Below are 144,179 nucleotides of genomic sequence, written 5' to 3'. Positions count from 1 at the left end.
ATATCTGAGCTTGGAGAATTATTTGTGCGTGAAGTAATTCACGATAACAAAGCTTTCATAGGAATGGTGTTAGAATGTCTTGCAATACTTTTTTGAAACACCTTTAAACATTGTTGGTTGTTTTTTGTTTGTTTGTTTTTTGTTTTTGTTTTTCTGTAATGCTTAAATTGCAATCCCAGAACTTGTTCCTAAACAGTAATTAAATATTGGTATGCAAGCTGTCTTACTACTTCAGACTGAAACCGTGGTAGCATAAAATCACAGTGCAGAATCCCAGAGCAATGCAGGATCTAGCAGTGTGTGCTAAGAAAGGAAAACCCTGCAGCATCACTCACCAAAGACTGCCATTCAGCAAGCCATCAATTGCTGTCCTCATTTGTGTTCATATGCCAAGACAGTGGACAAACTTGTTCACACCTATTATTTTAATGTTGGGGAAAAAAAATCCTCTCTGGAATCTCTGAATACATTTCTTGTGAATGAAGCGTGGTGTTGCAGCGTGGTGTGGCAGACACGCAGTGGAGCTGGAAGTGCTGGTGGATTTCAGACACTTTCCTCCTTCCTCAACACCTTTTCGAGTATTTTCTGAAGGTCAGGAGCTGCAGAATACTTGCTGTCAAGCTTCCACTTGTTGTGCTGCTTTTGAAATTGGAACTCATTTTGCCGCCTTTCAGGCTTCCTGAATGACTCTGGGCCCTCCAGGTTAGGTGCTTCAGATTGCTAAATGACTGTCTGCTGTTCTTGGTGTATGGTGCTGGCTTCTGGGTGTGATTCTGAGACTCATCTCATTGTGTGCTCTGCTTCTGAGCTTAGTCTGGAGGCACCTTTGGTCATATTCTGGTAGGAAGCACATCCCACAGCTGTCGGCAATGCTTCAGGGGCTCATAGAGCAGCAGTGACGCATCCAGCCTGGCTCTTCAATGGAGAGCATGAGTGAGGCAGTGAGAATTTGCCTTTTACCATCAGCTAACGCTTTGGAGTTGTTCGAACATGTCCTAAGCTCACCGTGCTTTCAGGCCCTGGGATCCTGGGAACTGCAGTGGCTACATGCTGGGAATCCCACGGTGTCACAGCAAACAGGCTCTGCTTTTCACATGCAAAAACATTCACAGCTCCTCTGTGGTCAGATGGACACAACATCTGTACAACTCTGGACAAGCCCATGTGGTGAAAGATGTTCCCTTAACTTGTGGAAGGAAAATCAGATGTGACAATGAGAAGTGTTGGCAATAGGACAAGAGGTAATGGCCTTAAGTTACACCAGTGGAGGGTCAAGTTGGATATTAGGAATAACAGCTTCTCCAAAAGAGTGACTGGGCATTGGAAAAGGCTGCCCAGTGAGATGGTACAGTCATCGTCCCTGGAGGTGTTCAAGAAAAGGGTAGGCGTTGCACTGAGTGACACAGTCTGGAGCCTCTGAGCAGGCTCTGCAGAGTGGTTCTGGAGATCTGTGTGCAAACCCACTATGGTGCCGGCCTCAGGAATTTCTTCTGGCACCTGCTCACCTACCTGAATGCAGTGCAGCTTGCTCTGCCTGGGATGTGAGGCAGGAGGTGGATCCGAGAGGAGAAACTGAAGGAACCAAACAGGGAGCACAATAGGTAAAAGAGTCTCCATGGGCCTAGAGTTGGTAAATGACATTTGTACTGATTTGTGAGGCTGCTATCACCTTGAACCTTAAACACTGCTGTTCCCTGATGATTGTCATTACCTGTCAGGAAACAGGTGGGAAAAGTGTCCAGGAAAAACAGGACAGATTTTTATGTAGTTTTGGCAACTGAGGCAAACAGTTGTGTTTCCATTTGGCATTGTGTTTCTTGGTGCAAAATGGCAGGAAATGGGATTAAGAGATCACTTTCACACTTGTCTGTGCATTAACTCAAACACCCCAAATATTCCCCTGACGAGAGTGTCATCAACACAACATTTAATCTCCATATTGCAAAAATCTGACATGACTTATTTTTAGCATTGCTTGTACCAAAGCTGACAATTGCCAAATCTCTGCCTTTGCCTTCTGCTCCCCCATTTTGGTTTGGACACCCCCCATGCATTTCCCCATAACAAATCTTTCCAGTTCCCTTGATCATGGGAGTGATGCAAGGGTAGTGGTAATTCTGTCCAACGCCTTCCCGTCCTTTCCCCTAGATTTGTGCCTGCTTAAATGTGCTTTGCGTAACTGCAGGTGGATAATCCTATGTGTTCCTGTGGAGGCAGGAATAAGAGGACTGTCAAGAAACTCTAGCGTTGTGAAGACCGGTGCAACTTCTCTAGCTGTGCTTTTAATCAGGATGATTGCAGAGCCCTGACATTTTTGTGTTTGAAGACTTGTTGATCAAGGCTAGGACTGTGAGCCCAGAAGAGGTATACAAGAGCAAAGCAGACCCAAGACTGCTCACTGTCGATGTTCAACCAGCAGCAGTACTTGAGTTCTTTGCATGGCCACCTAGGAAGGGTCCCAATCCACATGCCTGTGCACCTGTGTGCTGAGCAGAGTGATGATTGTCACACCACTCACTTCTGTCCCATGCATCCCATAATAATGCAGTGAAGTGCCACCTTCCTTCAGCCTGCATCAGCCCCTGCTTGAAATCCCTGCACCCAGCAAGACCTTCTCCACCACAGTTTGTCTCTTTCCTTTGCAAATAAGTATGAAGTTCTGCTTTCAAACTGCTTTTACTTTGTGGGGTGGTCGAAGCCCTTCTGCAATTATCAGAGGGATACACCTTTAAATCACTTTAAAATGAGCAAATGGTTCTCTCTAATGCTACAGTAAAGCAGTTTGCAAATTCCAACTACCCTTGTAAGCTGAAGATACCCCCTTTCTTTTTTTTCTTTTATATGTTTGAGCTGCCCTGAAGCAGAGATGGAAACTACTAAAATTGCAGCATGACAGTAGTACTACACAAGTGTGTAATCTAGGATTTCTTTTGTGTCTCCTTGACTGACTAATCTCTAAAAACAGCTGGAATGAAAGGCATCTAGAGTTGTGCTTGGAGAAAATAAGTTTGAGGTATTCTGCTGAATAATTGCAGAAGCAGAGAGCAGAAGCCAGTGGTGGGGCCCCTTGCTGAGTGAGCACTGCGCTCCCTGCATTTAGGCACCAGTGGCCCCAGGAATGGTGCTGCTCTGGACTCGGAATACCCTCCTGCAGCAGCTAACAATGGTGCTCTGGCCAGCCATGTTACTGCAGGGATTTTTCTCTGCAGTGTGGAAACTGTTGCTTGTTTTTGTTTTGCCTTCCACTGACATATGCTTCAAGTGAAAGTTTATTGTAGATTGTTTGAAAAATATGTATATCCTTGTGCTAATATCCAACACAGGCTAGTAAAAGTAGTTTGCAGCCATTTAGTCAGTGACATTTTTTTTTCCTGTGCGAATTTTGTGATGTGTGTGGCTTACTATGACAGCCCACTTGTTTGCTGCCCAATGCATTTGTCTTTGCTTTGTTCCATTGCTTGGCATTGCTATTTGTGGATGGGGATTGCTAGGGGAGGGCGCTGGTAGAACTTTTTGGTAGCACTTAGTACTTTGTGGATACTATTAGATTAACTGCAGAATGGTTTGGGTTGGAAAGGACTTTTAAGATCATCTTGTTCCAACCCCCTGCTATAGGCAGGGACACCTCTCACTATATCAGGTTGCTCAAAGCCCCATGCAGCCTGGCGTTCTGTGCTTCCGGGGGGGGGGGGGGGCATCCACAACCCTGCTGAGCAACCCATTCCAGGGTCTCACCATCTTCACAGTAAATAATTTCTTTTTGATATCTGGTCTAGATCTACCCTCTTCCAGTTTAAAGCCATTTCCCCTCATCTTGTTACTACGTGCCCTTATAAAAAGCCCCTCCTCTGATATACCTCAGAGATTAAATGTATTGTACCCCTTTATGTTGCATCTGTGCAGCCTAGTTTTCTCTGTATCCGGCACTGAAGCTTTTGTGTTTTTCCTTGGCGGGGCTGCTATGTAGACCTTGGCCCTCCAACCCCGTGTCCCACCTTGCTAGCAGTGCTCATTCTGGATTCACTCCAATATTTATCATAGGTGAGAGTGTCACAAGCGGAAAGAAGTGCCTGAATGGCAGAACACTGCTTGCTGAGCTCTTCTCCAAGTGGTCGCCACACACAGTGCCCGAGCAGGCATGACAGTGGCTCACACACCAGCAATGCTGTGATTTGTGCGGCATGCAAACGAGCAGCCACTCCTCTCCAAAGAATGTGCTCAGGAACAGTGGCCTTATTAATTTATTTTATTTGGCATTATTAGGGGGAAAAAAAACCACCCTGTGTTGTCAGTATTTTCTTTAAATAGTTGATTCTGGAAACAGGAAATTCCTTTAACTCTGGAAACAGGAAGCTGATATGACTATTACATATTTGTTTTAAATCTTTCGATTATCCACTAGTGCCCTTCACCTCTGACTTTCTTTCAGCTGCTCAGAAAAATTCTCTACTTTTGATAAGCCAGTGTCTGTGAGTATTGTGCAAGATCCCAGGGTATGGTTAGCTGCCATGTAGTAGCAGCATAGTTTGTCGCAAAGCTGGCAGAGCTCATGTTTTTTGTATTCATCACATTTATTACATGTGTGAACACCAGAAATTCTGTGCAGTGAGGTGTGTGACATGGAAGTATGTTCCAATGAGTCAATAAAATCAAAACAAGAGAGGAAAATGAGGATTGTCAGGATGAAACTAAATTAAGGATGCTATTTTATTTTTTTATTAATTTATTTAAGGCTGGTACTAGGACTCCAGTAATTAGAAAGACATAACTGGAGTACTTCTAGACATTCAGGACTAGAAGGGAGCTCAAGATATCTTCTAGTCCTTGCCCCCAAGAAGGATAGATGCTTGTCTCCAGAAATTGATACTTAACTTCAAAAATGTTGATTTCACAGCCTGCCAACAAGCCCAGTTCCAAGGTCTCATTCTCCAGGCTGTCAAAAAAATGTTTACTCCTACACCCAAATTGAAACTTCCTACCCATTGAGGAAGGGTTTTTACTGCTTGTAGGAAAGCAGCCTGGTCTAGTATTAAATGGGGAGGTTGGTGGCCCTGCATGTGGCAGGGGGGTTGGAGATTCATGATCCTTGAGGTCCCTTCCAACCCTGGCCATTCTGTGATTCTGTGATGACTGTCTTTTCATATAGTTATCTGGTCTCAAGAACATGTTCTCAAGATGTAGTTGTCACCCCTTTAAGCCTTGTCTTTATTCAGTCTTCAGAGATTTTACCCATAGATTATGTTTCTAGACGTGAAACTGAAGCTGGCTTCTTGGATCCTACCCCAAACATGCCCACTTTAGTCTGCAAGGGTTATTTCCCAGGCTGGGCAAAGTCTTCCATCCAAAGCCTCACCACAGCTGAGCAGAGAGAAGCAGCTGTCTCTCAAGGTGTGCCTGTGGTTTCCTGTGTGTGCCTTGGTTGTCTTTGCAAAAGCAATGTGTCATTGGCCCCGGACTGGTTTGCCATCCTCTGTAGCTTTGGTGTTTTGGAGGTACTGCTACCTCCCCATTTATTCCTCTTTTATTTTTGTGTATTTTTTTCCCTTCTATGCAGAGCAATATGCTATTAACTCTCCTGGGAATGTGTTGGCTTTGAACTAATTGCAGGCAGGGTCAGAGTGCCAAGTTTTGGTTTGGAGTAGTTGTTTTTTCTGTTTCCAAACCTTGATGTAGGTCCAGGAGAATAAAGGAGTTTATGGATGTATTATGAATTAGCACCTTGGTTGCCAGCCCTCTGTAGCCGGGCCCCAGCTCTGGTGGGGTACTGTGATGCCTCTCAAGCTACAGTAGGTGTGTGGACCCTGCTGCTGTGGCTGGGAGACCTGTCTTGTTCAGCAACCCCTCAAATGTATTATGGTTCTAATTCACTTCTGATTAGTTCACAATCCATAGTATCCCATCCGTGATTTTAGCAGCGTGTCAGTTTTAGGCACAATACCCCATATGGCTCCATCATATAACCTCTGCCTCATCCCTAGTGCTGGTCTGGCCCAGGACACGGCTGCTTTTGAGGTTAACTTCATTAGTTCTTAAAAAAGGATTCTCCACAAGGGATCCTGAAAAAGTTGCCATACTAGTGGGGAAGTAAAACAAACCAGGACAAACGCTTTGTTTTAATTCCAGCATAACGTGTTAGAGCAGTTCAAGTGTGCTTTGACATGCCAAGTGTTCATGGTGTTTTTTCTACATTGGTTAGTCTGAAAAAAACAGCTATTGGTGGCAGCTGAAAGAGGAAAGATGTGTGTCTCTATACATCTCTGAGATCAATGGTTCTGTGGTTCAAGGGCAGACTGCATTGAAGCTTGTAAATGGAAGAAACGGAAAGAAAAAAAGAGGAAGAAATAGTTATTTCTTCGCCTCTATCAGTTTTGATTCTGTCTTCTTGGGTTGCAGAAGGGCAGGTGACTGATTTTTATTCAGCACCCCTGGGCCAAGGTACTGAATTGTGCCCACTGTTGTGCAGCAGCTCGTGACTGTGCTGGCTCGCTGGGTGTGCTGGAGTCGTGTTGCACAGCCAGGGTACCTGAACGAGTAAGTGGGACCAGCTTAGCTGCAGCATCGCCCTGTCTCTGCCCAAGGATGTGGCTCCTAGCCATAGCAGAGGAGAACTGCTCCCAGAGAACTTCCCATGATGCTTGAGGTGAGTTTTGCTGCTATGCAAAGGGAATGGGTCTCATGCAGTCCATCAGCTCCACATTTCCTCAGTGTTTTGTCACTCGATGCAGTCATGCAGGCTTCAGGTTTCAGCCAAAATTCCTGGAAGAGATGTTACTCCCACTAATAAATGCTCTTCTAATTAGTGTGACTTCCAGCAATGTATGTGAAGGTGCCAGTCATTCCTCTAGTTTTCCCCAAGTTCAGGGCACTGATCATATTCTCTTGAGCTACAATATGTGTTTGTATAGTATGATGTCTGTCGTGCTACAGATAATTTACCTGTGTCAAATTACCATCATATTCCTTTTTGGTTGTAAATCGGTGGGCTTCTCGGGTATAAAACACGCTAGCATTTTGGAGCATGACTTATTCTGAAGACAGTAAGTTTTCAAGGCATTTAGCGTACTCCTGTGCATTTCATACTGAGTCATGACTTGTGAAAAATGGTAGCTAGGTTCCCTCTGCTGCCTTGATGGAGGGTTGCCATTTTATTGAACTGCAGATGATCTCTGCTGCTGGCTTTTTGCTTCAGCAAATGCATAGTTAACTCTGTTGCTGGTTTGTTAGACAACCATCTAATCTAGCTGGCTTTGTACACGTGCATTTTAGCATCTGTGCTTGTTTATATAGGAGTAGCAAATCATGTTTGCCAGTCCGAGTACTGGATTTTCTGATGGCTGGGGCCTGGAGCACATGCCCTGTGAAAGAGGCTGAGGGACAGGGGCTGGAGATGAGGTGGTTCTAGGGGACCTTACAGCAGTCTGCTCATGCTGCGGGGATGTTAATGAAAAGATAGAGCCAGGCTCCAAGGGACAGCTGTTGTGAACTGAAGAGATTTTCTGAACAAATATTAAAAATGTTATTAATATATATTTTAATATCTCTGTGAGGATAATTAAAAGCATTGAAAATTTGCCCTAGAGGCTGTGGGAGCTCTGTCCTTGGAGGACTGCAAGGTCTGGGTAGACCAGGACCTGTGCTGCCTCACTTGAGTAGAATACAGAATGGACACAGAGCTGCTGGAGCAGGTCCAAAGGAGGGCCACGAGGATGGTTAGAGGGCTCGAACACCTCTCCTACAAAGTTGAGGGTTGAGGGAGCTGGAGCTGTTCAGTTTGGCTCCAGGGAGACCTCTTTGCAGCCTACCAGTGCTTGAAGGGAACAAGCTTGAAGCAGGAGAGGCACCAACTTTTGACATGATCTGCAAGGGTGACCAGGCAGAATGAATTTAAACTGAAAGAGTGAAAATTCAGATTTGATATTAGGAAGAAATCTTTCACTCAGAGGGTTGGTGAAGTGCTGGAATAGATTGTTCAGAGAGAGAGCTGTGGGTGCCCCATCCCTGGAGGTGCCCAAGGCCAAATTGTATGGGCCCTGGGGCAGCCTGAGCTGGTGGGGGGGCACCCAGTCCACTGCAGGGATTGGGGCTGGGGGGGCTTTAAGATCCCTTCCAATTCAAACCATTTTGTGATTCTATGCAGTCAGGGTTGGTCCTTCTGGGAGCAGAAGGCTGGGCTGGAGGTATGCATGTCCTCACCATCACCCTGTTCCACAAACCCATGGGTGGATGCTGCAAGACCGTATGTATGACCCCGTTGAGATTTTGCAAGCCCAAGTTTGCAAAAAATAAATAAATAAATAAATAAAAATCCAAAACGAGAAACAAACAAAAAAAATCTTTGTTTCTGGTTGGACGCAGCTCAACCTGCATGCTGTCACAGGGGTACCTCTCCATGTGCAGAACGGAGAGCTTGTGACTGAGAGCCATGTTCGGGTGAATTCATACTCAGCGTGCAACTTGAGGAAGACTTGTGCTGCTGGGGCCGGGCTGGTGCCGCTAGGGGCCCCTCCAGGCACGGGGATGGCAGCTAAGCCCGCCTTTCTGTGAGCTCTCTGGGATTTTTGGTATGAAACTTACCCTCTCTTCCCCAAAAATAAAATAAAATAAATGAATGTGAGGCAAAATATATCCTGCTCCTAGCAGCACTTGCGGATGGCAGGCAGATACAGTGCTCTGGTGCTGCCAGGTGAATAGGGCCGTGCCGTGTGTCTGACTCAGCTAGGGATTGGAAAGCATCCTGCCCCAAGCTCTTCACTTGTGCTGCCAGGTGCAAAAGGGTTGGGCGCAGTCAGGCCCTTTTTAATTTTTGTCTTTTCACTTTCCATCCCCAAACTTGATTTATTTTAGAAGTACAACCCCTAAGATGCATGGGGGCAGGTCTGTTTCCAGATCTGATGTCTGTGTGTCTGAATACTGGTCTTTCTGCTGATACAGTGTGAGATTGCATGAAGGCTAAGTGCAGAATATTACTCCTGCCTTTTAGCTACAAATTATTTTATTCTACCTCCTCTTGGCATGTTCTCCAGGAAATCTGTGTTTGTTGTTGTTTATTTCTTTAATCCTCCTTTATTCTCTGTTTTCTTCCTTTTTCCCCCCTTTCTTTATCTGTGACTCTCCTACTTTGCTTATTTGTTGCTTTTTCCTTTCTTACAGCTGACCTTTTGCATCCTGCAGTGTTTGGGGTTAGGATGCTTGTGGATTCAGATAGACACAAAGTACTGGGGTAGCCTTGCTTCTCATGCTGTATTTTTCCTGTGTTTTTCACTGGTCCTTTACAGTTGTGAAGGCTTTAAGGCAAGTTACAGTGCTCTGAAAATTTCAGCTGTGCATTTCTATCAAATGGACTGTGTTTGGCCATCGCAAAGTGTATTTGACAGCACTAAGTTAAGTGGCTAAATACCTTGGTGATTTATAGACAGCTTGTGGAGGAAATGCAGTTATTCATTTGCCTCATCAGAATGCAGGTGGCTGGTGTACAGTAAGTGGATAACGTAAGCATTCTGCATTTAAAACTGTCCAAAACTATTTTTCAAATGCAGCATAAGCCAGCAGTCATAGAATTCACAGAATCATTAAGGTTGGAAAAGACCTCTAAGATTACCTAGTCCAATGGTCAACCTACCACCACTATTGCCCACTAAGCCATGTCCCTCAGTGCCACATCTCTAAGTTTCTTGATCACCTCCAGGGATGGTGACTCCACCACCTCCCTGGGCAGCCCATTCTAGTGCCTCACCACTCTACTGAAGATATACAGTACTGGTGTACACCTTCATGTTCAAAACTTCTGCTGAAGATCAGGCTAACACTTTTGTGAAAATTTTGTGAAAATATATATACACTTTTGTATATATATATACATATATATATATATATATATATATACACATACATACACATACATACACACATATATATATATGGTCACTTTAAAGCAAATACATACCATCAGCTGATGAAAAGCACCTTTTATGCTGTTCTTCCCTTCTAAACTAATATATATATTAGCTTAATATATATATTAGTTTAGAGACTCACCAAATCAGGTTTTTCAATATGTATGCAATTCTTTCATAAGCGTAAGTAATGGAAGCATGAGGAATGTACTCCTTAGCTGAAATTTGAGTTCTCAACTTCCAGCCTTATAGTGAGACTTTATATTTGCATTTTTAAGCTTGTAAAACTAGAGAATTGGAAGTTCTGGCAAGCCGTGCTTTAGCGTGGTGCAATAACACTGGCTGCAGTGCGTGTCTGCACAGCTCACCATCTGCCTGTCTCCAGCCTTTCCCTTTGTTTTCTTTTTGTATCACTTTATTTTGGTTCTGCAGATGTTTCTCTTCAGTAGAAGGGAGTATAAATGATAGGATTTCATTCCTGAGCAGCCTATAGAATAGCCTGGTGCTGTTCCTAGAAGACTCTTTCCCCTTATTAAATGGGTCATTAAAGTTTGGAGTTAAACACAGCAGTGGGAAGAATAGAGAAGCAAATTGGGAAATTGTTTCCTGAAAGTAAGCAGAAAAAAAGTGTTATCCATATTCACTCTGTTGAGGCGATTGTTAGGTTAGCATGGGAACATCCTCACAAGCGGAGGAAGCTGGTGAGAGGTAAACCAGGTGACAGGGATGCTGATGTGGACAGTCCTAAGGATGTCATCCCTACACAGAGGCGTGGTGGAAATTCCCAGAGGAGCTTTCTTTCCCTTTTCCTATCTCTGCCTCCCACCCCAGCACAAGTCACCAGAGGGAGGGCAAGTCTTTAAAAAGAAACTGCTGTTGTGCAAGTGTTGGGTCGTGATGCTGCTTCCCCGGTGCAAAGAGCTGAAGGAGGGACTTGTGGCACAGAGCTGATCTCAAGTTGCTCTCCTGGCAATCCCGAGGTGTTCATCTGATGAATACGTCCTCCAGGGTTGCGGGATCGACCCAACTGGAGGTGCTGCCCTTGTCAAAGAGATGGGAAAATCAAAGAGCTGGGCGAGTGCTCCAAGAAGGGTTTCTGTGCTGCTTGCAGGGAGTTCAGGAACTGGGGAGGGCTGTGTGTGATTATATTCCTGAGAGGGGAATAGGTTGTGGCAGAGCTTTCACCAGTGTGCTGTGTTGGTGATACAGTGTCCTACTCCAGCCGTATTCAACCCGTGGCCCACTCATGGCCCAGCTCTCCCTGCGGCCATCCCCGACATGAGCTTTATTACTTATGTGCTTGAACTACAGGATATGTATTATGAGGGCTGTTCTGAAAGCAATGCCTCCTGTTTTATGATGTCGGCCCATGAATTCAGAGGTGTACGTTGGTGGTACAGCAGTGTAGGATGAACTTTCCCACCAATATTCCATTATGTGTTGTTGCCATGTGACAGGTGGCAGCACAGGGGCCCTGTGACACAGTGGTGCCTGACATGGAAGTGTATATGAAGGAAAGGTGTGTCACTGATCTCCATGCAGAAAGAAATGGCACTCACTGACATTCATCGACACTTGCTGAACATTTCTGGAGACCAAATAGTGGCTGTGAGCACAGTGAGGTGGTAGATAGTGCATTTCAGCAGTGGTGACAGTGGGTCACCTCCACTGGTGCAGATTGCTGTGAATATGGCATGCAGGCTCCTGTTTGTTGCTGGTGAAAGTATGTAGCTAATAATTGTGTCTGTAATGAAAAATAGTGTTTTGTAGCTGAGAATTTGCTCTATTAAATAGTATTGTGTTCTTTGTATCTGTTGTAGTATCCATGGAAATAAATGGAAGGCATTACTTTCAGTGTAACCTATGCATATGCAGCCCTAGACAATTCCTCTTCAGTCGAGGCATCGAGGCAGACTAGGCAACCCACAAGGTTGGACACCCATGGTGTAGTGGCTGGGCAGGTCTCAAATCCCTGTTAGCAGCCACAAAAGGGATTGCTATGGGCAGCTTTGAGTTGGATGTGCGTGTTGGTGGGCTTTTGGTTGTTTTCTTAGTTATTTGAAGAAGTGATAGAGATCTTAAGGGTAGATGTGCCAGAACAATCATTCTTTTTGTGAAAACTGGGGGTGCTGGCATTACTGTACCTGGCTGACAAACTAGGGGTGGTGGGAAGAGTTGTACTGAACTTCTGTGGAAAGAAAGCATGGGCGGTTTGGTGGCTGTCCCTCCAAGCTTTTGTAACGTGGTAGGTCTGGGATACAAAGCCTGCGTCGGGATTTAACTGCCATGTCTATTTTGTAGCAAGAAGGAAACAAGGTATATTAACGTGTAGCATCTGCTTAATCAAATTACACTTCTTTGCCGTATTTCACTTCTGCAGATGCTTCTAATAGGTGCTGATGGGTATGCCATGGCAGAAGAAAATAACATTTGTGTTGCCTGTTAAATTAATTACACTGATAAAATGAGGCTACTAAGATGAGCCATCTGACTCCCGTGATATTTTTATAAAGAACCAAATTGAGTTCTGCTGTTATGATTAGTGTATTAAAAGTATTAGGTTTGTTGTCTTAGCTGTACTGTGTCTTCTCATACTCACTCCTATGCTGATTGCTAATGACAGGTTTTGGCAGGAGCTAGAATAGGCAGTCTTTCCTGTGATGGGAACCAGATGGACGGTTTTGCTCTGGCTGCCCTTCCTATCGAGCAAAAGGAAGGGGAGCCCTTTAGGGGGAGGACTGATGGAAAACTAAATGAATGGTGGAGGACCAGTTCTTTTTCCTCTGCTTCTCTTGCCTTGAGGATCCTGGTTTTGCAGCTTTCAGTCTCACCCTTGGCGTAGACTTCTTGGCTCTCAAGGGATTATGCTGTATGTAACGTTTTCATTACCGACACAATTGATGGAAAAATCACATTTTATTATGTGAAAAATGCAGTGTTCTTGACTGTCAAAGCTCCGTTCAGCTGGAAAAAAATCTACGTGAGGCACTCTTTTGTATTTCATGTATTTTGTGCATTGGTTGGAATGAAAAAATAATGAAAAGCTTTATTTTTGTCAACTTCTGCATCTGTGTGACTGGCAGCGCTGACTGATTTGTTTTTTAAATTTATTTATTTCTTGTACTAAGCACTACTATTCTCCACCCATTCACGATAAATGCAAATAATATGTGGAATGTTGGGAAAAGATAGATGCAAATTATTCAGTCCCTCCAGGTAGGTCTGCAGAGGAACTGGAAATGTGACTGCAGGATGGAAAAGCTTGGAAAAATACCACCTTTAAATGAACTGCAGCAATGATAACAGGATGGCCGTCTGTCTGTGTTTTAGGTTTCTGTCGACACATCTATTTTATTTTGTTTCCTCTTATTATTTTTTTCCTTTCCTCTTTTGCTGTGAAACTTAAACTCCGGAGGCTTTGAATACTTCCCTGAGGTTTCTAGATACCAGAGCAATAGTGGAACTCCTTGCTGGCTGGCCAGAAACATCAATTGCAAAGGCAGAGTTGATGTGTGTCCCATCACATGCATGAGATATCATGGAGCTCAAGGCTGCCCATGCCTGTGCTGCCCATGTAGTCCCTTGTGCTCTTGCTGTAGACCAGAAGAAGGGATTGGTGGTGTAAACCTCACTGAGTGTCACACAGCTCACAAAGTGACATATATCCATGCACCTGGCTTATGCTGGCATCCCCTTCTTCACCACTGTGATTGCTTGAGCTACCTAGATTAAACTTTGGGGAGCTATGCTGTTCTTTTCTGCACCACACCTCTGCCTGTGGGGTCAGTGTTTCTATCTCCTCAGCCCAGACGGACTGCTTGATTTTTTGCTGATGATTGGATTCTTTGCTTATGTCATCTGATGCATCTCACTGACCATAAATCCCTCTGTCTCTCATGGGACTGCAGCAGCTCAGGGTGATGCTCTCGGAAGTGCTGAGGCTATTAGGAAAAGAAAGCTAAAAAGTCACAGTTGACTGTGAGAGTGAGTAGATACATCCAGCCAGATAAATTTTTTAGCAGGAATCCATGTTTCCCTTAAGGGAGAAATATGGCTTCCTTCCCTCCACAGCCATGTACCAACTAAGGTCAAGTATTACAAAATCATTTGGGTTGGAAGGGACCTCTAAAGACCATCTGATCCCATTCCTTGTGATGAACAGGGACACCTACAGCTCCATCAGGTGCTCAGAGCCCCTCCAGCCTGACCTTGGCTGTCTCCAGGGATGGGGCATCCACCGCCTCTCCGGGCAACCTTGTTCATCTATATGCCTCTTGTCTCCTAGCCCTGTGTGAACTGTGTGTGCCTAAAAGCTCTTCCATATACCTGAAGTTACACAGTTTGACTTGGCTTCCTATTCTGATAAACTGATTGTTGTTGAAGAAGAAAATGAGCTGAGAAAGACAAACTATCAGTTACATTGCCCAGGCCAAGGGTGAAAAGGGCAAACTTGTTGTTCCTGGCTGCATATGCACCTTGAATTCATGACATCATTTCAGTTAAACCAGCATATGGCTGTATTTCCCGAAGCTTTCTGCACAGCTGCAGGAATGGCTTCATGGAGACCGTGTAAGGCGTTGGGGGCTTTTCAGGAAAATTATGAGGAACTGACCTCTTCTGTAATTCAGAGAAGGGCTGTCCTTTTTGCAAAATGGGAGCTCAGCTGTCTACTTGCTTTACAGAAAAATTGCTGTAGACCTGGAAACCATTAATCAGGAGACTGCAGTAGAAATGGTTTATCAGGCCATCTGGGCAGCCAGCTAGAGGACATCTAGTCCACTATGGTCTCTTCAGTGAGGACCATGAGGGAAATCTTAGTCCTGGGACCTTCCTGGCCAGAAGGAGAATAACTTGCTCTGCTTTTATAGTGAGTTGGCCTGGTGAAGGTTCTGGACTTGTTAGAACTTGCTGGCCTGGATGGTAAATGGTCATCAGTGCATTTGTTTGAACTAGTGAAATGCTCAGTGATGCAAGGAGGAGACCAGAAATAGTGAGAATTTCCAACATAAGAGGATCTTATTGTTTTGCAACTTTTATAACCTGGCATACTATTTGTGCAAGACTGTAGTGCTGGGTTTTTGCTTCTTTGCTTGTTTGCATGAGGAGGGCTTGGCAGAGGGATGAGGGAGATGAATGGTACCTTGAATAAGTACAGAAGGGTCAGTAAGATGAGGAAAATAATTGTGGAAGAGGGCATGAACTGAAAATGAAGAAGTGCAAAGTGGAGGGAAAGAAAGGTGACTGTGGTAGAAGAGGATGATCTTAGGAATGAGCAAGCAGCTATTCACAGAGTAGATGGGAAGAGTAAATACATCCAAATCAAGGCAGGAATGCTTGCCCTGTAAGGATTTGGTGCTTCCTAGTGCTGGCCCCAAATTTTCAGCCCTGTGCTGCTGGCATGGGGATCTGCCTGAGCCCCTTGGCCTGGCCAGACCCACAGGCCATGCAGCCTACAAAGGCCTAAGTAGCACTGATGGCTCCCAAAATCTGGAGTGCAAACACATTTGCAGCAAATGCCCCTTGCTGTGTGGCATGGGGATGAGTTCACTGGTTCCTTTTGCCACAATGCCTTCTGTTGGCAGAAGTCATTCTTGTGGATTTCCTTGTGCAGCAGGGTTGGGGAATGGGAATGCCATAGTGCCTTGCTTGGTGCCCAGGATCCCTGGTGTAAGAGTTCAGAGAGTTACACACCTTCCAGTAACTGGGCTGCTGATGGGAAGCCAATCCTTGCTGGCCACAACACAGTGCTGGACTCCGTGCACATTTCTGTTTTCTAATCTGCTGCCGAAAGCGCTGTGTTGCTTGCTCAGGCAAGTCCATCACTGCATCAGGAGTGTGTGGGAAAATAACAGAGTCAGTACAACTGGAGGAAAATACATGATTGTCTGGTTGGCCATTTGAAGCTGAACTAGCTTGTACTTTTTTTTTTTTTCCCTAAGCAACACCCTGAAAAAAAATGCGGTGTGAGCGGGTATGAAATACAGGGAGAGTTTGCTTCTGTTAACATACAGCCGGCTACTCTCAGATACTTCAGTACGGCTTTGGAGAATGCCAGGACTCGGCGTATGGGACTGGTAGGGTATTGGATCTTCTCTGCTCAAATTAGCTTTGTGTGTAAGTCCGCGGCACTGAGGAGACGCTGTGTGATCACCTGGGGTGTGTCAGCTGTGCCGCTGGTTGTCAGCAGCACGCTTCTCTTCTCCAGTCTGTGCTTGTACTGGAGGGAAGGACCCAGGCATCAGGTAAGCACGGGAGGACAAACCACGTCCTGGGCTAACGGGAGGAGTGAGGGGTTGCGGGTGGGCAAGTACGGAAAGGGGCTGGGAAATAAATGTGTTCAAACTAAGGCAATTCTGAGCTCCTGCCCGTTGAAAATGCTGAGTTATTTCACTTTTGCAAGGTGTAGTCTGTACCTCGCAGCTCCTGTTTGCTGTTACTGTTTAAGAGAAGTCAATGAGACAGAGCAGGATAATGGGCTTCTGCTGCAGCAGAAATGCCAACGTAAATAATTTACTTGCTAATTAGTAGACACTGCTCTAATGAAAAAGAATTTTTACAACAGATTATTTTTTATCATATCAAACACTGTATTTTAGAGGTGGTCATTCTACTTGGGCTTTTTTCTTCTGCTGGGTGTTAGCGCAGTGGTGAGGATTAATCACTCTGCTATGTGGCAGAGCTGCTCTCTACTGAGAGATTCTGGGAGCGGAGGCTTTGGCTTGAGGAAAATGCCATCCAAGTTTTGCAAAGTGTATTTTGGAAATAAAGGCTGAAGTTTAGTTAAAAAACAAAACAAAACAACAAAACAACAAACAATGCACTTTTCCTTTTTCTTTTTTCTTTTTCCCCCACTAAATGAGGTCATGCAGCCTGATTGCCTCACCCATCTGTTGCCATTCATAAGTATGTTATTTTTTTAAAGGGCAATACTAAATGGTGTTGTGTAGCTACCTACTTTTGCCTGCCTCTTGGCTTGTCAAGCACTGTCATTATAATATCGACCATTGTTCTTAAAACGGAGTTTTGGTTAAAACAGTATATACCTGCCATCTGGTTGAAAAAATATAAGCTTCCTACACAGCTAAGTGGAGTTGTACTGTGATATTAGGAATAGCTCATGTTCTCTTGAAAATAGCAGCTGATGGCAGATTGCAGAAATCAGCCAGTTATCAGTTGTCATTAAGCTATTTGATATCTGACACATATGGAAAACATGCTATTTATAAGTATGTGATTATGTCGTAAAACTATTCCTCTCTTATTCTTTTGCCCTTCACTTGTTTCACTGTGTCTGTCGGTCTGGGCTGGAAAGCAAAGTCCTCCTTAATATCATAGGATCACAGAATCATTTGAGTTGGGAGGGATCCCTACAGGCCGTACGGTCCCACTCCCTGCAATGAACAGGGACACCTTCAGCTCCATCATGTACTCAGAGCCCTTCCAGCCTGACTTTGAGTGTCGCCAAGGATGGGACATCCATCACCTCTCTGGGCAGCTTGTGTTCTTTCCCCTTGTCCTGCCACAGCTGACCTTGCTGAAGATTCTGTCCCCTTCTTTCTTACAGCTCCTTTAGATCCTGGTACAGAGTAGATGCGCTGCGGGCTGAAGGTGTGCTGGGCTGTGTGCAACACTCCTGCCATCACTGAGAGGAGTGGTAGAGACCTCTTTGGTGTGTTTGTGCTAGAACAGTAAGCATCTGATGGTATACCTCAGTCACAAAGAGCCCTTGAGAGAAAGATGTGGAACCAGCTGGTAGGAGATTGCATGGTTAGAAATTACAATGCAAAGGATGCATTTTTCTTGAGTTGTTCTGCTAGTGGAAAAGAGCTTGAATCTTAGAAGCAACCAATGCTACAGCAAAATATCCAACAACTCTACAGGTATAATTATTTGCTTGACCTGCACAATGCACTAAGGACTGTCAGCGCTATAGGCCAGTCATTAACATGAGAGCTTAATGCTAACCACTAAGCAACAATTTTTCCTCTGTGTACAGTGCAGGACAGAGTATGCTGCTGGAGGAGGTAGCGTGGTGTGGTGATGGCCTGGTCCCTTGTGCTGTATTTTGAGGGAAACTGCAGAGAAGGCAAAGAGGAAGAACATTAAGTATCACTTCTACAAGTGGAAATGTGAATAATGAGAGAGTCAAAGGAGGATGGGGTGCTGTAAAGACTTCTGTACTAAAAGATGGTATGAGGATGGTATTATTTTCATGTGGGCTGGGGATTAGGCCATGATAAATACGCTTCAGTGACACGGAAATCTTGTGAGCACATCCTGCGTGACTTGGTCAAAAATGCTGCAAATTGTAGCTGGTTACTCTCTCAAGATTTTGACTCTATTAATCCAGAAGTGCTGCAAGAACCATGAGGAGTTGTTATCCCTAGCAGTGACCTCCAGGATCTCCTTTCCTATTTGAGGGTTTTGTTCTGTCTCTGCTGTAAATGAAGCTTTTTGCTAGTTTTTTTTCTGCTCAATCTCAGTCAGGTCTGAATCTGTGGGCTCAGCCCCAAACCCTCCTGGATTTTCAAATGATGTCTGCTCTGAGATTGTGATTGCAAAAGATATTTAGTCATTTGGGTTTTAAAAGTTGTCTCTCTCACAACAATCCATCCATGGCGAAGATGCAGTCAGCTTTGAAATTACAGGATTTAAGGTGTTAGAACCATCACAGTTATGTTCTAACAGAAAATTGGGTGACAATACTGTAGGTCAGAGGTTGCGATTCCTCACCAGAAGAATATTTGGAAGCTTTATTACAAACACTGTGTCTGCTTTCCTTTGGGCTCTTGGAGACCTTTGGAGGCCATCAAAGCAGCTGCAACAAGCTCAGCATTTCGGCAGCTTCACAGCTACTTCTGCCATAGGCAACTCGAGGGCTGGTGCGGAAGGAAGCTGCAGGACAGGGCAGCGCCCAAGGTGAGGGCAGCTCTCTGTGGTGGCACATGGGGATGGAGAACCCCATAGAAAGAGGATTGCATCAGACTGATGGCTTGGGGCAGTTTGGCAGCAAAACCTGTTCCTTGTACCCGCTTCCCTGGTTGCTGACAGTTATTTGCAATTCCTGGCTGCTTATTCCCTAGCATAGCTGCTAACCACCTGTCTGCCCAGTGCACTCCTCCTCCCACCCCACCACAAGCACACCCTGCTCGCTCACTTGCTTGTTGGCCGACAGCAGCAGATTTTCTGCTCAGGTCTGTCCATCAGCTCCAACCATCCTGGGCCATTGCAGCCCCCCAGCTCTGGCAAAAGGTTAGTGAAAGCCTGCTTACATTCCTCCGTGCCTTCTGTTTGTAATTTCTTCGTGTGCTCTTGTTTAATCCGAGTTTTGGGGGGGGGGGCATTGAAGAGAAACATAGCAAGAAGAAAATGTGCTCATGGGTAAAAAAAAAAAAAAAGTTTTGTGGGCAATCATAGAATCGTTGGAGTTGGAAGGGTCCTTAAAGGCCATCTGGTTCAACTCCCTGCAATGAACAGGGACACCTGCAGCTCTATCAGGTGCTCAGAGCCCCTCCAGCCTGATGTTGGCTGTCTCCATGGACCAGGCTTCCACTGTCTCTCGGGACAACCTCTGCCAGCATTTCATTGCCCTTAGTGTAAAAGATGTCTTCCCTACATCCAATCTAAATCTCCCCTCTTTTAGTGTGAAGCCATTTCCCCTTGTCCTGTCACAGCAGACCCTGCTAAACAGTCTGTTCCCTTCTTTCTTATAGACCTCCTTTATACACTGAAAGGCCACTCTGAGGTCTCCCTGAAGCCTTTTCTTCTCCATGCTGCACAGCCCCAGCTATCAGCCTGTCCTCATAGGGAGGTGTTCCATCCTTTGGATCATTTTTGTGGCCTTCCTCTGGTCATATGGAAGGACAGAACACAGCATGGCATCTTGCTTCTCACATTTAAGGAACAAATTTTTTAAAAACTGATTATAGTTGAAGTAAACATTTGAAAGCGTCTCAGAGCTTGGAAGGACACCCAGGAGAGGTGTGGGATCCTTGAGTGTCCATGTGAGAAGCGCTCTGGCAGATGGGGATGTTTCTCAGAGGAGCTTGATGGCTTTGCAAGCATGTCACAAAGTTTCTCTGCATAGGAGGCAGATGCCAGTAGTGCTGGACGTTGTGGCAGTGTGCTATTCGTAGCATCTGAATGAGGAGATTAGGAAATGACAGCAGGATACTACAGCAGAGGTAGTGTTTTTTCAGGTGGGTTTCATGTCTAAGTGAATTATTTTGTCAGGTGTAAATGTGAGAACTTACCGTCAGCACTCCTGAGCTGCTAAACTTTCCCCAGTAGAAGCTTGCCTTTAACTGAGCTTTCTGGAACATTGTCCCAGTGCTGCTCTCAGGTTAATTGTTCCAGGTTGAATTTTCTTTTGGAGACTTAAGTCATTTCTCACGTTCTCAAATTATGACCTCTTTGCGTCAGCAGGGCATCTGGTAACACCTATATTTAGGCCACCAAATGCACCGTGTTATGAAAGGCTTTTTTTTTCCTCCCTTTTTAGGGGAAGCAGGGGGGTGTGGGAGAGGAGCTCTAAAGCTGGTTTTGTTTGTAGCAGGCTTATTTCTGCCTGAGGAAGTGCCTTTGGCTTAGGGGAGAATCTTTTCTTCAACTCACGAAGTTCTGCTCTTACGGAGAAAGCTAGAAAGTGAAAAATTTCTTACTGTGCCTTCTATTCCTCGAGAAAATTTGAGGTGTGCCAGAATATATGCGCTCTGTCTCACCACACAGCCTTCAAAGCAGCAACCAGAACAGCTCCGATTGCCTAGGAGAAGTTGCAAGGCTGATACTAGCTTCCCAGAGCACACCCCGAGTGCCTTGCTGAAGGGCTGCAGGTGGTAAATGAGTCTCTCATCTTCTCATCAAATGAGCTGGCGAGGAGCACCCCCAGGCCCTGTATTTGGTGCTGCCATTGCAGTGATTTCTTGTTCCTGCTTCCTCCCAGAGTAACCACGGCCTTTCCCTATCGTCTGATGTTGCTCAAGTGCAGAAGATGCATGCTGAAGCTCAGGATCAGGTCCAACAGGCAGTGTCCAATGTGACCTAATGTGGGATTTTTTTGAATAGTTTGTTTTTGATGAGCATAATGTAGTAGGTGCCGGTGCCAGTAAGTGTTCTGCATATATATTACTGAGTATATTGCACAGAAAGTTAGTGTTTTGGCCTGAGATAAAACAGAAGAAAGGAAAACTTCAGATGTTTTATGTAAGCCTGTGTACTTGGCACAAAGCATTCTTGGTGGCAGGAGCAGTAGAGGCAACACAAGATTTGCCTTCAGTAATGAGGCCTACTGCGCATACTTTCTGGCTTACATGATGCAAGAAAGCAGATATCCAAGGTCGTACATGTATAATGTGTGAGTGTAATAAGCAGCCTGTTTTCCTTAAGATAACTTTGGAATCTGTGTGCTAAAACCTAAAGTTAAAAGCTCTGAAGGCAAGTGCTTGCAGAAAAAAAAAAAAAAAAAAAAAAAAAAGGGTAAATTTGTAATTTCTGGTACAAACTTAACTTTTGACACTCTTTTACCTTTGGATTATGACAGACTGAGACTCAACTGGGATATGTGTATGGGGTTCACTATCTCTGAAGTAGAACATATATGATGGTTTTCTGTTCTGTGATCAGAGAAGCCCTTTGAGGGAAGGAAGTGATGCTGCTAACATTTTGCAGCTGAGAAACAGAATATGTGGTCATACACTGTGCTTTTCCACAGGACTTCTGCTTCATACTAGCTATGAAGTAGGTGTATTAGGGAAACACAGCAAGGCCCACTTGTTCTGTGCTGCAGAACATGTCTTATGTCAGTGGGCTTGTCTGACCTATAACATTATTATGTTCCCATGGGTGTTTATACATCTTCTCAGCAACAGGGCATCTTTGTATGAAGATAAAGGGAAATTAAAATGCTTTTCCTGAAACTATGCAAGGATCCTGGTTAGGCGCTTTCAAGGAAAGACTCATTTCATGACTTCAGTTATTATGTGCAAATGAAGAACATTGACTTTGAAGTATTCACTGTGCCCTGCTGGAGAGCGTGGCTCTGCCATGTGGCTTCCAGTGGACCAGGAAGGAAATGAGCTGCATCTCTGTCATCCTGTGCTGTTTGCTTTGAAAGAGGAGTATTTCTGTTTCAGATAGAGAATTACTGTAGAGCTTTAAAAGGGTAATGCCCTTTGGGCTACTTCATCATGAAAATAATTTTTTTCATTGACTACAGGAAAAAATGCAGGTGTGTCCATATGCCATGCATTACATTGGCTGCTGAAGTAGCAAGCAGCAGCCCATGCAGTGCTGTTGTTGAGGACTCATTTGGTTACCCTTGGGTCAGGGCCTTGCCTAGATGAAAGGCTCAGGTTGAATTAGGTAAGGTGCTGAAACTGTATTACCACAAACACAAGGCTGTTTGACTTGCTTCACATCTCAGGGGAAAGCCCCTGAGCTAATGGCACAGAAATTATGTTCAGCTGTTGCCTGGTGGCTCAGCTACAAATTGAATATTGAGGAAAAAAGCAGGAATGCAGGTATGTGTCCTGCTGAGTTGGCTTTGTTGTGCTAACTGGGCCCACCTGAAGCTCTACAATGCATTGAAATGCACACTAGCTCCTGAATTCAGCATCTCTGGAGTATCCAGCCTTCCTGGTTGTAGCATCTGCCATTTTGTCCAGATCGTACTGGCACTCACAGACTTCAACAAAAGCATGCAAACTTTAGACTGTGGCCCTTTGCCAACCAAGCTTATGGGGCAGAAATGGGAAGACTGGTCCCTGCCTTCACTCTGGGGGAGCAAGCATTCTGTAGAGGCTTTGCTTCCTATCCCTTTCCATTTGGTGGAGAGAAAAGGTGAAAGACAGGCATAAAACCTGGACAGTTCTATGGATTGACAGACCAGAACCAAGCATGGACATGATGTTAGCAAGCTTCTACTCCTAAGTATCTCCTTTTTATTCCAGTTTAGAGCAGAAGTTTTCAGTTTGGGAAAACTTTATTTATTTATTTTAAAAGAACTGTTTTGCTGTGACATCTTCATGTGTGAGTGTTTTTCAAGATCAACTGGAATAACTTACTTATGTTTTCCTCTCTGCATATGGGTGCAGTGTGTTTGTAGCATGCTGCATGTATGTATGCAAATATTATATTTATGATGTAACTTAGAATCACAGAATCATTTCAGTTGGAAGGAAATCCTAAAGACCATCTGGTCTAATTCACCTGCACTGAACAGGGATACCTACAGTTCCATCAGGTGCTCAGAGCCCCTCCAGCCTGACCTTGGGGGGCACCCATCACCTCCCTGGGCAACTGTGCCAGTTCCTTAACACCTTCATTGTAGAACACTTCTTCCTTATGCCCAATCTAATTCTCCCCTCTTAGTGGGAAACCGTTTCCCTCTGTCTTATCATCACAGACCCTGCTAAAAAGTCTGTCCCCTTCTTTCTTATAGCTCCTATTTTGATACTGAAAGACTTCTCTCAGGTGTCCCCAGAACCTTCACCAGGCTGCCCAGCCCCAGCTCCCAGCCTGTCAAGCTTCCTTGAACAGGTTTCCATTTTGACCACCTCTGTTAAATCTGATTTTGAGTAGAATGCTAATAAAATTAGTTAAAATGTGCAAGTCTTACTTCTTGACAAATATTTGTAGTTCTCAGAGTGGATCAGAAATTCATAGTCTGTAACAAGATGATTTATGTTAATCTTTTTAAAGGCAGCAGATAAGATTTCAGAATCAGATTAAATGTTTGTATTCCACATTAGGAGACCTCCCTGGCTCTGTCTGACAATCGATAAATCCTCTTTAGGCTCTCAGTTCTTTGGTCTGCACTTACCTCTTTCATGCTGCACGTGAAGGACCTTTCATAGGCTCTTAATGCATATTTATTTGGAAGTTGGAAGCTACATCAAACACTTGACCTTCTCTTATGTCTGTTTCTCTCATTTCTCTTTGTTTTGTTTCTTCTAGCTCAGAGCACAGAGATGGGTACTTGCAGTGCACTTGGTTTCATCGCTTCCAGAATCTATTTCTTACTCTCCAGGCATTTAGGACAGGGGCAACCATGTCACACTGTGCTGTTCAGCCTAGTGACTATCTTGTGATTAAGTCTCACCATAGCAGGGCTGGACAGCATCTCTGCTCCCCCCTCAGCACGATTTTCCCAGTGCTCAGAAATGGGAGGTGAGGTGGCAGACAGCCTGCAGACCCAGCGTGGGATGGCAAACGTGCAGATGTCTGCTGCAAGTCCGTACTGAGAATGTTTGCACCATTTGTTAGTAATTTTGGAAAACAGCAGGAGTTAACGAAGTAAATATTTGTCATGCAAACAGTGCATCTTGCTTAATATCCAATGATGTCATTGTTTAGCCGTGTGTAGCCTATTGCTTGTGTATGCAGCAGGGGGCACTGTGTGGTGCTTAGCTTAGACTACAGCAAAATTCTGTCTGCTTCACTCAGCTGCTTTAGAAATACTTGTGTGTCTCGGTCACTGTTGAGTATGCTTTGTGTGTGTGTTTTGCTAGATTCTACCCACTGTGTCTTCATAATATCTAGAGACAGCACTTCCACAGGCAGTCTGTGAGCAGTTTGCATTTTGAAAAGTATATTTATATGTAATAATCACTTTTATTTCATCTGCAGTCGTCTTTGTCACCATGACCATAAGTATCCAACGCAGTAACAAGGAAGGACAGACAGAACCCTGGTCCTGCAAAGATCTTGTACCTGATCCTGCTATGGTAGTGTAGATGATCTCGTAGAAAAAGAGGGTCAGTATTTAAGAATTTGCAAATATAGAGCTTGGAGACTTAAGTGTTTTGATGATTCCTACAGGCAGGCTGTCTTGCACAATGCCATAACTACTTTTCAACAGAAAAATAATCTGAAAATAACTTTTTGGGAAGCTGTCTGATATAAAAAGTGTGTGGGATGGTTCATTACAAGTTTCATCACCCTACACTAGAACGTAGCTTATATCTCTATCATTTTTTTAGTACATTCATCTTGCCTGGTTCAAAAATAAAGTAAGACAAGAGCTCACGGTATTTAAATGAAATACATCAGGGATGGAAACTTTCTTCAGGAGATGAAGTGAGCTGTTTGTTCTCTGAAAGACTAGTGTATTGTGGTCAGACTCTGTCGTGTGTGTTTGCGGATGCAGTCTGGGATGTAATTCTGGTATTCAATAATGACACTGCTGGATTATTTCTATGCTAAGAGCGATGTTCTCAGTATACACCAAAGTTTCAAGTGCCCAATAGCTGCTATCTTATCCAGTGAGGCAAGCTCACTAATGAGTACAAATCAGTGGTAGTACATGGAGGCTCCTCACCTGAGCTCAAGTCCTTTGATCTGGAAATTGTGGGGGACAATAAGATGTTTGAGGGAGATACCACTGCCTCCATATTCTTCCTTGGCTGTGCACTGCTGGCCACTTTAGGAGACTGAATATTAGGCTGGACATATATTGGGGTTTGCTGTGGCCTTGTATTTTAATAGCTTCATAATTCTTAAGTGGGGGGGGAAGGGGAAGAAGGACCTATCGAAAGTGTTTCTTGTGCAGATGAATCATACATGTAAAGCAGCCTCGTGTGCCTGACAAACGGCGTTCACTGCTTGGCTATCAGAACATAAATCACAGTTAAAACCCACACCCATTGAAGGTTTCTGTTCAGTTTATTCAGATAGCTTTCAGTCCTCATTTAAGAATGTGTTTTGTTAGATGCTTTCAAATGCTTTTGTGTATTTTTTAAATATCTTATTAAAACGGCATTAAGTGGATAATTGCAAATTAACATTTCCTCCCCCCCACCTCCTGTATTCCATCAGCTCCACAAATAGCTCTCTAATTTGCTGGGTGCTGGAAAGCAAGCTGAATTAGTTGCTTTATTTAATGTCTGTGTGTTGTTTTTAGAGTCAGTGTATTTGCACAGGTTACAAATGCTGTCTGCTATTCACATGACAAAAAAAAGCAAAAAACCAAAAAACAACCAACCAAACAAAAAAAAAAAAAAAACAGCAACAACAACAAAAAAACCCCCACCAGACTTGGGATGAAGTTGATTGCAGGAAACCCAAGGCAACCTTCCTTTCAACCTGAGTTTCTGAGTGATGCATGATGTTCCCCATCCCACACCATTTCAGGAGCCCGTCTGCTGTGGCAAAGGACAGGCCATGACTGCATGCCAAGGGAAGTCCTCTCCCCACCTTGCCAGGCAGGCACACACTGGGGCAGTGCTGCAGGTGCCTGTCTCCTGTTGGTGGGGCCCATTGCATAGTTGCCACCCCCAAAGGAATGGCTTTTCTCCAGCAGGGCCTTGCTACAGCCTGCCTGGGCTTGGCCACCTGGCTTTAGTCTGGGGTGCTTTGATCATCCCCAACAAGCCAGTCCTGTCCACATGCAAATGCTTACTGTGAATCCAAGTACTTGGCTAGTTTGTAAACAGTAATTGTTTACTGGTAAAATATGGTTGTGAAGAATAAGAAAAAAAGGTGGTAGAACCACAGAATGGTTTGTATTGGAGGGGCTCCTTAAAGCCCCCCCAGCCTAATCCCTGCCATGGGCTGGGTGCCCCCCACAAGCTCAGGCTGCCTAGGGCCCTTCTAACCTTGGACTCCTTCAGAGATGGGGAACCCACAGCTGGGGCAGCAGTGCCAGCACCACACCAGCCTCATAGTGGAAGTTTTCCTCCTAATATCTGACCTAAACCTTCTCTCTTTTAGTTTAAAGCCATTTGCCCTTGATCTGTCACTATCAGACCTTGTAAAAAGTTGCACCCCCTCCTGCTTCTAAGCTCCTTTCAAGGACTGGAAGGCCACGAAGGGATCTCTTTGGAGCCTTCCCTATCTCTAGTGATATCACATATTTAGAAGGTTTTTTTTTTTACACATCTAGATTGAAGTTTTTACCATGTTTGCATTAACTTATGAAATTTCATGTTTTATATTCTGAGTAGAATGAATAAAGATGCCACAGAAGTAAAGTGGCTTTCTCTCAGTCTTCACCCTCCTGTACAGGTGTCAGCATTGTATTTATATCTCTTAACGTTTAATAGATGAAGCTCATATTCATTTGCAAAACTAAGAGCAGTGTTGTGGGAGATGAAAAGTACATTTGGACTTTTTTTTTCTTCACATCATATAGGAATGGAAAATGTAGGACTGCATTAGTGTACTTTCTACTGTCACAGACTATTACATGCCGGGGGGAAAAAAGAAGTCAGATCCACAGCTGAGCAGATGGCATTCATGAGTCTCCCTGCGTAACACCTCCCACATGGTGAGGTGGGCGGTGAGCTGGGGCCCAGCACTCGATGCTGGAGGCAGGATGGGTGCTGTGCAGGATGCAGGGCTGCTTGCATCAGGCCTCCATGGGCAGTAACATGTGCCCACAGCCCAGCTCCCCACCTGCACTGCTGCCAGCTTCATGCCCCAGCCGCTGCCTGCCCATGCTTGGCAGGTGATAGATACCTACTTATCACTGTACAGTAATAGGGTTGGTTGCTAACTGCATGCAGGGCCGTGGCATTAGTGTCGCTGCAGACAGAAGTTACTTTCTGTTGATTTTCAGTGAGTTAAATGGGTGCACAGTGGCATTTCTTTCCATAATGTCAGCAGCTAATTTGTCACTGAAGTACATCTATATAGGCGTAATTGTTTGTTACGTGTCTAGAAAGGTTGCATTATTTTTATATGCCTAGGAGGTAATAAGAGCAGTCGGAGAGAAGATAAAGAGAACAATTCTGAAGATGGGGTGAGATGATCTAAGAAGGATCCGTATTTCCCAGCATGGCCCATATAACAAGGCTTGCTGACACACAAGCTGTGCTTCATGCCCATTTGATGGCAGTTTCGTCGTGCATTGCTCCGAGTCAGCACGGGGTTTGTATTAACAGTTTAGTCAAGGGTAGCCTAGAAAAGTTTATTGCAAAGCTTTTGTGACCAAGAAGCAACATCATGGCATACAGCTGCTTGCCCACTGACAGCAGCTTTAACATGACAAGAAGGTGTTCATCTTAATGCCTCAATTGCTCATCTCCTAATATGGCCTGTAAGGGTTGGTGGCCCCCTGCCTGGCGGTGCTGATGGTGGTTAGAAGGCAGAGGTAACAGCTCCTGGTTGGCGGGAGGCTGCAGTCAGCAATCACTGCCTCCTCTCATTCCCCTGCCATGCAGTGCCTGGCCTCCTTCTGTCCTGCCTCCAGCAGGAATGCTGTGGGCTCCTGCTAACCCATTCTTGAGCTCCAATGGTAGAAATCCTTGTCACTTATCTCCCTGGCCCCAGGAAGGGTCAACAGTGACTTTTGTCATCATAGGAGAATATGCAGTGATCTGAGGGTATGTGCTTAATCCCTTGATGTTGTGTGGGGGCAGTGGTGTGTTCTGCATAGCTGCAGCTGCCTCAGGACCACATTCAGAACTGCTGCCAACATAAGGAACACTTCTTTTTTGCAAATATGTAAGTAAATAAACAAGTTCAGCCCACATAAGTCATCAGACCCAGAGTGATAACTCACTGGCCATCTGCTTCTCTCTTCAACATTGTTTTTGTTGCCTGCTTTTCAAATACAAAGTATATCATGGAGAGCTTGGCCTATCATTTTCAGATAATTCAGTTGCTACTGTCATCCATGGGAACAGCAGGTGACTAGGGTTCATTTCTGGACACAGAAGTCATGATATCCAAAAAAAGGATGACTTCTAAGAAAGCCAAGCAAGCCACAAAGGCATGCATGTATTATAAGCATGACTTAGTTTGTCAGAACAATTATTTTGTTACTGGAGTTGTTTGTTTTTAATCTAAAGGCAGCAATTATCTATTTCTGGAAATATGGCATGCAGGCTTGTGCAGGGGAAGCTTCAGTGATGGCTAAACAGAATTAAGTTTCTCTAGGAACAATCAGTACCCAATAAGTGGCCTCCAACGCTTGGAAGGTGTCCTTCCTCATAGTACTTGTAATAATTTGTATTCATGTTGCTGGATACATCTCTATAACTGGCACTAAAGCTATACACTGTTTCAGAAAGAACTTGTGCAGCTTCTTCCACTGCAGGTGGTGTTCAATGTCCCCCTTTTTTCCCTTGAAACAGCAAAGAAAGTCTCTGAATCTCTGAATGTTCTATTTTTTTTCACTGAAGTGTCTCACCATTGGTGAGCCCATGTTTCTTCTCTTAAGCATGATGTTATGACCTAGAAGGTCTGGGTTATTTACCTGATCATTCTAGGGGTGGTGTGATACTGCTATTAGAAGATGGGCATGGTGAGATTTGTGTTTCGGGCCAAGTCCTCTTTCAGCCTGTTCTCAAATCAGCAAGTTTCACACTAACTTTCAAGACTTAGCAATCAAAGGAGAATGTAGTTTCCTGAAGTGGCACAGATAAATAGGAATCTGTTCCTGCACCTTCTGAATCAAGGTCTTATCACTTTTGAAGTGGCCTGTTCAACATCTCAGCTTGCTAAAAGGAGATTCTGCATTACTGCAACTGTGTGCTCAGAGGCCAATGTTGCTGTTTCTCCTTTAAAAAGTAAAATCTGTTTGAAAACTTATCTAGCTGGTTGTACTGAAATGAGAAGTAATATTACAAATTTAAGTGACTTGTGAATGAAATAGAATTCTGAGCAAAACAATTGTAATGTTACTAACATGTATGTCATGAACATTGTGGAGAAATCAAAAGGGCTACCCATTAGAAATATAATTTATTATTTTTTTAATAAATATTGGAACCATCAATATTATTTTGAATCAAATCAGTCATCGATTGCTTTAATTGAGGATAGAGAATACTAGTAGTTTTTATTCATAGTGAATGTTTATTTTGCTCTTGCACCAGGTTTTCGTTCATATTGTGAGCAGTGTGAGTCATTAGAAGCCTGAATGAACTGTGCTTATCAATTGTTTCTCCTGACTCCTAGGGAATTCTGCAAAGCAGATATCCTCTAACAGTGATGTAGTGACCCAGCAGGGTTCCTCTAGTGATGCATTTTTAGCTGCACGCCTTGCAGTAGTCTAGGTGCAGCACAGCATATGCAGCTAAGAATGTTGCCTCCTTCATCCCACCTCACCAAAACCATGTTCCTGAGCTCACTATCACCTTTGACTCTTTTCTGGAACATCTTGTATCTGGAACATTATTGTGAGCAGACTTTCCCTCCTGAGCATGGGAAAGTGCCTGTAAAGGACTCGTATCTAGAAGCAGAGGAAAGCAGCTCATCAAACAGGAGGCAGTCTCAGTGATGATTGTTTCTGTAGGCTGGGTTGCATTAGGTTGCAAACAAATCAACATTAAACAGCTTGAATAACTTCAAGCTTCGGCAGCCTGGCTTTTCAGGGTCACCAGTGGTTTAACTATGCATTGGCTGCTGGCCGGAGCGCTTGCTTCCATTAACTGCTTCATCTTATTACAGGTTTTGTTAAGTCTTGGCATCTTTCCTGAGAGTGAAATTGAGTGTTCCTCAGACTGCTACTGTTGCTGTTACAGCCATTTACCTTCCTCCTCACTTAAGCAGACTGTGAATCTGGACAGCGATGTTTCTTGGTTTGTCTGGTGAAGCAGCTAGCCAGGAGCTAATATGAACAGGGTTTGTGAGTCCTTACAAGATAGGCAAAGCAAACATGTTCTCCAAGTGAATTCATTTTTCAATTATTTTGAGTTCAATATACCGAAATGGAGAAGGGGAGATATTGTGTGCCTAGGCTGGGCTAGGGGCCAGAAATAAATGTCCTGCTGTCCTGCTTACCTCCAGGGCATGCAGGTAGACAAGAGGACTGGGCCACCTATCAGCAGTTCAAGCTTCACCCATCATCTCTAGCTTGGTGCCAGGACTCCATTTTGGTTTGCCTGCTGCCCATCCCTGCAAGCAACTCTCTTGTAGTTTAAGCTGGCAGTACTTCTTGACTAGGTTGCTAAACTTCAGGTTTTTTTCTCTTACCTTGGAAATCTCATCCTCCTACGTAATTACTTGTATTTGTTGAGAGCAATTGCAGTAGAGAAAAGGCTTGTTAGTTTATGGGATAAGAGAGGATAAAACAGCTCTCTCAATCCTCATTCCTTTTGTATGCATTGGAAGGCTCTTGGCAGAGAGATAGCTGGATTTCCAGTGCAGCAGGGAACCATGCTGGCTTGTAGTGAAATAATTGGTAGATGCTACAGAAGATTATGTGATAAAACTTATATGCTACTTTTAAGTGGACGGGTTTTTGATAATTGCCCTAGGACCATTTATTATGTAAATAATTAGTCTTTCCAGATAAGGAGTAGGATACGATTTACATCTGAGAGATTTATGAATGCTAAAAAGGTAATACATGCACATATTGGCAGCTGTGTTCAGCACTAATTTGTATGTTTCATTTCATTCCTGAATTTTATTTCCAAAGCTTCAGACAATGCAGAATTGAGAATATGGCAGCTGAAAGCAAAGCAATTGAGAAATGTATTTGAAAAGCCTGCATATGATATCTGTTCCTTTTATAAGGAATACTTCCTTTATGACCTCCTCCTGCTTTGTATTTATCATTTCAAAGAACTTTGGGGGACTGTCTGTAGCCTGCATCTTCATGAAGCAAGTAGCCAAGGATTTAAAGTATTGTCATTGCTGGCCTGCAGCAGAAAACTGCAGGCGGTTTTAATCTCAGGGTGGGGGGGTTAAACCCAATCTTTTGTATACAGATTAGGAGTGCAGGAGGATAGACTTAAGAGGTGTTAGTGGGAGTTTTTTCATTGGCAGTTCAGTAATAGCATCAGGCTTTGGAAAAACTTTTTTCCTCTTCTTTGTTATTTCAGTAATTACTATGTGGTGGGTAGAAATCCATAGGGTTTGTGTTCTTTTTAAGTACTACAGCAATGACACAGGGGTGTGGGCGATAAGAAGTACTTGCTTTTATAACTTTTTACTCCTTGGACAGCTGAGGGCCCCTAAATGCCTTCTTGGATAGTCTATCACTGTTTCAGTCTTTGATGTCTATATTTATTTTGTCTCGGATCTGTCAGCTGCGATAATAACAAGATCCATGCTTGAGGTGGGGTAAGAAAAAAAAGAGGATTTGGCACTAGCATCACACTGACAAATCTGAAATCTACCAGAGAACTGTCTGACCTACCTTGTACTGCTCGGGCAATGGAAAGGTTCCCAAACATCTCCCCGGTCAAGAAACAAAATACAGGCAAGTCCCTGCATGCTTGCTTGTGGAGGTTCTCCTGCTTTCATTTAGAAACTAGGAACTGGTTGGCTGAGTATTTGGTGATTTCTGGAACAGCTGGGGTAAAGAGGGCTTGCAATTTTTATGTATGGAAACACTGTGACTCCCTACCAGAGCTGCTGAGATGAGCGCCATAACTAACAGGATTTACTGCAGTTGGTTTGGAAGGTATTGAGTTCAGCTCAATAGTGATCAGTTTTAATGAAGACTAAAGACTTTCCAGCTCTTCATTTTGCACATAGTTCTACTCAATAGAATTCTAATGCTAAGAAACGTACCTTTTCGTGTAAATTATCTCACTTAAGATGCTTGTTTCTTTTGGAAAAGATCTTTTTAGATATCCAGAAATATTAAGTGTAAGTGGTTTTCTGTGCCTCATAAAAATTCATTATAATATGAAAAGCGTTTTGAAAGAAACCTTCTCCTATGCTAGCGCCATTCACGTGCTTTAAAGGATGTAAGTGCTCTTATGTGGTGGGAGTGAGGAGTATGCTTTTCAGAGCTAGAGTGGAGCTTTGGGTTTTTGTTTGCTTGTTTTTTGTTTTCTGATGAGATTTTAGTTTATTCTTCTTAATTTCACCACTTCAGTCTGGCTATTACAAGGATATTCCTTTCTACTAAGATATGTTTTCTTTGCAACATCTACATGTTTCACTTGTTCTCAGCCTTGACTTTGATAGGAAGGTCGTAGGTTGAAAAATTCACAGCAGAGACTGCTCTTATATCCAATATGACACTGACGTGCTATGTTATAAGCACTTCTCTAAGCTGAGACTTTGGGTGCTGCTTCCTTCTGCTTAGCACATGGAGGAGGTAAGATCTTGTGCTGACCTTCTGAAAATCTGTGAGATAACAGTGCTCTGTTGGAAGCAAGTCCCTCTCCACATCTAAAAAGAGACAAATTAACAATAAAGCAACCAACAGCCGCCCAGTAATACAGAATGGCGTATAGATAAAGCAGCAAAGCTTCCTGTGGCTGGTGCTTCAGAAGCTTCAGAAGCTAAGCAGAAGGGACAGCGAGGTGTAGTGACCAGCAGCAGGCAGGGCAGCTGTCCCTGGAGTGGAGAACAGGGCTGCTCTGGCGTCCCACTGAAAACCAGCAACTAGAGTGCTGCCTCCACCGGGACACACTGCATCTGTACTGCAGTGGTGTGGTCCAGAGAGCGTTCAGGTTGAGAGCTTTGTGTTGTCTTTTGGTCAGGCATGTGTTGAGTCACCTAATTTCTGTCTGTGTTTATGGCTTCTCTCTTGAGATTTTTCCACTGCCCGAATACTGGTTTATGCCAAGACAGCCTCTAAATCTGAGACTATCATAAAATATCCAAGAAGTAATTAAATTACTCTGCTGTGAGGTGATGAATCAGTGCAATTTCACTGTTGGGACTTTGTCTTGCTTGCATTCTCTTCAAGCCGTTCAGTGGGAACCATATGTTTTCAGTGCTAAGCCTGTATTTTGAAAGCCTATTTGATATAGGCAGAACTTCATGCACGTGTGGAAGTAAATTCATGACAAGATGTTGTTTATAAAAGGTGGGGTACTCCATATTCAGGGTTCCCAACTTTTCTAAGGCTTTAAAGATCTCTGCCTGTTACACACACTGTATATGTATGTACATCTACAAAATAGGCTCGCTATATGGCACAGCTGTATAAGCAAGAATTTTTAGAGGGAGCTTAGTGCTGGGTTGTTCGGCAAATGCTCTGCGGAGCTAGAGCAGCTGCTGGGATTTAGTTTCCTTGGTATGCTCCTTTGGTTTTGAAGGCTGTCAAATACATGCATTGTCCCTTTTGCAAAGATAGCTGCAGCTTTTTGTTTAAGTAATCCTTACAGACAAGGAGTTGGAATTTAAAACTGAAATATGGTTAAATCACAGCCATGCAACGAGCAAAGCGATGTCCACTTGCTAAAGCCAAGGGCATTCTATTCTTTCTCAGAAGATTTTTCCTTTATGTGTGCCCACCTGACGTGCAGAATCTGCTGGTGCTTTGTGTTGCTGTAGCACAGAGGAGCTTCATCAGAGCCCAGGGTTTGCTCATAATGGTATGGTTGTGCGAACTCTTACATGAGCATGCAGCAGAAACACAGGCTTAGGGAGGAATGGAAAGACATGTGTAATTAGGCTTTAAAAACATGATCAATAATGGCTTTTACTGTTCGTGCGTTCTACGCTAGATGCTTACTTCCTGCTCTCTATTTCAAACTACCAAGCCAGAAGGATAGGCTGCCTGTCTAACACCATCCAGCTGGCCCCCATATATCAGTAGGTTACTTAAATACCAGGGTACTAATGACATGTGACACCAGTGGAAAACAAGAAAGTTGAGGTCAACATTTTTGGCAAATCTTTTGTTACTATATCCTTTGTGAGAGCAGCCGATGAATGAACTGGGCTGCTGTAGCTCTTCTTCTCCAAGGTTTTGAATTCTATAATATGTGTGGGGTCTAATCAATGCCTGGCTGTTTGGAAGTCTTTATACTATTCATGGCTTCCCTCTGTCTCCAGTTCTGGATGTTGAGGAGTTCCAGTCCATCTCCCATCCACTTCAGGTGAGCCCCGTACCAGGCAAGGAGAAGCGTGTGATGGGGTGAAGGCTGGATCCTGCAGTTTGTGTTGCAATTGGGTTAAGTCTTGGTGCCTGAGACTGGTAAGGAGTGTCTCAAAACAATTGGGTACCCAGATTCGCAGCCCTTCTGCATCACTTGTCTTCAACGCAGAGGAAGCACAAATGCAATCAGAAGGGTCTGGGCTGAAAAAATACAGGGCAGTCTTTCTTCTCATAACAGAGACACGTTTTTCTAAAAAGTCATGCAAGTTAAAATAAATACCACAGCATATAAGCCAGCACACAGAAAAATGAATTGGTGAACTACAGCATGTGTGCAGCAGCAGCACTGCATTCCTGTCATCACGCATTCCCGAAACATAACAGTGAGAGAAATATGATCCGAAACTGTTTTAAGAGGTGCTGTAATTAAGCCAGGATTACTATGCCAGTATAACACAACCTGATAGCATTCCAGAGTGAGACTGAAGACTTGGTTATGATAAGCTCTGAAATATTTTTCTTTTCTACATTTGAAGCTTTTTCTTGCTCACCTTTGACTTGGTGATTTTTCTCTCTGCTTTTGGCAGAGTTTCCCACAAGCCCCAGTCCCAGAAGTCGGAGCCAGCCCAGCTTCTCCAGTCCCACAGACCCACCAAGAGTGGCTGCTTGTTTTGTGAGCTGGGCCACAAGCATGGACAAGTACTGGGCTTCTCTTGCATGTGTAACAGCTAGTACTGCTGAGAGGTGACAAGCTGAAAGCATTAGTGGTGGAAGTCTGAGAGCTGCCAGGAAAAGGGATCATAGGATGAATCATAGAATGGCCTGTGTTGAAAAAGACCATAGTGATCATCTAGTTTCATCACCCTCCCACGGGCAGGGTCGCCAACCTCTAGACCAGGCTGCCCAGAGCCACATCAGCCTGGCCTTGAAGAGGCCAGGATATGCTGTGCTGGGAGCTTTCTGCCCGAGTATCTGCTTACAAAGGCTGAGAAGGGGTAGCAAGTACTTCCCAGAGCCAAGGACAGTTACAGACTGCTGCCAGAAAGGAGTTTCACAATAGCATCTCATTCAGAGACTGAGTTCTGGCCTGTTTCCATGCTAGTGGCACATTTGATAATACAGAGCCATGCATGAAAGTGGGGTCATTTATGCAGCCGGCTGATTTTCCCCTTCATGGACATATTAATATTAAGCCGTGCAGGTTGTATCTTTTCTCAGGGAGGTTATTGTGCAGAACTATACCTCTTAACAAAACCATATCAGTCACAGGTCATTGCCAAGGCCTATATGTTATATCTCAGCTCAATGTTTTTCTCCAGTTCTTAATTACATATTTTCCACCTCATCTCTCATTAAGCTTTCTCCCCTCTCCTTCTTTTTACTGCTCTTCATCTCCTTGCATTACAGACTTCTTTTCTCCTCTTTATTTATTTATATATTTACTTATTCATTCATTTCTTCTCTCCCTCTCCCAATTTCTTAGGTCCTGCATTTCCTTTCCAGCATCTTGCAGCACCCTATCTCCCACTTCAAAAAGTTGGAGATTTAAAAAAAAAAAAGTTTCTATGAAGTTTAAAAGCTTACAAAGGTTTTTCCTACTTGATGTGCTGGGCCATTTCCAAGATAAGGGAGAAACTGGCTTTGAACACATAGGCTGAGGTGATGATTTTACAGGGGAGGCGTGCAGTCCTCTTAGCAAAGAGGCACACCGCTTTCCTCCTTGTGTGTCTTATTTCATCTGTTTTGACATTTTTATGTCAGTGCTTGCTCTGGTTGAAAACTTCATGTAGTTGGTTCCCAGGCCAGTCAAGTTGACGTGCCAGCAGCAGCCCCCTATGCTATGAAGTCTGCTCCTCTGCCCTACAGAAACCTGTTTGCCAAGGGGAGGAAGAAGAAATGCTGCCCTGACTGAAACTTGAAATACCAGATTACATGAGAGCAATTACCATGTACACACAGACAAGCACGCATGCACACGCACATACACACACACATATATATATATATAAAGTTCATACATATAGTACATATAGTACAGTACATACATATAGTATAGTGCCATATCACAGAATCATAGATTTATAGAATGGTTTGGGTTGGAAGGGACCTTTAAGATCATCTTGTTCCAACCCCCTGCTATAGGCAGGAATTCCTCTCACAGACCAGGTTGCTCACAGCCTCATCCAGCCTGGCCTTGAGTGCTTCCAGGGATGGGGCATCCTCTCTGGGCAACCTGTTCCAGTGTCTCGCCACCCTCACAGTAAAGAACTTCTTCCTACTATCTAGTCTAAATCTACTCTCTTCTACTTTAAAGCCGTTTCCCCTCATTCCTGTAGGCCCCTTCAGGTACTGGAAGGCTGCTATAAGGTCCCCATGGAGCCTTCTCCAGGCTGAAGAGCTCTCAGTCTCTGTAGGGGTGGTGCTCCAGCCCTTTGATCATCTTTATGGCCCTACTCTGGACCTGCTTCAACAGCTCCATGTCCTTTTTATGTTGGCGGCCACAGAACTGGACACAGTAACTCCAGGTGGGGTCTCACAAGAGCATAATAGAGGGGCAGAAATCACTTCCCTCGACCTGCTGGTCACACTTCTCTTGATGCAGCTAAGAATATGCTTAGCATAGCCCAGGATATGGTTGGCAAACATATATAATTATTAACAATTACCAACAGTAATTATTACTTTTCAACAGTGGAAAAATGAGTTTATGAAACTGAAGTTGGGACCCGTGGCTGTATAGCAGTGCATTTGTCACTGATATCCTATGCTGTTTTGGGCCCCTTGTGTCCTTTTCTTTTTGCCTTTTTCCATCAGCAAGATGGGAATAGACCTGCTTAGCACCTAGTTAGTGCTTATGAAGATCAAAAGTGATAGATATCTGGAGTAATATTTGTTTTTTCACTTTTAAGAGATAACATAGAAGCTTTTCAGAAGCTAACATTTTTTATTGCTTCTCCAAAAGCCCTCAGGCTCTCAATGATGAATTTTGGCTGAAGTAGCATTGTGATGAAAAGCTTGAACCCGTAAGAATCCTTTGTGTTGTTTTCAGTGTACCTAGTCCCCTTTTCATGAAATTTATAATGCTCAACCAGTACCTTTGGAATGGCTACTGTTATGTCACTGATTGGGAACTATTAGGCTAACAGAGAGGCGGGATGTTCATTTGTGGTTTAGTTCATTCTCTCCCTCTCTTTTTTTTTCCTCCCTGAGGTCTCTATGATCTATGGGTCTATTTAATCTAGTTTCACCTTTTTGGTAATTCAAGGAGACGGTACCTGCTGGACATCAAATACCAGTGCTGCCCAGGGAGGTGATGGAATCACCGTTCCTAGAGGCATTCAAGAAAAGGGTAGATGTGGCACTGAGTGATACGTTCTAGAATTAGACAAAACTTTACCAATATGCCACAGGCAGGAAAAAATACAAAGTGTAAATTAAAGCAGAATTTCACAACTGTTTCAGCCAAATGGAATAAAAAGTCCCTTCCCTACCTGTTGGAACCGTCTGATTAATCAGCAATTTTGTATTTGCAAACTGTGCTTATAAGAGTGCCATAATGTCATTCCAAACAGGAGAGTTGTTTGTAGCTGGGAGCTCTTCTTTCCCTACCTTGCTCTAACATAACTCTGTATGAATCCACGCGTTTATTTTCTTTTACTAAAGACAACAACAACCTACACTAATTTGAAATGTCTAACAATATAATGTTCTTTCTTTTTTTTTTTTTTTTTTCAAAAGCCCTAAAATTTTAGCTTTTGATTCATATGAAGAAAATTACTTTATTTCAGTTTGGCCATTGAAGCAAAAAAATCAGTTATACTCACAGTTCTAGCTCTTTTTCAAAGAAAACAGACAAAATTTAAACGTGATCTTTAATTATATATTTGATTCATCCCAGTAACAAAACTCAACTTCAAACAATGCAGAAACAGGAGGAAACTTGCTCTGAATTCCTCTGTTCAAAGCAAAGAACTTTGCTTTCAGACAGCATGTCAAGAAAACTTGCAGCTGAAACCTGAAAAGATAGAGTAGAAGAAGCTTTAGCTGACCATAGTCGTAATGTCTCAGGACTGAAGGGAGGCTTCCAAAATGGTTTTAAATTCATCTCCCTACATTTGAGAAGAGAAAGTGGGCTTTGTTAGATGGATTGCTTATTTCTCCCCCCTACCTCCAACTTTAATATGAAAACAAATGTGTAGTCATAGGAGCAAAACATTACTTGTTCAAAATTGTCACACAATGGAGACTCATCCTGTTAACTGTCCTAAAGCCAGCCTGACTCCTACAATCAATGTGTAGAGGACATAAAACGTACATTGCAAACACTGTACTGCTCTTGTGACCATTCCTGCAAGTGTACAACTGAAGTCAATTCAAAGTACTTGAATCATTCCTGTATGCTGTCACTGGTTCATCAGTGTACAGCAAATTGCTGGAAAAGCACTGGGACGTGTTTTTTCCTGATAGTTGCAGTGGGGCACAGGTCTGACTGTTAGAGCTGTCCCTCGCTCTCTTACTTGTTCAACTAGCCCTAAAACTAGACTCATGTTTTTAGTTTAGAATAATTACACAGAAAGATAGTGTCAGGATCACTGTGGTCTTGTCACTCCTCCAACTCTGCTTTGTTCTGTCTTTCTACTTCTTGACCTCATTTTTCCTCCTCATTGCTTATTCCTATTTGTCTCATTCCTCATATAATGCATCTTTTTCCGTGTCTTTTTTAATGGAATAGAATGATATATAGGGCTCTGTCTAGACTAGAAGAAAGGTTGAGTTTAGTTCAGACGTAGGTTGAAGTCAGCTGGCCAGGTAAAGGCTGCCTTCAGTCACTTCTTCTACAGCGTGAACATCATTTGCTCAACTTTCAGACAGTGGAAGGGGAGTTCATGCTCCTGGGTAGGATTTCATTTTGTTTTACATCCAGTGAAATGGGTAGGTTTGGGGGGGTTGACTTAGTTTGTGCTAACCGGCCTATCCAGATCTGTCTTGGATTAGAAAAGTTGAGCGATTCTAGAACTTCTCTTTAGGTTTTTTTGGGTTTGAAGATGAAAATGTTCTATTATAAGCCTTGCGTAGGTTGATGAGTAAATTGCTAGATGAGTAAGTTGCACGATGGAAAATATCTTATATTTTCATTAGTGGTGCTCTGGGCCAGTTTTTTTGCTCATCTTACTTCTTCGCGTTTCTCCCAGTATACAGACATCAATGGAAATATGTAGCTCTCCCTGGTTTTTCACACTGTTGGAAGGAAATGAAAATGAACGAACAAGGACCCAATTTGTATTTGATTTCTTGACAGGTTTCATTCACATCATTTTGATGCCATATGAACAGGGTGGCAGCAAATGGAACCTTGAATGACTCTTTGATGTGTTGTCTGTCCAGAGGCTGAGCAGGGCCCACTTAGGTGAGGATGGGGAATGAACTCAAGGCTTCATGTCCACAGCCCTGATGGGAGCATGTTTCCAGGCCTGTTCACTTTGATGTCCTAGTCACTCGCTGTCATCTTTACCATATTGTGACACTACTGAAAGCTTTCAATTGCTGTCCAAATTACAGACTTCTGATTTTTCCATGCTTTTAGAAATGAGACTAACCCTGTGGGAAGGAGCGTTCATTAATTATATTTTAAAAATAATACTAAAAAGTAAGCACATGTGATTTATTAGCTGAGCTTAGGCAGCATCTTAATATCCCTGTGTCATAGTTTCCTTCACAGGTAACATTGTGGCATCACCTGACTCCAAGCGCACCCAAGGAACCGAGTCCCTCACTGCAGTTTTGGTCCCCAGACCCCTCCATGCAGGCCACTGCTTCAACATGGCAGCAGGCACATGCACCAGCGGGGTGAGATGCGGGAGCCACGCACATCCTCGTGGCTCCAGTTTCCAAACGCCCTGCTGTAGCCCACCTCGGGCAAGCTGTGGGAGTCCTCCACCGGGCTCTGAGGAGGAAAGGAGCGCCTGGAGTATGCCGGGACGCACGGGGAAAGCCCCGCCGCCCGCCCGCTCTCCCCCAGGTGCGCCCCGGCCGGGCGATGGGCATGGGAGCGGTGCCGCCCTGTCCCTGCCGCCCCTCGTAGGGTGCCTAGGGCTGGCGAGAGGGAAGAGGAGGGCGGCAGGGAGGGGGTCGGGCCACCCGCAGCGCACGGGGCTTTGTATGTAAACGCCCGCGCGCTGCTCGCGGAGCCCGGCGGGACCAGCGCACCGGGTCGGGGCTGCCATGAGCACGGACGGCGGCATCGCCCCCCGCTCCTAGCGCGGGGCTGGCAGCCGTAGAGCCCAGGGCGGCGGTGAGGGGGGCCGCCGCCGCCACGGCAGGGGGAGGCCGCGGGCCGCTGCCGGCCGCCGGGGCCTGAGGAACGGCGGGTGGGGGTCGCGGTGCTTCCGCCGGCCCCGCGGCCGGGCGAGGCGTTCGCTCCTCCTTCCCCTCCTCCTGCTCTTTCCCCTCCTCCTCCTCCTCCTCCTCCCGCCGTGCCGGGAGCCGCCGCCGCCTCTCCCAGCGCCGGGCGCGCTGCGATTCGGGTCACAACCGGCGGCCGTGGGGTTTTCCTCGTTTGTTTGGGTCTTTTGTGTGGCGGCTCACAGTTGGCTAAGCACGGCTAGGCTGAATCGGGCTATTGTTTGGGATCCCGGAGCGTTCACGCTGCAGATCTCCCCCCTCCCCTTTTTTTCCTTTTTTTTTTTTTTTTTTTTTTTTTTTTGCCTGAGAAGCCACATAATGTGCCTTTCCTCCTCACGAATCTGGAAGCTGTAAGCCGGACTGATTGCAAATGAAGTGTAATGCATTGTGGGACGTGTGTAAAATTGGATCATTCGAGGGGGAGAGGGAAAAAAAGAGCGGCCGGGCCGTGCCGCCCGCGCCCTAGAGCAGGCAGCGGCACCATGGGCGCAGGCTGCGCCCCGGCGGCGCCGGCGCTGGGCTGACGGGAGCGCCGCGAGGCCCGGCCCGTGCTGCGCTGCTGCGGGGGCACCGCTCGGGCATCCTCAGCATGAAGAAGACGCGGAGCACGACCTTGCGGCGGGCCTGGCCTAGCTCCGACTTCTCCGACCGGGCCTCCGACCGCATGCGGTCCCGCAGCGAGAAGGACTACCGGCTGCACAAACACTTCCCGCCGGCTTTCATCTCGCAGGCGTCGCGGGGCTACATGACATCAGGTTGGTAGCACCGCCGGCGGGGCTGCGGGCTGCGGGCTGCGGCTGCGGGGAGCATAACTTGCTATGAATAATGCAAAAAAAAAAAAAAAATAGCGTACATCCACCATTTTGTACCTCGGCAAGATTCACGGCAAGGCCCTCGCAATATGGTGTTTAAAATCTATTAGCGGAGTGAAATAAGGCGGGGGGGAACGGTCACGTCTCAGCGCCGCGGAAGGGCAGGCGGAGAGGAGCGGGCGCGCAGAGCGTGGAGCCCTTTGCTCCTTTTGTGCTGGGAGCATGTGCTGGGAATCTGCTGCTGCACGTTATGCTTGTAATGCAGCTGGCCCCGCTGTAAACCAGCGCTCCGCCGCGTTTGTCTGTCTGCGAGGGAAAAAGGGTCACCTGCCGTGGCCAGCCTGCCCCTCGTATGGACATAGGACCGTGAAGGTTGGAAGAGACCTCTGAGATAATCAGGTCCAACCGTCCTCTAGCACCTTGCCAGGCTCCGGCTGCATGTTTCTGCTCTGGTGCAAATGCCTGTAAACACGTTAACATTTGGTGTCGGAGGTGCAGAAGGGGAGCAGAGCCGAGTATGCAGGCAGTGCACACGTGCACCTATGTTCCTCAGGCCATCACCATCAGGGGAGGCCGTAGGGAAATAGTGGGCACTGCACCAATATGTTTGTGCGTGGGGAAGGGAGAGCACACACCAAACAAAAACCAGCATGGGGAAAGGCGGGCATCGGGAGAGGCTTTGCTTCGGCTAGAGTGCTGCTGCAATGTCAGAAAGCCTCGGTAATGTTAATGGAAGCTGCTTCATCCCGAAAAGCATCTGCATGTGCTCGGGGATTCAGACATTTCATAAACAGCAGAAGGAAGACTTGGGAAAATGCTGATGGGGAGGGGGACGGGGGCAGAAAATCCTGGAAACCTCCTTTGTTGTTCTGCTGCCTGCTTATTGTGATGCTCGGACATAACGTTTCATTCCCACCGCATCAAATCCTAGTTTATCATGAAGGCTTGTTTTCCCTCTAAGGCTCGATTTAGGTTGAGTAGGCGGATTCCTTTAAAGGAGAAAAAGAGGGAGAGGGAGAAAATGAAGGTATTTTTCATGCATTACTGAAAATGTTTCCAATCCCCCCCCCCCCGATTACTGTTGCAAAGGTTGAGCTAAAGATTGTGGCTGTCAGTTACACACTTGCTTTGCTCTCTCTGTCTCTAATAAACATCTCTCTTCGGTTCTCATGGTTTGAAAATGCTGTGTGACCGCTCTTTCATTAATCTCCAGGCAGAAGGGGAAGAACATGCATTTCACTGCAAAATCTGCCCGTGTGAGAATACTGTGCCATTTTGGCAGTAGCCCTTCTGATTTTTTTCCTTCTTTCCTGGGAAGCCGCGGATTGGGAGGAAATGACAAGTGTAATTTATTCCTGAGCAGCTGAAGAAAAAGAGAGCGGTTGTTGGGAGGGGGTGTTTGTTGTGTTGGCGCTGCAGGTTCTGCAGGCAGCTGGAGAGCCAGACCTGAGTGTGCAGCGAAGATTTTTGTTGTTCTTCATGGATGTGCTCACATTCCTGATGCAGAGATACGGAGCTGTGTTGGTCCTGCGTAACTCAGTACTTCAAGGCTGGAAACCCATTTTTAAAAGAGAAGGCACTCACGTGTGCCAAGTGGTGTGGGTTTTGCTTGTTTTTAATTCTTCAGGGAAACACTTTGGCTCTGTAAAAGCTTTATCTTGGCAAGGTTGCCTCAATCCACGTAGGTGTTCGAGCATGAGTGATCCTTAGAATGAGATGTGTCACCCAGCATTCTCTGGACGATGACTGTGTTTTTAGGGGCCTATGGGTATGAAATCCACTCTAAAATGAATCTCTGGACCCCCTGAGTACTGTGTTTATCCAGCACGTTGATTTAAACTGCAACAATTGAAGAAGGATGGATGTCACATTTAGTTTGAGCAACCTGCTCAAGTTGTTGGAGGAATGCTATGTTGAAAATTGAAGTCAGAAATGTTTTAGGAAGAACCTGATTGGCTTCTAGCTGGAAATGCAATTGTTCTCTGTTGATGGATGGTTTCCACATTCATTTATTTTTAAAGAATCGTAGTCCATTGCCTTGACAAATATTAGTTTTGTGAGGAATGGCCACTGTATCTAAACACATCTCACTATTTGAAGCACAGGGGCTCTTCAGAGGGCTGCATTCTGTTTATCCAAGCATTTAACCTCATCACCATTAGTATTGTTGTGGTTCTCTTTTAATTAGATACTGCATTGTTTGAGGTGGGGGTGGAGGGTGGGAAAGAAGCTAGAAGCCTTGGGTTTTTGCCTCAGTTACTCTGGGTAGGAAAACAGTAAAAAAGGACTTTTAATAAGATGCTAAGAAGCTGAAAACACTACTATTCAAGTGTGTTTGAGCAGGGCATGGGGAACTTATAGATACATTTCTTTCAGCAGCACTGAAATACTGAGCAGTGGTTTTACAGCCAATGCTTTTCTGGTAGAGGAAGAGCAGTCTCTATAGAGAATCTTGTTCATTGGGTAAGTGTAGATGTCACGCTGGAGTGGTGAAGCACACCTGGCTTTAAGCAGCATTTTCAGCAAAGCTGAGTAAGAACCAGTTTGATGCTTATTTGACAAGAAGCAGCACTGCTGGCTAGCAGTCATGTTTTCGATACTTTAGGAACAAACTGCCCATAATTACAGAAAATTACTGCGGATGCCGTTGCAGTTCGTGTGAAATTTAGAGATTGTTTGACAGATCAAGGCAGATGGAAATAAGGAGAGGGAAAAGAAAAAGGCATGGAATTTAGAAAATCACACATTTTTACTGCTGAATAATCTCTTGATACGTGCTATTAAATGTGCTGTACTCCAGGGTTCCTTTAGGCCTCCTAGCAACCGCGAGGTTCAAAGGCCATGCGAGGAGTTCATTGTTCATGCTGAATATTAATTTCCCAGCGGATGGCTGACTTGGGAAAAAAACCACCAGAAAAGAAAACTACAACAACGTAGAGCTTTGACCTTGCGTGAAAAGAGATGTTGAAAAGTTTGAATCCAATCAACGTTGCTGAAAAAGGGGAAATATACTTGATGGTTTTGATGGATTGTTACTTAATTGAAGGGGAAAGAAAGGAGTCATATAAAACTGCCAAGCAGAATAAAACTTGATGAAATTCAGGAATGAGAGCTCCAAGAAGTCACATGAAATAACAGGCGTTTAACTTGAAATGTCAAATACTTTTTTTTTTTTTTTTTCCCCTCCTAAATAAAGAAGGGAAATCCTGGTTTTTCTTGTGGCGGAGAGATGAGCTACATGCTGTGGTTAACACAGCTGTAAAACGTTACCAGACGTTGAGAGTGTTCTGAAAAGAAATCCTTTTTTCCTGCAGCCTTTCCTGAGCTGTTGGAGCTGAAGGCCTCAGTGGTGGAGGCAGTGTATCAGATTGGGCTGGGGGTGGTGTAGGGTAGCAGCCTTGAAGGAACGTCTGGAGAACTCTCTGCAGTGGTAAAAACTAATGCCAGAGCTTGCTTATTTGAAGGCTGCCTTCTGAAAAGCTTGCAGTGACTTTATTGTTCTTTGCTGTAAAACTTCCTTGCAGGTGTTTCAGTGCTCTGAAGCTGAACAGTGGAATTCAGTCTCCTACAGTTAGTGGAGCTTGGTTAGCAAGCTGAATCAGAAGAGACAGACAAGAAATATCTAATCCTGGGAAGTCTACTGATGTTGTCTGCATGCAGGCTATGATTTGTAGGAGGAAAAGATAGCCTGCTTCAAGGATGTTTGTTGAAAAGTCTAGGGCCACCTCTAAAGCCTTCTTGAAGAAAATCAAGAGTTTGAGGAGTGAAATTTGAGCAAGTTTGAGAATCATGAATCACTTCTTTTCCTAAGCTTCAACTCCTGACTCTAATAAAAATTAATCTTTAGAGATAACGATGCATAATCTGAAGAAGGCAGTGTAATGTAATTGGGAAATGACAGGTATACACAAAGCCTTGGACCTTTTTCAGTTCTCCTGTTGCTTAATTCAATTATCTAAGACAGGATGTTCTAACTTGAAAGCAGCTGTATTGTAATTAATATTTAATGGAATAATCAGTATTGCATCACCTTTTTCTCTCTGTGTAGCATTAAGAAACACCTTCTAACTAGTCTGCTTACCAATAACGTGATGTCTTTTCCTTCCTAGATTCTGAATAGTTTAGTTTTAGGCCAGACTCACTCCTAGAACAGTAAAAGCAAAAGAGCAGGTGGATGCCAGGGACCAGAGAGAGCTGTTGCCACTTGGCACTTGCTCTGCCTCACTTGCTCCAGCCTTTGCTGAGCAGCCCAACCTGGGTGGCTTAAGCTTGTTTTAATGGCTTAGGAAATTGCTTCTGGGCTGCCTGTGCCTTCAGTTTGTTTTGGTCCCTGGGGCATCTGCTTACCTTGAGAGAGAAGCAGGAACTTTCACTGGGCCTGGTGTGGAGGAAGGAGGGTCTAGCTGTCCTGTCTTCAGACCGCAAACTTTGCCTAAGTTCATGGACCAGCCTTTTCTGCACAATTTCTGGCTTGTTTTTTCCTCTTGGTTTCTTTACAAAGAGAATATGAAACACAGTCTTCTCTGATACCCTTTGTGAATTTCAGTGTTGGCCCCGAGATGTTTCCTGCATATCCATGATACTTCACTCTCACGCCAAGCTATGGACAGTTTCCTTTGTCTTAATTGTGCTTTCTCCCAGCTGAGTGAACTGCATTGGAGTATATGTCTTTCCTGTCCACTGTGACCTACAAACAAGGGGATCCAGGGCTTTTTATTTTGTGGCAGTGCAAGTTAAATCTATGAGGAATGACTGTTAGAAAGAAACAGAAGTCTGTGTGTGTGTCTATCTCACCTAGACGTGCTCAGGTTTCCATCTCACTTCAAAGCACTCCTCCCTGCTGGGCTAAGTTTCAGGTTATTTTTCTTTCCCAGCCTCCCTCGCTGCTACTGGGAGCCCGTTTGCATTCTCAGGCTCTGCATTGTCTTTGCTCAGTCGCTTGCACCTTGGGCCAGGTCAGGGTGCGCAGAGGGGACCGGGATCAGATCACCAAAGGGTGTTTGCACAGAGGTGGCATCCTGTTCTGAATCAGAATACGTTTCCAGGTGTGTTTTCCAATGGTCGTGTGATTGAAGTAACTTCTTGTATGCACATTAGACATTATGATAGCTATTGAAGGTACAGGAGACTCCTCTTTCAAGGACAGACAAGTGCTCAGAACAGACATGATACTGATTTATGACAAATAGTTCCCGAGCTGTCACAGGTGCAGAAGCTACACTCTGCCTTTGCCAGCAAGTTTTGATAAGCCTGAAGGGTGTTGAGTGTCTGGCCATTTTGGAATGGAATTACAGCTGCATCTTTGCAAATTGTGTTACGTGTTGGAGGCGGCTGAAATGTGAGGATTTTGCCGCTTGCCTGGGTTTAGGCCAGTGACTGTATCAGTTGTGGGCAATAAGCCTTTGCTTGTAGGTAGAAGAGTGAACTGCCATCTTTGCAAAGTTCTTCACATGATTAAAAGAGAGATAAGTAAATCAGGTAGGAAGAATGAAAGAATAATATTTTGCCAAGCACACTGTGGAAGTCCTCCAAAAATTGGGGTTTCTCCCAGTGTTCTCGGGAGGTTCTTTAGGGTGACAACTGTTTTGTAATCCATAGCAGGTTGTAGGATGTTTCTGTGTATAGCACTAAAGTTGAGTCAGCTTCCTGTCATCTAAACTGTGGGCCATGACGTCTAACCTGTAATTGAAAAAAGGAAGACTGGAAAAAATGTTCAGGTACAACCTATTTGTGGCTCCTCCTGCGCCTGCTTTTACCTCACTGCAAAAGGCCAAGCAATATTAAAGTCAGAAGAAAAAATGCTGATTTAGATCTAGTGTAAGAATTGCTAAATAATCTTTTTTTTTTTTTTTTAAATGGTCAGGCTGCTGTTACGCTATCAAAGCTGGCTACATTCAGTGGAGGAAATTTAAACCTCAGCCAGGAAATAAGGGATGCCCTTTGTAAGGAGTATCTAAGAAATGTTTGATGCAAATCAGTCTAACCATTGGGTTTTATTTGCACTAGAAAAAAGGCATAGGAGTGGTAGCAGTTGAAACTGAGATGTGAAACAATTAAAATCTTCCCTAAAAGCCTCAGGAGGCTGCACACTTCTGTACCTTTCCTAGCAAGAATTTTTGGTACTAGGGCCAATGGCAGCATGATCAGTCCTAGATACAGATAATGTTTGAATGCTGAAGCTGCAAAACTCTCCCAAACCAGCATCTATTTCTCCCGATTGCTGCCTGTAGATATGAGGGTGTAGTTAAAGTGGCTTATAGCTGCTGGCTTGCCCTTTCTTGCACTTTTATTGAAGTGGCTACTCTACCAATGCTATTTTGTCTTGCTCAGCACAGAGGTGCTAGAATAGCTAAAAATGCACAACTTAGTAGAAACTTCAAATTGGAGTGCTTAACAAAGATATCTTAACTGTTTTATTTGTTCTGGTGGGATTTGAAAACAGAATGCAAAAGAGGAAGGTGATAGGTAACAAGGTGATAGGCAGCAAATGAAAATATTATTTGGGGAATTAGACCTAGTAGCAGACCTAGGCTTTGGAAGGTAGAGATGGCTGAGTGTGGGTGTGTTGCATGTGGAATTAAGGTTTTGTGAACAAGAATAAATGAGTAATTGATCCCATTTATGCTGTTTCCCTTTAATGAAAATATCAAGAAGAGAGTCGTGAGAATCAGCTTTGAAGTCCGACATTACGGACAGAGACAAAATGAAACTTCTGCTAATTTCTGTCTCAGTGATCCATTGGAGGTATTGGTAGCTAGGCATGTTTTAGCTTTCAACTGAAGGTGCTTTGAAACAGTTAAGCAGTAACTGCTGCTAAACATCTGCTTAAAAGTTGTTCGGATAACTTGGAAAAGCTTTAGCCCTTGCCCTCCCTAATGTTTTACTGTCAGATTTATTCTGAAAGGGTGAAAGTGCATATCTACCAGAGTAGAACTGATTCCTTGGCACTAACCATCATGTTTTGAAGCTCAATGATGATTACTGTTGCAGCTTGACCACGATGCCAGAACTGAAGCACCATGAGAACCTGTTCTTCAGTGTGGGTACTGTCCTCACGTCTGTAGAGCACCTCTCACTCTTGTATGTGGATTATGGATTAGAAACATACACTTAGTGGTCTCAAAGCAGCCCTTTCTGCCACCGTTTTCTTTCTCAGTTGCATCACTTAAGGAAAAAATTGAATGGCCCTTTGTAGTAAATTTAACCTTACTGTTTTGAAGCACAGAGAGTATAATAGACAATTCAGAAATACTTAATGTAGCTTGGAAAAGGCAAAGTTCAGTAAGAAAGCTTAGTTCATCATAACACAGGAAGCAGCATTGGGAGAACCCAGATTACATAAACTACTTTTTGTGCCCGTTTGTGTTCTTTTAATTTCCTCCATAATTTCCTATGAATTTCCTGTTGATGACCTGTGACCTGGTTCCAGAGGATGAACTTCTGACCATACGCGATAAGGCTTTAGGTGCCATAAATGGGGCTTCTTATCTTATAGGCAGGGGAAGATGGTGGACTAAATTTCAGCGTAGAGCCCAAAGGGACCTTCAGCCTCTTATGTTAACTTCAAGGTAGGGTAACAAACACAAGGACTGGATCTTAACGCTGGCGTGCAGCCTGGCTTTTCTCCTGACTGTACTCACAAAACACAGCTTTATCAGTGAAATCTTGAAATCATGTTTGCATGGGATCTCTGCATTAGAGTGGATCTAATTGGAATGTTTTCAGCAAAAAATCCCCATGCAGAGTTCAAAAAATATTTTTTCTTCATTTTTCCATCCGCTGCTGTGGTAAAGTTTCAGTGTTTGAACAACTTGATAGGACTTCTCTGGAAAGAAAGATGTAGCCATCTCAAAATAAGATGTTTTTTTCATACTTTGTTTTTACTAAAGATACTGTACATTTTCCTTTGTGTCGATCTTAGATTCAGTTTGTGGAATTACGATAGAATAGAATATAATAGAGTACAGTAGATTAGCATGGCTCAGTAGGAAGGGGACTACAGAGATAACCAGAGAGTCCAAATGCCTGCCCAGGGCTAATCAAAAGTTAAGGCATATTTAATGAGGGCATGATCCATTTAATTCTGCATTTATTTGCAGAAATATTCCTCAGTAACTATGACTGTGAAACTAATGTGTCTCTTGGAAACCTCAGATTAGAAAGCATGTTTGTAATTACCATTTATCACAAAACAGTGCATTGCTTATTTTAAAAATGTGTACAGTAACTTTTCTTGAGATACACAGTCTGCTGCGTTGCCCTATCCAGCACAGTAAGAGATTGGTTATGCAAGCTTACTTATTGCTTTTTATGTGTTGCTAAATATTACGTGTTGTGGAAGTGGTCTCTGTACATCTTTCCTAATTGTCATACACTGGAATGTATGCTAAGTCCACAGGGGTCCAGTTCTGTCTGTCATGGGAAAGTGCACAAAATCTTTGCTCAGGCAGGAAACTTTGCTGTACTTTTTGCTGCCGCTCCTCCCTGGACAGCATATATACCTGTCTCTCTTGCATGTATCCTTCGCCTTCATCAGGGAATCGTAAAGGCTGAGGTGGGAATAGCTGTAACTGCTGAGTGATGCTCCCTTTTAATTGGAATTTGCCTTTGAATAAGGGGCATAGATGAGAGAGGTGGGGAAAGTGGGACAGGCTAACCAGAAACAAGGGCGGATATGATGGCAGTGAACAAAAATAATCATTGTCAGTGCGTTTCTGTTGTGCTAGAGCAGTCTTGAGTCCCGTGTTGTGGCCACGAGAAGTAGGTTTCCTCAGCTCACCTCTAGATTTCAGTGTAAGTCATTTAGCTAACTGGATTTAAATTAGAACTATTGCTCCTTCACTTGAGTGTCTCTGAGCTCATTTCAAAGGCTAATAATTGATCTGAGTCTTTTCTGCCTATCAGATAATAACCTCATTTAGTTTCTGTCCTGTTGTTGATTGTTCCGAGGATGCAATGCAACAATACGGTGCACTCAGGTTTGCATGATTATCCCTTTTCATCCTAGTAGTTTTCCCGTCTTTTATGTCTCCCAGAAACATATGAAAGTAAATTGAAGTGTTTCACTGTAGCATGCCTTTAAATGTTATAAAGGTGAGTTTAAAAAATTGAGGGAAAAAAGCTTTACCTTCTTGTGTCATTGTAATTCATTCACTAGCTAATGGGGCAGTTGAATAGGATAGTATATTTCAAACAGTACTAAAGCATACAAATTGATGTTGGCTGTTAGATTCTACTCATGGGTTGGTGTCAAACCAAGGTCTGTAAACACTGAGGCAAAACTGTCTAGTGCAGTGGCCCTTAGGAGCTGTCATTTATCTCTAGTAGAAAACCCAGCTTTTCAGATTGGAGTATTTGACCTGGATATTGTATTTCTAAGTAAATGTGTTATGTGTTCATTGTGCATAGCGTTAGGAAGGCTACATCATGGGGACCAGCAGCAAGAAAAAAACCTGAAACCACCTGGGAGTGTGTTGCTGTACAGTGATGTTTTTTGAAGCAAAGTGCAGGGGCTGGAAGGAACATGGAAAGTACAATGAGGCTGTCTAGTTAGAAGAGTTAGGCAAGAGGAATGGTGTGAAAACTGGTGTTTCTGTGCTGACATAGCAAAGAAGTGTTAATGTTTTAATCACAGGTGAGAACCTGAGAGTGTCTGTACCAGGTAAGACCAATGTCTGTCTTGCTCTCTGTGCTGTGTCCTAGTATGACCATGAACAGATGCCCAGGAAGGGGGAAGAATAAAGCAATATGGTACTTCCCCTGCATGCTTCCCTGTCTCCTGCTGTTTCAGGCAGTGCAGTTTGCTTGGTAATCCTCACAGGTTTCTCTCCCAGGTATATGTGGAAAATTTAGGGCAGTGGCAAATGCTTACCCAACGTATGAGGAGCTGCCCTGTGACAGCCCTAAGTTTTGTGCATCATCAGTGTAATTCTTGCATTGGGCCTCCTCCTGCCCTGCTTTGCAGTATTTCTACAAGTGAGGAATGTGTGCACTTGTGAAGAAGGCTTAGAGGTTTTTGGAAGTGAACAACAACATATTAGCCACTAGCCTGGGAGGCAACATCAGTCCTCTTTCTCCAGATACAACACGCATGAACTCCAGAGTCCCTGAAACTGGAATATTAATAATATGCACGTCATCACGTATTCTCTTTTTACGTAAGATAGGCTGTGAGGTCATGAAAGGAGCATTTCTTCATGATTTCTGTGATTCCACTTATTCCTGCTTTCAATTAGTTTTATTCTCTTAGTTCCCTTCCCTTCCCCTCTTGAGTTCTGAGCATCGTGAGCCGTCTCATCTCAAAGGTGACACATGCCTAGATGAAAGGCTTGCATTAAGCAGAAGCTTCTTGTTACATCAACTCTTGACATTCTGAAAATGTCAACTCTTAATTTACATTGCAAGTAGGATCTGGTGCCAAGACATTAGCAGTTTCCAAGTCTTCCACTTATTAATCAGGCAGAACTGCTGTTGTCCTGAGAAAGTACTGCAGAATTGGATCCAAAAGTTTCATGTCTCTGAGTTATCCCTTTTCCTTGTTTCGGAGTTCCTGGTTGTCTCCTGAGATAATCTTAGGTGAGAAGCGTTTGTTCAGCTATAGGTGAAGACCATAACTTTTCCACTATGACTTCCTGAGGTTGTGACACGTCGGATGTCTCAGTAAAAACACTGATTTTCACAAAACATGAACATTCAGCATCTTTGAAGGCTGGTAAATGGAACTGTGCAGGTTTTAAAATCCACTTACCTGGTTTTGCATCTGGGCCTGAACTGACCCTGTATGCTTGTCAATTAAGCTATCTTTGAAAATGGTCCCAATATGTTGAGTTTTTCAGTTGCCACCATCTCTCTACAGAGGTGCTAAGACAGCGATCTTGTGTGTACATCAAATTTGTATCTCTAAGCCCCATTAATTCACAGACCTGCATCACTAAAATGTGTTTTCCGAAATAGATTTCGGGTGTGTAATGCAGATGAGGCTGGTGGTGATGACAGTGACTCTTCCCTTTCTCATAGTGAGCTGCTGTACTTGTGCCATGGGCCTTCATGGAGCAGGTAAAAGTTAACATGTTTGTGTGAACATTTGTATGCATCTAAACATACTAGAGCACACAGCATAAATGGCATTTATGTTGGTTATAAATCATTTTACCTTATACTGTCTTTTATCTCCAAAATTCTGCTGAATTTTTATCTTACTTGTTAGGGTAGCATCAGTATGTCTGTTTCACATGTTTTGTGTGGGGAGACTGTATTGTATACCAACCTGAGTGTATTCTGTTTATGCTTGGCCTACATCTGCAGGGGTTTAATTTAGATGTGCATGCTGTTAGTAATTGTAAGTGATGTTGTAGACATTCTTCCTGGCAAGACTGAAATATAAACACTGGAAAAACAACGCAAATGGTAGAAAATAAATAGAATGCAGAATGGTAGAAGTGTTAGAAAAATGATAAATTTTTAGGAAATGATTCAAAAAAAAAAAATATTAAGAATTCAGTCTCAGAATCTTAGGAGGGGAAGGTGAGGGCTCTGGGCACTTACGTCAAAAACATATAGGTTAGGAAAGGGGAAAACTGCAGCTTCAGGTGGCTATTGCTGAGTATTGTAGGCAACCAAAACATGCTATGATGTGATAGCATAGAGTTTACCATTCTCTCCTGTGATGCTAGGCTGTCGTTTGCCATCATATCAGTGTGATCATCTCTCCCCTTGATTTTACTAATAATTTGAAGGGCAGGGAGTTGGACAGAAGGGTGATAATTATGTGAAACAAGAATGCTTCTAAGTTAGGAAGTGGGCAGTAAACTGGTATTGAAAGGGTGATTTACTCTGAGTGGAGGCTGCAGGGTTACCCTCAAGCAATTACTCACGAGTAGCTATGAAAGGGAAGAAAACCAGGAAGTTTTTGTGAACTGTGAGACTTCTGAAGCTTAGTTTCCTGTGGCTTTCTTTCATAAAACTTTTCTCCCATGTGGGTGCTCTGATGTCTTCTTATGCGGCTGAGCTTTGGCTTTAGTCTTTTCCCAAGAAGATCTTGTGATGGGTCACGTTAAGTTGTGGTGAGGTGAGACCTCTGAGATTACCCCTCTGTCAAATTTGCTTGATATTACTGAAAAAAAGTGCTGTGCTAGGTTACACTCAAAGCATTTTGTTATGAGCAAAAGGTTAATCTGGTTAATCCCAATTTCAGAGTTCTTCAGGAACCAGCTGTTTAAGACTCTTCATCAGTGGAATTAGCTGAATGACTTGTAGAGGCCTGTAGGCTTTGGTCTATATGGCAAAGTATAACTGCTCTGTTGTTACATTGAACAACAGAATCACAGAAAATCCTGAGCTGGGAAGCACCCAAAAGGATCATTGAATCCAACTCCTGGCGCCACACAGACTGCCCAAAATTCAAGCCCTACGTCAGAGAGCACTGTCCAAATTCTCCTTGATCTCCAGCAGCTTGGGGCCACGACTGCTGCCATGGGCAGCATTTCCATGCCCATTGTCCTCTGGTGAAGAACTTCTTCCTAATGCCCACTCAACCCTTTCCTGATGCAGCTCCATGCTGTTCTTTTGGGTTCTGTCAGTGTCCCCTGTGAGGAGCTGCAGGTCGCAGCCTCGTTTGCTCTGGGCTGAACAAACCGAGGGGCCTCAGCTGCTCTTCACGCATCTTGCCCTTCAAACATCTTTGTAGCCCTCTTTTGGATGCCTTCTAGTATTAGTTTTGTGTCCTTATACTAAATGAATATAGGCACAAAAAAAGTTGAAACATTCATCAGAATTTTACAAGTCTGAAGCAAACTGTACGAAGTGCTGCGTTAGCAAGTGTTTATATAAAACGCTGCCGAGTTACATTGAACAATTATACTTCTCTTATCTCAGGCACTTATCTCTCGCTAAAGCCAAGTGGCTTGCAGGTTGGAGTTGCTCAGTATTTTTGAAGTCATTGTGGTAATGAAATATGCTAAGCAGCTGGGTTTTATGAGGGAGTGTTTTGGGTTGATTTTTTTGGCTTGACTACTTTTATCTTTGAAGACATAAAAATAATGTTGCAAGGAAAAAGCCCAAAGCTTAATGAGTTGAGTTGCAAAGAAGTGATAGTTGCATTTATACCTCACTTGCAGGATATGTATCTCAACTTAGCCATTCTTGGAGGTTTGTAATAATATAAGCCATATACATTTTAAATCATAAAGATAATAAAGCCATGTAAATATTATACAAGGATATGTGCCTTGCTTTCTCCCCTCGCATCTTCACAGCTCCAGCGCTCTGATATCAGTGGGTAGCTGTTCCTGCTGGTCAGGGGCAGGGTACAGGACTTACCCATCGCCTATGCAAGGAGCCAGTGGCCAGCCACCAACCCTGTCTGACCAGGCTACTGTGGATGGAGCATTGTAAGCTAACGTGTTAGATGTGCCCAGGCTCCTCCTGCATTGTATATGTTATGAAAACTGCCTGAAACCAGCTCAGAGAGCTGCAGAGAGCATCCAGAAAGGCTTTATAGAGATTTAGAAAATGTAGTTACACTCACATCTCTCTTGGTCCATGTTAACTCGTTGTATTATTTTTTTTATTCTGTGAGAAGCAAAAGGGACAAACTGCTTTTGGAGCTTGCATTCCAATAAGAAATTAATGTCGACTGTAACATCTAGAATGCTATAGATGTTTTTCTTTTAATATGTGAACCACAGAAGTTAGGCTCTTACATGGCTTGTCTTCACTTTCGTGATTGTAGAGGACAGTATCATCACTTGTTTACAGTAATGGCTCACTTGTGATTGCAGCTATAGTTTGCATGGAAGAATGACGTTAGGGAACAAATTATATATATATATGTATATATACATATATATATAGCTTTTATAAATAAAAATATATTTATAAAACATTTATAGCTTTTCTTAGGATAGACCAGGCAGCTCTTCATCTGAGATTAGCAAATGCTCTGTGGCTTATCAGCAGAAAAATCCTCAGAAATAACACAGTCTAGTGTTGGAGGTCAGAGGAGGGATGCACTTTCTTATGGTTCTCAAAGCATCATGTATGAGAAACAAGTGGAGTTTTTTTTTTATGGTTTTTAAGTGCACATGCCTTTAAGTAGCTTTTTTGTTTTGTTTTTATAGTTTCAAATCCAACATTCTTGCATTTCTTGTATTGAATTATTCAAAGGTTAACTTTTCTTCACTCCCTCTTTCTTTATTCCGCTCCTCCCTTTCGCTGCTTATGTTGTAGTTGGAAATAAGTAGAAAGATAAGGGTCAGAATTCTTAAATTTTACTCTGTATTGAGACAGGTGAAGCCAAACAAGCAGGTACTTCTTTATGGCCAATGAGACAAGGAACCCAGCAACTTGGTGTTAAGCGCTCATGCTGGTCCATTGTTCTTAACACATTATTCCATGTCTGTCTTTCCCACATTGTGATATATTGTGGTGATTTCCATATTGTGGTACTTACTACCCATCTAGCCTTGCCTCTTCCAGGCATTGATCAAAAGTTCCTCAGGATCAATATTTTAGATATTTTATTTGTCTCTGGTTCTTGAGAGAAGCAGCTTGGCATCCGTTGTACATAGTGGAGTGAATCTGCCTGGAAGGAGCTGAACTGTGGCAGCCAGACAACGAAGAGTGGGCAGATAGCTCAGGGACCCTGAAGCCAAAGCTTCACACCAAGGAAACAAGTTGTGTTTTGAAGGTTACGTCACAAAGAGACTAGATTTTTATTTATATACTTTGCTGATACCTTGAAGTGCTCCTTAAAACTTCTTCAGGCATGTCAGAACATCAGTGTCCTCCCAGTGAATAGCTGTATCCTGAGTTACATCATTGATAAAGTTTTTATCTCTTCTTGCGCACTTTGCCTACAACTTTCAGGTTTCTGTGATGTTTGAACTGTTGTGTCTTGTTTTGTTATTTGTGGGAAAGTTTTTTTGTTTGTTCTTATGCATCGTAAAACTACCTAGAGGGCAATTACAGGTTTGTTGTGTAAAAGTTGCTAGTGGACTACTGTAGTAAAATAACCTCAAATTTGTTTAGCTAATGTCTTATCGTAAGTAGCAAAGAAACTTCATTCCAGTAATGTCAGTTCAGGTGCTGATGATCTGGTGATAGTTTTCCTCCATTCTCATGCTGTTCACTAGAAAAGATAAAGGTTGAAATTCTCTGCCCTTCAATCTAGTTATCCTTCTGTGCGAAACAACCTTATTTAAAGGTCACGTGGCTCACTTATGTTGCACTTCTGTTCCAGTGGCAAGAGTACTTGTTCTAATTTGAGTCTTCAAGATTTTAAAGTAGCTTATTCAGACTTTTATAGTTGAACTAAAATAAATAGGCGTATGGCAAGTAGAAGAACATATAATCACTCTGTTGCCTCAAAATTCTTTTGAGGCCAAGAATTTCATAGCAAGAACTTATGGTGGGGCTTGTGAACACAATAGGAACAGCTGGTGCTCAGCACTTTTGAAAATGAGGTCACTTTATTCTTGGTTGAAATGTGCAAAATGGGTCATCTGGGCATAGGCTTAAGACAAAGGCTAAGCACGTGGCCCTTTATAACCGGGTTGTCCACATTTCCAGAACCACTTGGTTAACAGGATTCTGTTGTTAAGTGGAACACTGTGATAGATCTGGATTTTCCCAACTTTCGGAAGCATAGGCCCCACTCAGAAAGTAAATTGCTACTATACATTTTCAAAGATCTGCTCATCCTAAGGATGACATCATTGATATTTTCTGCAGCCACCCCTCCCTCTTGTGCCTTTCTGCTCGTCCTTCACATAACCTACTTTAGGAAACACTGCTCTATTGTACGGTCCTTGAGAACACCATTACTCCATCATTCTCAGCCCTGGACTTCTCTGGTCCTGCCAGCAAAACAAATGAGAAAATTCCAAACATGCACAAAGCTAGTAATATCATTAGCCAAATCTATAGATGCATTAGAAATGATAACAGGAACTTACATTTGACTATGGCATTTCCATTATAAAAATTCTGTTGAAAAGTTATGCATAAGTGAGAGGACTAAGGTCCAGTTTCTGCACTTAAGTTTGCTTAATTGTGCTGCTATCATTAACACACCTAAGGGGATGGTGTGTGTCGTAGGATACAGTTATGTCAGTTTGCAAACCTGAGACATTGTATTGATCACCATTTACTATTGCATAACGGGCATCAGAAGTTTGGCTGTATTTTCAATAGAACTACACAGGTCTTGGTTACTGTACCCTGCTTCCAGTATACAAATTGTCATCCGATTGACCATCTGTGTACTGGAGTAGGAGAATTTAGGTTGGAAGAGATCTCTGAAGATTATATTCTGACCTCGTGAATACAAGCCGTTCCTCTCAAGTGGATTGGAGTATTTGCGCACAAACAGTGCTTTAAAACTAAACTAAAGTAAATTCTGGAGTTTTAGCTGGGGAATAGTACATGCAAAAGATGCCTTTGACAAGAATAGCAAGAATAAACAAAGTCCGGGGGAGGGGGGGGGAACTGCTCTCCATTCTTGTACAGTTTGCCTCCTGGGGTGGAACTGCGCCAGTTAACCAGGGCGGTATATCACAGTTAGCATCCAATTTCAGATGTGCCCAAGAGAATGGTTCTCATTATTTTATTATTATTGTAAATTCAATTTACTGGGGCAAGCTTTCATGTAAGTGAGGTAATTTGGCCATATAAATCAAGCTTACTTTTTGGCTAGTTTTTAGCAAGAGCTGTCTCAAAGCACATGGAGGAAAAAAACAAAGTGGTGATGGCAGCAGTGCGTTGGATAATAGAATTGAAAAAGTGGAATACAAGAGGGCAGCTTCATGGCTGGCAAAGCACAGCTGGTGCTGAGCACACTTCACCACAGAATACAGTGCTACTTTTATGACATCTTAGTTCTGTGTTTGGTTTTGGAAGTGTGTCCATGGAAGGAACTTTCACAGAACCATGAACATGATGGGGTAAGTACTGAATGGCAGCTAAGTGGCTAATATGAGGATGCTTTTTTCTTTCCCTCTCTCTGTGACAAAATCTTGGTTATCTTTCATTAGTCAGAAATAGTATCTTCATTTCAGCAACCCGAAATACTATATAAAGTTTCCATGTGTCTTTACTCCTTTCATTTTCACTAGAGGAGGAAAGCACTCAGAAACATAAGATCCCCACAGTGTCTTACTGTTTCCTAGGTCTGGATGAATTGCTGTACTGAAGAGTGATTAATCACTAGCTGGGCGATGGAATAAGGGTGGCTGGCATAGCACAGAAGCAAAAATGTCTGCTGGATGCCCACATGAATGAGCTGTGTCTGAAGAAGCAGTAACGGTGTCTGTCTTGTTTTCATGTCCTAATCTGTGTCTTCTTTTTGACTGTATCCCGAGTTTTAGTAGATGGCTTTCACGTCACATAGGAGAATGCTCAAGCTTTTTCAGTCTCTGTAATTGACTCTTGCTTGGCAGAAAAGGTACTTAAGGGGAAATGGCAGTCTATACTGCTTGTGCCACAGCTCATTTTGAACTTAATTTCATCCTCATTTCAAACTATTTCTGAATGAATAAATTTAATACTGCTAGTTATTTCTCTGGGATTTCACATGTGATCGTTTCCATCATTGTAGAAATTGCATCCTCAAAGTGTATACAGTTTGAGGGACGTTTAGAAGGTAATTCTTTCTGGCATCCTTGCAGTATCTTTTACATGACCAAGTTTTTCATTCTTTTTCAGACCGGAATAGTTTGTGAGTGTGCTTTAGGATTGCAGGTAATTTTATCTATATAGAAATACAGCATTGATTTTGGAACTCAGTATTATGTTTCCCCAAGTGTGGGTAGTTTTCTTTTCAACTGTGTGCAGAGCCAACGCGTGAAAGCAACCTTCAGTCAAGGTGTAAGTACCAGCGTAGGTTGTGAAAGAGATCTATTTGTGCTTTAAATTTTGTCATTAGGAATATTTAGTCTGGATTTGGCCACATAATGTAGAGTGAAAAGAACAGAGTGACAACTCCTTAAAGTGCCTGGTGGAGAATGGTCCTTGTGGGAGGTGGTTGCAGTCAAATCCTTGACAGGTCTGGACAAGGTGTGAGGAGCCCAAAGGGGCTCGGAGTTGCCTTCACCAGGCTTGGTGTTCCAACGAGGAGATGGTAACCTGATGTGCTAGATGTCTGCCCTGCAGCAGTAAAGTGCATGGCTTTTAAATGTATGTATTTTAAACAAAGGTTGGACAACCCCCTGCAATGCAGTTCTTCCCAAGTCACGCTTAAAGTGCTTTTCTTCCTTAGGTACCAAGGTAGAGGCTGCATATCAGCTGTGAGGCCTTCTGTGAAATGCGGCATTGCAGTTTGCCATGCTGAGTGTTGCACGATGTACCTAACCCCTTGATTTAAACAATATTTAAGATCTACCGACCTTTGTCTTCAGTGGTCTGGCATTAGCTGTCATATGGAATGGTACCAAACATCTTACCTGTGCCAAAGACTTTCTTGCCTTAGCAGGACCTCCAATGTTTACGCTGGGAGAGAAGTTAGTTCAATAAGTGATACACTTCTACTTGCAGTCATACATGTCACAGACGTGCATGTGCTTCTATTTATGATTCAGCAGTTTTTGTCTTCTTATTTTTCTGTGCTTTTTTCATTTTGTATCACGTTTTTTATTTCAGCACTGCGTACTGTAGTGCTGAACTCTGTATGTGCTTTGATTGATTTTTGTACTGTTTTCACATTTTCTGGTGAAAGCGGTGGGGGCCTATACAGATTTTCTTTTTCCCTTTTTTTGTCATGTGTACAAACACACTACAGACTTATTTTATTCTATCTCTGTCTTTCTTTAACTGTTTCCCATTTGTCTTTTGCTCCTTGAGCTGTGGGATAAATCACATACGTGATGTTATTGCTTTGGTTCTGTGGACAGTTGACAAACTAAGAACGTTCATGATTCTCCCATGTGTGTTTTCATTATGAATTCTTACAAATATGTATCTTTACAAGTATTGTAGATGTGTAATTTTTCTGGGCAAACTTCAGTTCAAATATTCTTGGAGATCAAGCACAGTGTTTTATTGACACTTCTACAACAAACTTGTATTATCGTTTTGCGGAGTTAATACATTAACATGTTTGCCCAAGGGAAGTACCAAGGCCTCCAAATAATAAGATACGTATTTTGTTTTGTCTTGCTCTTTTCACAATAACTCATACCTCACACTGTAAAAATTCTGGTTGGTTGATTCTGAAGAGAAATGGCATGGAAAAAAAAGACCTACAGAGACAATTTCTTAGAACTCGTGAAGGAAAAAATTAGGTTTAGCCTGACCTCTGCTGGGTAAGTCTTGGACTTGACCTTTCCTTTCAATCCCAGTCAAACCCAACCCATCTCTCTCCTTCTATTGACAATGACCTGCCATGACCAGAAATTCAGATCTTGGCTATGCAAGCAATAAGACTTCATCACACTTTGTGTGTGTGGTGTGCAGCTGAGAAGAGACTGATTTATTCTTACCGTTATTATTTATTTGCATTGCAATTGTGCTTAAGGAGATCCATTGTGCTGGGCATGGAAAATAAGGTATAGGAAATGCCTTGAAGACTTAGAACCTAAACAATATCCTAAGAGGACAAGAGAAAAGGGGTGAAAAATATGTGCAGAGTGAAACATTTTTGTACACTTTATACTACCAATAAATTCTGTCAGAGAAATAAAAGTGCACCAAAGTACAATTCAGGTTACTAACTACAGTTTGCAAGAGAGACTTCACTATGGAATTTGAGGAGTGTGGAATAAATCATTAAATCATTCTCTGGTAGCTTTTTTTTTTTCCCAGCAGAGCCCTTATCTTTCTTATCCTCGTAGTTACATGTTACATGCAAAAAACATCCTCCAGAAATGATTCTTTAAGTGAAATGGTTGTTTCTGTTGTGTTTTTTTTTTTTTTTTTTTTTTTTTAATACTAAAAAGATAAAAGATGTAGGAGTCATTTTTAACCTTCTGTCTTTCAGCCACTGTCTAGTAGTGGGAACCTCTGTGTATCTGAGGGTACATACGTATTTTGTTGGTATAGACATGGTCCTGTCAGCAGCAAGGGTGTAGTCTTCTTCTTAACTTTAAGGTCACCTCACTCCAGTGTCTTAATGTTTATCACTTTGTCTTTCCAAGACACTGGGAGGGCTTAAGGCAAAACTGGGAATTGACTGCCTGCTTCCCTATTACTTTGCCAACTGACACCCATAGTCTGTCAGACTATCTTGATTTGCTAGTAAGCTGAAGAACTAGAATTTAAAAAAAAAAAAAAAAAAAAAAAAAAAAAAAAAAGGAATAAGGCTTTTGAGGTCATTCTAGCTGCTGTGTTGTGCTTTATATGTATAAAATGAAGGATGTCCTAGTTCATGGGAAAACAGGATTTCCCAGTTCTAACTGAGCTCATAGTCTTCATATGTGGGGGATACAGTGTCTGGTATGAGAAGGATGGGGCTTGTGAGTGTATAGTGTCTGGCTGTATATTCACAGAAGATGTTATTTGTTCCCTGTGTAACTTAATGTATACCCAGAAATGGAGGAGATAGGTAACCCATTGAGGCAATCACTGGAAAATTAATCTACCTAGGGTCTCATAAAATGCCTTAAGCTTCTTCTTCAGGAAGAGTTCTCAGGTGATACATGCTGAGACTGGGAGAGATTATGAGTGGATATTAACAGGATGTTGAGCTAATCGCTGACACAGAGCTGGTTCCCCTTCTTTCTTCGCTTTGAACCTTAATTACATCCTGAGAGTGGAGAGAGAGAGTGAGAGAGACAACCAAGAAAGCAAGTTCTTGGGAATCTGTCTTGGTCACGGAGCTGAAAGAAGGGAGCTGCTTCCAGCAAGGTATGCTGCCTTCTGCAGTCATTTGCATAGGAATCCCTCCTCTCTCCACTTATTTGTCTCATGACTGGAAGCACTGAGTAGCATTTGAAGTCTGTGGGTTCCACCCCACATACGGTGCTGCCTTGCCCGGAGCCTGCAAGTCAGGTCTGAGTTCAAATAGATGCATGGAAAATGTGTTCAGGATGCTGAGCCTGTTTAGCAGTGAGGGCCAGCCTAGGGCTTCTGCCATTAAGGGCTGTTCCTTCACTGCTGGTCATGTGCATCACTTGAGAACATTTATTGGAATTACAGTGCTTGCTCTGCTTGTATTCAAGGCTCAGGAGAAGTCAGGTGTATTCTTTTGGGTATCTTTGGTGTGCAGACTGAGGTTTGCTCTGCTGTTGAACAGTGTGGGTTCAGCTGTGCGGAAGTGGGCACTGCAGGAATGGATGGTCAAAACAGTATCTTACAGGAGAGTGTCTGCTGAGGACCTGCGAAGAGCTGGTAAGAGCTGGGAAGGATACAGTGATCAAGCTTTGGCTTGACCAATGACCACACAGCAGTCAAGTGGAGAGCTTGTTAATTTTGTCTCTTTGATCTGGGTAGCCAGCTGGACTGCTCTGCTGGTTTTGTTTGTTTTGATTGCTTTTAGGTCTCCTCCTGATGATAGTCATATTCAGGTTTGTTTGGTTTATTTTGAAGGTAAAGCCTTTTCTGGACATTTTCCTCTGCAAATGGCAGTGCTTCATAAAGGATGGCATTAGCATCACTTGGGAACCTCCTTAGTAGAGATACCTCTCTCATTTTCTCTTTTAGATCGTTCTAGTCTTCTTACAGCATAAATTTAAAAAAAATAAAACCCACATCCATTTGGCTAATACTTTACATGATTTCTCTCAGGAATTTAAAAACTGATGTTTTGCTCCTTTGCTCCCTCCTGTTGGAGCCCTCCCCAAACCTTCTTGTGCCTTCCTCTGGACCTTTCAGAAGTGACAGTGAGCACTTCTCTTCACTGTGCTTTTTATCTCTGTGAATCTTAAGCAAACCTTTTCTGATCTCTGTGTGTGTTCTGGAGCAGAATATATCAGGACTGGGACAGGGCTGAAATCAAGATCACTGAAGCAACTATTGAGAGCAGCCTTGAAAGCAAAAAGTTAACATTGTGATTTATTATCTTCTTACGAGGGCTAGATAGTTCTTCCTGCGTCTGCAAATTTCATGTGCTTATATTTTGAACGAGCTCAGGAAGTTCATGTGAAGAGGTAAGGTACTGGGATGAGAGTTTTAAGTGCATTGTTCCAAGTACATTTAAATCTGTGTTTTGGAGTCTGGTATTTGTCACATCAATACATTTAAATTGTTCTTTGTTGGTTTTTTTTCTTCTCTTCAGAGGGGTGCAGGGGGAGTAGTCAGAGAATCAGGATAATGGCTTTAACAAATGGAAATAGTTTGTGTGAATGACTCTTAAAGCAGATCCTCGTTCCCAGCATACAGCATAATTAGAAACACGTTTAAAATACGACTTTCACCCATGTAGTTCTGTGGGCATCCTTTGGGTTTGTAAATAGAAGGGAGCACAAAATTAACTCTCAGGTTGAGAACTTCTCTTCTGAACAGGCTGCACAGTTTTGTGCTATTCCTGAAAATGTATCATTTTCTTTTTTTTTAACACGTTCAGAATTTGCCTGGACTTTTTGGCAGCTCTCTACAAGATATGAGCTCCAGTTATTTAAAACAGAAGTTCAGGATGAAGTTTCTAGCTAGATTTTTTTTTTTCCTCTTAAAATTTTGCTGTGTCTTAGTTTAACTGCACTTTCTAAAAATTGGTGCTGCTTTTTAACAGACATTTTATTTTTTTCAGCTAATAACTGGTTAATGAATAGCCCTGACTGTTACAAGAGTGATGCATCCAGTACAACAGAGGCATGGGGATATTCCCTGTGGTATGTCTACCTCATTTTGTGAGACACTATCCATCATTAATTTCCATTGAAATACGCTAGTGTGAGGTACTCATCACTGTGAGAGGCAGTAAGTCATAGGACTTTCTTGTTTCCTGCTGGTAATGAATAATTGGTAGTAAACAGTGCTAGTGAGTATCTGGGCAAAAGATGGGAGAAAGACTAAATGGGGGTTGGCTCTCCTGCAGGATCGCTTGATTTGACACTGCAGCTCTTATTCCCAGGAGCAAGCTGTCTACTCCTGAGCCTCCTGCCTCATTCACTCAAATTGCTTAACCCACTGCTTTGCAGCACATCTTAGCCTTACCAGACAAACCCTGCTAGCTTCGCATTCTTTGGTAGGTTTGTGTTCTTCCAGCAGCAAGCCCAGGCTGCTGAGCTTTATGGTATCCTGACTTGATAGGCAATTCATGAGGTGGGGAAGATGAAATCATGCTCCAGACTATTGCTATTCCGGTTGCTTTGCTTGGGGCTTCTCTTTATCAATTCAAAATCAAGATTTGAAATTAAAAATAAACATTTCTAAAGCAATCCTGCTGTCCCTCAGGGGGTTGTCTTAATGCTTGCTCCTTTGTAGTCTGTCTTCCAGGTATTCAGATGCCTCTGCAGCTAATGCCTTTCCCACAGCTACCTTCTAGTAGGGGCAGCTACTGAATCTGAAGAAACGAGATTTTGGGGCTGAGTACTGTCCTTGCTGATGTGAATGAGTTAGAATCTTTTACCCAAATAAATGGCTCTAGATCCATTTTGAATCCTGGCTGGGATTTTGCCCCTGCTGTGCCAGTATGGCGCTGTTGTTACAGTTAGCAATCTTCATCTCATTTCCTGGCTGAATTTTCTATTTGCTGAAACAAGATGGTTTCTGGGTGGCGCGTGGTGAGGGGCTCCCTCAGCTCTCTTTCTTGTATCCTTCCTGTCAGATCTGCCATAACACATAGCTCACCATTAGGAGTGGTAAACTTCTGCCATGCAAAATAGGTCTGCTTTTTTCCTAAGGCTTGCACTTTAAATTAGAAGAAAAATTATTTCAACAGTTGTTTACATTAGATGCTGCTGAGTAAGTCTTTGGAATTTATACTTTAGTTTAGAAACAGTTTCCTTTTGGTTTCTTTTCAGTTTGTTTTCTCTACAAATGCGATGTATGAGATCTCTGTGTCGGACATAAAATATTCGTGCTGTCTTTTTGAAACATTTCTTCCAACCTTTTTTATTGCATGCATAAAGTACTTAATGCCCTCAATCTGCATCAAAATGTTTTGTGTATAACTCAAAAAGCTCCCTTAGGACTGTAGATTTTTAATGGAACAGTTTAAACATTTTCCACACAAATGGTCACTTGGAGTAAATGACATTATAAGGTTTATATGCATATTTGTTAGATAGTTCTCCCTCCTTTTTTTTTTTTTCTCTTAAAGACCTGCGTCTCCAGCCAGCATGTTTCGTGTTAGAGGCAAAGAAGTGTTTTGTTTGTAAAGCTAGGAAGTTAGATGTTAATAAGAAAGAGAAACAACAGACAGCCTTCCCTGCTTCAGTCACCATGGTGCAGGTGTTCAGGCTGATGTAATGGTGTTGCTGCTTTTCTACTCTGAGCCGTACATGCATATTTATAAACACATGCAAGCCAGTCAAGTATTGCATTTGCAAGATAAACTAACAGAACAAGGAGTGAGATATAGAAGAAAGTAGTGAAAGCCCTTCAACTTCAGGTCTTGCTCAGTCTGAATAGAAGTTTTCATTTTGCAAGTAATATGTAAAGATTCTTAAGTTTCACATGAGGAAATATATGATACTGGATATTCTTGTTAGGACATATGTTGAAAGTCATGTTGTAAAACTTGAGTCTTACATATGTTTGATTAGTAGACAGAAGCTCTATTTTGTGGAGGTTTTCGAGATATAAAGGAAATTGTTTTCTGATTTGAAACAGAGCTCTGAAGTAGTCAAATTTCGTGTGGAAGAAAATCCCCAAAACAGTAGTTTGAGATCAGATGAAATGCTTAATTCCATCAGGATCAGGCTGTTTTATTTCATATTTGACTGCTTAAATGTTTCAAATATTGCTCTACCTAGTGTAGCCTTTCAGAACAAACTAATTTGAAGGGAGAGAAAGAAATACTTCATTTAGGAATACAGTAACAGGAAGTTCTGACATTTCTCAAAGAATTTCTCCCTCTCTCAAATTAGTATTTCATAAGATCAGTCTGACTTTCTGATCCATTTTCATTTCGGTGGGTGTTGTTCATGTGAAGCCATTCTTTCTGACTGTGTGTAATCTTCTGCATTTGGGGGAGATTCTCAGTAGTGGAGAAATGCAGTATTCTGCCTTCTTTCTCCTGCATGTTATTTTCCCTGAGAATGATTGGTTTCTGATGTCTAATATACCGTATTCCTTAAGAAACTCACTTCTTGCTGGTGATGTTATTTTAACAGATCCTTGGTACTACTGGTGAAGTTGGGTACATGCTGTCTCTGACAAAACAGCACTATTTTTAAGCATGTTCTTGGAATGTGTGCTTGCTACTTTTATCCTTGTTTATTCCATCTATGTGTCCTTCCTTAGTTCAAGTCCTGATGGTCTACTGGATATGACAAATGATGCTTGCCAACTCTAGGGAGCTTTGACAGAGGTTGCTGTCTTGATAAAACCAGTTCTGATGGTCCTAAGCCCAGATGGAATTTACTGAGCGTTTTTAAACTCCTTTGAAAATTCCAGCTGTCATGTGAACTTGCTGTCAGGGGCTAACCGTGTCAGTCGTTTTTTGGTATGGGTGGCCGTATGACAATGCAGTATCATAGTAACTGAGCAGTCCTTACACCTGGTGGCTACAGGGCCGTAGGCCATGGTTCCCCATTCCTGCGTTGGCCATGTGCCACTGCCTCTTGCTTTCCGTTGAGACTGGGCCTTGCTTGTCTTAACAGTGGATTTAAAACTGATTTCGGGCATGCAGCTGTTGAGGAGAGTTTAGTTCTGTTTATACTGGTTCTGCTGCCAGATGGACCTGTTAAAAGCACCTAGTTTGCTAGCAGGATTTTAAGCACAGAGAAGAATATTTCATTTCTAATGTATGCCACTCATGTGAGTGTTTCAAGGGCTATAAAGAGATGTATGTTTATCTATTGGCTGTTGCAAATGAAAGAGATGTATGTTTATATCTGTCTGTTGCAAATGAAAGATTTCTGGCATGGGAGCACACTAAAAAAAAAAGTCTAGAAGGGTCAAGCTTATGACTACAGTACACTGCATGCTAGGGGATGTAAGTATGATTTTATTTTGTGCACATGGGGCAGTGCTAACTCTAGCACCATCAGCTCTGGTAATATAAAGCAATGTAGTTCTGCACCACTACGTTCGATGCAGCAAAAAAAATTTAAATGGCTGGAGAGTTACTCCATAGGAGTAGCATAAGCTAGGCCCAAGGCACATTTCCATCATGTCATGGCATTGAAACATTACAAAGGTGTTTTACATCATCCTTACTTCCCCTTCTTTTGAATCAAAGCTGTTTCCTGGTGTATTTGAAGGAGTCTTGGTGATTAGTCTGTTGGCGTTCAGTGTGCTGGACCTGTCTTGGATCTTTTCTTGGAGACTGGCGGAGTTGAGGCTTGCTGTTTGTGCATCTCCTCCTGGAGCTACTGCTGGTCAGTGCCAGGCCTCATGTTTGTTTCTCGTTACAACTAATTTGCTTGGTCATCATTCACATATTTCAAAAATATGTAAACACATATTTAATTATTTTATTTGAATACAAACAAGAGGTGCCAATAGAATTTATGAAGTTCAGTTGTAGGTTTATTATCCTTAAGCTAGCAGTTGTGGCATTTCCTTTATGAATTGTGCAATTTGGTTGAGCAGTTGCTAGTTTTGCTGGAAGCCATCACTATTCATCTTGTCCTCTCTTGTTTGCCAGGTTCCTCCTCCTCTACTTGAGGACAAAGGGAATCGTAAATGCTTATTAACTAAAGGTTTATGGTTGGTCCCAAGGCCGAAAACCAAAACTGATAAAATCATGAAGAGCCCTTTTTTTTTTTTTTCCTTTTCCCCAAATGAGCTTCTTAAATGGGAGCAATTGATAAGTATGTAAAGCTAAAAATCACACAGAGGAAATGATCTCATGCTTGCATGGCCTCATAGATTCTATCTGAAACATGTTGGCTTTCTCTGAAGTAGGCTGTAAACTTCTTGGGGCAGGACATGCCTTCTTCCAGATCTTGTAAAATGCTAGACTGCTGATGCTTCCCTGTAAGGAACCATTTCTTCATACCTGAACTGTAGAGAAAGTGGTGTGTTCCAGTTGTGTTGATGGAGAAGACTGCCAACATTTAAAGGTCTCAAATATTAATGACAAATGGGAGCCAGAGCAATTCTGTGGGAAATCAGTGCAGGCAAGAAAATTATGTGGACGTTTTTGGTGTGTAGTTGCAGGGCAGGGGCAATCCTACCTAGCACTTCTGGTGCCATGTAGCAGTTCTTAGTCCAGCTTGAATGGTAGTAGTTGCTTCTTAATATTGGTAATGACCCTGCCATGCTACTTTCTTGATTTTTATTTTTATTTTTCCCTTGCTCAAGCAGAAAAATTCCACTTCTTTCAAGTTAGCCAACTCCTGTAATGGGATGCATGTCAGCTACTGGAACAAAAGCATTTATGCAGCTTGCATAAGTGATTCAAATGATGAGTGAGCTCATAAAGGGAAGAACATTGAATTTCAGGCTGAATCAGTGGTTAATTGGCTGCTTGTCCCTTCTCAGCTCCCCTCCTTTTGCCTGAGTGTTGGAGGAGGATGAAGTCATTCTGCTGATTCTTGACCACAGCACACTGCCGACCTTCAGTTTTGCACTAGGGCTTGCATCAGCTGTGCCTTAAACACCATGTTACTCTGACATAAACCCTGCTTTAGCTTTTTTGTAAATATCCACCAGCCTTGTGTGGTTAATTGTTGATTCTAGTGGACTGTAAGACTGACCAGCCCTGAAAAACCAAGGTGACCGTTTACACTTGAAAGAAAGCCTTTGATCCGCACTGAGAGCAAAGCTCACATTCATCCTCTGGATCCACAGCAAGACACCTTTGCTAGCCTGTGATTTGGCTCTGGAAACAAAATCTCCTGCTTGCCTAAAAGCCTATGTAGTCAGCATTTTATAAGCAGAAGCGGAAGGAGCTGAGGATGTTGTTGCAACTTTCTCATTTGCTCTACAACTTTAGGTTTTGTTTGCTGGTTTCTGTTTTTACAAAGCATGATAGTTAAGTGTTCAGTCTTCTAGTAGTAAGGGTGGGTTACTTGTTTGCTGCAGCTGTTCAGGTCCACTTTTGGAAGCGCCTGGCTGGCATCACCTGCCCTGTTTCCAGAGTGTGGACCATCATGTGGTGTGCAAAGGGATTTTTGTGGTGTGCGAAAGGATTTTTGTGGTGGGCTGCCTCTTGGAGCACCAAGAGCCTGGTATGCCTGTGCTTCAGGTGGGAAGGATGACACGGTGATGGAGAACTGGATAGAGATCTGCCTTATCACCTTGTCGTTGTTTTGTTTGTTTGTTTAAGCCAAAAATGAAAAACCCAAGCAATAAAACCTTACAATCCCAGCCCCAAAGAAGCCGCTCAACAAAAACCTTCGTTGTATTTTATGTTTTAAGGTCCACTTGTCTCAGGTCTGTGCGCCTGCTAGCTTGGGGCTGTGGATGTGAGGCAAAACGCCGGCGCTAGTTGTGGCTGAAAGATGCAGGGAACGTGCTTGGTGCAAAGGTAAGGTTAGTTTCTTCAAGCGAGGCTGATGTTGCTTCTTGGTGTGTAAGCTTTGCATGTCAGCTGAAGGCAGGGCTCAGCGTGGGGACCCCTGACGGACCACGCGTTGCCATGCCGACGGGCTGCCGAGCCCCGCGCGGGGCATGCCGGGAGCGGGGCGATGCGGCGGGGGGAGCCGCTGCGAAGGTGCCAAGCCGGGCGGAGATCCCTCCTCGTCGGGGCCTGTGTGCTCGCTTTCGTGCTGCGGCAGCGCCGGTGGCACCTGGCCTCTAACCGACGTTGGCACGGGGCAGTGGCGGCGGGCCGCTGCGGAGCGGCCGTCTGTTTCTCGCTGCGGGTTGAAAGGGAGCGGCAGGGTCCGGCCCAGCTCTGGCACAGCCTCGCTGTTTGTATGCGGCCCCGGAGAGCTGGAGTGCTGAGTGGCAAAGCGAGTACATGTGGCACGTGGAAGCCGGGGCTCCTTGCTGCTGGGCTGGAGGGCAAAGAAGCAAATGTGTTCTTAAGCACATTGCAGAATTTCAAAGCGTGTTTAAAACACTATGAAGCAGATCACCAGTCTGCCTGTATTATTTATCACTAGTGGGTTTTTTTTTTGTTGTTTTTGTTTTTTACTCTTGTTCCTTTGCAAAACAGAGATCTAAGCTTTCCAGACTCTACAATAGGACTGCAGGTGAAAGCTTGGTCAGCAGCTGCAGAGCAGCCCACCATTTTCCACCTAGAGTGTAAGTGGGCAGTGCTGCTGGAACTTGGTGCTGGACATCTCCCTGGGCCAGGATAAGCTGAGCAGGGCCTTACTCACAGTTCTCCTGAAGCTGCAAGATGCTTTCATGCTGTAAAACCATTTCATGGTTGCATCACAACACCAGTTGTAAATTACAAAACAGGCTGCTTTAGGTTTGCTAGATTTTAATCATAAATCTGGGACAGTCCCAGATGGATAAATTAAGCACGGCTAGCAGACATGATATGTTGGGCCTCCTGCATGTGTGAGATGAATCTGTATGCAGTTAGTTTGCAGACGTTGGGCTGCCTGAGTTGCCAAGTCTCTGGAAAAGTGGGCAATTACTACAAAAATATGGGAAAAGAGGTTTAATGTACGAGCATGCATGGAATGTATGATCTCTGTGAATAATCATAGAATTATTTGAGTTTAAGGAATCTTTGAAGGCCATCTGGTCCAGCTGCCCTGCACTGAACAGGGACACCTACAGCTTCGTCAGGTCCTCAGAACCCCTCCATCCTGACCTGGGCTGTCTCCAGGAATGGAGCATCCACCACCTCTTTGGGCAACCTGTGCCAGTGCCTCACCACCACTCTCAGGTCTCCCCGGAGCCTTCTCTTCTCCAGGCTGCACAGCCCCAGCTCTCTTAGCCTGTCCTTATAGGGAGGTGTTCCATCCCTTGGGTGATTTTTGCGGCCCTCCTCTGGATGCACTCCAACAGGTCTATGTCTCTCCTGCACTGAGAACTCCTCATCTGGATGTGGTGCTCCAGGTGAGGTCTCACAGCACAGAGCATAGGGGCAGGATCATCTCCTTGACCACAAAACTTTCAAAGTCGGTATTTACAAGAGAGTAAGCCCTCTCTGTTGGGGAAAAAATGAATCACCAGGAGCGTAAAGAAGTTTTTGGTACGAGTATTTCATTTTAACAGTAATTCTTGCAAGAATGATTCCTATGACTTTAAGCATATTCTCTGGGGAAGCTTCTTCTAAGCAATCACTGCTTCTTGCATTTTAAACAAGTACTTAAAGCACCGTAACTTAAAATGTGTACTGTTTTCAATCTTTTTTCAGAAGATAGATCCCAGTTTGGATTATCTTCCCAGATTCTTACCTTAGCAATGAGATGTTTTGGTTCAAGATGCGTCCAGACTTCTTGTTCCTTTTCTGTTGTGTTTTTTCTTTTTGTGTGTGTGTTCTTTTTTTACTTTAGCGCCCGCTTTGAACACCTGTGAGGAAAGTAGCTAGCAAAAAGTGGGAGGAGGGGGGTCTGTCTGCACTTGCAAAATCAAAATAATGAGTCAAAAGATACGAAAGTTGTTTCAGGATTCATCTGCTGTGTAATAACTCAAGAGACAGCCTCCAGTTCACTCAGTTCCTTCAAAGCTGTCAATGAAAGCAGTATCTTATTTTACAGTACCAGCTAAGAAAGGGAACTTGTCAGACAAAGACAATTTACAGCCTGTTTATTTTCAGCATTCTCCTAATTCCCTTTATTTGAAGTAAAACCCATCTTCCTGACAGACCAGCCTCTTATTTCCCTTAATCCTGCAGCAAAGTGATAATCTGTTATTTGTGACCTCATAGGCTGTTGCTATGGAGAACGTTGTGATATCACAGTGCCTATACTGTGACTTCACTGCTGTAGGAAGGAGCCATCCAGCTCTCTGTGCGTGTGTGTTGTTGGTGTTCTGCTAGTGCTTCCCAAGGAGTGCTGTGTGGCAAACACACATGTATCATACCTGTCTGCATAGGTGATGAATGATAGTCAGAGGCTGTTTGTCAGGGGCAAATTTGTGGTGATTATTTTTGGCAAAGTTGTTCCTACCCTTGAAAAGTCTTATGTTATCAGCACGAAGATGTCACTGGGAAGTTAGACAAAGCTTTCTCACCCTAGATCTCTAAAGACACCAGGAGGAATTCCACTGAATAGTGGAATTATTTTGTCTAATTCCTTGTTACTATCCCTCTTCTTCATCTGAAGAATATGACTTTGTAAAACCAAAGCATATCTTGTAAACAGCTGTGACACTAAAAATTCCATTGAGAGAAGTTTCTCAGGTACAAGATGAAATACATATCAGTAAAACATTTATGCCATTAAGTAGACACTTAGGGTCTTAACTATTCAAATATGAAGGAGATGATAACTCAGACGTTAGGCCTGAGACTTTCAGATATTACTAAGTAACTTGCATGCATGGATTCTGTTCACATTCAAGTCTGAGTTTTATTGCCAGATTGCAGGAACGAGTGTCTAAAATTAGGCTCCTCCATGACTGTCCTTATTTTCAGAAGTACCGAGAGTACAGCAGCACTCAGTGTAGATAAAGGGAAGTACAAACCTACATCGGTTTTGAAACACAAGCTGTGACTATTAGAAACAACATATGGCAATGGGAACCAAACTTGGCTCTTTTAATATCTCTGCCTTTGACCATAACAGGAAGCTTTTGGAGAAATAGAATTTGTAACTTTACATCTCAGTGGTTTTCTGTCTTCAATAGTGAAGTTACCAGAACCCAGGAAAAAAATATTATTAAAAGAAAAGAATAATTCCTTTATTTTAAATGTTTAATTTTTGGATACATTGGGAGAGGTGTTACTGAACAACAGGAAGACACATTTCCATCTCTATTAAAATTTGTATTCTGTTTTGACTGTTAATTACAATTGATTTCATTTTTCTGTTTTCACTTTTTTTTAAATGTGTGATATGAAAGTTCCTGCAGAGGAATTTAGCAGGATTACATTTGTACAGCTGCAGTCATTGGTGTAATATTTGGAAGGTATTTAAACTAAATCAGGTTTAAAAATCACTCATTCCAGAGTAAGTGTGGATTTCCATAGGTATAATTACGTGGTGGTAGTTCTGGCTGTGAAATATTCTCTCAAACAAAAGCTTTGCAGTCCGTTTCCATCTTATCCCTGTACCCAGAGATTCCCCAAATTGGGATCAGGGAGTGTACCAAACCAGATGCTGCATAATAAAGCTGCAGTGCAACATCTCAATTAAACGTAGTACCACAGTTAAAATCCAATACCACAAGTTAAGCAAAATCCTCCTGCAAAGGCTTGGCAGACCACACATGACACACAAGACACACACTGGGAAGCCACGCATTTTCAAGTCCTGGTGGATTACACCTCCTTTCTAGAAACTACTTGTGCGTGTGTGTTTTGAAGAGGTTCTCGTAAAGCAGCAGTAAAGTTCTAAAGACAGTATTGGTGATGACATGTTTAACAGCTTTCATATGTTTTGGTTCAGACTGCCCAAACTGCTTGCTCCCTCAGCGGAGTGGTACTGCATATGTACCTTATTAGCATGCACACTAATGTACTCTGTGTTTTCTCTATTGTCCCCTTAAACTCCCATCCTTCTGCTGGCTTTGCTCCTGCATCATAAAAGCTTAGAAGCAACCCATTGAAGAACGAACCCAGTGCTTCTTTTTAGGAACTTTACAAGCTCCAAAGAGTGACAGCCCATCTGCAGTCACTGGAAGATGCAGGTTCTGTCCGTCAGAGCACGAGCTTTGGAGGATGCTCCCTTTGCTGCAGCACTGGCAATTGGGTTTCAGCTCTGGGCTGACAGCAAGATGTGTTCGTTCTCTCAGGCTTTTAATTGGGGCTGGGAATTGAGGCTTTCATTGAGTCCTTTGTAGCACAAGGTGAAGGTCAGCCTAGAAAACAAAACAAAGGCAAGCGCCTGGTGGATGCAGAGCACATGCAGATTGGCTTGTGGAAAACAACTGTCCCTTTGTTCACTTCTCTCTTCACCAAAACAGACAGCCGTTCCCACTTTGCTTATTCCAGCAATCCTGTAGACCCTTGGATTTTCCCAGCCTTCGTACAGCTGGAAAGTTTATTTCTCACCATTTGGTTGTTATTCCTGCTTCCGTTCAGCCCCGTTAAGCATTTGGATTCTTTTAGCAAGTCTTCTTTCATCATTAGCATCACATCTGCTGCATCGCCTGCTTTAGGAATCAAACAGTATTCATCTTTTTCCTTGCATTTCCTTTTAACCTTTCTTGTGTTTTTCTTTGTATCTGTTGTTTTTTGTTTTGCCCTGCAATCTGACACTGACCATACTTCAATCTTCACAGCCCAGGCTTTTCTTTAAGCAGCCTGTACATTAGCTCTAAGGCTAAAATTTCTTGGTACCAAACAGAAGAAACAGCACAGATTTCAAAACTTATTTCTAAGGCTCTGTTCAGCCCTAGTGAGGGCTGGTTAGTGCAGCATGTTCTCCTACCATGCCATGAAATGTATTTATCCAGAGCTTGGATTTATACATCCCCTATGTTTTGATCTAAGAATTTCATGTGGACATTTGTTCAAGAAGTTACTCCTCTTTCTTTTGATAGCCTTTTGGTTTAGTTCAGTGTCATTTGAGACCATGAGCAGCTCCTGAGGTCACCTCTTCAGGAGCCCAGTCTTATATCCTACTTTAGTTTCCTCTGTACTGGATAAGAGGGCAAACACACAACTATTTTTATGTGCTTTCGTCTTTCAGAAAACTGGGTCATAGCAACACTCGAGGAGCACAAGGATGCCCTGTCCCTGCAGACTTTCAAGGCCAGGCTGGGCCAGGCTCTGAGCAACTTGATCTAGCTGTGGATGTCCCTGTCCATTGCAGGGGAAGTGGACTAGATGGCCTTTAGAGATCTCTTCCAACTCTTAAGGATTCTGTGATTGTTGAGCCCTGTGTAGAGTACAGGGGAGAAAAAAGAGGAACATCCAGTTCTCATCCCAGGAAATGGTTAACTGTACTATGCGCAGTGTTTAGTTTGTGATTGTTGCATTAGAAATCTGAAGGGTGGGTTGTCTGGTCACAGTTGCTCAGATTCATTAAGATGGCTAACGAGGGCCTCAGAAGGGCCTGGCAGCAGTGGAGTGAGACAGATGAACCATTTGGCAAAGCAGTGACGTCAGCAGTATTGTGGAAGGCAATGCAGCGAGCATGGGAGGATGTCATGCTGTAATACCCTTGGTTATGCCACTTCAGGAGCATGGTCTGCATGTTGCTGGTGTCAAATTGGTGGAACTGTTGGATGAGTGATGATTATTTGTGTGAATTAGGAAATATGTATGAAGTCGCACAAGAGGTAGTTGTCTGTGAAGTTGATAACTCTGTCTGTGTTTGAAATAGCCTGTTCAGTTTATGTCTCACAGACAGGGAAATTTTCAGACTCTAGAAAAATAGCACGCAGGAAGGTTTTACTCTTGTAATAGTAGTAAAACACCCATTGAAGGTTTTGGTTTACTGCAGTATAATGAGTACTGAGTAAAATTAAGCAAAGTCCATGTGAGATGGATGGGAGGAAATGCATTTAATCTAGTGAGCTGTTCAACTGGGAGAACCTCTGCTTCCAGATATGTCATTTATTTGGGGAGGTAGGTTTTGGTTTCTGCATTTGCTGGTAGTTACACTAGTTGGAAATGACCCAGTGAACTCTAAACTGCTAAGTCTTTGGAGTGTCTAACCTTTTCTTTTTAAAACCACTTTGGCACTATTATAATTGATTCCATCCTTGGCCTTTTCATCAGTTCTCTCTTAGCCAGGAAAAACTGAGCTGTTAAAGACTGCTGCAGTACCATGGGACTTGGTTCAATGTTGCAGACTCTAACCTGAAGTTATCTGCCAGTCATCACTATTTGTTTGCAAAGCTGTAACCACCTCTGTGTTATCTTTGGGATGAAAATCCTGCCACAGTTACAGCAATCAATAAAATAAGAGGAGTCGGCATGTGTTGCTAATCATCCTTTCACCTTCCAAGAATTTGAGCTGCCGACTTGCTGCGTGTGTGCTGCAGCATTCCCAGTCACACTGACACTGTGCTGGCTACGCTGAAGTCGATAGGGAGGAGCGAGGGGCTAAGGCAGCTGATCGTTGTGCTCCAACAGCCATGTTCTGCTCTTGTAGGGGTGTTGGCAAAAGGATCTCTTATGAGATTCCTGCCCTAAAAGAAAACATCGACGTTTATCATTGTTGGTTTTCTCTTCTTTTGTTTCTCACCTGCTTGTGCTGTCTTGTGAAACCCCGGGTCCTTTTCAATGCTTTTGTCTTTCCTTGCATTTAAACTGCCTACTGCCAGAAAATAGGCAGGCCTTATCTATCTGTCTATCTGCCTGTCCATCTATCCATCTATTTATTTATTTTTAGGTTAGTAACGCTGTAAGTTTAGTATTAATTCACAGAATTTATAGTAACAGGTTTCTGTGCAAGAAAATAAATCAAGGTTTTGCTGTTCTTTAGTCTCCTCCATCCCATTGTACAGTCCCGGCTGTAAAATCTAACGTAGAGAATTCTTCCCGTGATTTAAAATTGTTATTTACTTGCCTGGGTGGGTGATTTTCTAAAAACACAATTGTTTCAGCCACCAACTATCTTGGGGTGAAGTTTTGTGGGTTGTTCTGTTTCTTCTGTAAAGGCTGAAGGGCTCATGCAGATGCTGTTTACTGGATAGTAACAAGTGTTACCTAGCAAGTGATTTAGCAAGTGTTGCACTGGGTCCTGGTTTTAACCTGTTTAAGCAAGGTGTAAAGTGTCACTTGTTTTTAGTTTTAGTTTGTGTGGCTCTATAGCAATGGAGATGCTGAAATTAGAAGACTTGGATAGGCAGGGCTTCATACCCAGTGAGTGAGTGATGAAGTGTCAGTGGGCCAAGTTGCAGTCCTGGGAGCCAAAGCCTGCAGTGCTTGCCTCCACCTCATCTGCTTGAAACCTGCATAAAAAGATACCTGCAAGAGGTCATTTGTGGGGCCTGTGACAGCTGACTGCCAGTGTAGTACAGCTGTGGAAAAAACAGCCTTCATTTTTGGTTCACGTAAAGCAGGGTATCCACCAAAAGCCTGGAAATGTAAATTTCCTTGTATGTGATGCAGGTGAGAAATTGGCAGGAGCATTAGAATATGGTACAGGATTCTGGTTGTGGGTTTTTTAAGAACTGTAAGTCAGAAAGATTAACAAAACAGGAGGGACACAGACATGAGCACCCTAAAAGAGTATGCTTCTTACAGCCAGGAAAATGAGGTCTGAAGGACCTTGCATCTTTCTGATGTCCTTTGGTCTGGTTTCTTCTGAAGCCATGCCATCACTGGGCCATTTTCCCCGGGGTGCTCAGTGAGGCCACTTCTGGTGGAAGTGGTGGTCGTGGCAGATGGCCTGTGATGGGTAGCCATCTCTTCTTCATCTCCAGGCTTCAGCAGCTGAGTGTTGATGTGCAATGGTTGGCCTTCCACCTTCAGCATCCCCTGAAGCTACTCCTGTTCTTTTGTGCAGTAAGTGCATGCTGTAATTCACTTTTAAGCACACACAAATGTTTCTTCTTGGAATGAGTTTCGTTGCAGTGCAGTGGGTGTGGGCTCAGCAGACAAGCAAGCTGAGTTTCCACGGGGTGATCCTGGGGGATCCGAACATTGGGAGCACCAAGTTGGATTCACTGGAAGCTTTGTGGCTGATCCTGGAGCCTTGGGGAAAGCAAAGCTCCTATGAAGTTGAAGGAAGATTTCCTGGAATGAACACAGGAACCGATGACTGTGTGTTGTAGCAGACTCTCAGCTTTTAATGTTGAGATCCTGGCTGCTGTGTGAGTGCAGATGTAGCAGAGCACCCTGCATGCCTTACACTTGTAGATCAACTTGGTTGTACTATGGCTTTGCTGCATAACAGTTGGCACAGAGCTGTGAACAAGAGTGATCTGTTAGTGGAGCAAGCCAGCTCTGTATTGTCCTCTTGAAACAGAGCTATTTCAGGCTGGGCCAGACTCTTTCACTGCTGGGGTCATCACAAGGCTGGGCTGGCAGCAGAGTGCTCACTTTGGGAGGAAGTCACTGTGACCCAGCATAGGTGGGTCCTCAAGTTCTGTGCTTCAGGAGTGTGAGGGTTATGTGCCTGCTACACTTCAGAGTGCTTGGAATACAGGAGCCTTTAAAGAAAGGTCCCGTGGCAGTGCTGCTTGTTTCGTTTGCTCCTGTTTCTGCCTGCCTGGTCTCCTCATTTTGACAGATCACAACTAGAAATAGGTCTCTTACAGTAAAGACAATTTGAAATGTTTTTTTTTTCTATCAAAATTCCCAAATAACTCAAAATGTTCCTTCCAAGCTGCATCTGTCCCTCATCGCGTGCTGTTCCTTCCTCTTCTGTGTTTTTTTTCGATGCTCCAGCTTAGCATATCCTCAGCAAGCAATGGAAAATCTAGCACTGGGAGTGAGATGGTGACACAGTGACCTCGTTCTGAGCATTACTTTCTTTGTCAGGAGCAGCAGAAGCTGAGGCAGCTCCACTGGCTCTCAGCACTTGGAGCAGTTTGACGTTTTCTGCCTGGCGGGGTTTCAGGGCTCACTTTGTTGTAAGCCCAAACGGTGAATGGAATGATGAAAAACGAGCTTGCAAGAACTTGCCCACTGCTTTTAATTTTTTGATAAACAGTTGCAGCAGCACAACTTTGATCCAGTGTAGAGCAATGCTGTCTGTTACGTGCAAGGCTGCAGCATTCTTTGGGACTGACAAAGGAGAGTAAGTCTTTTCTTTGAATCAATAAAGTAAAAATTAGTGTCGTGTTCAAATAGTGAATAATTCAGGAAAATACAGCTCTGTGTAAGCATGTGTATATGTGTCTGCGTATACGTATGTCTGAGCATTTGTGGTTTTGTGTACTGTGGGGGTGTGTGTGTGTTAAATCAGGAAGAGATGTTGGGAGTACGTTTTTTATCTCGACCGGAGGGTTAGAGCTTTAACTTGTCTTTGCTAATGCATGTAAATAGCTTTCTTGTCCACTTAACGAGGAGGCTGGCTTGTTATCCTGTACAATGCAGCTGGGCACAGTTCCAGAAGCAGAGGCACTTGGTTTCAAAGACAAAGAAGCCAGTGCAAACGTAGGGAGAAACCTGGAACATTGCGTGGTGGATTTTTTCAGAGCGATGACTCATTTCAGTTCACAAAGGATTCTGGGCAGGGTAGTGAGAAGTCAGGTTGGCTGATCCATTCCTATGACTTCACTTTGCAGAGAGCCAGGCAAAAGAGGAGTGACACTGCAGAATCCTGAGGCACTGCAGTGGAGAGGTGCTTTGCTAAGACTGTGAGTGCCTTCGAAACAGGGGGTGGTGTCAGAACGGGATTCCAGCTGTGCTGTGGAAATGGGGCAAAAAGGAGAGAGTTGTTTTCAAAACACCCGTGTGGGAGTTGTATTTGTAGGGCCCTTTAGATTCTCTGCTTCCTCCTCCCCTTCATTTCTTAACCATTTATTTCTTGTGCTTATGTGAGAAATAAGTCTGAAATGGCATTCCCTTCGGTGGAGCTGCACAGATACTGCATTCTCTTTTATTTTCTGGAAGCCTCTACATCCTTCTTAAAGAGGTGGGTGTTCAGCATATTGCTGCCTAAAAGCATGCTTTATTTTTCTTCTTTCAGGTCCTGTGGCACTGATATCTGCTGCTGCCATCTTCCACAGTGATATAAAGCCCCAATATGCACAGTGTTCTTACATCACAGATACTCTGGATACTGTACTGGAGCATGGAACCAGATCATAGGGGTTCAGGTAAGTCCCCCTTTTTTAACATATTGTGTGCCAGGAATATAGACATGGACATTTACTAAGAGATGCATTTGGAAATTACAGTTTGTGTAAACACATTCTAAAGCACACAATATATTAAAAAACAAAACAAAACAAAACAGCAGTCTACCCTCTTTCATCCCAGGATAAGCAGTACCTCAAAAAATCTCAACTGAATCCTCTCTGGGAAAGTTCCGTGCTCCAGCAGAAACTTTCTATGATTATAGTCATAACACGTGCTGGGATGTATATCACTTTGGATCAGGAGGCAGCTGACCACTGGACATGAACCAAGAAAAGGAAATTTACATTTCAGGAAATACTCAGGAGAAATGTACGTAAGACAAATCTGGAGACTGTGGATATTTTAGCACCTCTTTCCAAACGCGGTGTGGCACTTGATGAACCTGGAGATCATGCTTTTAGCTGGGTCTGACCAAGTGAGAAGATAAATTTACGTAATTGAAGTGCAGTTCATAACTGGTAGAGAACTAGAACTTTGTTCAGAGGCAAGTATTTATCATGTGGTTACTCACTGTTAGGGTTGCTGTGTTTTCTTCAGACTGGTTAAAGTTGTTCTGGTCACATTGCCAGGTTGCATTTTTGAAGTGTATCTGTATCTGCAAGAGAAAGTATATTTTGATGTGTGTGAGTTTCGGAGGTGCGGAATGAGCTTCCTTCCTCTTTAGAGAATGTCTGCTACTGCACTTGACGTGCCTTTGTTTAACCTGCTCTTAAATGTGAATAAATGGCAGAATCTTTAACTTTTCTTATTGAAAATCAGCCCTCTGATATGCATAACCATCTACTAAGCACAGTTTGCTGCACTATCCCAAAAATACTCCAAAATGTGGTTTAAAATGAAGACAGCTATGGCTGAGAACAGTGAAAATGTAATTTCTGATTTTCTGTATTTCCGATTTGGTTAGTAAAATGTGTTCTTTCTTACTATATGCTAATGCAGATCCAAGGCATTTCAGTGTAATCTGGGTAATATAGAAATCTGCATGTCCTTCTGCTCCCTCATGTTGCTTAATGAGATGAAAGCATGATCTGGCTTAAAATGGCAATTGTATATCATCATTGTGAGTTCACATATGAAAAGTTTAGTTTGCCACATCTAAGCAGGTGTTCTGTGATTAGAGTGATCAGTTATGTTGAGGTTTGGGTGAAAAGAGAGTAATGTGCAACCCAGGCCAGGTATGTTAACTGTGGGGCATCTGTTGCTTCTGCAAGTCAACTTGAAAATGTGCTTTTCCTAAAAGAGACTTTTCACTTTCAGTATTCTGGGGGGGGAAAAAAAGTGAAAATATAGTAGTTGAATAATAATAGTAATAATAGTAATAATAGTGAAAATATAATAGTTGAAGAGCCTTCTTTCTGTCCTTTACTGGTAGTATTGTTTTTGTTACTTCTCTTGTGTTTGAAGAGCAGCTCTCTAGTTCTTCCTGGATCGAAACTGTGGTTGATTGTTGACCAAAACATGTTGTTACCAAGAAAATGTGTGTAGGGAATTTCTGTTGAAACTGCATCTATGGCCATAGAGTGCCATGAAGCACTCTAGTTGTTTGATTCTTTCTGATCAATTCCGTAACCCTGTAAGCAGTGGAAAAGTGACCTGATGTGTGTTTTCTGACTAGGTTCTCTCATGTCTGGTGGGACGTGGCTCTCCCCCACCAAGCAGTTGGAGCATGTGTAGTAAGTGCTCACTGTTGTAGAGTCTCTATTGTCTACTGAGTCCCAACCTTTCTGGCAGACTGTGTTTGTGCAAGCTTCATTTCCCATGGAAACCAGGCCAGAAATTGTGTTTACAGCTTATTTTGGCCATAGGAGGTAAAAGGCTTGCAGAGGTGTTGAGAGCCAGGATGGCCAATTTGGCTTCTGTATATCACAGCATGCATACTGTAATCAGAGGGTTTCTTCAACATTTCAAGGAAGGAGTATATAGAGAGTCTAATAAATTGTGACTTTGCATTGTAATTTTGTGAATTTTCCTTTTGAATGGCTGTACTGAATCGGTTCCATTCATAAGTCAGGAGATGATTTTTCAAACAGTCCTCATGCAAACTTCATGAGACAGAGTTTGACTTCTAAGTGACTTCTTTCCAGCAGCAGAATTGCTAATTAAAATTCTGTCATCTGTATGTAGCTGGTAGTTTAATTACTGATAGATGGTGAGAAATACAGTGTAGCTCATTTTCTGCCAGGATGGTGGTACCCCAACTTTGAGTGAACAGAGACAGTAGGTAAATGGCACGGGAAGGGCTCTGGTTCACGTGGTTTAGGAAGAGGTGAATTTTCTTTGCCAGCTCAGTTGCAGACTATCACTTTCTCATCTGTATGTTGAAGATAGCTATGGTTGCTCTGTTTTTGTGAATGTTTTGAAGAAATGTGCTATGTAGGAGCAAAGCATTTATTTTATTTGTTAATTAATCTCTTGTTCTAAGTAACAGAAATTATTGTTTTCCCATGGGGTGGCATTATAAATCCCCCTACAGCATAAATGAGGACAGCCCCCATTTATTGTTTGTTATATGCTTAGACACTTCTTAAAATGAAGTATCACTTAAATAGTGTAGAAAAACTTTTAAAATTTATTTAAAGAGATCGTTGGAAAGACACTGCAGTAACAGAGGTGAAACTATATGCATATACATATAAATATATAGATAGTGTTTAAACAGAGCTTGCAGTCAGCTGGTGAAAACTGCTTTCTGAGCTTCAGTTTTCATTTAATTGGGAACATAAACATATGAAAGTCAAGGATAGTAATTTGGTTTCAAAAGAAAGCTGCTTGAGACGAGCATCAGCCAGAGCTAACAGGAGCCATATGCTGGGTGGTTTGTGTAAGCGATGTGGTCTTCCAAAAGAAAAAGAAAAAAAAAGTAGGAGAAGCAGATTTGATTATTATTATTTTTTTAAAATGGATTTTCCTAAAAAAAGTTGTAGTCAACCTTCTGTTCAAAGGGCTAGGCAGTATTTATACACATAATTGATGTTAGTATATTGAATCATAAACAAAAGGAAATGTTGTGTTGTGCATCAGATAAGTTTGTTCATTTAACTATAACCACAGAGTGCTTGTAATTTCCCAGAGCCGCGGGATATTTAAGATGAAACCTGGCAAATTAGAGCCTCCCTGGATGAGGGACTTTTGACTTTCTATCACTGGGTCTACTGCTGGTGTTACCAATGTGTGTCAGCCTTTCTAAACCCAGAGTCACTAATTAGCTCCAGCGGACCATTACTGACAGAGGGCTGCAGAGTTAATTTGGACGCAACAGAAGCGAAACAAGAGTTGCCTCATCATAAAGAAGGTTGAAAAATATTCCATGGAAGAATGTAAAGCTGTGACTGGTGATAGTCCTTTACAAAACAGAAAGGAAGGCTCTCATGTAAACAAATACTTGTTGACCATTTCCATTCCATTTACGGACATTGAAGTTGTGGTTTTGTGTGCAATTGTCGTCTTATTTCTAGTTAGTGAAATGTTTGTTAGCTGGCAATAGCATGCTCTGCTAAAGGTTGTGTTAGTGCTAAGGACCCGGTGGGTGAGGTATGGGAAATAGAAATAATTCATGTTTTGGTGGAAACTCTCAACTTGTTGAGAGTTGAGGACCCAACTGGCAGTGATCAAATCAAGCAAGACTGAATGTTTTCCGCATGCCAAGCTAGAAAAGTAATTCCATGCTGGAGGCCTGCTTTGAAAAGGGAAATTGTGCGCAGTGCAAGGTGACTAAAAGCCAGGTAAATGTTACTGTTGCGTAACCCGTGTTCAGCTAGGTTTAAGTTAGCAAGCCCAAACAGGGTGATCCCAAAGGTGTGCCCTGCAGGCGTGGTGTTGTCCGTGGAGAGGGCCGGGCTCACAAGGGAACTTGTGGCACCCATCCTCTGCATATGAAGGGCAGAAGCTTCTGAAATCGCCTACCTCAATCTGCATGATTCTTGGTGTAACTCTGATGCTTTTTAGACGTGGAATTAACCATTAAAGAAAACATTCTCCTAGACAAAGTGCAGTGGTGACTTGTGTGTCTTGGTGATAACAGGGATAGACAAATTTCATCTGATATCAGGCATAGTTATCAGTAAACAGTAGTTAATAACTGTGATGTTCTTTACCCATTCTTCAGTAATGAAGAGACAAGCAGGATTTGTTCCTGAGTCATGTGGAATTATACCTCCTCACATTTCCCTGTAAGCTGTCTACAACCTCTCTGACTGATAGTGCTTGCATGCAAAGAGCACTTCTGGCAGGAGCTTCTTGGGCATGTATAGGTGAAAATATCCAGAACAGTTTATGTGTTAAGGTCATCACTCTGTTGTCACTCAAGAGGAGGGTCTTGAGGTGTGCTGTGTTGAAGCTGGAGGAAAACTGCTGTGATGGGATTGTCGCAATGATGTGATCAGGCCTGATTAATCAGCAGCAGTCAGGAGGCAGCATAGTGCCAATGTGTAGTTTAAATCATTATTATGTCTCGGGTAACGTGTATCGCTGTTGTACACAACAGATTGTACAGCTGGTGTATTGAAAAACATTGCTGGTATGTCTCTCTGAAACAGTTACACAATTTGCTACTCTCACCAGTTCACCAGTTCCTTTCTTTAACAAAGTAATGATTGTAATGCAAGGCTAAATGCATTTTGATAATCACTTTCAGGGACTGAAATTCCTGCCTAGTAGAAATAATAGGAATATAGAATTCATAGGGCAAATATCAGATCCTCAAAATTACAGAGAAAAGTTTGAATAATATTTATTTTCCACTGTCAAAGGAAATCTCTTAGTCTGTTTCTCCCCTGTATTTGAGATCATCAGGGAACTGTTATCCTTTCAAGAGGAGGTAAAGAGCAGCATGTAAGATCAGTTCTATATTTATATAAAGTATGTAAAAATGCATGTCTTTAAGTGTAGTTGTGCAATCTTGCTAGTATTATCAAATTATCATTTCTTCAGTAACTTTTGCTTTAAGGATTTTTCAGTGGTCTTTTAAGTATGGGCTAGAGAATTATGTTTAAAGATGACATGAGAAAAAGCTACTTGGGTGAAGTTACAACAAAGCTTATTTTCAGGCCATCCTGGAACCATAAAAACTCCTAAAAATATGTGATCTTTGCAAAGGCATTAGACATGTAGATCTGAGACAGACTTATTGGAAGTATCAATCTTGAGGTGTCTAATGCTTCTGTGCCTTAAAAGAGTGTGTTCCACTTCACCAGCTGAGTGGAAATGGTATTCATTAACACATCAACATATTTTTGTAATCTCCGTCACTAATAGATGTAGTCTGTCAAATGGAAGTGGTAGGCAGTCCATACCATTAGCCAGTGAATGAATGGGTTGTGAAATCTGTGCAACCAGAAAAATGTGTATAACGCTTTTGTGTATGGATTTACCTACTAGAATGTTCAAATGTAAGGTTTTGCAACCTTAAGTGATGATTTGTAGGTATTTTTCTGAGTCTGCCTATTGCACCCTTTGAGAAAGTATGTCTGCACTGTGTACATCTCCCCTGTTCCAAAGATCACCGTGTCCAAGTTTTGAAATAAGCTTGTTGGTTGAAATAAGTTGGATGGTTCTCATTCTGCGGAGTACAAAGACTGCAGAGCTGTATGCATCATTTCCAATTGTGTCTCTTCATCGTTGTTCTGTAGGCAGCATTTTATACAGAATGCTTCATTGCACATCTGTTGTTTTTTTGCAGGTGATGTATCACCAATCAGCATGTCTCCCATCAGTCAGTCACAGTTTATTCCACTTGGAGAAATCCTTTGCCTGGCCATCTCAGCAATGAACTCTGCCCGAAAACAAGTCACACAAGAAGCACTAATGGAGCACCTAACAACCTGCTTCCCAGGTAACTGTGCATGAATAAATCATTGGTCAAAAGAGCTCATGCCTGTAAAAGGGCAGTTAAAGAGTCCCCCCACTCACTGCCTAAAAGATGCTTGTCTGTTTGGCTTCCTTAGAAGATGGAGTTTCAGCATTTAGTAATCTGTTTATCTTAACTTTCCTGGATGGGAATATTGATTAATCATGAGATGATACCCAAAAGTAAAAGGAGGCTTTGGGGTTCCAATGTTAAAATTTTCTGTTCTTTTTTCTTATATGCACAGAGAAGTTCCATTTGATGGAGCCATTCACGTGAGATACACATTTTGCAGGGCCAATTCCTGACTTTATGTAAATATTGAAACAATGTCTTGAGATACTAAACAGCAAATTGTGTTCATTTGTTTCTTTTTTTTAATATTTAAAAAATACAAATAAATAAGGCTATTTGTCGCTTTTATCACAAAGCACCTTCTTTATCATCATAATCAGGAGAGTTTAAGACTTCTTTATTACTTAAAGAGAACAAAAGCATATGTTGGAGCCAGAACAGACTAATTCCACCTCATGGCTTTCAATGTGGTTTTAAGAGCTCTGTTAACTTCATTCAGCTGTTTCAAGTGCCATCATTCACTCTTTGTAGGGCTGACCTCACAGAGGTCTCTGTGTAGAGCATTCTCTTTAAAAAGAGTAGGTTTCCCACATCCTGCCTGTGGGAGAGACTCTTAAATCTGGCAGGGCCTGATATGAGTGCTGGAGTCCAATGGTGATGATGTGTCTGCCTCAGCAGGAGGGTGTTATATTTAAGCTGAGAAGAGGCTGTCGGTCTGGCATGCAGGGACTTTCAGAGTCATCTTGGATGCAGTTCTAGTTTGAATATTTTTTTAAATTTATTTTTAACTTGGCAACTCTCTATGACTAAAAGGTTTGGGGAACTGTCCCTCAGTTTACAGTTCTCTGAACTAGCTAAGAAAATTGTTTATTGTACATCTTTTAATGACACAAAAGCAGTAATTAAAAATTCTTCAGTAATAAAACTACTGATGTATCTGCTTCTTCTAGGCAGCCTAATCGTAACGGTGATCATAACACAGTGAGGTTGTGGATGCCCCCTCCCTGGAAGTGTGTAAGGCCAGACTGAGCAACCTGGTCTAGTGGGAGGTGTCCCTGCGTGTAGGAGAGGGGTTGGAACTAGATGATCTCAAAGGTTCCTTCCAACCCAAACCATTCTATGATCCTATGTGTTTTCATGTCTTGAACTTTTTTGTATCTTAAAAGTTACAAAGCAAGAGTTAACTCAAAGCCTTAGAGGTTGCATTGACTTTTGCTGCAACTGGCACTCACTTCTGAGGTTTAAAATGTTTTAAAATGTAGTTTTGAATCTACAGCTATGTTTGAGGTAAACAATTGTGTCTGACATTTGATAATTGTACTTTGGAAAAGATTACTGCAAGCATATTTTGTAAATACTATCTCTCTGTCCTGATTTGTGGTTTAGCTTGCAGACCATTTATTTTCAGTATGCTTCACAGATGTTGAAAACCGTGGTAAAAGTTGTAAGGGATAGGATGCAAAGAAGGCGAAGTTCATAATTGTAATTCTAGATAAATTTATTTTGATGTTTTTTTCTAGGTCACGTTTTCTATATAGCTATGTGTTTGAAAGGTTGCATAGATTGCAAGTGTTTTTTCCAGTGATTCTATCAGTACATTTAATAAAAACGCAATTGCATGGCGGAAACAATAATTTACTGGTGGCATCCCTTGAGTTTCCTGGGAGCATGGTTATCAGGTGCCATGGTGCGTTGTGCTGTTCTTGCTAGACAGAGCCATGCATCAAAAATAATTCAACAGGCTCTGCTGCCGCAGACTGCTCACAAGAAGCCTCAGGCAACTTAGCACACAGTCTCTTGCTGCCTCTTTTTTCCACTGGCCATGGACATGTGCATATCTCAAGTTGGGGATGAAAAAAAGGAGAGCCTTGTTTTTCCCACTCCATTTCCTAAAACATAAAGGAAATTATAATTAAAAAAAAAAAAAAACACCCACCCTTTGTTGTTCAGTTTTTTCCCCTCTCTAGAGGAATGCCCTTCTCTTCCAGCCATAACGTGTTTAACAGAGAAAGCGTGCATGTTCTCTTAGCGTATGAGCACTATCCACTCATCTCGTGCCTTTATACGATGAATGGAACCCTTTCTCATGTTGAGTGATATTTCCACTTGTCTGCCCAATCTCTCTCATAAACCAGCCATGGCTTTTTGAGTCCTTCTGTTCGCTGTGGCTATTTTCAAATATCTGATGTCCTCCCATATTCTGATAGCTTATTTTTCCTAATTATGTTATGATACGCTGAGAGAGAGGAGAGCATTGCCAGTGTAGATGTAGCTGTCATTGTCAAATAACCTCTCTGTAGCTCACCCTGTAGCAGGACTTGTCTGCCTGTGCTGTTTGTGTTTTAATGAACAGACGCTTCACTGCTCTTCATGGCACATATAAATTTCCTAAGACCCCAGATGCCATTCTCAAACTGCCTAAGAATAATAAACCTCTTTCCTCAGTGCGGATCTTACACGAGCAGTCTAGCCCTCTAGTTTGCTGAGCCATTGTGCAGGCATAAATCTGGGCCATGGCTCTATCTGAAATAAGGTATGCTAATTATTTATAACATCACATAGCAACCACTCCACATCCTTAACTAGTATTTCATGAGCCAATCAGAGTATTTCTTTTATCCCTTGTTAAGCCTTAGCATCAGCTCAGGAGAAAATCATTTTAGCAGACTTAACACCATTTAAATACTACTTCAGATGTATTTTTCATGAATTTATTTTATTGAAAAAGTTTGTAATGATAACGTATGTCTTATTTGTGGCGTTTGTTATTTACCAGGTTTTTTAAAGAACAGGAAAGTTCCTGCTGCACATGCTTCCATTATTCTAACTTGGAATTACTCAATGAGATGTTTGTACAGCCCTACTTTATATTTATTGACCATGGTTTAAATCCTGTGCACTAAATGTAAATCTTTGAAATCCAGTATAAGGAGCTAAGAATGTAACCTCTGCTCCTGTGTTTAGCAGCCAGACCCTCTTATCTGTATTGCTATGGCTGAAGGAAACATTGAGCATTAGACTATGCTGTCTTTAGTAAGGATTTTTCTTTTCTATCCAAATTTGTCTGTGTTGTTACAAAAATCGTTTTAAGGTATTCAATATTTCAGCATGGAAACTGTGTCTGTGACTAGGTCATGTTTTGAAGTAAGAAGTTTTCTGAAAGCTGGCAAATTTCTCTGACGTCCACATTCATATCTGTTAGCTCTTTAAATATGTGAAATGTATATGTAGCACTTAAAATAAGTGTCATACATTAACTGAGTTCACCCTAGGTCAGTGTTCTTTGTGAGCAGCAAACAAGACATAATCTTCTGTCTGGAAGCTCAGAGGATGGCATAGTAGACTCTCTTGAGATGCAAAAAATGTACATGTCTGATGATTCAGTGTCCAGACAGTTTCTGCTTTTGAATTATTTAAACACTACATAATCTTAAATAACACCACTGCTGTCATGCAGTATTTTAAATGATAGAGCTTCTAAACTACTGGTTGGTTGGTTTTTTTGTTTTTTTTTTTTTTCTTCTTGCACCTATTTAATAGGAGCAGGGAGACCTTAAGTAGACTTCTGAATGCAAGGGCAGGTTATATATAGAAATGATGTGGGCAGGTTACTGTGAAGAAAAAGATCTTGAGGAAGCCAGGAAATCTGATTTCTTCTTCTGCTTGCGCCTCTGAGTTGCCATGATCTTTGACATCACTTGCCCTCTATCTCTCATTGTTATTTCCAGCACAGTAGGGCTGCTAAGTCTAAGTTCTTTGATTATTTTAAATGGCCTGTTCTGTGCCTGTTGAAGTCAGGAGAATCTTGGCCAGTGGCTCTAGATGGAGCAGGGCTGGTCCCAGACTGTTCATGTTGTATACTTTCTCCTTAGTGTATTTGTTGATGCATGGCATTGAAATTGCTGTATGAAGAACAGTTGAATGACCCAGTCCTATCTTACAATCTTCATCCACAGCAAGACTTTCCTCTGCTGTTTTTTAACCTCATTAAAGGTTGTAGAACACATAGAGGAACATTTATTTTATTTTTTATTGAACCTGCTGCAATCTAACAGAAATCTCACCAACCATGGGATTAAACAAGGACTCCCCTTGTATTTTTGTTTTGTTTTGACTTCATGAATATGAATTGTCACATGAGATGATCTCTCTTTCCAGTGCTTGTATGGGAAGTTTGGGCTTCTAAATTTGCGTAATTCCATTGCACACCCAGTATCACACTTCAAGTTTGGAAACAAAACGTAACAATACAACTGGAGTCATAGGATGAAATATTTAACTGCTCAGAGGGAAAATAGACATAGTAGGTGGGAAAGGAGAATCATTATGCAGGATAGATGTTACACTTCCTAATATAAATAAACTACTTGATCTTTGCACTCATTTGGCTCTGGTTATGAGCAGTGGGAACACTCAAGTGCACATCTGCCGAGACTACGCCATATGCAGCCATGTTTGGAGTATTCACCTAACGTACTAGGTATAAAGGCATACACAAAATACTAGCAAGGGGGCTAGATTAATTTCATTGCTCCTGTTCACATTGCTGAACAACCTAATTCAAGTTTGAGTCTGTTTCTGCTTTTGTAAGTACCTGAAAGAGACCTGAACAAAATCAAAACAAAAGTAGGTAGTATTAGCAATACTCCAGAGATCTGCATCTGCCATCATCGCAGCTGGGGTAGTGAAATGAAGGGAAGTACCACGTGCAGCAAGCAATAGGAGTGACAGTCTCCAACTCCAGAGAGAAGGCTGACACAATTCACTTACAGCGTCACTGACTGCCCAGGCATGCTAATTTTTCTGCATGTTCTCTGTCCCTACGACTTAGTCAATTAATGTAACTACAGTGCGTCAATTTTTTAGACACTCACCCAACATACTGTAGTTATTATGGTTTTTTGGGTGAAAAAATATGCATTTATTTTTACCATGTATTTGCAGGGCGTTTTTGTCACAGTATAAAAAAAAGCTAGCTTAAAACATGAGATGATGCATATCAATCTCTTGCTGAATGTCTTTCTCCTTTTTCTCCTTTTTCTTTTTTCTTGTTCTTTTTAGTTAAGTGAGATAAGGATGAAAGACCAAGTACTTCCAGTACTTCCAAAGGTAGTAGATATGTGTTCAGGTATTTATTTGTAGGCTCCTGGAGGATGCAGTGGCTTGGTCAGGTTGTATGTAGAGGAAGGAGTAGAGATTGGCTGCTGCACGACAACTGCATCTCAGTAGGAGCAGGACTGGACCCTGCAGTGCATTTTCAGCACAGAATGGAGAGGCATATAAGCTTGAGATTGGAGTCATCTACCACTTGTGCAAAGCATGAGGGGTGGTACTGACCCTAAATTTCCTTCTGCATGCTCTATGTAGATATTAAAGGTATGTCATTATAATGGGCCTGTGCATTTCTTCCTGGAAAATGATGAATATCTTTTGCTTATTAATTCTTTTCACTTTCCGTTACTACTGATATCCCAGGTAGTTTGCATCTGTTTCTTTGGCAGAAACAGGCAAGAAAAAGGCAACATGCCTTTTTTTCATTATATTTTACTTTCCATTGTGCTTGACGTGATAAATGATATATCTGTGTCGCCGTATTTTATATCATGTAATTAAGTGTGAGGGTGCTTGGCAGCAAGCCTTCTTACTTACAGGATGTTAGAGCTGCTGTAAGTTCCAGCACTGGTCACCTTTGGTTTGTTCAGCACTGTAAGACTTCTTATTTTGTTTGCAAAGGCCAGACTCCTTTGGGCTACCAGTGGTTTACTGAGGGCTATCATCCCATCCCAGGAGCATGCCTTTTCCAGAGTTGCCCTCTCACCAAGAAACTGTTTTTGAGCAAGTTCTCCTGCTCTCTGTGATACTGAGGTTTTCATTGTCCTGCCTTTCACTTGCACTGTGTTACTGGGTGCTGATGCTTGGGAGCCCATTTAATTGTACAGTCAGAGTGTGGTAATCATGTGATGAGATGTTGGTCGTACTGCCAGAGCTCTTGCTGTCATTCTCATGTTTGCTCACGTAAGGAACTCAGGGAGCTCGCAGGCTGCAGCCTTTGACATGTGGGCAAAGAGCTGGTGACCATACACTACATGCTATGGAAGGTAACTGCATGACAGGAACAGCTGGTTGAAATTTTTCCAAAGTATTTCTGTGAAAAGCAAGTATTTGGTGAAATGTTACTGAAGGCACAGTTTCATGAAATTTTCATTCTTTCATCTATTCAGAACCTGATATGATAATTTGATACAATTTTTCTTGCACTTCCTAGGTGGGCTAATGGCATGACTTATCAAGGTCCCTTCCAACATAACTTACCTTCGGATTCAATTATTTATTTACTGATTTAATTTTATTGGAAAAACTAAAACCTAGAGTAAATAATCATAACTTTTAAAAAGAGTTTCTTTAGTTCAAAAAATATAAACCAGCTCAGTACCCCAAAATAAGCTTAAACAGTTCCTAGTTCATCAAAATATAGTGGTCGAAGATAACAATTTCAACTGCCATTTTTTAAAGATTATTATTTCTCATTCAACACAAGCAGATTTCTTTTTAAACTACTTTTGTTAAGACTCTTGTTCCCTTAGCTCTACATGGAACTTACTCCTGTGCACAGCATGCTAACTTGGTATTTTATCTAATAAATTATTAAAGACTTGCTGCTGCGCCACTGAACTCAGCAGGAGTACTGGTAGTGGGAAGGACTGGGTTCACAGTGCCACGTTTCCTATGCGGCTGGTGTGGCACTGATGCATGGCTGACATGCTTGACCGTCTCTTGGTATGTGATATATTTACTTAAGTAAGCATCCTTCACATTGCATATGAAAGACAGAAGCAAATTCTTAGGAGCTAGATCTGTAAATTTCAGCATAGTGGAAATGTTTCTTTGGGTAACTTGAACTGTATCATTCAAAACATGTATTTTGGAGCAGCTGTTTTAGTTGAGACATGTTTTAATGGGAGAGCAAACCAGTTCAATCAAGACTGTGATGGGGGGCAATTTTGGGGAATCCTTTTTTTTTTTTTTCCTTTGTGGTATTCTTCTGTAGGAAAACTACTTAGGCATCCAAATGAACAAATAACCACTATTTTATATGAGACTGTACATTGTTATAAGTAGTTCTGGTGACATGGGATATAGGTATTTGATTGGAAGAAGAAGAAAAATGAAATATTCCTTCTAACACCCTTTGCTTTCCAGTGATTTTATCCTGTAGCGTAGGGTCACCTATGCGATGGAAGTGACTAGAAGTTCTCTCTTCCTTCTTTTTTTGCACTCCATTAATGGCCTCCTTTCTCTTAATAATTCATATGTTTGAAGTGTAGGAGATAAGTGAAAAAACAAACAGACAAGAGAATGCCTAACAAAGTACTTTGGAGTTGTTTGTTCAGCATATTCCAGCTTGCATATTAGAAAAACAGGTTTATGTAGGGGAGGGACGGAGCCAGAGTACTATATTGTTTACATACTCCCTGATATGTGTTTGCTGTCGTTTCTAGGGGTTCCAACACCCAGTCCAGAAATCCTTCGACATACGTTGAATATGCTTGTACGGGAGAGGAAAATATACCCAACTCCAGATGGTTATTTCATTGTAACCCCGCAGACTTACTTTATAACACCATCTCTCATAAGAACTAACAGTAAATGGTACCATTTGGATGAGAGGATACCTGACAGGTCTCAATGTACCTCTCCGCAACAAGGGACTATCACTCCCTCCACCTCGGGATGCGTCAGGGATCGAACACTACCCAAAAACCACTGCGACTCCTGCCATTGTTGCAGAGAAGACATGCACAGCATGCATGCATCTACCCTACAGAGGAAGTCAGCCAAGGACTGTAAAGACTCATATTGTCCTCCTTCATTATGCCAGGTCCCGCCCACTGAGAAAAGTAAAAGTACTGTCAATTTTTCTTATAAGGCAGAGACGCTCACTAAGCCTAAGGATGTAGAAAAACAGTCTAAGAAATTTGGACTCAAATTATTCCGATTAAGTTTTAAGAAGGACAAGACAAAACAGTTGGCAAATTTTTCTGCCCAGTTTCCTCCAGAGGAGTGGCCACTGAGAGACGAGGACACCCCTACCACTATACCTAGAGAGGTAGAGATGGAGATTATCAGGCGCATTAACCCAGATTTGACTGTGGAAAATGTCATGAGGCACACTGCACTAATGAAGAAACTTGAAGAAGAAAAAGCTCAACGAAGCAAAGCGGGATCTTCAGCTCACCACAGTGGACGAAGTAAAAAAAGTAGGAATCACAGAAAGTCTCATGGGAAATCGAGGTCCCACAGCAAGACTCGGGTATCCAAAGGAGATCCATCAGATGGCTCTCATTTGGATATACCTGCAGAAAGAGAGTATGAGTTCTATGATCCCTTGACTCGATCCCCACGGGAAGGCTGTTTCATAATAGAACACAAGGGAGATAATTTTATAATGCACAGCAACCCTAGCATGATTGAATCTCACTTTCCCATGACACCAGAATGGGATGTGTCTGGTGAGCTGGCCAAAAGAAGAACTGAAATGCCTTTTCCTGAACCTTCCAGGGGAAGCTCCCACTCTAAGGTCCATCGGAGCCACAGCCATACACAGGATAGACGATCGAGGAATGAGCGGTCTAGTAAGGCTAAAGAAAGGTCTAGATCCATGGATAACTCCAAGGGACCTCTGGGCTCAGCTACTTTAGGCACTCCTGAAGACATGGGTGAAGGCTGTAGCCCAGATGACCAAACAACTAGCCAAACTTACATTGATGATAGTACTTTAAGGCCATCTCAGTCGCTCAGTCATCAAAGGGCTCTGATTTCATCTGCAGGCTACAAAGAGACTTGCATCCCTGAAATAGCTAGCGGCAGTGTAGAAACCCCCAGTTCCTGTAGTCTGTTGGAACAAAAGCCTACGGAGAATTTGCCATCGTATAGTGAGCTCAACTCCTGCACAACAAAATCTGCAGTCGATGACTATTTCCAGTGCAACACGTCCAGTGAGACTGTGCTTACTGCTCCGTCACCACTGGGAAAGAACAAAGAGGATCATGACACACTGACAGGGACAGATGGGCTCAAAAAAATGACTCCCTCAGAAAGACAGTCTCAGCATGTTCCCAGGGAGCCTGGGGTGCACAAAGAGGAGTCCCCAAAAGGCCCAAGCAGTGGTTCAGCAGTTGTAGGCCAGACTCCAGAGGTGATTGCAAACGGACGGCTGGTTCAACACCACAGTGCTGAATCAAGCAGCCTTGATAAAAGGAAAGAAATATTTAGCAAGGATACACTCTTCAAACCTCTGCACAACACTCTTTCTGTGAATAGTTTCCATAAGTCTAGCACGCCCCTGCTAAAGCCCCATCAAAAGACCCCTTCTGACACGTTACCAGTCAGATGTGAGAAACTTGAACAAGCGATAGTAACCTCAGTCACACAAGTCATGCCTGTCTCACAGAGACAGCAAGAGACAGCTGGGAACCAGGAGGCCTCGTTTGACTACTACAACGTATCTGATGATGACGACTCAGAGGAAGGAACCAACAAAAATGCCGAGGAAGAGAAGAACAGGGATGATGTTGGCACAATGCAGTGGCTCCTGGAGAGGGAAAAAGAGAGAGATCTGCAAAGAAAGTTTGAGAAGAATCTCACTCTTCTCACCCCAAAAGAAACAGAAAATAGCAACAACCAGAGAGCCACCCACTCAGCCCGCCTGGACAGCATGGACAGCAGCAGCATTACTGTGGACAGCGGGTTCAACTCTCCACGGTAGGACTGTCACATTAACTGCATCTTTACAGTCTAGAAAGTTCAATTTTTAGTTATTTATGCGTATTGGTAACAGAATGTAGGGCCGTATTAAACAAATGTACGTGTTCTAAGTGTTTTCTGCAGCTCTGGAGTCTGATATTGAGATGTATGGTTTTCTGCCATACTGTAAGCAACTACTGGTACTAACTCTGTATTATCTTATTTGGCTGAAAAACCTCCCTGTATCTTTTTTTTTTTTCTCTGTTTTAAACTTAGGTTTGCATTTAGAGTAGCAGGGATGAGCTCCTGCATACTTGCCCCTTCTTTTTCTCATCAAGACTAATTGGAAGACTAGACATGACTAGCTGCCATAATCTTTGGCTCAGGCCAGAAAAAAAAAAAAAAGTTTAGTCTGGGTTTTGGCTTTTTTTGTTTGTTTTCTTCAAAAATTTTGGAAGTGTGTCTATTGCCAATGAGTCTGGAACAGCTGTTTCCTCCACACTGCTGAAAGGGCTCAAGATATTTTACCTTCAGAAATGACCCAGTACTGCACCAGCAAAGAGAGAGATGTCTTGCCTAGGAAGCTTGGGAAAAGAGCCCACGATTGTGTGTGGTGGCAAGGATTAGTCATTTCCATCCTGGAGATTGCAGATATTACAGAAGTCTTGGTGCACCTGGACTCTTACAGGTTTAGTGAGGAGAGAATTCCTAGTGTGTTTCCTACCCTGAAGTTCTGATAATCTCATTTCCAGGTTAAGAATCCTTCACTCGAGCCTTCTTCTTTCTCCCTCTGGACTTTAGCTATCCTAGGTCCCTGCTGGAATGGAGCTTGTCTGGTTTTGTTTGCCCTGGATAGCAACCCATCAGAGTTCAGAACAATGACTCTGAAACCACAGAAATAATTTACAATGCTTGTTCTCCTATAGTGTCTTACTTAGGTTTAAATTATTTATTGCCTGTGTTTAAAAATAAAACCTCCAAGAGTGGATTTGTATTAGAGGAAAGAAAATTGTTTTCTTTTAACTTAAAAAGTGTTCTTAATCCTCAAAATTATATAGTCTTAATAATCTACTGCAAAAGCTCACAGAAAGGCACATGAAGGGTTTCCTGCTTCTACACACAGGACTAATTTTCCTTTTCAGTTAAAGTCATGTCATTCTGAAATAAATTCCTTTGGATTTGATGGTTACTCCTGCTTGATGTTAGTGACAAGGCAGGAATTGCTGGGCCTGCTGCAGCACGCAGCAAACATCAAAGTACCGGAGCAGATTTCTAACATATGTATGATTTTTTCCTAAGTAAAAAAAAAAATTGAAGTAATTTGAGTAAAATGACCACGTTTGCAGTGAATCTAACTTTAAGAAGGGAATTCAAGAAGATTTTGATTTTGCTATTGTTACTGCTCTGTAGATGCTTGGCATCTTTCTCACATACAGCTGCTGTATGAGGCTATTTGTGCTGTTTATTTTAAAATGTAATCTCTTTAAGTTGAAGTTCTATAGTTCTGACTGGCAGTCAGTTTTTGCAGGGAAGTATATAATGTTTGGTACTGCTTGCCCAGCCTATCCTACTCTGCTCAATGTGTTTCATCTCCAGGACAAGATATTGACTGGATAAAAATTAGTTCTTAGTTTTGCTAGATGCATGCTAACTGAATATAAGCTTGCTTTTCTGGTTAGTGCAAAGTCAGACATTTTCTTCCCTAATTATTTACAGAAAGGCTAAAATCTCTGTTGAAGTTCAACCAGAACTTAGATTGAAGAGAACAGAACGTTGTGAGCTTACTGGATTCAGTTTATGTTAAGATTAAAAGGGAAACAGATTAGCAGCTTTTAATAATGATCATGTTCTACACAGTGTGTTTTAATTTTATTAATTATGATTCTTTTCTTTTTGGAAGGCCACAGAAAGTAAGGTTTTACATTAAAAAAAAAAACAAAAAAAAACACATTCTGTAGGCACTTTTTTTTCTGTGTATTTGTTTCGTAAGGCCAGTGTAAGTCTGGATATTTCAAAGGCTTTTAAATATCCAAGTCATGAGTTTTGCATCAAGATGATTAAATTGGATGCTTTTGCTCTCTTCTGGTCACTCCTCGATATAACTTTATAAAAACAAATGAAGATGAGGTTGATTTGGACTCTCTGGCTATATTTACCTTTCTGTTATTACTTGCCTACCTTTTAACAAAAAATGTACTCCACAGCCCTTCTCCAGGAAATGTAAAACCACTGTCCAGCATCCGTCTGGTAAGATTCACCTAGCTGTGACAGCATCCATTAGCAGATGCCTTGGGAAGAGGATAAAACCAGCACCTGTATCTGGTGATATCTCTCAAGTATACTCTGGGCCTCTGCTGATGTGCGCCTCTGGGGTTGTGTCTGCTGGGCTGTGGTCACGCAGTGTTGCCTGGGGAATCAGAGTTAGCAGTTCTACACTGAAAGAAAAAGGGTATTCAATGAGAGGTGGGTACTTCATGTGATTTGCAATGGTCATTTGACTTCAAAAGTGTTTTGTGAATGAAATTCATCAAAACATCACTGTCTGGAAGACAGCCTCTCAGTATTTTGTTCATTGCATTTATACAGGTGGTATAAGGTATCCATTAGCTCACCGTATTCATTTTATTGCTTTATTTTTAGGGCTTATATAATACTGCTGTTCTTTTGTCACCTAAGGAAGGAGCTAATTTTGGCATTACTCTGCATACAGAACTCACTGTAGTCGTTACCTGTAGATGTCGTAATGGTCAGTTTGTAACACTGGAATTGAAATTGTTTGAAAATGTGAAATTGGTGGTCCCTTTAAGAAGGATACAATACTGAATGATTTTCAGAAAGGAAAGGTTGCATCTCTTCTTGTTTGTAAGCAGAAAGAGAGGAATCAAAGACCGAAAGCACAGCCTATGTCACTGCAGCTCAGTGCATGTGTCACCCGTCGTAGCTGTTTGGAACTGCTTAACAACAAGAGAGAAATTGGCAGATGATCAGTGCCATTTTGATTGATTTTAAAAGATCTACAAGAGCTTCTCTAAAAGCATCATTTTAGTTGTCAGTTTAAGATGACTTACAGCTAAATTTATTACTACAGCTAAACAAGACATTTCTTTTTCCCCTTGTGTCACGCACTGACACATTCCTCCCTCTGTTCTCAGTACCTTTGGCTGTAGTGCCCATTTAACACCCAGTAGTACTCTAAATGGACTCAGGAAACATGTCCTTGGCAAGTCGTGATGTCATTTTGCAAAGAAATGGGGCTATACATAACCAGGATCCACATGCCTTGGTTTGAAAACCAAATCTCTTTCTGCATGGAAAAACATGATTTAGAGATTAAGAGTAGAAAGAGAACAAGAAGAGTGGTAGTGCTGAAATCTGGCTTTAGCATATGGATGAGTTTTTTGAAGCTGTGGGCTAAAATATAGACTCTTCTGCATTCTTGGTGAGATGTATTGTGTAGTCTTTGAAAGTGCTAAGTGTGCTGTCACTCCCATGGACAAAGGATTTGTTAGAACTACAGGAACTCGGTCTGTTATCTGAGTGACAAAGCAAGTTGTGCTGCACGGTTACTCTCCTAGCTGTACATATTCACAGAGCTGATTTGATGAAGTTACTTTGTACAAAAACGGACAAGCCAGGGAAGAAAATTATGTTCCACAAAATAAAATAGAAGGTATGTTCTTGAGTAAAAATCCAGATACTTGACAGTGGTTTGGTTTACAGACCCTGTGTGACAGCTCCAGTTCTGCTTAGTGCTGTCCCTGTGTTACAGCACGGCTACTGCTGAGTTCTGCTGGAACCCGTTCTGGAAGAACATATGTGAGCTGTCAAAATGAGATGGTTTATTAATGTGACGTTGCATACAAACACAGGAAGCCTATTATAAAACGCTCTATTCTCCTTTCCTGCCTGGTCGATAGATATATCGGCATGTCATATGTGAGTGTGTATATATATTTCTTTTCCGTTCTAGTACTCGGGAGAGCCTGGCATCCAACACTTCGAGCATTGTTGAAAGCAACAGACGTCAGAACCCTGCTCTGAGCCCAGCACACGGTGGTGCAGGCCCAGCATTCAGCTTCCGAGCCACCGCAGACCCGCCGACAAGCGAAGCTGAGAAACTGCAGAAACCAGCTAACTGCCTGCAAGCTTCTGTCACTAGTGTCTGATAGTCAGCCTGCCTCAGAATTTCTGTCTTATCCCATACAGCAAAGTTTACGACACTGGGACTGATGTTTACATCTTTGGAGAAAAAAAAAAAAAAGAAAAAAAAAGAAAAAAAAAAAAAGCATCTCAACCACAGTTTTAGTGTTTACTTAAACTGTGCTGCTATGTAGACTAGGGGCAACAAATAAATCTTTCTTTCGAGGTATTGCTTTTCACATTTGCGGCTCTGTAGCAACAGAATAGCAGTAGGGATAATATGTACACTTTTTGCTTCACTTAATTGTAACTGAGCACATATATGAAAGTCTAGACACTGTAAGTGTAATCTGCATTTTCAATGTCCATGCAGTTGCCAACTTCATTTAAAAAAAAAATGCCACAGATGTGTGATGCCCCTGGTCAGAAGCTAAACTCTGCTGCAGAGTTGGTTTCCTTCAAAAATTGAGCCAGTGCTGACAGTGACCAGCCAGGATCACCGCGAGGAAAAATGATGCCAAACGTGACGAGTGATGACCTCGGCTCTGTCTGCGAATTATCGGTACCGATCAGTCATTTCCACTGTGCGTTTTGGTGACAATTTTGCAAATACCTGTTGAAGTGAATAAGAAGAGGCTCTTTTTTTAGATTGTGGAGGGTGGGGAGGGAGATGGCTTTCCCTTTTGTGTTTCAGAAGTATGAGAGATGCTCGTGTATGAGAGAAGCTTGCTGCATGACCTTCCGCGGTCACAAATGGGGTGGTAGGCCTTTGTGTAGAGGGGGGAATGGGGAGGGAAGGGAAAGTTATAACTGTTGCAGAGCTGCGGCGTGGAGTGACACAAAATATAGGAAATATCTTCAGTTTACGTAAAGTGTTCTAAAAAGATAATCTGATTTTCGTGTCACTTCTGGTATTGCATCTTGCCATTAACGCAGGAACCAGAAAAAAATCTGATTTCTTTGAACAAAAATATTCTTTATGATATAAATGACAAGTATGGCCTGAAGAACTGATTTCTTTCTAGTGGAAGGACATAAATCTATTTTATGTAGCTTATTAAATAGAGTGCCTAAATTAGGCTATTAAAAAATAGCATACAGTGTAGTTATTATCAGAGAACAAAATTTAGAGAATTATAAACTTCTGGCCTTTTTATTCAGTGGATGTTATTTGCAATTTAGCATTTTATGGACATGTTTAGTTTCTAGAAATTAAATGTGTCCGTATGGTGGGCAGTAGAAAACTGAATTCTGTAAGTATGGTTTATCCTAATTGCTCTCCCCAAAACTGTTACTCTGGAGTAATTTGTGCCATGCTAATTACTGCAGAGTAACTTCTAGGGATAGTTGAACTTCAAAAATAATTTTGAGGTGTAGGGTCACATTCTGCTCTGTTCCTCATACAACCTGGTAGTGCAACAAACTGACTTCAAAATTAATTCTGTCTTCGTTTTCTGTCAGAACAGACAAATTGAAATTGGTGGAAGAATAACAAAGATATTAAATCGTTCAGCAGTCCAAACTGTTGAATAGAAGAGAGACATTTCCACTGTCTAGCTCCTGTAGTACACAGGTATTAAAACCAACTGTACATACTAAGAACCAGTCTTTTCATCAGGTTCTGGTGACATACATTACTCTGTACGCAGAGTCATTTGAGCTTCACTCGTGTTCTATATTCTCATCAGAAGTCTTCACTGAAGGTTCAGCCTTATGTTATGCAGTTGGATATGAGTTCATTTTCTTACCAGCCGGCTTTCTAACTGGATGCGACCAGTTTCTAATTCTGTAAGAACATCTCCAGTACCCAGTAAATGCACAGGTCTGCTTTCCTTGGTTTCAGTGTACAAATTCCATTTCACAGGAGCAATAAGACCTTTTGGTGCACATGAAGGAAATTATTGTGCTTTTGGTTGGTTATCAAAGTCACTTGGCCTTTAGCCTTCTGCCTTATCATACCTTCCAAGATGTGCTCTAATGACCATATAGCGCTTTGCATGACGCATCTTACTATTCAATATGTAACTCCAGCCGTGCTTACTCCATGCGAACTGTAGAGTCAGAGATTTTGTGGGGAGCTGTCATATACTGTGCAGTAGCTGACTGTGATTTTGTTTTCTGAGGCAAGCTCTGATATCAGTAGTATGTATCCATTCAGTAAATAAAAATGTCAAAACTTAAAAAAAAATAATAATAATTACAGCCGATGATCTGAAGTACAAATGGCAGTATTAGAATGTGAGGAGCAAGAACAAATTTTATCTTCTGGAGAAGTGTTTGTCATAAAGTAATCAGAACTTATGCAGGCAGCTGGTTGTACAGAAGACATAGTTCCAACAAAATATGACAGTACATACCTACAAACTGTGTAGTATGTAGTTTCCTAAAGTTCCCAGAGACCAGCAGACAACATAAATGTCATATTAATGTTGACGTGGCATTGTACCAATATTAATGTGACTCTTGGAATATGGAATGTAAACAGAAGTTTCAAATAGAAACGTTCTAATCTTGAATTGCTTTTTTTTTTTTTTTTCCTTTTTTTTTTTTTCCTGTCTTTTTTCTTTAAAAATCAACAATGGAATATAAGGAAATTCCATCTTGAGGTTCTGGTAACAAAACCACGAGAGTGGAGCTTGAGTGCTTTATGTCACCCTAATCCTTTGATGAAATCATAGCCTTGTATTACGTGGTTGCTTATCTATCATTCTTCTAATGTATCGATTTAAAGGTTTACAGAGTTAGATTAGGTTGAATCTGTGTTGTGTTCAACTGTAAAGGGTCAACACAAATCTGTCGGCATTTTGCACACTTGATATGTATTATTATAATACAACATGTTACTTTTATGGTAATTTTTTTTACACATATAACTACCTCCATGAATTTGATGAAATGCAGCAACATAAAAGCGTATTGTACAAAGCAAGGTTAAAAACTTTGAAGCATTAGCTCATGGCGTTCTCTTGTGTGTCAATGCTTGCGTATGAAGTCATCGTGTTTCCATTGCCACGATTTCCTTTTACAATATTAAAAATCTGTCTTTCAGATGAGTCATGTAAGACTTTGACAAGGCTGCATAATTTGGATAACAGTGAAAAGGGAGGCTGAACCCTCCCATCCTCTCCCCAGTTACTGCTACAATTTCTGCCTGGTAGAACTTGAAAATGTGTATGTAACTGAGCAAATTAGGAACATCTACAGTCTGTGAAATATGATTGAGGGTGTGGGGTTTTAGGGGAAGACGCTCCGGGTATTTTCTTGGCAGCCTGCAAATATGCTGGGCCCTATTCTGCCTCCTTTTGCCAACAGGTCAGGTCATGGTTTCTCGGCACTGGCAAAAGTTAGGACAGCAGTATGTGCTCTGGTTTCTGGAGCGTGTACGTCAGAACCACTCACTCTTGTAGAAATGAGCAGCAGCTCTTAATTGACTTTTCTGGGAGCAGCATTAGGGACCCTGCTTGAGGTATGTGCCTATTGTTCAAAGAACGTGGCCAAGTTCCCAAGAAAAATGAAGCCGGCCTTGGAAGTAGCCAGTTGCAACAAGCCACCTTTCAGAAGGGAAAAAAGATTTTCCAAAAACCAAAGGAAGACAGTGGCGGCTGAACTTAAGCAGATCATATTTATATACAAGCCCCGATTTATGAACACCTCTTTCCGCAAACCTAGTGCCATTATCGCAATGCAGGTTAGTATACGGTCATCAGTGGAGCTAATTTAGCTGTTAAAATAGTTCAGTTAAAAATCGTAAGAGGTCATCCATTTGACTCTGCATCATTGTGAAACATCCGTAAAACAAGCAGCGATGCTCGCTTGACTTTAAAACATATCAGGAAAGAAATATTGTAATGAAAACCGCAGCCTAGTGCTTGCCAGAGCAGTCATTCTTACAGCAGAGAATGAGGAAGCCAAGGTCATGCTTTGCACCCAGATCACGCCCTCTGGCCCTGGAGCCCTCCGTGTGGTTCAGCCAGGGCAGGCAGGTGGGTGGCACCATCCCCATCTTGTGTCAGGGCATGCTGAAAAAAAAAAAAAAAAAAAAAAAAAAAAAAAAAAAAAAAAAGACAAAGGCTGAAATCTCTGGACAAAATTATTAACTGGTTTCCTTCTTTCTCTTCAAAAGTCATTCAAGTAAAATTTCTTAGTTAACCAAAGTGTTGATAGTCTGAAGTTTTCACACGGTCGGTTTAAGAGAGGGGCTGCTGTGTGGTCCTGCAGGGACTCTCAGACGAGCAGTGCCAAACAGTTCCAATCACACAAGTACTGCCAGCAGAGGGTCTAGGAACAGGATTTTTAATTAAAAATGTGTTTTTCAAATACATTTTCCAGAGCTTTTCCTAAACACAGTTGTTCAAGTGGTGCTGAGGAAGCAAATAGCACTCCTGATCTGGTGTCACCCGCACAGTTTACAATTCTCTTTGCTCTTCTGAAGAAAGCTGTACAGTATTAAGAGAGAAAAGTTCTATTTTTTACATAATTCTTTAAAAGAAAACAAAGTATATATCTAAAGTGTTCCCCCCCAACGTAAGTAAAGTACATGGATACTGCATCAGAGAGCTGCATGGCACGCAGGACCCAACTAAAGCCAGGCTGGTGCTAGAAGAATCCGGGACTCGCACTTCTCATAGCGGCTCCGAGCATTGGTTGCAGCCCCACGGTGTAAATCTGGCAGTCACTCCTCGATTCCCCCCTCTCGCAGAGAGCGGAATTGCTTGCTAACTCCATTGAAGCTCAGTTCTGAGCTGAGGATTTCCGTGTTCCTTCCCCCAAGACAATAAAGGAGCAGAAGGCCGCACGCACACCCCTGGAGCTGGAAGAGATCCCTGATGGAGGGCAGCAGCCCTGTGCCAGGTTGTGGGGAGAGCTGGCATAGGCGTTACCTTGGTGTGTGGAGAAGTGTGCTGAAAGGGATGGTAATTCTGCAGTTAACTTCCTGTGAGTGACTGAATGTGGCTGTTGCATTAGGTCTGAGTTAATAAATGCAAGTGGGACTTACTGTATGTTAGAAGGGAGTTTTGCAGCCAAGACTGCCTTGTATAAATGTGTTTGCACTGAAGAAGAAAAAAAAAAAAAAAAAAAAAATTAAAAATTACTTGGTCTCTGGTTGCTGTAAAGGTCATCCAAGATGGATGTTCTGTTTATATTGTATAGTATTTCATATGAAATAATTACGGTTCATGAAATGTCTTCCCTAACGTTACTGATTTATAACAGCACATTTGTAACATGGTTTTTATTGTGTCAGTGTACCATATTGTAAATGATGATAACTTGTCATGCTTAGTATAATAATTTAAAGGAAAAAAGGACAGGGATTTTTGTAAGTCTATATTTGAAAGTCCCTCCATATGGTAATATTGTGTTCATGTTGTTTATGTAGTGTTGTGTGAAATATCCATTTTGGATTGTGTTACTTTTTAAGATATTAAATAACATTTGGTTATATGTTTTAAGTGGATTTCTTGTACCCATCGGTGGCTTTTTAGAGAAAGCGCTTTCCATTTTAGAGAAGACCGCTTCCATTTAACACGCCATCCTCTCCCTCATTTTTGAAACCTTGTGTTACAAATTGCCGGTCTCAGAAAAAACAGGTGAGTGCTGTGTCTGTGTGTGCTTCCCTGGGGGGCTGTGAGAGTGTGAGGGAGGAAATTGGCTGCATTTGAGAGCCCCAGTGGGAAGGGGGAAAAGTACATGGCTGGAGAAGTGCTGTAAAGTCCCCCTATCTCTGCTGATACCTTGTCAGGTGGTATTTTGAAGGTTCTCCTCCCCAGTGTTGCTGTTTTCCATTGGCTCCTCAACTGTTTCTATAATGTCCAACTTTTCTTGGTTTATTTTCTACGATGTCTTTCTCTGTCAGAATCCCACCTCTTCTGCTCTATTCTGGCACTTTTCCTCCTTCTGGTTGTTTTCTTTTCCTATGTGTTACTTGACATGAGACATCCTTTGCTCCTTTTCTCACCCTTTCTGCTTAGAATGTCATCCTACTCCTACAGAGCCTATTCCTCCCTTTTTCATTACTTTTTCTTTTCACTATCCCTGTTCATTTAAAGACCCCAGAGAAGAAAAGGAGCTCCTCTCAGCACTTCCCTTCCAACCGTGCCACTCCAGATTGGTGACTTTAAAAAAAAAATGCTGGGTGGAAGTTTTCCTTCGCTGTTCATCTTGTCTGTTCTTCTGTCCTTTTGGCTGCCGCTCCTGTTTTCTGTGCTTTCTTGCCCAACATCTCTGCACTTTGAGGGCTCAGAAAGGAGTCCTCAAACCTCAACTAAAGCCCCGGCTCTCATTTGTCTTCCAGCACTGAGCAAGGCCCCAGCTAAATGCTGAGAAAAACGCTTCCAGAAATACCACTGGCTTTGTGCTGGGAGGGCAGAGCTTGTGCTGATGAGCGGCTTCCTTCCAGCCTCCAAGTCCTCGTGCTGAACAGGGTATTTTTAGCCCTGCTGTCGCAGGAGTGACAAATGGGGACTGGGAGCAGGAAATCCCAAGCACATTTTTTAAAATCTTTTTTCTCATCTCTCATCCCGATAAGCACAGAAGACCTAACCCTATGCTGGCAGCTATTTGAAAAAACAAGCACAGTAAATAAATCAACCAGCACGTACATGTCTGTGCTCTAGGAAGAAGCCTGTCCTTCCGGAGGGGAGTAACCCTTAGACAGGCTGGGACACTGCTGAGCTTAGCATTTGGGAAGCCTCCCCTGCAGCCATGGGACCAGCTCCTTGCTGCCTCAGCTGTGCTCCATCCTCCTCCTGCTGCTCTCCAGCAGGCCCCAGCCACTGGCCCAGCACAGGGAGGCCATGCAGGGAGAAGCTCTCCTGCGTCCAGTTTAGTGCTTGCCTCTGGCTTGTTCCCAATGTGAACTTGCCAGAAAATCCTTATTCAGGATCCAGCTGCCACAACTCCCCATGCTTCCACTGGACATGAGCTTATGATGACTTTCAGATGCTTGTCATCAGGCCAGCCATGACCCTGAGCTGAGGCACGGCCCTGGCACAGCTTCTCAGCAAAATAGCTGCATTTTTTCATTTTTAACCTAAGCAAAGTGGTACAATTTTCCCTCTTCTTCAAAAGGAACAGTGAGACATTTTTCTCAATACTGCAAGAAGCTGATGGTTGAGACCTCAACTTCATCTGCTTGTATGCTTCACATGCAGCCCATGCAACATCTCCAACTTGACAAAGGGAGCCAGGAGCTCCCATCTCCACATGGCCAGGGCTGTCCCATGCAGGCAAGGGAAGATCCAGAAAGCCCCTGAGTTCCTGGGCAGGGCACTGGTGCTGGAACAGCAGGCAGCGATGATGGAGCACTGAGGGTCTCGCAGGATTGTGCGGTCTTTCTTGCACCTGCCTGCCCTGTTACCTTGATTTCAGGCCAGTCTCCCTCTCCAGCCTACAGATGACCCAGGCGTGTGTTGTTACCACCTCCACCCAGCCTCCCTCCATTCTCAGCCTCAGGGGCTGCCCTAGTACACTCAGCTTTTGTTTTCCATAATCTTCTTTTCTTCACCTACTTCAGAAGAAAGATATTTTTCTTCCAACTGTGGTGTTTTATTTCTAAGTAGTCTCCAGTGGGCCCTAGAGATTTATTATTTGTTCATTACAAGGAAGCTCAAGAGCTCTCGCACCTCAGGTAGCTGATGTATTTATTGCTCCTCCTTAGAGGCAGAACGCACTCCCATTACTTTTTTATTATCAGCCATAATCTAACATGCAGCACCCGTATTTCTCATGCTCCAGAGCCATACAGCAGATAACAGTTCCACCAAATAACAGTGTGCAAGGAAGTGTTTGAATATAAAATGAAAACCCTTCTTATTTTTGATGGCAAAGGCAAGGAAAAAAAAAAAAAAAAAAAAAAAAAACACTAAAGCCATACAGGATGGCAAATAATAGTGTATAATCAAAAAATATTAGGATGGTACAATCACCAAATGAACAAGAGAGTTAGGCAAAGCAGACTACGGTAACAAAAGAGAATCAATAGAAAGCTTACCCCTATCCTGGGCTCACTCACAAAACACCAGCAGAGCAGATCTCCAGAAGAGATCCTTCCCCACTGGCAGCCAGCTCTTAAATAGGTCTAGGAGGGGTGCAGCCAGGCTCCACCCCTTCCAGCAGCACAGGTGAATTGCCTTCAGCTGTGCTCCTCTGGCTGACTCATGGCTCGCCTCAGGTGATCCATCAGAGGTTCAGGCCGTGACTCAGCACTTCCCACACAAATAGTTTTACAAAGCTTCCACTGTGTTGAATATTAGGAAAAATTTCTGAGTGGTTGGGCACTGGAATGAGCTGCCCAAGGAGGTGGTGCTGTCACCGTCCCTGGAGGTGTTCAAGAATTGTGGAGATGTGGCTCTGAGGAGCACGGTTAGTAGGCATGGCGGGATGGAGCTGGGCTAGACTATCTTAGAGGCCTTTTACAGACTTAATGATTCTGTGGTTCTATGGGAGGGTCTGGAAGGGTCCCAAATGGCAGGAGTGCTGCCAGCAAAGCCTCTCCTGCCTGGGCCCTCGCTCTGGCCATCCCGTGGCCCACAGCACCACCTGCTGTGCTTTGGCACAGCTGGGAACCAGCCCCCGCCTGAAAGCAGCGAACGTCCTCACACTGCTGGCAGTATCCTCTCTGCTCAGGCTGCTCCCCTGAAAAAAACACAAGGAAAAAGTGCTTATCTTAGCCCATCACCGGCCTAACCCCTTCCCATGTGCACAGGAGGTTTCCACTCAGGAAAGTTCTGAACAACACAAGGCTCTCACGTTCGCCTTGCAACAAAACCTCCTCCCTCCCTTCTCCCATTTCCCACTGTACGTGCAGCAACTCGCTGTATGTTCCCTTCCAGAGGATGTGAAGCGCCTCTGCGCTTACTTTGTGTCCAAAAAAATCATCTCTTCTCTCCAGGAGGAGAAGGCGTGTGATGCATCCCAGATGTCTGCACGAGGCAGCAGTCTGCAGACATAACAGATTGCAGGAGGGAGGTGGGGAAGCAAGGAGCAACTGCTGCCACGTGCCCCTCTCAGCAATGGGGGAGCTGTGAGGCTGACACTTTGCTGCACAGACATATGAAATCCTTTAAATGTTACACGTATTTTATTTTTGTGACACTATCTATGCAATTGTTGAGAACTCCCTAGTGATAATACGAATGGTAACTTATGAATCTTTCCTAATTTGGATCATATCTGAATTATTGTATGTTTTTTTCAATGGGACAAAAGTCCAGAACAGCAAGCACTGAAGACCACAGATGGGCTGGAAACCACAAGAACCGCCCATGCTGGTTGGCTTTGGGCAGCCCTAGTTTCCACTGAGCTGAGTTAGAAACAACCAGCCCTAAAAGCTGCCCTCACCCTTCCCATCACAGGGCACCCAGGAAATCACCCAGAGCTGTCCTTGCCATCACCTCTGGCTGTCACACTGGGGGATGCTGCGGGGCTCATGGGGCAGCACCTCCTGTGGGCTGTGGGGTCTTTCATCAGGGGCTTTGCTCCAAGCCCATCCAAGGGCAGACCTTGAGGACGAGGACATGGGGCTGTCACAGCTTTCTTGGACTGACCCCTGCACCGTTCCCACACAGCCAGGCACCTTATCTGCCATGGCATGGTCCCTCAGCTTCTACACCGTTCGTTCATCCATCTTCCTCCTTTGTATTAATTTTTTAAGCTATAGCTGTCACATCTGCACACTTACCAGCTGCTTTCCCAGTTTTAATTGCCTTCCTCAAGGCAATTAAAAGGACTTCCTCAAGAGTCACACCTGCTTTTCTACAGTCCTTCATTTGTCACTGTCCAAGCTGGAGAAGGGAGCATTTAAAATTCAGCCTTTATGACTGCGTTGTGTTTCTCTGAACCAGTGATTAACTGCTGAGCCCTTGCAGGCTGTATCCAGCAGCGCCTGCAAGAAGCAATCCGTGTTTTGCTGGGAAGCTTCCCACATCTCGGCCGTTGAATATCTTCCCGGTGGCGGGTCTCGCATTTTTTTTTCCCACTTGGTGTACGGACACGTGAGGGATTGACTCCGAGCAATCTGATCCCCGGGCTGGGCTCGGTCACCGCGACGAGAGGAGGGAGCCCGGGGCCGGGCCCGCCGTATCGGCAGGGGGCGCTCCGAGCCCGGTAATGGCGGCCGAGGAGGTGCGCTCCCGTTCCCGAGCCTGCGGCGTTCGCATCCTCGGCGTTTCTGGCTGCTCGTACAGAAACGGAAAGACAAAGCAATAAAAGCAGCGAACAGGGAGCTCCCCGTTTCCCCTCGCCATCTCTGGACCTCCTTTTCTTCTCCTCAAGCTGCTGAACAGCGCTAACTGATGTCATTTATGATCAACGTGGGTATGTTTCTTCTGCCTGCACACAGGTGCTCTTCTGCAAGCTCAGCTGGCAAAGCTTCCCCAGCAGCCAGGACACCAGCGGCAGCCATGCAAAAGGCTTTTCGGCTGTGCAGATATGTACAAAGCTTGAGAATTAAGGAGTGTAGTCAACTTTAATTCTGAAATGCTTGTATTTTTGAGTTCTAACATGAATTAGAGGAGTTACCAGTGCAACTTAAAGCAATCTACCTAGCCAGCATCAGCCAGCTGAAAGACCAGGTCAGCTTTGCCTATTGAGGCCCAGCTGCACAGACAGTGACGCTGATCCAAAGCTCAGGGCAGGCACTCAGCCGGTCCCCAGTGAGCTGGGTGCTGTGCAAACACAGGGTGAAAAGGTGGCTCGTGTCCCAGCGATGGAGGAGGGGCTGTGCACCCCAAGCAGGCCTGAGGACATGCAGCAGCGGCGTGTGGAAGATATGAAAGCTCTCGGTGCTATTAATGCAGGCAAACTGACACAAGAAACAGTGGAAAAAAACGCACCCGTTCCAAAGGTTAAATACTGAAATGTGTCTGGAGTAAAGGACTGAACATACAAGCTACAATAGCTCATGAGATGTATTTAATGTCCCTAATTCAAATGCTGACAACTTTGCCATTTCTCAACAATGTTATCATTCATCTTTCTGATGATTAATCAGCAAATGCTTCAAACACTGCTTATCACACACTGATGCAGCAATCAAACAAGAAAGGCGAGGTGTTACGGATGCTTCTTTTTTTTTTCAAAAATCTTACAGTATTTACAAAAAGATGCGTATTTTTATAACAGCATTCTCAGAATTATTCACGCATTCACAATCAGTCATCGTACAAAAACATCATTCAGAAATACACCCACCTCAGTTGCATAGTGTACAGAAAAACAGGCTGAAGACACTGAATGAGAATGTGAACTGATTCAGAGGTACAAAATTTCAGAGGAAGAAAGCCACGCTTCTCCAACGTAACCAACTGTAGTACTCCTGAAGCTAATGAGCTTCTTGTAGGTCTGCCACCCAGTCTCCCTGTTACAGATCAAGTATATTTTGAGGCGTATCAGAATACAGCTGTACACTTTCTGGATTTTTTTTTCCATAAGAGGATACTGGATTATTTTTGCAGCAAGACTTAAAACTGCAGACTGAAGGGACCCGCATGCGCTGTGTGTATCCTGTTGGTTTTGCAGCAACACTTTCCCATTTTGTCGTTTGGTTATCTTCTGTACGCTGATAATTTTCTCGCTTTAAAAATGTGCTCCAGTGAATTCATTGAGCCTGGTTCATTAAAGAGCAACAGGGAACTCTGAACACTGGATGCTTGTATTACAGCTACTGCAAATGCTTAGAAAGCACTAAATTGCCTTTTATACTCAACAGTCTAATAACAAAGACTGATTTTCTCCCTTTTTTTTCCCAATTGATTTGATGGTTCACTTGAGCTTTAAAAAACACATTACATAAATCTTTATAGCTATTACAGAAGTCTTTTGTCAAGTTTAATTTGTTGTGCTTTTTTTTTTCATAGTGTAATCATTCACCCTTAAACTCACTGTACCAGAACGGTGCTTGACTCTGGATCCATGTGAATAACAAGCCTTAGAGATTTATTTTGCACAAGGAGGGATCTAAATCCTTCTAAAGGCAGTTTTTCACTGAAAGCTCTTGGTTCAGAGGTATTTCAGAGAAGCGCTCAGCTCCTCTGAGGGCGTTGCAGAAGACCACGGCCTCCCAAAGAGGAAAGGACACTTTGCAGGATCAGATCCTGTCAGCTCTGTTTTAGAGTGGCTAATTTCACAGCAGACATTTAATGATGCAAAAGACCACCTCTCTCCTGACCCATGGTGGTATGTATTCATCCCATGTTTAACACCGAGGGCTGTGACAAGTGGGCAGTTTAACAATTTGGTGGCTTTAATCTTCTGAGCTCACAGAGCTGTGCTGCTGGCTTCCTTGTCAGCCCCGTACTGAGCACTGCCCGAGGGAAGATCCATGGCTGCACTGGAGTGAAAGAATAGGGCAAATTGTTTTTTCAAGGGATTTACTGCACCTGCTGTGTTGATGTTTTCAGGATTACATCATCTTTGACTTGCCCTTCAGGTGCACTGCCTCTGAGAGCAGCTCCATGCTCTCCTGCTGTATGTAACTTGACTGTTACAACTTTCTTTGGGCTTGGTAATCCAAAAAAAAGTAGGTATAGTAGCTAGGATTAACAGAGGGAGAGATGGAAAGAAATACGTATGTGTAAACCTCTCTCCCTGCTGCAGAACACCACCTCTAAAAAAAAAAATCAGGGGAGTTTGCAACCTACCACAGTGCTTTAATGGCAGAGAGCAGGAGCTGGTAGAAAAGCAGGAGGCGTCAAAAATCTTCAGAAACACAATTGGGTTAAAGAAAAAACAAAACGAAACAAAACGTGTAAGCAGGTGGATATCATCTTCACCAAGGAAAACAGAGAGGCTGCTAAATGGCAGGCTTCCTCACTGTAATTTGTCCTGAGTGCTAGGTGTCCAGGTGCCATTACAAGTTCTTCCTCTTTTTGATGTGAAGGATTTCCATCACTCTTCTCCCTCTCCATCCCCCTCTCCAGCTGCACTCCCCGATGCAAACCCTGTCCTGAGGGCATGCAGTGCCAGGGCTCACTTTAAGGGAAAGTGAAGGAGGAAAGACTAAGAGAGGTAGGATGCTCTCACTGCTCTCCTCCTGATCTAACTCTGTTGGCACTCAAATCACTCAGCAAAGAGCATGGCTCTTTGGTCTGTTTAGACTGGGCCTGGCTGGCATTGTGAGAAGGTGGAGGTCTGCTGGGGTAAAGGACAAACTTGAAAGAGCTCAGATTAATTCATCGAGGTCTGTCTCTATATGCCTGAGCTTCCCAGTGCCAGCAGCCAGGGTCAGCTTCTCTGTTAAACTTGCTGGGTAAGATGTGTCTGATGTCCAGGGATATCCATATGCACCCACCAGAAAATGTGGCTGGTAGCTGGCCTGAATCCTGCTCCTGTCACCAGTGTTGTAAATTCAGAGCAGCAACACCAGTTTTTCTGGCTGTGGTTAGAGCAGCACACAAATTGGCTTTGCATTAAAACTGGTGTAAAAGCCAGTGTGGTCAGATTCACGCCTGGTGCAGCACAGCAGATGGGTGAGGGCAGCACGCTAGTAAGGAAGCTATTATTCAAATGAAGAAATTCTTGCAGGGGGGAGAGGGAGAGGAAGAAGAAAGAAAAAAAAAAAAAAGAAGAATCAAGTTGCTGGCAACACTGACCGACATTGTTTGGGGATCAGAGCAACCAGAAGAGCAAGAGCAGAGTCAGTGCCAGCACACAGCCGCTCCGTGTGCAGAGTGGCACGCGGACAGCCGTGTTCTTCAGCATGCACTCCACCCTGGACCAGGAGCCATTGTTTGGCTGTGGCTGCACTCCTGCCAGGCTGCACATGACGTTGTAAACATCCACAGATCTGATGGGAGGCGCGCGGTAGTTGGATCTGAAATCTGCAGGAAGAGCAGTAGAGAGAGGCATCAGCGGGTGCAGCTGCGGGCTCCACTGCTGAAATGTGGGGGCAAGGGCTCTTCTGCCCTTCCTGGGGCTTAGCCAAGAGGCTGGGGTGCTAAACGTAATATGTATTATGATTTCCATTGTTATATCTGATAATTACAATCTATATCATTTACAGTATAACTTGGCAAAAACTTTTGTTTTGGATGTTTTCATTCACTATCCATTTGCTCAGCAGAATGCCCAGCTGAAGCAGCCCCAGCCATGTCCCTGGCAGGGCTGGGGATGATGGCATGGTACCTGGCCCATACGCGAGGAAGATGCCCCTCATCTCCATCAGCTCATTGTCGTAGCCATGCCAGCCGTTCTGCCAGGCCTCCCTCTTCCCTGTGCCATTCTCCCAAAAGGGCAACTTGTCCCTGCTCTGGGAAACAGCAGCAAAATTTGTTAGCAATACAAATACAAACTTATTGTTATTATTATTATTATGAATGTATAGTAATATGTTGGTATGTAAATTTCTTTATGTACAAATCTTATAGATTATCTGCTTAACAAGCTCTCAGAATTGCCATGTGCACACTAGATATCTCTAGATATCTCTAGATAACCCATGTCTGATCCTTCTTGTGGCCAGGGGGCTTGGGAGAAATGAGGCATTTTTAGGACAGAATCTGGTGAGCAGGGAGGCTGGTGGAAGAAAAAGTAGTGGAAGTAGAGCTGAAGGAAGCGTAGTAAGATCTCAAGATCTTATATAATGGGAACAGTCTTTTCACATCTGGCCAGAGCAGAACTGGCAGATGAACTGGCAGAAAGAAGAGGAGTAAATCAACAAAACTATAATGGCAAATTATGGAGAACTGGAAAGTCTATTTTAAGGACCCATCTTAATGATTTAACTTTGTCTAGCTTCAGCATAGCTGTCATGCCCTTAGGCTTTCTTATGCTCACAGCAATATTTGATGTAAGCATTGCTGTCAGCATAACTAAATGATGTAATACTTTGACTCAATGTCCAGCAAAAAAATGATCATTGAATCATAGAATTGCCAAGGTTGGAAAAGACTTCCAAGATCATCCAGTCCACCTGTCCACCTATCACCAATATTTCCCACTAAAGCATGTCCCTTAGTATAATATCTAAACTTTTCTTGAGCAGCTCCAGTGACAGTAATTCCACCACCCCCTTGGCAGCCTGCTCCAGCACCTGACCACTCTTTTGGAGAAGCTGTTTTTCCTAAATTTCAACCTGAATCTCCCCTGATATGTTCTTCTTACTGTGTTCATGTATGGCATCTTTTCACATTGATATCTACCCATTTTGCTTCAATACCTTACCTCTACTATGAACCATCCCTCCTCAGCCACAAGAGTTAGAGGAGACACAAATTTTCCTTTTTTATAGAAAAACCTCTCTGGAATATCCTGTATGTTGTAAACATTCATGTGTTCTACAGCTTTCAATTTTTGATATATCTGAAAAGAAAACAAATGTTAGCACATCACATGGCTATAAAGAGCATATGCACACCTATAGGTCCATAAGAACACCTAATTTTTTTAAAATGGCTAATCCCCCCTTAGTCATCAGGACATTCAAACTGAAAAGGTGATGGCTATGGAAATCTCAAGCTCAAAGGTGATGGCTATGGAAAATATCCATATAGGTTTTTTGAGGTTCTGAAGACTTGGATCATAAACACATAGAAAACCAGGTCATTATGCGTACTTACAATACATGCACTCACAGATGTATGCATGTGAGTACATAAACCTAGAGACAGATTAATAAAACCAAACCATCGAGGGAAACCATAAGCTAAACGGTGAAGAGAAATGCTTGAAGGCTCAATGTGGACTCAGTACAGATGAGAAAAAGGAATATTCTCTTTTAGTGAAATCTGCCCTGCGTAGGTGACGCTTTTATACACACGCAGGAGATTTGCACTGTCTGACCGGGGTGCTTCAGACATGCACCCAAGGCTGAAATTCCTCACCCTATAAGTAGTTGGGAAGCTGGGCCTCAGCCCAACCTTCCCACCATGGCTTGGACTAGAGAGTGCTCCTGTTAACTCACCAGGACTTCTGGTGATTCAGAGTGGCATAACTCTTAACTGTAATACCTCTAGGTTATGATACAATCTAATTCCTGAGCACAATTCTTTAAAGTGAATCAAAATCACGGAATCTGACTCTCAGGAAACTGAAAATCAACTTAATTTTGTGTGAAGTGGCAGCACTCCAGTCAGAAGTCCCAAAAAGAAATGAAGGAAGAAGAAAAAAACACGGTGTGAAGCACTGTATTTTACTCTTGATGGGGATATTAGGCTATTTAATGAGAGAGAAACATGTGCTTAACTAGCTTTGTTGGATGAAACCCTGTGTCTCTATGAAGTTGCAACCTACACTTGCCCTTGTTTGAAGGTCTTGCCTACAAAACCAGAGATTGCTAAGTTAAGGCAGTGGAGGACTTTATCAGTGCTGTAATCCCCTGCAGGAACTTGGACCAATGGACTCACACATGCCTCTAAGAAAACCGTCAGTCCTGGCACTAATTTAAAATGTTCACAATATCCCATCTATACAAATCCTGGAGAGCCTCTTCGGGTGCAAAAAATTGGCAGATGTTCTCTTCAATAAATTGCATGACTGACAATGCACTGGAATTTGCTAAAATATATTATAGAAAGCAACATTTCTCAATTGGAGTGAGGATTCCCTGCTTGCACATCCATTTGTCTACTTTCTGAGGATAACAATAATGACTTGTCAAGCTCTGGATTCTGGTTCAGCTATAATTCACAAATGAATTAGTTACAGATGCAGCATTTTCATTCTTTTTAAGTGGCTTCCATATTTCTTTCTGTATTGTTTTAATTTGCCTCTCAACATCCTGTAGTTCTAGCCTTGAGTTTTAATGATGGATTTCACCCAACATGCTTATTCATCAAAACTCTTCAAAGAGAATATTGTAAAAATGGGCTCTTTTTTTTGGTAATTCTAGTCTATATGAGCTGATTCCTCAATCTCTAAGGGTATTTATTGGAATAAAGATGCCTGACCTCTTCCAGATTTTTTGCTAATCCCAGCTACTGAATCAGTAAATTGATTAATATATACAAAATTTTGAAAAAAATCTTCCAGTTATTTATCAGAAGCAAATAGTGGTGGGCTTTGAAAACTCATGCCTGTACCAAATAATAGTGGAACATTATGCTTTTAATTTGTCTGGTGTGAATTCCCTCTGGAAATCTTTGTTACAAGAGCGTAAAGTCACAGGATCAAAGTGGCCATGGAGAAGAGCCACATCCCTGAGGACGGAATTTGGATGTTACATTCATACTAAAGAAACAAGTGTCGTAAGAATCAAGGAAACATGAAATAAAAAAGACCAGCACCAACAAGCTTCACATACCTCCGTGTGCTTCTCTGGAACCGGCCAAAGGCTCACAACAGGACCTCGGTCCTTCATTTGTATTGTGTCACTCATATTGATGTAGTTTTTCAGTTCAATCACTTTGTCTGTCCAAGAGATGTCTGTCATCCCGTGATCAGAGAACAGGAGGACATTGACGTCATGCTGAAGGCCCTTGTTCTGTGAAGTGAGTGCACGACAACTATTATGGCCAGGCTTCATTCTGTCTGTGCTCACTGGTACATTTTAAATCCCATTTGACCTGCTTTGATTTTAGTGGAAGTCCATCAGAAGTAGCATGGCCGAAAATATCCTACATGCAGTGAACTTGGCCACCACCAATATCAGTGGCTGTCTGCTCCCGCGTGCTGCTCTGAGAGAGCCTAAGGGATTGGCACCAGAAAGAGATTAGCTAAAATACTCTCAACCCCCCACCAAATAGCCAGATTCTACATCCCAGCCCCCAGAAATGGTTGACTACATTAGTCTTAAATGGGATTTTAACCGGCTATTCATTGTCTACAGATCAAAATGGCTGCCACAGTACCACCAAAGGTCTTTCCCACTTCCTCTCCTAGAACAGTCACTTGGTGTTACAAGTTTATAATTTTGTGAAAATGGAAAAATATATTCCTCTCTCTGCAAAAACACATAGAGAACTCTGATGTGTACTTAGCACCATGAAAAGAGAGCAGAAGTATCCATAGAATTGACATTTACCCAAAAGCTTGTTATCTTCCTTTTCTCACCACAAAATAATTTGGATAACATTTTTAAGCAAAGCTTCATGTACAGAGTTCTGAGTGGTACCATAAAAACTACCATTAAAGTTAATTGTCAGATTTCATAAACCTTACAAAATGAGCTGTTCTGATTCACTCACCCACTATAAATTCCAGCCAGCAACATGAGTTATAAACAGCCACACGTAGGTTGGTGTATGGCCTCCTGGGGCTATGGGGGTAAGGAGGATTATATCACCATCTACAACAATATGAATCAGGGGAATGGTGTCTTACCTTCCACATGGTATCAAGAGCCTCTCCTTTGAAGGAAATAAAAGTTTACTGCCAATACACCCAATTAACAGGCATTAAACAGGCTCTTCACAGTGCCACAAAGAGCAGTTTTTAAAGCTTTTTGAAGGCTGTGTTATGGTCTCAATTAATTACCAGCTTTGAAAAGGTTTCTCTAACAACTCCTGTTGGAATGGCAACATTACATACACTTTGGGAAGAGGCACAGGTAATTCTGGGCCACACGCATGGTGAACAGCAGATGCTGGTACTGTCATTACTACAGAGCAACAGATCACAGCACAAAGAAAAACAAAATGCCTCCAGAACTCGGTTTTCCAACGCCGCTGACCTTAATCTGCGTGATCATGTTGCTCATGGCTTTGTCCACCTCCTTCAAAGCACTCTTCCGCTGTTCGGACCAGGGGCCATAGTGGTGGCCTTCCACGTCGATGCGCTCGTAGTACACAGCTGCCATTTCAGCGCTGCCATTGCTGGAAGTTGGAGGGAAGATGAGAGGATGATGCGTGTGGGGGTGGTTTGGGAGCCTTAGTAGAGTTAATCTAGTTCTCCTCACCAGCACTTAGAGCACTGGAGCCCTCTGCTATGTCTTCAGATTAGAAAGGCAGCTTGTCGCTTAATGACAGACTGAAAAAATACTGACTTCTGTGCTCAGTGTCCTTTTTAAAAGGACTGTGGGAACTACAAGTAAAATATGCTTTAATTACAGTTTGATTCTTCTGGCTTTCTCCTGTGTGAGGTCTTCCAAACCACTTACGTCAACAAAGGACAGGCTCTTCCGTGACCCTACAGAAACCCACGTAGTGCAATTTGGGGTGAGATTTTAGATGGAGTTTTTGTTCAGGAATCTGATCAATGAGTGGAAGAAAACCAGGGTGATCTCAGGGTTGCACAAGGTTGGTTGGTTACACATTTTTGCACTGAATGCCCCTCAGCCCAATTAGTAGCACATACATTAGTGCTTAATTACAATTTCATGACCACTCTACAGTTCACTGCAAAGCTTGCTGAGAGCAGCTCTGCGGATAAAATCACAAATTTGTATTCAAGAAGTTCAAACACAGTCTTTTTCTATAGTACTTAATATGTGAGAGGTTGTGCCATCCACAATATATGCCCTGATCCAGATCAGGATCCTTACAAGAGGATTTTGTGTGATGATCTAACAGGTCTGGGTTCTCTTATTAAAGACATGCTGGTAGTCTGGGGTGAAGAGTTAGACAGAAGACAAAAAATGGAGGTGAAGGACTGAATGAATGAAATTAGGAGCTATCATTTACATTTGTGAGTTTGCAGAAGAGCCGTCCTGTAGGCAGCTGAATGTCTCTGCCTTGGTGGGAACATCTCTGTCAGTCATCCTACGTGGTTTTAAAACCATTCAGAAGAAGCAGTCCTCTCCACACTCAATTTCATTTTAAGTGTTACTTTCCATCTATCTTAGACACAAATTAATTTCTAAAATGTAACCCTGTAACTTCTGTGCTGGATATGCCCTCCCTGAATTTCCTTAAACAGTTTTCTTCTGCAGCAGTGCCTGTTATTTCACTGCTGAAACTGCTTTGGCTTCTCATTTGCAACTAAAAGACCATTTGATCTAGACAAAAACCAAGAAAAATCTTGATTGAATAAAACAAAAGGTCTTTCTTAGACCATGGAGAGATTTCTCAACAAGGGCTCAGTGCTCTAGTGATGCATGTTGAACCATACTCACAGCTTCAGTGTATGTTAGTGCTGTATTCTCCTATCATCAGTAAATTTCAAAAGAAATTGATATGGAAAACTTGCTAAGGAAAGCTGAACAGCATCTATAATTGTACCAAGAAGGGTTTTATTTTATTAACACCCTTTATAGGCACCACACAACCTTCATGGAAACAGCCCTGAAGTTCTACATGGGGAAGAGACATAAGGGAGGCTTTAGGGAAAGAGAAAGAAACCCAGGCAGAAATTCTAGAGGGGATAATGCGCAAACAGAAACAGTTCAGAGACCAAACCACCCTCAGCTCCTGCAGGATCTGTAGGATTTGGGCACTATGGGAAGCTTGCTGCAGACAACACGGTAACATAGATTTGCCCTCTTTCTGAAATGGCTGGCTCTCACCTCTTGCAAGCTGCCCTGCCCACACTTGCATATCCCTGCTTTTCTCACTGCCAGCTGCAGCAAATAACCTTGTGACTCCAGGTGAAATAGCTATTGAAACATTTTCAGTGGATTTTCACATGTTCTGAGACAGCTTCCCTATAAGCCTTCTGCTGTAAATGGCATTAATTTGCAAGCACCTTTGCATCAGGACCCTGCATGCAGCTGGAAGCCATATCCCCAGCAGCTCTCCCATCATTTTGGAGCCTTTCTGTCAAGGGCAAGTAACCCTCAGCATCTGCATACTAGACTTTTCAGATTCAGTTGTGTAGGAGATGGAACCAACAAGATTTTAAATGAGGAAGCAAAGGTAAGGCTTAGGCTACCCACATAGTGGTGTAGTCTCAACGCATGTAATTTTACAAGCTACAAGGAATTCTTCTTTGCTAACCTTTGGATAAGAGATGGTGCAACTCAAATGCTGGGTGTGGAACATGCTGCTTTCCTCAGAGCCAGCTGAGAGATGTCTTATCATAGCACTCGTATTTACACAGAATCAATGCCTAATCCAAAAGAATTGTGCCTCAGATGTTTTAAAATGCAGAAGGAGCCAAAACACTGTTCTTGTAAACAAGGGACCAGAGCTGAATGTCTTAAGAGCGCTCTCTAAATCTTTGCATTTCAAAGTCTACTACTGTAGGTCAGAGGAGAGATTCTCACAGCCTGATACTGAAGTTGTTTGGAACAATAAGTCAGGTTGTCTCCTCTGTGTTGTAACCTACTCACAATAAAAAGGAACATGTGTTTCCCTCTGACCTTACTGTAACTCTCTGTTCCTGTATACAGTCATGTTTCTACGACAGTATTATAATCTACTCTTGAATCTCATCTTCCTATGTGGAAGCTAATCCTGAAAATTGCCCTAGAGCTCATAGTAAACCCAAATATTCACTTTTAGGAAAGGAAAGAACTTCTGCAGAACTTTAATGACGTACCGGAGAGCCTCGAGAGCATCGCTGATAGCATCCGCAAAGTTTTGGTCTGATGGGACACTGAAGTATTCGCGGCAATAACTTGGTCTGACTCCAAGGATTTCAACCTCACAACCTATGAATGAAAAATGTGATATGTTCTGCAGTTTCACCTTCGTTTCAGACCCCACAGACTGTTATTCACAGTAAATTCCCTGTGGCATTACTTACCTTACACCTTCCATGCTGGAAACTTTGCGGTTGGGAATGGAAAAGGGGAGAGAGCTTTGCTGGATGAGTGCTTGCAGCAAATGGAACATTGGATCATTTTATTTCCCTCTTTAAAGGGAAAGCATGACCTTCCAAGGACACAAAACTCTGGTACCCTCATGGCCCATCAATTCCACCTAAATCACTCGCTAGTTTCCATCTTAACTGCTCTGGCCACATATCCTCATTTCCAGACTTCCAACACCGTAGATTTAGATGACGTTCCCTCGAAGGTTGGCAAATATTTTCCACTTAGACACACTGCATCTTACATCATAATATCCTCTATAAAACATATTTTATTATGTGATTCTGGCACTCCCTATTAAATCTGTTTCCCAGGAGATCTTGTTGAAACAGTATAAACCAATTAACTCTCTTGGTAACTTGCAGCCTTCCTTGCAAAATACAGTCCAGAAATTTGTGGCAACAAATCCTACAGGAGAACACAGCCCTGAACACACAAAAACTTGTTTCTGTGGTTTTCTGCCCTTTTGCTCTCTGGTTCCTGTGCTGATGAATAACATTAATATTTAAAAGAACAGAGCTTTCAGAAACACTGGATTCATGCAAAATATGTTTAGAGAACCCCAGAGTGCTCCCATCAGAGCTATGTATTTACTGGTAGGTTACTGGGGCGCAAGAGAAAAAATAGATCTTTTGAAAAATGTACTTTGTATACAGCAATACCATCGGGTCAAAAAGGCAACTCTAAGTGGTACACTGAATCTGCCTACATTTAGGTCACTATGCCATTCCTTTGGGATGAAAGAGAGGCTTAAGGACTGTCAGAAGCCGGTACATTGGCTGGGAGGAATTAAGGAGGTGTAAGTCTAGAGAGAGCACTAGGGCAAATTGCAGAGCTCTTCTCCGAGACATTTCACAGTGTTTTGATCACTGGAACATTCAGCAAAGAGAAATTGTCTGTGTCATGCACCTCAGCCTGCAGAAGCTCATATTGCTGAGATGCAATACTGGGATACAGGGAAAAGAAAACATCTTGCAAAATAAGTTGACCAAGAGACCTGGTATTGCAGAGCGAGTCGCAACAGGCAATTGCAAGGGATGTAGTATTGCAACAGATGAAACACCACACCTTTTGGCTTTGTTCAGTTTAGGCTGTCCACACTACGTCTCTCCTGTTTAGGCAACGACTTGTTAAAAACAGGCCTTTGGTGACTGGACAGCCTACTTTTAGGAACTTGATGCCTTTGAATGCTACCAAAACAGACAGCAAGTTTGAAGGGACATCCAGTTTACATGCTAAAATGCTGGGAGACAGATTTCTAAAGGATCTAACTCTAGTCCAGTTTCTTCTGCTACAGCAGTCATTCCAGTCTTTTACATCTTCAGTTCTGGCTAAGCACGTACCTATCAGCAGGCCCATGTAATTAATATGGTTGCACACCTCATACGACATCTACCTGGATGGGATTAGAGCCAAAGAAATTTACAATCAGAGGTGTAAAATCTAGTTGCTCAAATGCATTCTTCTGCATGATGTCCTAGGTGCTGCCAGCAGCAAAACACAAGCTTTTAGACACCTCGTATACTAGAGGTAATGCAGTAATCCTCTTTGGTTTTGCTAGCATTTCAGGACTGAACTGGAACTTCACAGCCAGTTTCCTCTCTGGCAGAAGGGAAATCTTGGAAAAGACTGGATCCAAAGCCATTCTTCTAGTAAGGACGTGTTTGGAAACACAAGGCAGTCATGGCTAACTTGAGAACTGATGCTTAGAATTCTAGATTAGATGGATGGTTGCTCATAGGTTGACTTTTCCTCTTCAGATACTGACACTAGATTATAATTTTCTCAGATATTGTTCTCCAGAATTACTCACATAATAATTTTAACTGACAGCATCAACTTCTTGGGAACCTGGACAATTTTATTTGCTCTGATATCTTTGCTATTTCTGGATTGTCAAGGGATGAACATGACATATGAGCCTACAGAAGCAGCAAAAATTAGAGGTAAATTTTGGCCTCTTCAGTGGTAAATGAGAAAGAACAAGTGGACAAAAAGCGTGGAGTTCATTGACAGTGTTCTATTTCATTTGTTTGTTTAGGGTTTTGTGGTTAGGTTTGCTGTGGATTTTTTGCCTCTGTACAGAACTAAACAGAACTTAAAATTGAATTTGTGGTGTTCAGGCTTGTTAAAATTCCAAAGTACTGGCCTCTGAAGACCCTCTAGTAATTACATTGTATCTTGGTAGAGGCTAGGACAGGTGGTAAATTTTTTCATTTAAATATAATGGGAAAGGATATTTGAAAGCATTTGGAGCCAGCCAAAGGGAATGTTATACTTTTCTTGGTTCAAGTACAAATAGATGAGTTGTATGTGCTGAGATCTAACATTGAATATCTTTCTGCATAGTTTTGTAAAGGAAATTAAACCTTTATTTCAAAACTTCACTGGAGCAGTAATAAAGAATTCTTTCGCAATGATACATACGCTCTATCTGACATTGAGACTTGAGCCTCTGCCAATTTTAAATTGTGTTTCTAAACATTAATTTAACAGTTGGATACTTCATGTCATAACAGAAAGTTTTGACAACTTTCCAGACTAGCTCCATGGTCTGGAAAATGTTGTGCTCAAATGACAAAAGGTTGGATTTGGAGTTTATTTTTCCCTTTCTCTCATTTCAGCATTTAGAAAAGACGTCACTGCACTTCAGCTGAAGCACACAATGCTGAAAAATGAACCTCAATATGGTGTTAGCTATTGTGTTTTTCTGAGTGATCAAACATTCAGAGAATACACAACTTTTTCCCCAGGAGTGCCTTGAAGAGCAGATGATGCCTGATAAACACACGATGCTCATCTATGAAGCAAGACTGTTGTTGCCATTAATAAAAAACATCTCTACAAGCCAAATGCTTACCACAAGAGCTTTTGGCACAAGCAGCACTGGGACACTCAGTGCAGTGGAGTTTTGGATCCTCTGCTTCTAGGTCTAGGATGGCCCAAATTAATTCTGCCCACTTGGCTGTGTTTACGCTCAGATGTGGATATGATTAAATGAATGTTCACATTCAACAACCCATTGCTTGGTGTCCCCTTGTTTTGGGGTTTAGATTTTCTTTGTCTAAACACTGAATATGCACACCAGTGCAAGAGAGGGAAAGATATGAAGCAGCAGATTTCGGGTTCCAAATTTGGAACTGGGACTGATGAGGAAATGGTAGTGAAGTAAGTTGACCCTGGGAATTAGCTCTCTGGCATTTACAACACATCTCCATTACATTTGATCACTCTTGTTTGGGTCATTGTCTTCAATGACTGCTAGCTAGAGAGAAAATAGTGTCTTGCAGAACAAAGTGCAATGAATTTGGCACTACCCTGCTGTTCCTGTTAACAAACAACAAAGAACATGCACCACCAGGCTTTTTGTTCCAATAAAGGAGTTTGAGAACAGGTTTCAGGATTGCCAAAAAAGTGATCAGTTTATGTTTGTGACATCATTTTCAGTTGATATAAATAGATGACCTGAGAACTTTCAAATAGAATGTATAGACTTGCAATCAGATGTTCAACTCAAAAATCTGATCATGTCTCTTCACCAGACTTTCATAAGCCCTCTCTTACCAGAGAGAAATATCCTTCACTTCACAACCACACCTTACTCATGTCATCGCCCTTGGCAGTGTGCACATTTATGAAAAATTGTCAAGGATGAAGCAGAGGAGAAATAGAACTTCATCAAAAATCTCAGACAAACACCTTGAGATCTCACTAGGAATTGCAGCTGCCACCATCAAGCCCACCTGACGTGTTAGTTTCACAGCAACAAGGTCATACGTCCTACTGATTTTATTCCTCGCTTTTTTTAATGTTTAAAAAATATATATTAAAAATAAAATGTTTTGCTACTTCAATAGTAATGATATTGTACGTTTTATGAGGGTTGCTCTGAAAGTAATGCCTCCTGTTTTATTACATTAGCTTATGATGTATGAAGCAAATGGTGGTGGTATGGCAGTAGAGGTTGAACATTCACACCAATACTCTGTTACATGTTGTTGTCATATGACAGATGGCAGCAGATGGGCACTCTGACAAAATGGTGCCTGGCATGGAAGTGCCTACAAAGCAAAAGGGTGTCATTGAATTCCTCCACATGGAAAAAAAAAACATTCATTGATACTTTCTCAATGCTTTTGGAGACAGTGGGTGCGAGCACAGTGAGGTAGTGAGTGGTGCGTTTCAGCAGTGGCAACAGTGATAGTAGTTCACAATCTTCACTCCACTGGTGAAGATTGCTGTGAGCACAGCAAACAGGCTCTTGTTCATCACTGGTGAAAATGCACAGCTGATGGTGGTGGCTATGTTGGAAAAGAGTGTTTTGGGAGTTTCCTTTACCAAATAGTGTTACTGTGCTCTTTGTATTGGTTGCAGTTTCTACAGAAATAAATAGGAGGTATTACTTTTGGAGCAACTGTATGTTCAGCCCAAGACAATTCCTCTTTGCTCAGTGTGGCCCAGGCAGGCCAAGAGGTTGGATATTCATGTTCTATCTATTCTGCCATTCCAATCCTTTGAGAACACAAGCCAATCTTGCCACTCTCAGAGCTTTTCTCTCTGGCTAGCTTTTCAACCTCTTTCATCTTGGTTTGCTCCTCTTTCCCATTCCTAAAACTGTTCCTTTCTCCTGGAGAGAGTACACTGAGACGGCAGAGATGGGTTGGCTGGGAGCCTTAGTGATTTCAATAGTCCAGTACCCAACAAACCAGGAATGCAAAGGCCAAATCCCTCCAAATTGGTGGCTCATGCTTGGAGAAACTGATCTCAGGAAAGCTAGTGATGAGGAAGATGAGAATGGTGCTCACTCCTGCTCACCAATAAACGCTTTGCTTTCCACTGGGGATTTTGCTACTTTCATAATACAAGTTGATAGCCTTCAGCTCTCAGCTACTAAGTTTCAGGTTAAAAACAAATAAACATTGGGAAAGGATGGTTACTGTTTAGCTTGGATCAGTGATATGGTCTATGGCATTGCTCTGCACAGCAGGGATACAGGTGGACTGAAGGCAGGAGCAGCTGGGGATGAAGCAGATGCTCTGCAAGCCAACAATGGCCCTAAAGATAATCTTTGGTGGAATATTACTTCCTTGTAACACCTGAGTCGTTTTCTCTTCTAAGCCATAGGAAATCTGCAATCTGCCTATGGCTTAGAAAAGAGAATTCATTTCCATAAGTGATTAGTAAAGTATTCTTGTTTCAGAGCTGTAGTGCATGAAAAAGCCACCCTATGGAGTACAGACTGCTTAAAGATACATCCATAAAGACTCTGTATATTTAGTGCACGCATGACCTTGAAATGGATCTTGAAAATCTCCTTCCTATTATACACCACATTAAAACAAACAGGCTTAATTTAGGAAAACTGGTATTAATTTTTGACATACTAACCTGGCCAGTAGTACATGAAAACATTCTTTTTTTCTTTCATCATTGTGACCCACAAAGGCTCCGATCCATTCCACCAGAGAGGTAGGAGGCTTTCTTTATTCACACCAATATCGAAAGAAACATTCATCTTCTGGTCCCACATGTAGTTTCCAATCATCTGATGAACCTCACAGTGGCGACCTTTGGGGAGGGAGAATAAAAAGAGCACCGTCAGACCTACATTCTCCAGCAGAAAGATGCCACCGGCAACACACCCGTTACCACCTGCTCACTCAGCAAGTCAGCTGAAAAGATGCCTCTGGAAGGATAAATGGTATGGAAAGAATGTGTAGCTAGGTCAGCTGGAATCTGCCAACTTTTAAGGACCTGTGGTCAGAAGGGACTCTCCCAGCTCAAACAACTCACTGTAGCAGCAGCCACAGAGGTGCCATGTGTTGGGCTGAGTTCTGGCTTCTCTGCATACAACATCTGCCAGGTCCGAGACTATTTTAAGACATCTGCCCACACGCAGCCTCAGTACCGCAGTACGTAACAGGAAAGGATAGAAGTGTGATCTAGAATTCTAGAAGGAATTTCAGGAAACTCACATTTGTCCTCTGCTTCATCTAGTGCGTGCATTGCTCAGTGCTGGTACTTAAGACAACAGAGTAACAGTTCTCAGAATACAGGAAAAAATAATGAAGAGCAAGGCCACCATCCTTCAAGTGGCCTAAAAGCTGCACATTGGCAAGGACAGAGGGAATCGGGCAGGACACAGCCGGCGCAAGCGGCCCTCTCCATCCTCCATGCTGTCCCACTAAACCAAGTACTCGCTTCCTTGGGGCTCTTTTTGTCACCAGAACCAGCCAAGAGGCCCCCTACTCCTGGCACATACCTTAGCTGCAAGCCGCAGACCCACAGAAGGTCCAGATGTGCAACCAGGGTGGGGCCCTTCCAGCCTATTTGTTTGAAGGGTCCCTCTCTCCTCTTTGAAATAATCCATGGTCCACATTGGTTTTCCTCATACAAGTCAGAAATAGGCTAAAACCTTTACATACTACTTTAATTTCAATTACTGTTTGCTGGTACTGTTGTGTTTTTTAAAAGCGTGAACATGCTTTGTTCTTAACTCTTGGACAGCACTCATTGCATTAGATATTTTTAAGCCCTCTTACTGCACACTGGGAGTATTTGGGCAACTTTCTATTACAAGACACTGGTATGTATTGGTTGAAAGCTGCCTTATCGCTGTCAGAAGAGAAGATACAGTACAGTAAGAGTTAATCTGCAAGTGAGCTAATAAAAATGGAAAAAGAAACATTAGAGATTAAGTTGTACTGGAAGATAATGATTTCCTCATCTTAAAAAGCAACAACTAACGTATCTGTGAGGCACCACCATCATTATCTGGTGACTCATGGCATTTCAAGGATCCAGATTACAGACATTGATTACCGTGAGAACAAGCATGGTGAACAGAACTGAAATAACCTCAGTATGCTTGTTTTAAAAAAGCAGAGGACTCTGTATATTTAGTGTACATGTGACCTTGAAATGGATCTTGAAAATCTCCTTCCTATTATATACCACATTAAAACAAACAGGCTTCTCCTTTCTATTATACACCATATTAAAACAAACAGGCTTAATTTAGGAAAACTGGTGGACTGGAGGGGAAGTAATCTGTCCTCCTCAGGCTGCCAAGAACTTACTTCACTGTAAATCTAAAAAAAACACCAGTAGGAAGCCTCTGTAGTGCCTCAAAAATGAAAGTTTCTACTTTGAGGACAGCCTCGTCTCTTCAGCTCCTTGAAGCCCACATACTCCCAGCCATATATCAACCTGCAGAGCCAGCAACTGCTGCCAGCCCCAGAAACCTGCAGGTTGGGCTGAAGCTGGGAGGTCACACATCTGTTTGATGCACAGTACAGCTTTCATAGAAAAACAATGAGCTCCAGCTGCTACTGATGTCAGCCCCCTATAGGATTTGAGGTCTACTGTCAGTTGGCTCACCTCTTTAAGGAACAGAGCAGAGATTGTTCTTTGTAGCGTTGTTGCAAAGTTTCATTATGTGTGTGCAGCAATACAGAGGACAGTATCCTGAACACCACATTAGATGAGTTAATTCTTCTATAGACTCCAGCTCTTTTTACACAAAAAAAGATACTTACAAGATTGTAAGGCAGCAATTTTCAGTGTTTTAAGAGAAATGTGATTCAGTTGCTGTTTTGGAAGCATCTGCAGTGCATGCCAGACTCCAAAGTACTTCTATATGCTGCTAGTTGTGCTCCTGGAGAACCTCTACAGCAACAAATAATTGCAATACACACACAATATAAAGCATGGAAAGATTCAAACTAATCTAAAATACCATCTAAATCTAAATATTTTTCAAGTTTACAGACTTACAGAGCCAAGAGGGAACACCAGATGAGCAGACAGGACCATGTAACACTACGCAGAGATATTCTGCTTGCCTGGAGATGATGTCCCAGGCAGACCTCAGATTTCTTTGGAAGACATCAGTAGCCAACTAATCAATCTCTTCCTTGCATTGTTCATCCCCATGTTCATCATCAAGAAATGCCACTCAAAAAGCATGCCTGCTCTCTAATTTGATTTTTGCCCTGTGTTAATCTTTAGCCATGGCACTTTCATGCCTCACTCACTAGATTAAAAAGCCTTGCAATAGCTAGGATTTCTATTCTGAAGACACTTATACATGGAATTAAGGTCATTTCTCAAATTTATTTTGAGCCACATGTGCAGCCCAAGTTTTTTTTTTTTACATCCTTTGCTGTAATTTATTTCCCCCAGCCTGAGAAAATGACCTCTGGTGATCCCTCTTTTTAACAATTGTCAAAATAGTAACGTGTTGTTACGTGGTCACCATAGCACGCTGAGTTTATTATTGATTCCATTACTGCTACTTTCCTCTGTATTCAAATATTAACTTTAGAGTTTCAGAAGAAGAAACAGGGCAAAACTCAAATACAGTGGACAGATGTCATGAGTTAAAGTCACTGCAGTTGCAGTAAAAGAACAACCCTTCCTCAATTAACAGAGAAAATGAAAAAACATACAGTTCCTAGGACTATAACTGCTGTATCCTTCTGGAAGAGAGCCAGGAAAAGGAACTGAGTTCCTCCATGAAAACTCTGTGCACAAGTCCTGTAAGTTTCTACAGTGGAGTAGAAGAGATCTCCCAAGCTATCGTGCTAGTCTGTAGAATTGCATGATGTCTCATATCATTGATTGCTGCCTAACCCTGGAATCACACTAATCCAGAGATGAGTGATTAGTCCATGAGAAGTCAGTGGGAACCCTCATCCTGATGAAACAGCCCTACCACCTGCAAGTCCCCAAGCAAAAACAGTTCATGCAGGATGTGAGCAGACTATTTATGCTCCCAGAAGAGCCTGTTGGCAATGCCTATCCATTTTTTATGGCCTTCAGGAACATACTGATCCAAAACTGAAACACTGTAGCCCATATCAACCCAGAACTTGACATACAAGAAGTTCACTCCAAAAGACACAAAAATCTGCTACGTGCAGCATTTATTTATTTATTTCTAGAGGGGATTAATTGATCTGCAACTCCTGTGCCTCAGCAGCCTCAGATTTAAGCGGTTTGTGGATTGGAGCACAGCACTGTGCAGAGCTGCTGGCTGCACCATTAGAGAGGGATATATTTTAAGGTAGCAAGCTCAAAAGAAAAAAAAAGAAAAAGAAAAAAAACCAAGAACATAAAAACTAGGCTCTTCAAAATTCTCTTATCTTCTTATCTTTGCCTTGTGTAAGAGCTTGCTTAGGTGATGAACAGAAGATGTCCTCGTGCTTTCTGGGACCAAGCTGGAGCTCAGGTTCTGTTTAACCTGACAGCAGAAACAAGACATCCACTGAAACCTTCACCAGCAAAAATGAGAGCCAGGTCATTTGAGTACTGCAGTACTAACCACTACACCACTACACTGCAGTACATACACTATGCAGTACATACACTACACGTGTATGTAGCTCTGCAGTTTGAAAGCGAGAGAAAGAGCAGGTTCCAAAGTGAAACATACTTTCTCAGCTCCCAGAGAGTGCTGTGGTGGGGTAGTGGCTGTGTTCACATTTTGCTGGTGTTGGCCACATTCCCTGCTGACAGAACTTAAAGGGCACACACGCAGTGGTGACAGTTAATAATTAAGCATGGCAATCCCTATCCTCCATCTGTACTAGACAGCCATAACTTGGGCTGCCTGGAGAAGGCACCAGACAGGGCTCCCTGCAGGTACTGTGTAGATGTTAGGCCTGCAGTGCCACGCTGTAAGCCAGGAGACCACCACAGGATAAATGTGCATGTGAGGGTGAGCAGTTCTGCATGGCACACCAGCAGCACAGTGTACAACAGGATGGGCTGTACTGGCAGGAAAATGGGAGTACATCGAGCTATGGCAGTGGAACAGCTCTGTAAAGACTGTGGACATCAACATGGGATTCAGAAGACCTGAGATGCCCTCTGCTCCACTTCCTCCTCTATCTCACATGATCCATGGGGTCTTGCAGCCTCCTTGCAAGAACAGACATCTCAGAAGAGAGGCATGGAAGCTGCTCATCCACTGCTCTCCGTGCACCCATTTCCACCATCAGGATCTCTCTCCACTATGCTGCCCATAGAGGCCAAGAGGCCCACAGCCCCTCACAGCCACCAGAAAGGCTTGCATTTGTTGTTGGGATCTCAGAAAATGAATCCTGTCCCTGTCTCCAGCTCAGGCACAGTGCTGATGTTTACACCAGCTGCAAATGGTGCAGGCCTGGCCTCAGCCATGCCAGAGGGACTGCAGAGCTGGGGTGCCCCAGCAGGACCAACTGCCTGTGTCTGCCTCTAAAACTCTGCAATGTAAGCAACTTTTCTCCTGAGAAAGGGCATGCACAGCTCCCCATATGACTCCTGTTGTGAATGGAGACCTCAGATTTTCCATTTACTTTGGCAGGAAACCTCCCAGCAGAACCATGCCAAGACAGAGAAAGGGAAGCACTAAGCACTTTCCATAGGATAAGATCCTGAGGTGGCTTGTGATCTTAACTCCTTTCTTTGCAAAACAAAACAACACAGGGTGTGACTAAGTGAGTCTTTTGGATGGGCAAATCTGTGTTCCTTCTTCCCTCTGTGGCCAAACCTACTTCTAGTCCAGCAGAGCTCCTTCCAACACAGCATCAGTGATATTTTTTGCCTATTTCACCATTTAAGTGATGCTTTCCATCACTAACACGACCCCACTTCTCCCCAGGGAGTATATTTGCATATACTTGGATTGCAGGCCATGTGAGCACAACTGTCTTCCAGCCTACTCAGTGTTAGCAGATTTATAAAGTTAAAGATTCTAGTTTACACAATTTCAGGGTGCCATTAAATTTGTAGAAGGGGATCAAGTATCTAGAGAGCTTTTGTCACTTTTATAAAATTTGCCTTGAAAACTTCTTGCTCTAAGGCATCATTTTTTCTATAGTATTTTTATTCACAGCTTTGGTCACTGATTCAAAGGGTATTTGCCCACAACAAGGATATTTCTGTTGCCAGAATGCCTTCCTGCCTGTGCTAATTTCTTGTCTGCAATCACAGAACTCTGTGATAGTAGAAAAAAAAAAGAAAAAAGAAAAAACCTATCAAGCTGCAATATCAGATATGGAGAATGGTAAATTAGGACATCAGGTAGGATGTAGATTAGCAGCAGAAGAATTAGGGGAAGAACTAATTTAGTATGAGGAGGATCAACATGGAATAGTATTGTCTTAGGATGACTCAAATTTGAGGATTAGCAGTAAAGATTTTCTTCTCTTTACTCTCTCTCTATAATGAGCAGTCCCACCTCTGGCAGGGCTCTATGGCTTATTGCACTTAACAGCCCAAACCTCTGGCCTGGTCACATTTCAGCCTGGTGGTTGTCATCCTACCCCATCATTCCCTGAATGCATCGGTTTTAGCAACTCATAATCCTCCATTTCACCACCATAGGTTTTCAATTAGCTTTCCCATCACTGTCATGCAGTGCGGCATGATCATAGAAAGTCATCTCCACTCCACACTTCTCAACATTTAACAGTTCTTTCACCAAGACTCTGTGTACTGCATTACCTAAGCTGTGTGCTCTTTCTCCCACTGCAGCTAGTAAGTATTGCCAGCAAAATGGGGTGTGTTTCATGTTGCTTGTTAGTGCTTTTTAGATCCATGCCTCTTCATCATCAGTTTTCGGTTAGACCATCTTTTGCTAAAGCTCAGAGAACTCTCCCTTGGTAGACTGATGGCTAGTCTTGGTAATCCTGAAGGTCTTTTCCAACCTAAATGCTTCTCTGATTTGAACCACCCCGCTCCAGATGCATAAAGCTCACACAGACACTTGGTGAAGGGCAAAGCACAGAAAGGAGAGGCCTTGTTCATGAGAATAGAAGGAGAAAGAAGGAAACGCATCTCAGCTGCAGTATCTCATGCCTAGGCTCTCAGTGAGCCCAGAGTAGGGCTGCGAGCATGCCTGTGTGGATGTGGTTCCTCACAGGCTAGTGAATGCATAGGGAAAGAAGGGACAGAGTGCTCAGAGTGAGAGGTGGGATGTAAGGAGCAAATAGGGCTGTGAATGTGCAGATGTTTCTCAAGCTGATTTACTGAATATACGCCTACGGATTATGAAAGGGCTCTTAGAAATGCGAAGATAGAGCAACTTGAAGGTTGCTCGTGATACAGAGGCTCAGGCAAGACATACAGATTAGACTGACCTTGTAGTCCCTGATTTCTGAGAACAAACTAGTAACCTTTAAGTCCTGCATGTGCCAGTTTCTAAGGGAAGAAAAGTCAGTTACAGGCACCCCCACAAATTGCAGTGTCCGATGTGAGATCAGATTGGACATGCCTGGACAGCATACAGCTTCACCCCCACCAGCAGCACTATGTCTACCTTCTGCCTCAGCACCTCCTAAACCTGATAAAAAGGGTTTGGTTGGACAGCACCTTGACATCAGCCAGCAATGTGTCCTCACAGCCCAGAAAGCCAACTGTGTCCTGGGCTGCATCAACAGAAGCCAGCAGGTCAGGGAGGTGATCCTGCCCCTTTGCTCTGCACTGTGAGACCTCACCTGAAGTAATGTGTCCAAATAGGGGGGTTCTCATACAGGAGAGTTGTGGATGTGTTGGAGCACATCCAGAGGAGGGCCACAGAATTAATCCAAGGGATGGAGCAGCTCCCTATGAAGACAGGCCGAGAGAGCTGGGGCTGTGCAGCACAGAGAAGCGAAGGCTCTGGGGAGACTTGAGAGTAGCCTTTTAGTATCTAAAGGGGGTCTCTAAGAAGGAAGGGGACAGGCTCTTTAGCAGGGTCTGCTGTGACAGGACACGGGGAAATGGTTTCACACTAAAAGAGGGGAGATTCGGATTGGATATAAGGAAGAAGTGTTTCACACTAAGGGTGGTGAGGCACTGGCACAGGTTGCCCAGAGAAGTAGTGAGAAGTAGCCCATCCCTGGAGACAGCCAAGGTCAGGCTGGACGGGCTCCGAGCACCTGATGGAGCTGTAGGTGTCCCTGTTCAGTGCAGGGGGTTGACCAGATGGCCTTTAGAGGTCCCTTCCAACTCAAAAGATTCTATGATTCTATGAAACATACACCTACACTCCGAGTGCTCAGGAACAGTCTCAGATCTTCCTCTGGGCTTGTTTGTCACCTAAATCCAGTCCTCATTTCTTGCTGACTGTTTAACAGTGCTGTGGCTCATGCACCACAAATGTTAATTACTGTTTGCAGGTTATTTCTATTTGCATGGAGAGCCATGTCATGAAGGTCAGGAGACTTCAGACAGTGTGTGAGACAGAGCTCTATCTCATGACTTCATACTAGAAACTGGTACCCTAGAACATGACAAGTCTGGTAGGCATGCTTCATTGCCTAAAACAAAACCCCTTTGTGAGTACTAAACCCTTCAAAGGGTTGATGATGGACTTCACTCTACACACATGCACTTAACCGGTGTGATGACAAATTGTGGTAAGGAGAGAAAGCAGCTGCTCCCTGTTTCCCTTAGTGACTTCATCCACAGGCTTTTCACAAATAAGAAGTGTAATGCATACACCTAAATGAAATGCTCCACAGTGGAGTGGCAGACTTAAATTAACAGTTTTCAACTTCTATTTTTTTTTTTTTTTAATTCATAGAATCAATTAATTCAATGAAATGAGCACTGATAGGCATTCCTCTCAAGATGGGGAGGAGAGAGTTAAGCAGTTTCAAAACAAGCTGGGCACCACTGATGTCAGGTCCTGTCTTACAATGGCATCTCTTTGCCCTCCCAGCAAGCAGCATACAGACTGCTGGGCTGTGCATTGTTCTGCAGGCAGCAGAAGATGCCACCAACCCAGGAGGAATTGGACTTCCTCACTGTTCCCAGATAGCTGAAAGGCCCTGTTTGTCAGATCACCACAGAGAAAGGATCTGATCTGAAACTCCAGAAAAACTTTTCTGGCTCTTTATGTACTTAGATTTTGGCTTCAGGGTGCCTTTATCCAATAGGGATGGTGCAGCTGCACCCTGCATCTTCCTAGTGCCTCTGTTCCCCCCCCCCACTACGCATGCCTTTTTATTGACTGAAAGCTGGCTGAGCAGCCCCGTGCTCACTGCTTTCCGCTTATTTCTGCGTTTAGAGCGCAGCAGGCAAGGCGAGGAGCCCTGCATCGCTGTAAAACCCTCTCTGAGCAGCGTTCCCGGTTCGGGACCGCTCTGGTTATCCTCTCACCTACAGCAGCAGCACTAAGCTGCGTACCTTCAGGCTCCCGGCTAACAGCACGACGGGGCACCCACAAGTGCTGTATACGGAAAGGTAGGCGAGACACCCTCTGCCTCTGCGCGGAGCATCGCGGCAGCAAATCACTCACCCGTCATCAGCGTGTAGTAGTTGGGGTAGGAGAGGCTAGGGAAGTCGGGGGTCATGTAGTCCACCTTCACTCCCATGCCGATGATGTCCCGAAAGCCCGGCAGGGACTCCAGCTCCGCATCGTCGATGTAATCGAAGCGGAAACCGTCGAGGAGGAAAAGCAACAGCTTGCGGCGGGCAGAGGCGACGGCGAGGAGGACGACGAAGACGAAGATCGCGCGGATCCCCATGGCGGGCTGAGCGGCGAGGGCTGTACGGCGGGGCCGGATCTGGCACCGCTCTCTTCCACCCGCTTTAAAGCTACAGCCGCGCGTTAATTGCGAACGGGTGATGGGCTGCCGGGCCTCTGTGTGGGCGGGGGGTCAGCGAGCGGAGCACCGCCAGAGACGGTCCTCGGCGTGCTGCGGGATTGAGCAGCTCCTCGTGCTTTAATAGGAGAAGCCAGCCTTCGGCCTTGAGAACGCAGCGTTTTGCTTGGCTGTCGGTACCGCTGTTAGGGGTAAGAGCTGGGCGGTGCCAAGTTTCACATTAATGAAGAGTTGTTTGCGCCTTGGTCGCAGGGTCCTCCTCCCGTCAGCGCAGAAGTGCCGATGTCTCCGCATCCCGGCTTTCCCGCAGCGCAGGACGTTGCCTCCCATTAACCCCGCTCACGTCGGGCCAAGCCCTGCTGGATGAGCAGCACAGCCTCCAGCCTCCCTCGCAGCCTGCCTCCCCTTTGCCCTGCTCTGAACCGCCCGCACCTGTGCAAGGGCTGAGCACAAAGCACCGGGTGGCGGCACCCCGAGCCAGGGCAAGGTTCTTCACATTTCTTCACTCAGCATTTACAGCTGTTACCATCTTGGCAACGTTAGGCCTCTCTGTATTTTTGTTTATCTCATCTTGCCTGGCTTTACTTTTGTCCATCTCTTGGCAAAACAGCAGCTCTTAGCACAACTGTGCCAGACCCGTGCAACCACATTGCAGCCCAGGTCAGACAGCAGCTCTGGGGCTGCCAGCACATTCCATGTCTAGGAGAAGGACAGAGAGGCACACGGATCGCTGCCACCAGGCCTGCTCTGCTGGGATGACAGCAGGTCCTGTGCCCCAGCCCTCTCCTGGAGCAGACAGTGCCAACGCCAGCAAGGCACAGCACCTTACTCCAGCCAGGGCTACTGGGCTCCCAGACTTCCTGCAGCTCAGGGCCAGACCCTCTCTGAAGCAGGCTACCTATGAAAACACCACCTACTTAGGCTTTTCCTCGTGCACAAGAATCTTCCAATTTGTCAGGCTGAGAGAGATGCCACAGCTCTCCAGATGTATGAGCACTCCAGTGAAACAGCACAGCCAGCCCCAAATGCCAGGCACAAGTAGCTTGGCTCGCTGCAAGTAAACACATGATTCAAAAGCTGGGTTTTACCTTGGCATCTGTTTTGACTTGTTGCATACTCTTCTGTCCTTCATTTAGGTTTTTCTTCCTCTCCTAACACTCAATAGTGAGGACTGTGGTTTGTTTTAACCAAGGCAGCAGCTAGGAATGGAAAGAAAGCACACATGCTGTGCAACAGAATAGCAAAGCTGCAGGCTGCGTGAGAGGGGCAGCCGAGCTGTGAGCGTCCCAGTCTGTGCAAGGCTGCTGCTGCTGCTACCACAACTGCCCAGGGGAGGCTGCAGCTGCGTGCTGGGCCAGAGGGTGATGTGACAGCCCAGGCAGGGTGGCACGTGCTGCCTGTCACCTGCACCTCCAAGAATGGCCAGGTCTCGGCACAGACAGAGGGCCCAGCAGAGACAGTGCTCAGGGACAGGATTCCTGCTAGTGCTCACTGCGGGATGTCACTATGGCAAAGAGCATGGGCTCAAAGCCACCCAAGTGATCGCTTCCTATGTGCATACGAAAGGTGAATGAACTCTTAAAAATGTCCAGAAGTGGGAGGCACTTGTGATTATACATTGTTAGCAGGATGAGCGTGTTCATGTTGATGTCCTAGCTTGCCCTCTGGGCTTGCCAGGGGGAACTGGCAGAAGCTGCAGCTGCTGCTCATCAGGGGTGGGATAATTAAGGACAATAATCAGATAACCAAGTTGGACTCACCTTGAAATGGTGACCTGATGTTTGAGGTGGCAAGGCTGAGAAGCTGGGCCTCCATCACAAGATGCCACGAAGTGATGTCTTTATATTATCTCCCAGCACTAAAGAAATAAAGTCTTCCTTTCAAAAGAGTTGCAAGCTGCTGATTGAGAGTTCCCAAGGGAAAGCGCTACCTGAGGAATGCTTGGTGCAAAGTGCCACAATCTGAGCTCTGTTCAGAGAGACAGAAATTCACAGGTCTCCACTCCACTGCTACAGATAGCAGCAGCACGAGGCCTGAGAGGGGTTAAAGGAACAGTGAGCCATGTAACCATGATGCCTCACAATGCCAAATTGTGTTTTGACAGACAATCCCCCTGAAGAATGGGACGCAGGCCAAGCAGTCTCACTTGGCAGAGACAGACCCCAGCAATGCATTTCATCCCTGCCAAGCAATGTTGATTTGCTTTGATTCACATTCATTTGTAAGCACCCTGTCTGCACAAAGCCCCAGATGTCCTGGGAGACTCCAGCACAATAATATTTTGATACAAACGCTCTTACAAAAGCTATCAGAGCCTGAGCTGGAGTCCAAGGACAATAGTTTACACAAGTTAGCAGCGATGCCATGTCTTGGAAGAAGCATGAATAAAGACAATCCCTAAGCCCAGTTTGTGCACAAGGAGATACCCCACTGATCACAACTGTTTGGGATGAGATCCTCAGCCAGTTGGAAATCCTCTTGGCCAAAAGCAAGTTTCCGTTTTTGGAAAACTGCCTCCAGTGCCCTTGGATGGCTTATTTCATTCTGTCCTGCAGTGGTGGAATTGGAAGCGCGTTCTCCAGATTCACACTACTGGCTCATTTAGGGTCACCGGCTGCTCCACAGCACCACTTGACCTGTGTCCTTAGGCACAGGAGCACATGTGAGAACAAAAGCTCCTGAAAGTAAAATACTAGAGAATCTAAAGTGGGAATTTGTCTTCCTTACTTCTCTGGAGGAAAGATAAGATGGTATAACTCATCTGGTTGTCATCTTGGATCTTGTTCTTCCATACAGCAGTGGTTAAACACTTTGGCCAACGTAGCCTGACTTACTGGTTTGGTTGCATTTTCCCTCATTAGATAAGAAAGTATAGCCACCTTGATGGGAATAGCATGGTGCTTGTGTTCCTTTGAAGAAGAGGAAGTCTGTACCCATCTGAAGTTTGAAGGTCATCCAAGCTGGGCTTGGTACCTCCAGTGAAGGGGCACCCATAGCCTCTCTGGGCAACACATTCCAGAGTCTCACCACCCTCTGAATGAAAAATTTTCACCAAACATCTTACCTAAATCTCCCTCCTTTCATTTAAAACCATTTCCACTTCCAGTATCTATCAAATATTTCTAACCTATGCCCCTGCAGCATTATTATTTAATTAGCACAAGGCCATGCTTGCCTGAACTCCAGTACCTTGTAATGCAGGAGTTCTTGCTTTGTTGAGGAACCCTGACACAATACCAGCTCTCTCTGTTGAAGGTGCCCAGTAGCAGTTGTTATATGGGGAAAGCAGATGGCTAGTCCCAAGTAACTGAGTACTGTGTTCTCTGCTGTCAGGTCACTCCTCTGGACAGCGGGGAAATTTACTACCAGAAACAGGGGTCAACATGCTATGGTTCAGATGGGGATGGAAACCTGGAAAGCCAAGCATGTTAATCAAAATCACTTAGTTTATGTAGGATAAAAAGGGAAGCCATCATCAGCAAAACAAAATCTGTGTTATGAAACCTATTGTGCCTTAACTCAAATGTGTTCCTGATGACACTGAGCTCAGTGCATCCATTCACATCCCAGTAGCTCCTCCAAGAGAACAGCAGCGTGCTCTACATGTCCACCAGCATCCTGCACATGGGCTTCTGTCAGTGTCAGGTATCATTTGAGGAGAAGCTCTGAAAGATGAAAGTGTTAGCTTGAAGTTTAACAATCTGAGAGACATCTCATGGTAGCCAAATGTAGGCCCATTTCAGTAAAGTATTAACATTTCAGACTTTCCCACTAAATAAGTGGTAATCTGAGAGGCCAAATATTTGGCAAGTCAGTGATGATCTTCCACTTTCCAAGAATAAAATGATATTCCATATTTGAACATTCTGGTATCCTTCTACACTGGGTGCAAAAGAGATGGTGTTGGCTTGTGCTTAGTACAGATACAAAGCAAACTATCCAGGACTAGCATAAATATATATGTGTGTCGGTGTGTGTATTTTCATTTGGCATCTTTTATAGTGTTGAGGTTATAGAGTTCAGCAACAATTTCTGTCATCAGCAGTTACTTAAAAGTCATGGGAGTTTGGATCTCAGCATGCCAAAGAAGAAGAAGGGCCATTATTCTGACGGTAGGTGTTGAAACCAGCATGGTGGTAGTCATATTTTTGTCCCAAAGGCTGATCTCTGCCCAGTTGTCTCTGCTATCAAACAAGTTGCTGCCCCTAGCTGCCATTGCTTTTGCTGTGTGCCACTTCACTACAGTTGTTTTGGCTTTACATTTTTGATGGCTTCAGTCCTGGGTGTTGGTTCCTGGAGGTTGAAGGTGTTACTGGAAGGCAGGTTAAAGGCTTGTCTTGCAGCACAGTGGGTTCCAGTGTCTTATTGGACTGCCTGGTGAATCACCTTCAGAGAATTCACCCTGCCAAGAAGAGCCATCAGTTTTGCAACAGGTCTGTGTTTGCAGTAGAATGATATTTGCATGGCAGCTGCTTCCCAGCTATGGGATTTTCTCTATCAGCAAGTTACGACTTCTCAGATAAGGCTGGATCTGCACAAGGTTTCCTTACAGGTAAGATCTGTCCCTATCCCACCAGCAGTAACATTCCTTTCTGCAAGAGGGCAAGGTCTTATCTTCACATCAGGTGAATGCCCTCACTCGCTGAATGCTCAGGTTACAGAATCTTGGCCTTGCTTATGGCTAAGTTGTTCCCTTGGACTTTTTTTTTTCCTGCACAAATACAGCATTTCTGCTGCCTGGCTGATGGAAAAATAGCAGAAGAGCATCCCTCTGCATTGACTCAGGGCCTTCTCTTCACAGAAAGGTTCATCTGGCCCTGAATTCATTCCCACCTCATTTCTCTGCAGCCCATCACCACATGCCCCCTGAACTTCCACCTCTCCTGGCTCCAGACACACAGGCTGTTCCTGCTGTACCAGCTCCCTGGGGCAGATTCTCTTCTTCATGTTTGTAAAAGCATGCAGCACGTTTTGTTTTTGCACCCAACATCATGGCAGCAAAAACAAACCAGCCAATCTTCTGTCATTCCCAGTTTCTGGGGATGGACGAGCTATAGTGACCTCCAGCACCAGCAGCCCCGTGCTTCCCCTTCCCAATCAGGATTTATTTCCCTTGGCATGGCCAACACGCCATTGATTTTCAAGGGCGAAAGTAGGTGGCAAAGTACTTAGCTCTTTCAAGGAAATTTGGAGGTGATGGAAAACAACCCCATAATATGTGAGCACAGAGTGTGGCTGTCCGGCTGCCAGCCAAAGAAGCAATAAATCACCCCCCTGAATGCCTGCCACAGGCACCGGATCACCACAGAGACGCTATTTTTCTTTCACTGCGACCGCCCATGTTGCTAATGCACTTAGCAGGTGCAAGAAACATTTGAAAATCAGTATCTTTTTCCAAAAAATAAGGTTAGGGGCCCATTGCTCTGCCTGTTTGGATTTCGGCTTATTTCACCCAAGTCCTACTCAGTTGCAGGTCCCCACTTGGGCTATTTCCAGCACTGCTGGCAGGGATTTTGGAGGGGCTTTCACGGGTCTGTCTTAATCCTGCGCAGCTCAGGTCTCTCTGATGCAGCTACCTCTCAACGAGGTCTAGTCACCATCCCACGACAGCCGCCTCCACCCATGGGACACCAAGGAGGTGAGCTGGTGAAAGCTTTGTCCCGAGGAAAGCTTTTTCCGCGTTTTGGTGAGCCCAGCGCGCTGTCAGAGAGCCAAAGCCAATGGAAAAGATTTCCACGCTGCCACCGCCGGGAGGAGAAAGCCGACACCGCCGCTAGGTGTCAGCCCGAGCACGCAGCAGCTCTCCTGGGAAGGTGGACGCGGTACTCGGTACGCTTGCGGATTACCTCCGCTTCCAACACGGCGATTTTCAGCCCTGGCGAGAGCCGGTGAGGCCGGGGGGGGAGGACGTGTTGAACGCCAGCAGCTCGACGCCATGCCTTTCCCTGCTAGCTGCTGCCTGGTGGTGGTGGTTGCGTCTTCTTCCCTTTTGGCAGCCCTGCTCCGGGGCCTGGATCCTAGCACCACTGGTGGTTGCTATGGCCACCTGAGGGGATGCAGCACATGGCGCTGCTGCAGCACTGCAGCAGCCTCTGGGGTGCAGGGTATGTGGCTGCATGGTTGTGCACGTGCACACCTCGCCAAGGATGCTCAGCAGGCCCCTGGCACAGTGCTGGAGACTGCCACCACTTGGTTACTTATGGTGCACTCCGTTAGATTACATTGTGTTCTGCAAAACTCGATAGTTCCCCCTTCTTGGTGGCTTTATACTTTAAATAGATCTGCTTTCTTCTCAAGACAGTTCTTAAATCATGTCTGCTGCTGTTTGAATCCCTTCCAGTTCTTTGCCATCTGTTCAGTGCCAAAGCAAACAAAATGTTCAAGATGCAAAATCTGCTGTGACACAGAAGCAAGAACACGGTGCAGCTGAAGGTTAGGGCCTCCCCAGGCAAACAACAACACCTCTCTTGGTGCCTTTTGTGACTGCATCTTCTTTCTTAGGCTTTTAACATACAGAAAGTGTGTAGGATTTCCATTTGCAAGTTTTTAGGACTCCTCTCCTCTCCCCTTCCCTTCCTTTTTTCTTTACCTATTCCAAGAATTCAGGGCTTGCAGCTGGGCATCCTTCAGCTCACTAAAACAGACTGAGGCTCATTGCCTTTTGCATTACTTCTGATCTCTGCAGCACGATCACTTATTTGAACATTGCCGCCGTGCTCTGCAGTTCCTTCACTGCAACACAGCTTCATGGCACCAGCCAAGTAGTGCCCTGCAATAAATCTCTGACCTCTGTGGCTCAAAATACCCAAGCAGACCTCTCAATGGATTCAGCTGGGATTCTCATTTGTCACATCTGGTCCTTGGCAGCAAAGGAGAGCCCAGAAGGTGGCTAGCTCTCCCCACAGCAAGCAGCACTGGTTGGTTAATCCCAACCCCCTGGCCTTCTGTTACACCCGTTTACCAGAAGCAGTCCTTGGGCTGTGGGTCAGTAAGTCTGTTTTCTGCACAATCTGAGCATCCTGAGCTCAGTGCAGGGCCTGGCAATTCTTCTCCTTAGGAATCCTTCCCCAATTGCAGAGAAAGTGTGTAATCCACACCCTGCAGTGCCTCTGCTCACCTCATGAAACACAGGCCCAACCCAGCACTGCTCAGTAGGAAGTCAAACCAGAGTCACCCCCAGATTACTGTCAGTGCCCCACGGCATGGCTCTTTCTACCTAACAGGACACTGAGAGCTTGGAAACACACCACAGAAGCTATTTTGAACATGCTCCATTGCATAATGCAATATGACATTGAGTTGCATCATGGTTACTTGCTGTTGGCTCACAAAAATCCACAGCAGAACAAAGGGGTGGGAGGTAGGCTGCATGGCCTCCCTGTCCACTTGCAGCCTTCCATTGCAGCACCTGAGTTTTTCTTTCTAAAGCACATGCTGGCTTTTTAGCTTCCAGAAAGATTTTCAGCACAGCCTTCTAAAGAAATGAGCTGAAGTGAAGCAGCAAGCAACGCTGCCTACCTGG

At 43.3% G+C, this 144,179-nt stretch overlaps 2 protein-coding genes across 2 annotated transcripts; one reads left to right on the top strand and one right to left on the bottom strand.

Annotated features, from left to right (window-relative positions):
* Positions 1 to 41,617: 41,617 nt before the first annotated feature.
* Positions 41,618 to 100,482, top strand: STOX2 (storkhead box 2; the record flags this gene model as incomplete). Its single annotated transcript, XM_079534892.1, has 4 exons — positions 41,618 to 41,783; positions 86,333 to 86,485; positions 94,072 to 96,334; positions 100,287 to 100,482. The coding sequence occupies 4 exons, from the start codon at positions 41,618 to 41,620 to the stop codon at positions 100,480 to 100,482; spliced, it is 2,778 nt and encodes a 925-aa protein (XP_079391018.1).
* A 13,582-nt stretch (positions 100,483 to 114,064) lies between these two features.
* On the bottom strand, positions 114,065 to 136,579 carry ENPP6 (ectonucleotide pyrophosphatase/phosphodiesterase 6; the record flags this gene model as incomplete). The annotated part of the gene is made up of 8 exons (XM_079534081.1): positions 114,065 to 114,276; positions 114,581 to 114,704; positions 115,619 to 115,756; positions 117,696 to 117,875; positions 119,064 to 119,205; positions 121,808 to 121,919; positions 127,470 to 127,649; positions 136,351 to 136,579. 8 exons carry the CDS (start codon positions 136,577 to 136,579, stop codon positions 114,065 to 114,067), a joined length of 1,317 nt encoding a protein of 438 aa, XP_079390207.1.
* Positions 136,580 to 144,179: the final 7,600 nt, after the last annotated feature.

Source organism: Tetrao urogallus, assembly GCF_951394365.1.
Source record: "Tetrao urogallus genome assembly, chromosome: 4".
Taxonomy (NCBI): Eukaryota; Metazoa; Chordata; class Aves; order Galliformes; family Phasianidae; genus Tetrao; species Tetrao urogallus.
The sequence above is the reverse complement of the archived record's forward strand: the minus strand, read 5'-3'. Positions and strand labels throughout refer to the sequence as shown.